Raw genomic sequence first — 144,179 nt, 5'->3', positions numbered from 1 at the left:
CTAAGGGCCAGCCTCAGAGGATAAATGCTTCCTCCATGATGGTTAATTTTATGTGTCAACTTGACTGGGCCATGGGGTGTGCAGATATTTGGTTAAATATTATTTCTTGGTGTAGCTATGAGGGCCTTTCTGAATGAGATTAACATTTGAATCAGTAGGCTGAGAATAGTAGACTGTTCTCCCAGTGTGGATGGGATGAAACACTGTGCTTCTTCCAATCCACCAAAGGCTTAACTAGAATACAAAGCTGGAAGAGAAGAGAATTCTCTTTCTGTACCTGCGTTAGTGGGGACATTGGGCTTCCATTGCCTTCAGACTTGGATTCAGACTGGAACTTGCACCATTGGCTCTCCTGGGACTTGTCAACTGCAGATCCTGGGATTTCTCAGCCTCCATGTTCATGTGAACAGTTCCTTTTAATAACTCTCTTTGTGTATGCATGTGTACGTGTGCATGTATAGATGTATATATTCCATTCCTCTGGAGAATCCAGAATAATACTCTCCTCGTGCTACACGGAGGCTTTGTTCTCATTCTTCCCAATTCAGTTCAAACACAACTTCCTCAGCCAGCCTTTCCCTGAGTCCCTGACCTCACCTCTGTGTTCTCTCCTGTCTCAGCTCCCCTTTTGCTTCCTTCCCAGCCACTGTGTCCACTCGTAAAGAATGCAGAGATCTTGACTCATTCATTCATTGTTCTGTCTCCAGGAGTTTGAATCCCAGCCTCACCACTTACCTGTGTGAACCAGTCAAGCTACCCATTTTGTCAAGTCTAGGATACCATCGATTTAAAACACACCACTATTTACTGTGAAACTCACAAAGAAACAACAACGTTGAGTAAACACTATGCAGAGATCATGGCTTGTAAGATGCATCCTGATTTCAGATATATTGAAATGTAAGAAAACATGCATATTCAAATCATGAAACATTGTGCTTAATCTCTCTGAGCCTCAGTTTCCTCCACAGAGTAGGGATGGTAATCTTCAGGCCACAGGGTTCTTACAGGTAACCCCACTATACAGCGTGGGGAGAGCAGGCCCAGCTTCTCTTTGTACCTCCAGCTCCATCTTGCACTGCCTGGGGCTCCTGTACCTACAAAGGGCCACCCCAATCCAAGCCCAGTCCACATATGTCTCACAGCTACAAACAACTGCCCCGCAGTCACACTTTGGACCAGTAGGCAGCACAGTCTCACCTCAGGAGGAAAGACCTAAAGGAGATGCCTATTCAGGACCTGACAGTAGATCTGGGAAGGCTTGAGCAAGGAATTCTAGGGTCCTGATGACACAGGATGGGAACAGGCTCAGGATGGGTAGGAATGCTTAGCCCAAGGACCCTTCAACCCAGACAGAGGAGTGCCTCCAAGAGAAAGCAAGATCCGGGTCCCCTCACCAGGTTGAAAGGGTAGACAGGTTACAATGATCAAAGACAGTAATAGATGTAACATGCCTTGTTCCTCAACTAGTATCTAGTGGAGGCTCTACAAATGAGTGTTCACCCACCCCAGCAGAGAAAAAGTCCTAGACAGAGTCCACAGTATAGCTGCAGCTATCTATTACTTGGTACCTACTACATGCAACACAGTGGGTTATATGCTTTCTATTCTTTTTTTATTATTATTATTTAATTAGGAGAATTGGAGATAAAACTGAAATGTAAATTGTGATCAGACTAGGGGAGGCCCTGGATGCCAGGCCAAGAAGCTTTGTTTACATGAACTCAAGATTCATATTATGAATCTCTGTTCCCATCACAGACTAGAGGAAGGAGATTCAGGAAACTCAGGGGACAGATGATTATGAAAGGAGGTCAATGAGAAAGACCCCTATGATTCTCATGGTGGGAAAGAAAAGCAAGCAATGGCAGGAAGAGACTGGAGAATAAACAATTTGGGGTATTGGTAAGGACAGGGGAAAGGAATCACTCAGGAACTACATTTTCCCGAAGACTGGAGGCAAGATGGCACCTCCGGCAGGAATAGGGAAGTTTCAAGGGAATCTGGCTTCCAAGGTCGAAGAAAGAGTCAGTTCGCTTAAAATTTAACTCTCTAGGTTGTTTAGAGCACCTACTGTGTACTTGAGCTTGTTTACACTTCTCTGCCTCTCCTCTAGCATATGTCAGAAATTGTCACCATTGGTACCACTACAGAGTTCTCACAACCGGGTGAAGCTATTTTTTTTTTTTTTTTGGTCTCCTAATACCCATCAAGACATTATTTTTCAGTCTGTCAATGGACCCAGCTATTAACGTATTACCACAAAAACTACAATTTTGTTATAGTCCTAAAATCTAAACAGGTATTTAGGATCCATACTAATGAAACATATACAAACTATTTGCTTGTCTCCACCCTGCCCTTCTACCCACGTCTAGAAACTCTGAATAGTCCAACAACTCTAGTATCAAAGAGACTCAAAGTTAACATGGGACAAGAAAATAAATAAAGTTAATACAACAGTGCCATCTAGTGAGTGACAAGAATTTCAGAAGGATATGTATCTGCCTTAAATTTAAGATTAATATATTTTACCTCAACAGATCCAGTGCAGAAGAGGAATGGTATTAAATGAAGGTGTTTTGTGTCATCATAAGCCCTTAGAAAAATCCCTCCATGTGATTTGAATTTCCCAAATTTATGGAGAATCTTCATGGAGGCCATATAAAGAGAATGAAGAAGTTAGTAGAAATCCATGGTTTCCTCCAAAGTCCAACATTAAGTAACAAGAATCTAATACTAATCATGACAAGAGCTTTAGTAGAGTCCCATCTCCTGACAGTGAGCTCAGCACCCTCTCTGTGACCCTAAGCTAATAGAAGCCATGCAGCCTCAGATCCACTAGGATCACCTCCTGCTCTATGCTTCATGACCAAGTGACCTAGGGCAAGTGAGACCTCTCTGGCCTTCTGTTTCTTCATCTGCAAAATGGCAATGATTATATAGCAATGGCCATTCATAGAGTATTATGAGCTCTACATGAGTTATTTTAGGAAAAACCTATATAACACAATGGTTTAGCCCTATCAAAGTGAGTTTTCTTCAAGCCTGCCCTTTCTCCTGTGTCTGCTCATTTACCAAATGAGAATCAGACATCTATGCGTTGGGGCACCTGGGTGGCTCAGTTGGTTAAGTGTGTGCCTTCGGATCATGATCCAAGAGTCCTGGCATCAAGCCCAGCATCGGCATCAGGCTCCCTGCACAGTAAGGACCCTGCTTCTCCCTCTCCTACTGCCTGCCATTCCTCCTGCTTGTGCTCTCTCCCTCTGTCAAATCAATAAAGTCTAAAAAAAAAGAGATATGTATGTGTCTTTTTTTTCAAAAAAGACAATTTTCATATTTTTAATAAATGCTGAGGCCCTACATGTGCCATTCTAGGCTCCAAGGACAGGCAAGTTTTCTCCTTGGTGAAATTCATCTAAAATGTGAGAGAATCTTAGAAGAAAATACAGAATCACAGCAAGAGAGACTATCATCTCCCAGAACAGATAATGAATGAGTTGAAAACTGGAAGAGGAGGAGACAAACAAAGCCAAAATGAAGAAACATAGCCTATAGTCTACTAGAAGTCCAGGGCAAACAACTGATGTTACCCAATCAAGTGTCCCCTAAAAGGTGGGGGACTGAGAGTATTATCTGAAAGAAGAGGAAATATTCATCCCCCAAGACGAGTTGGCTCTGCCCTTCATCAAGCCCTCTACCTTATTTTCTCCTAGCAACTTCTCCATCACCATTCCAGGGACATGATTCCATCTAGGGACTGCCCCGGAGTTAACCACATTGCCAGATGGATGAAATTACAATCAGGGTGCCCCTCTGGCTTTCCACCTCCTCTCCCTTTTCCCCCTGGGACAGCTCACCATTTTAGATAAGACAGCAGCCAGCAATGTTTTTGGTGTTACAGTTTATCTGGTTTAGGGCTTATTGCCATCCAAGAGGGCTGGTCTCCCTTAATCTTCAGCTTTGCACATCACAAGGCCAGATCTGCCTGCCAGTGGGTCAAAATTAGCACTTTCCAAAGTTATACGTTACACTACCAAACATTTTGATTTTTCTCTAAAAACATTTTTTAAGCCCTATAATCCCATGCGTTGGCTGGAAGATACAAAGTTAAACAGGTTTCTTTTGGAAAGGCTTCTAAATCCTCAATATCCTAATAAGAATTTGAATTTCTGATACAGTGCACGCTATAGTTCACAAAATTACTTGGCGGTGGAACCCTTTCTGCAGAGTCTCTCTTGGAAATAAACTTTGCAAAAGGCTAATTTCAGGTCTGTCGGGCTCTTGCTCTTCCTGCAGACTTTGCTAGAACCTGTGTCTCATGAAGCATTTTCTAGAACATCATAGCTCCCTACCCACAGTCCCAAATCCAAGTGATCAATGCTACTCCTCTTCTCCCACGACTCTGTAAATATTTATACCACAGCCTCTGTAACACTTTGGTGTCTTTCACTGACTTTTCGTGTGTCCCTTTTTACTTTATTGTAGGTCGCTTTGGATCAGGAAACTTGCTTTATATGCGAGGCTCGAGGGAAGCTCATGAAAATCCCTGGTGCCTGCATATGTGATACAGGCAGGGAGGGAAGGAAGAAGGGGGAAGAGGGCAGACCTGACTCTGATTAAAAAGATCGGAGACCCAGTGCCACCATTTGACTTCTGATCAATCACAACTTTTCTGGGCCTCATTTCCTCCTCAGCCAAACAAGACTGAAAACATGTGCCCTCACTTCCTCCTAGAATGGATGGAGGGCTCTAACGAGATCATCAATGCAAGCTCAGCCCATAACTGGAAAGTACGAGGCCGATGTAAAATCACATCATAATTAGCACAGGGCCAGAACATTCCATTCATGTCTTCCCCAAAGAGGCAAGGGTGTCATGCCCACAGTGTAATAGGCTAATCCGGCCCGCACAGATGTTGAACTAGGAAGCACCCCCCCCCCCCCAGATCCCCAAATAATGCCTCTTTCTAAATCCTAATGCTTGGAATTTCTATGACACAAGATAGATGGTTCCATTCACATTAAATGCAGTTGAAGATACTTAAAATGTGCAGATTATGAGCATGAATTCCTTTCCTGGAAGAAATTTCTGAAGGGGAGAACTCTGAGCCATGAAAATGAGGTTGAAAGAAATATATGCACAGCTTTTTAAAACAATTGAGTTGGGAGCCACAAAGGGAAATAATACCTTCTCCAGAATTTTATTTAGGGAAATATTCAGATTAACTTTTGCTGAACTTGAAGGAAGTATGCCAAACATTCTCAAACAAATGACAGTGTATTGTTGCAACCCAGTTAACTGCAGTTGTTGGGAGGAATCCACCCAATCAGGTTAGAATATCAGATACCAGATCTAAGCCTGAATTCAACAACAACAACAAAAAAAAAATTAAATAAAATTGCTAATAAATGAGAATTTTTTTTCTGGGAACAGGACAAGTGTATCCACGATGTAAAGCCTCTGCAGAATCCAGGCTGTGGCTTGTTATCTGATGATCTAAATGGAAGCCATTTTTGTAATTACTTTTATTGTTAATAAATTCTCCCCAGTTTGGATGAGACCATCAACATGTTAATGTGAATTTCGAATTTGAAAGAGAAAACCAGAGAGCAGTCACAATCAAGGTGACCGGATTTCTCCCAATTACTGCCCCCAATTATTTCCATACCTATCGCTGACATGTTTAATCTCCTTCTCCTGGCCTAACCGACAGCTCGCGGGGAAGAGGCATGCTAGCTAAGACATTGCTCAGCAGAGAGTGTAGGTCCAATTTAAATAATTAGAAGCCTATTTCATTTCTTCTCTCCTTGTAAGTGCACTTGAAGGGAATGCACATGCCAAGCTTCATGCCTTTAACTCGTTCGGGGATGACTTATTGACTTTTCTTTTAGCCCATGTCTCTACCAGCCCTTGTCTGTGTGTCTTCTAGGACACTGAGGATAATTTAAAGCTATTGAATGATAGTCAATAAGCAAGGGGCATCTCTATAGCCTGGCTTAAAGGTCTTTGATCTAGTAAATCATCAATTACTGCTGCCTGGGTTAGCCTTCCCGTTAACCGTGTGACCTGGACTGTCCCTCTTATTCTTCAAGCAGGATGAGCACAGGAGCAGCACAGAGTTTTCTGCTGATGAAGTGGGTCTGCAGTTCACTTGGGCTTGGGACCTGTCTCCACTGTCTGCAAAGTGCCTGCCCTCCTCTCCTCAAGTGGTTAGAAATCTCTTTCCATATGGCAAAGGCCCGACTCATAATTTTGTTGCTTGACTTAGAGACATTCATATCTGTCCCCTTCATTGATTACAGGCCTCTGAGTGGCAGAATTTATGAGGTTCTGGAGACTCAACATGCTCATCACTGTCCCTGTATTGCTCTAAGTGCAATTCAAAGATACTCACTGCAAATGAAGATCCTCTGGTCAGAGATCCTCATTCCATACACTTGAAAGGGATTCTAGGCATTTTCATTGTTAACCCCTGAATTCCACTTGGATAAAGCTGGATAAAGCTACCAGCAATTTGCTGCAGGAACATAGGAAAGGTTAGGAGGGGATCAGAGATTCCCTGAGATGTCTCACCCATGAAGGTGCCAAAAAGGTGATGGTTGGAAATGGGAGGGATGATGTTCTGGACAGAAAGAACAGCAGGTGCAAAAGTTCATGGAAATAAGACTGCAGAGTTCGTTAAGGAATTTGGAAATCATCTAACAAATAGGAACCTGAAATACACACTAAGATTGAAGGTGTGATAGGAATTTAAATTGACAAGGAAGTAGGGGTCAACCACAGAGGCACTTGAATGTAGTTCTTTAGACAGTAAAGACAGAGATCTGGTCCAATATTTAAAAATGGATTTAAGTAATCAGAAATTATAGAGGCATGGAAAGGTGACCAAAATTATTATTCAATAGTAAAATACCTTTGTCTCCTACCTACTTCATATTTATCCAATCTCATATTTACTGACTATCTACCATGTGCCAGACACAAGAGTAAGCTCAGGAGAAACAATGCTAAACAACAGAAAGATGATCTCCCTTCCATCACAGGGTTTACAGTTTAGCATTGACTATGTGGCAGCCACTGGACTAGCCACTGGATTAGCAGATAAGAACCTAAAACAGCACCTTGCACACACAAACTTGTATACATATTTATACATGTCATAATAAACCACAAGAAAAATAGGAATAGGGCAGCCCGGGTGGCTCAGTGGTTTAGGCCCAGGGTGTGATTCTGGAGACCCGGGATTAAGTCCCACATCAGGCTCCCTACATGGAGCCTGCTTCTCCCTCTGCCTGTGTTTCTGCCTCTCTCTCCCTCTCTCTATGTCTCTCATGAATAAATAATAAAATCTTTAAAAAAAAAAAAGATAGGAATAAAATGTTAGAGGACTAAGTGAAGAAAGAGTACTTGAGAAGAGCCGTAAAGCATGAACAACATTTCTGACCAAGGGAAGATGGAGAAATAATGAATTTTAGTTAGAAAAAAGCAATTAATGAGAAATGGAGCAGAGACAATGAGAGAGTAAGAATTAGGGACAGACATGACACCAGACCCTGCGTATATCCCTTGTCCCTCCATTTCAGAATAACCCCTCAAAGCAGGAGTATTACCCCCATTTTATATGCATGAAGACAATTCTTCAACGAGTTGAAAAAATTCCAAAGATAACAAAGCAAGTAAGTGAGAGTCAAGACTCATTCATATTCATTCATTCAGTTTACTCAACAAATATTGATTGAGCAGCTACTATGTGATAGGCAGATTTGTCCTGCACCAAAGTTCCTATCATTTTTCTCTACAATACTTTAAAAATTAATAACATAAATAAAATTAACACTGACAGGTAATAGCATGAACAAGAAGAAAATGAAGGCGATTTAAGAGAGGATAATAACGTTTACAGCAGGTTTTACGCTTTGCAAAGCATTTTTACATACAAACTCCTAAGTACAAGGAAGAAAAAGGGTGGGTCGCCTGGGTGACTCAGCAGTTTAGTGCCTGCTTTTGGCCCAGGGTGTGATCCTGGAGTCCTGGGACTGAGTCCCACATTGGGCTCCCTGCATAGAGCCTGCTTCTCCCTCTGCCTATGTCTCTGCCTCTGTGTGTGTGTGTGTGTGTCTCTCTCGTGAATAAATAAATAAAATCTTTTAAAAAAAAATTTTTAAAGGAAGAAAAAGAGTCTAATGTCTGGTAAATAGTAGGTATGAAATGTCTGACCTTTCAACTTTATCCTGAATTCTTAAAATCTTCAGTTCTTAAGGGTTTTGTTTTTTGGTTTGGTTTGGTTTGGTTTGGTTTTACTGTTTTTAAGAGGAAAGGATAAAAAAAAAAAAATGGCCCATAATCTCACTGCCCAAATTTCTCATTAATTTTTTAACTTTTTATTTTAAAATAATTTTAGACAGAGTAAATAGAACAGAGGTCCCATAATGCCTTCATTAAGCTTTCCCTAATTTTAGCAAATGACATAAACATACTACAATCATTAAACCAGGAAATTATCACTGGTTCAATGCTAATAGCTGAACTATAGATCTTATTTACCAGTTTTTCTCCTACTGTCCTTTTTCTATTCCCATACCTCACACTGAATTCAGTTGTTGTGTCTCTTTAGCTTTCAATCAAAGACAGTTCCTCAATCTGCCCTCGTCTTTTAAGATACTGATACTTCTGATGAATACTAGCTAGTTATTTGGTAGAATGTCTATCAATTTGGGTTTGTCTATTATGTTCTGACAATTCATTTAAGGTTATATATTTCAGGCATGTTACAGAATGCCACAAAAGCAAAAACAATGCTGTGTCCTTCTCAGGACATCCTATCAGGAGGAACATAATATCAACATATCTTATTACTCGTGATACTAATTTTGATCACATGGTTAAGGCAACCTCCATTGGGTTTCTCCACTGTTACTCTTTCTCCCTTTAATTGATAAGTATGGGTCAGGTACTAATACACTATTTCTCCTCAAACGTTTGCCCACTGTTTTTAGCATCGATCCATAGATCTTCCCTACAACAATTACTGCTGTGATGTTGCCTGGTGGTGATTTACTATTTCCCACATTCCTTCTCCATATGTAGGTTGGAATGCCTCTAAAAAGAACTGTCTCTTCTCCAATTTATTAATTTCTTTGATTATTTACATCAGGATAGACTAGGCTCCATATATGCTCATTGCTACTGGAATGCCATAGTTCCTTGACCCTCTAAGCAGACGACATTGGGAAATACAAATGGTTTGTATACAAACCCATGCTTATACTTTAATTTATATATATACTTCTTTATCAATTTATCTGTATACATATTTTTAAAACATTGGTTTATACGGATACGTCCAATTCCAACCCAACAACACCACTGACTCTAGTCTTCCCCCTTTTTTTTGCTTATAACATCTTTCTCAAACATTGAGAAGCCTGCCTCTCATTATTAATAATATACGCACTTATTTGTTCAACTGAAGTGTAACCATAGAATGTTTAGTTGTAGAACTGCTAAACTATACTCCTGTGACAAAAAGACTGACTGAGTAGAGTACAGCATTTGTGCCCAATTCTTTTCACTTTTAACCTTACAGCATCCAGCCGAAATACGGTTTTCCAAAATTATCTAGGTTACTTATTTCCCCAAGTCTTTCAGTATTTCCAATTGTTATACAATTGGGTTTATTTACTACTACTTGTTTCCTATTTGGGGCCCTTGCCCCAATATCTTGGTTGATTGTAAGCATATATTTATTTTAAGAGGTATTTTAAACATTATCCAAGATGAGTTGTTTTTTTTTTAATCAATTCAGAGATACAGACCTCTTTGTTGAGCTCCTGCCATGTTCCAGGGACAATCTGGGTATTTTATTATATATGACTATAAAGACATAGTATGTTACTTTAATGATCAACACCTAGGTTATGAAACTTTATGCCAAGAAAAAAAACTGATTTACTTTATCCACCAAAAGGTGGTGCCCCTTTTCTCTTACCCTCTTTTTAACTGTTTGTCAACCTTATGGATCTGTAGATTCTCTTGGACTAATTACTTCCATAGCCTAAAAATGTATTTGAAATAATGAGCCAAATATTACAATTTCTCTACAAAACATTAATGCAAGGCTCTTGTTTGTTTTTTAATTAGCTGTCACTATTGATGATTTACCCTATAAGATGAGAATATTGGTACTACATGTGTCAATACAAAGACCACCCTTGAGGACTCTGAATGATCTAGATTTGGGCCTTTAGAAAACAAGATTGTCCCCAGTGTTTACAAGAACTTTCTGAAAGATGTCCATGGGCAAGACATTGGTCCCACCTGACACAGGCCTCTGTCCTCACATAGTTCACAAATGAGTTGGGAGAACTGGATAGTGAATAATAATACAGTTTTTGCATTATTTTGCTGTGTGCCTTCAGGTGAATTTCTGAGCAGCAATTTCCTCATTTGTAAGGAGGGATAAACAATACATATAATTTATATATGTGTATGTGCATAATTTATATATATAAATATATATATTTTGTATATTATATAATATATATTTATCCCTCTTTACAAATGAGGAAACAGAATTGTGAAATTGTGTGTACAGAACTCTTTGAAGTTTTCAACATGTATAAAGTACTTAGAAAATGTCAGCTATTAGAAAAACAGGAGAGAAGCCATAAGCTACTCTTAATGGCAGAGAACAAACTGAGGGTTAATGGAGGGATGGGTGATAGATATTAAGAAGTACACTTTTGATGAGCACTGGGTGAAGTAAGTAAGTAATGAATTACTGAATTCTACTCCAGAAACCAATATTGCACTATATGGCAACTAACAAAACTTAAGTAAATAAATAATAAAATATTTGTAAAAGACAAGTCAGCTATTAGAACTATCATCATTTCATTGTTATTCAAAAGATAAACAACAGTAGTACATGTTGCCCAATAACTGATAGTGTTTAAAAAAAAGAGTCATCATTTGAAATGAACAAGAGACAAAGAACTAACATTTTTTTAGACCTTGTAATAATCTAATCCTAAAAATAATTTGGTAAGGTCAATATTAATAAATTTATCTGTAAAACAAAGAGAAGTAACCTTGGATACGTAATGAAGGTCATGTAACTACTGAGTGACAAGGCTGGGCACAGATCCAGATTTCACCACCACAAAAGAATACTGGGGAGTGAGTTAAATCTTTTAGAGACAAACACTTGAACATCAGAAAAGTATCCTGAATCATTGTCAAGTGGATCCATAACAGAACCCTAGAAGTAGCAGAACCACTCCAAAGTCTAGGACATGTAAAATAGAGTACAAGAGGCTTGGGAACAGGACCTGGTTCCTGGGCAGGAACATTCCTCTTAGGAAAACAACTCTGGATTTTTAAGGTCAGGATTTATCCCAAATATTCTGTGTCACTATTACCATTCACATTTTGGGGCTAAGTTACCATTTCCATAGATCTAAGCTACAGTAGAAGAATTTAAAAGAATTTGTACCTGCCATCTGAAATTGGCAGCCTTTCAAGGCCTGCAAACCCATTTTGTTTGGGAGACACTGCCAAATCGAATCTGAATGTTTTACAATTCTGCCTGGAAGCCCCCTATCCTTCAGATTCCCCAGTCTTTTACTTTAGACCAATCCTCTTCATCTATATACTTTATGTGCCCAGCCCCTAAGTGAGATAGATATAGATGATAGATAGATAGATAGATAGATAGATAGATAGATAGATAGATACCCAGGCAGAGTGGCAGCCGGGGAGACCCTCCGAGGAACAACAGAGCAAACCCTGGCCACACTCTCAGAGAACAACCTGGAAGCCAAGTTCCTGGGAAATACCCCCTGTGGCCACAACAAGTTCAAGTTCCCTCAGGCAGTGCGGACAGAGAGCAGCCTTGGTGCCAAAGTATTCTTCTTCAAAGCCCTGCTATTAACTGGAGACTTCTCTCGGGCCAGCAAGAAGGACCATCATGTCTGGGTCTGTAAGGAGGAGCTGGGCGACTATTTGAAACCCAAGTATCTGGCCCAGGTTAGGAGATTTCTCTTGGACCTCTGATGGGCAGTACCACCTGTGGACAATACTCGACCAGGCCTGGGATGGTGCCTCAAGGACATCATGTACTTATCCCATCTTTGCAGGGAACAGCATGCAGCCAACTAAATTCAGAGAAATAAACAAGTTTATCATATATATATATATATATATATATATATATATATATATATATATATCAGGCTCCACTCTAGATTGAGTTACTCAGAATATGCAGGATGAGGCCAGGATGGAGATCATGTAAAGGCTCCCATTCTCACCCAGGTTGCTAATGAACAACCCATGTTAAGTAAGAATTACTGGTCTAAGCCCTGTTCTCAATCTGTCCATCAATTTTTTTTCTGTCTTGTGTTTCTCTCACTCTTTTATAGTGGCTGAATAGTGTTCCCCCAAAATTTGTGTTCATTTGGAACCTCTGAACATGATCTCGTCTTTGCAGACTAAATCAGTCAAGAATCTCAAGATGAAATCATTCTGAATTTAGGCTGGACCTTAAGTCGAAGGACCGGTGTCCTTATAGGAAGAAGAGAAGACATGAGGAAACACACAAGGAAGAAAGATGTGATGAAGGAGTCAGACACTGAAGTGATCATCTATATGCCAAGGAATGGCAAGATTCCCAGGAACCACCAGTAACTAGGCAGGGGCAAGGAAAGATTTTTTCCTAGAGTCTTCAGGGGGAGTATGGCTCTATTGGCACCTTAATTTCAGACTACTAGCCTCCAGAACTGTGAGAGAATAAATTTCTGTGTTTAACCCACCCAGGTTATGGCAGCCTTGGGAAACTAATGCACCCTCCCGTTAACTCACCTAATGCCTGTTGAGAACTACTCAAATATCCTAAATATCTATGGATGTTCTTGTGCCTCCAGAAATAAACTGAAACTATCCTAAAAAGTAAAGGCACCGGAAGGACTATAGGAAGAAAGTGACTGCTCACAAGAGACATAGTCAAATAGCTTTGAGAATCTAGAACCTTCCAGGGACCTATAGAACCAGTTAGCGGAAAGAAATCCAGGCTTCCTTAATACATTTTCGCATCACTTCATTTACTCTCTGTTAGTGGCAGTGGAGGACATGACTTCTATCTTTAGTGCCCTAACCACTAAAGAAAATAAATTCGCTGTTAAGTCAGTAAAGTCTTATTGCCTTCTCTCTGATTGTCTCCCCTCTTCCCCATGGTCTCTGTATTTCTCATGTTTCATAGTTGTTCTGCATTTCTTTTACTCCTGTACCCTCTTCTTTTCTGCCAAATGGGGTAGCAGCTCAGCATCTGAAAATTTTCACTTCCCTCTCAGGCAACAGCCACTTCCACAAAACAACCCTCCAAATGGCAACATTAGGTTGGTTCATCTTTAAGCGAAATGAGTTCCACACCAGAAGTTATGGCTGAGTCACGGGCAGTGATGCAGGGACCCAGGATATATTGGCTACCCAGTATATACTTGGCTTTTCCAACCTTCAGTACAACCTGAGCATCTTTGTGACAGTGAAGGAATGGCAAGTAAGATTTAGGATAAATACTTCCCAGCCTCACCACCACAGGTCCCTGCTATACTCATTCATGATTTCTGGAAGCCTTTCCCCACTCTGATTAAAAGTCCCTCAGTACTCTCCCTCCTTAAAAATCCAGTTCATTGATGGGAAAACAATATCCCCCAAAGTTTCTACAAAGTCAAAGACATATATAGAGTTCCCAAGGGATAAATTTGTTGTTTATACATATACATATGTATATGTTTATACATAAACATATACAGTTATATGTTGATTTGTCTTCTCTCTGAATACTCCACCAAAATATAATTCCTGCAGGAATGATCTGAGCTAACCTAATATTGGTTGGAGACAGGGTAGGGTCATCCCAAGAATTCTTGCATTGGGCTATATTTCAAACAGCTCTCCTCCTTATTAGCAGGGTTTTTCAGTAGTGAAAAACACCAATAAGGAAGGAAAAGTCAGTGGGGAAGAATTATTCTAACAGTTCCACTATTTGAAATGCTTTCTACTGTTAACACTTCACAGAACAAACACCTATCCATGGGGTCCCCAAGGTTCTCTGCACATTCCAATAACCCGAGAGGCTTTTTAAAATCCTCGTGTCCAGGAAACTTAAAAATCCTGATGCCCAGCTCATCTCCCAGAATAATTGAATGGGAATGTCTGGGCATGTGAGTCAGTTATCCACAGTTGTTAAAAATCTCCAAGAGATGGGGTAACTAGGGGTTCAATTGGTTAAACATCCAGCTCTTGTCTCAGCTCAGGTCTTGATCTCAGAGTTGTGAGTTGAAGTCTTGCATTGGGCTCCACGCTGAGCACGGAACCTACTAAAAAAAAAAAAAAAGATCTCCAGGTGATTTTCATGTGCAGCAATGTTTGGCATACCAAATGGTTGCCCAAATGACCAGATATTTAGGTCCTTACCACGGCTCTAAGACTGTGCAAAATGGAAATAAGATTATCTCTCCCTCTCTACCAAAAAAAAATAGATTTTCAAAGACAAGGGACTTTGAGATTCTTAGAGAAAAACATTATGTAAATACAGGCTATTATTATTGCAAGTTGGCAGGTGTCTGGGATATATATTTCATTCTCTTTAATCATCCAGATGAGGCCAAATGTCCCAGGGATGTGGAGTCAGCCCATCATTATGCCTAATGGGTACTGAGGATACAAACACAGGTGTTGTGAGCAGCGGCAGGAGCAATCACTGAGTTCCCATCTACCACTGGGACAACCTTCAGCTGTGTGCTTTCTTGGAGGCAAACCCCCACTAAGGTCTAGGATCTGTCTCTATTCACTCTTAGCTCAGCATTGTGTACTGCAGAATAAGTGGTCTTTTCCTTGCTGCTTGCTGGGTATAAAGAGGAATAGACTTTTACTCTTTTATCACAAACACATCTACCCTCATCATGCAAAATGAGAGTTTAATATTAATTCAGCCATCTGAGTCTAATTGAACATTAAAACACCCCAATCTAATAGCAAAGTCTAGAACTGCTGACATGCCACGCAGGAACCTCCCGAGTCTTGTTTTTCCTGTAGCAGTAACTATAGCAATAAAAGGTTGGAGGAGAGTATAAATATTTAAGGCCCAAAATAAATCTTTAAATGTTGAACAACCGGGTTATGTGATGGGTAAAGTGGAGACTGGTCCCGAGATGGCAGCTCGTCGAACAATGATAGAAACAGCAAAACCTTGGCCATTCCTTCCCTATCAGGACAGCATTAGTGTATGTCAGCTTGGTAATAGCCTAACTGGGTAGAGCCAGCAGATGGTATTTTTATGGCCCTATATAAACAGTATTAAGTCATTTTAACTCTTTCTCCAAACTCAGTTTTCCAAACTAGGCTGCAGTTATCCACCTCTCTCAGCCTCTACGATGCCTATGAGGAACAGAGCCAGCATTGATTAGCACCCATTATGCACTTGACGCTCCTCATAGGGACTTATTAACCCCTATTTACAGGGAATACCTAAGAAGGGCAGAGCCAAGGTATGAACTATGTGTGTGATTTCATGGCTGTGGTTCCTCCCACTATCGCTTCACTGTCTTCAACTTTTATTTGCATTGATTAAATGTACAGGAAGGGGAAAATCAGCTGAAAACTGCATGCTGAACGGCTGTCCTCCATGACTGAGAGTGTGCAGATCAGTATGGCCTGTTCCTATTTGAAATTATTGCTACTTAGAGTTTCTCATGTGTTATTTGATATATAGATTATTCCATTTTACACTTGCAAAAAGTATTGTCTCCTCAGATATGAAATTTTATGACTTGCCACTTCAATCGAATTAATTTCATCATGCATTGATTAAACTCCCATGTAAGCATTTCAGCATTTTAAAGCAGTTTTCAAAAAGGTAAAATCATGACTCTCATTCAAAATCATATATGTCAAAGATTTTATTCAACTCATTAATTAATGAGGGAACAAGTGAGATATATATAGCCAATTTCATAAATGAATGTTAAGGTTGCTGGGTCACATGCAAAATTGACGGATGTCTTACGGGGGCAATAACCTACGACCTCAGAGGTTATCACTTCCAATAAATGGGCATTATTTGCATCTCTGCTGGACAAAAATTGACAGGTTACCTATGCCCTTTCTAGAGTTGTAAAATAGATCAATCGATAGAAAAATCAGGCCCAGGGCTGAGCTTAAGCATACAGTGATACCTTGTGCTTATTTCCAAGTTTTGGATAATTTTTGTGACAGTGTTCAAGACACTGAAGTGGAAGAGGTATATGTAGACAGTGCCTAGGAAGATTAAATCACTACCTGCAAAGCCCTACAGTAAAGTTTCAGGTACACTTGGATACATTCATAACTTGAAAGCGGTCTGTAAATAATCAGGCGATACTGTAGTGTAAATTGGACACTTCTGTGCTATAGTAAACCAAAGGAAGATTATTGTAAGCTGAGTTGCTTAGGGAAGGAAGGTATCTTGGAAAAGGAAGTCATCTTGTGAGCAGAGCTTGCAGAAATTGTAGGGTGTGGTTTAATGAGGATGATACAGAAGAGTGATCCAGATCTGTGGGAAAGTAAAGGTAGACCAAAGCGATAAAGCTGGTCAATAGTAGTTTGCCACCTTGGCAGCACACTGCTTTCACGTGAGGAGCTTTTCTAAAATCCTGATGGCCAAGCTGCAGAACCAATGGCAGTGGGACTTTGTTAAATCTCTAGGCTCTCAGTGCCCCCATGCCCATCTCCTCAGTCAGAATCTGCAAATAAACAATATCATCCAAGTGATTCATTGCACATCGACACTTGAGATGCTGCAAGATATTCTTTTTTTTTTAAGATTTATTTATTTATGAGAGAGAGAGAGAGGCAGAGACACAGGCAGAGGGAGAAGCAGGCTCCATGCCGGGAGCCCAATGTGGGACTCGATACCAGGACCCCAGGATCGTGCCCTGGGCCAAAGGCAGGCGCTAAACCACCGAGCCACCCAGGGATTCCCTGCTGCAAGATATTCTGCTGCAGATTCCCACCATCCCTGACATCAGAACAGTTTCGAGTACTCAATTTACATTCAACACCTCAGGTCCCTCCCTTAGAGTGTTGACGATTCAGAGACAAAATCAATAGAACATAGGAATTAACAAGTATCCTTGTTGTTATCAAGGAGTTTGAGAAGCAAGGAAAGTAGATTCACATTTAAAGGACCTTTGTGTAGACGGAGGTAGTTTGGTTTGATCTATTGATCTGACAGTGGTTCTTAATCTGAGCTACACATAAAATCACCTGGAGATGCTTTTCAAAAATACAGCTATGGGGGGCATCTGGGTGGCTCAGTTAGTTAAGCATCTGCCTTTAGCTCAGGTCATGATCCTGGGGTCTTGGGATCCAGCCCCACATCAGGCTCCCTGCTTGGCAGAGAGTCTGCTTCTCCCTCTCCCTGCTGCTCCCCCTTGCTTTTGCACTCATGCTCACTCATTCTCTCTCTCTCTCTCTCTCTGTCTCTCTCTGTCTCTCTCTATCAAATAAATAAACTGGAGATCTGTTGGCTCTCCTGGGTCTCCAGTTTGCTGCATTCAGATCTTAGGACTTGTCAGACTCCATAGTCACATGAGTTGATTCCTGACAATAAATCATATATGTGTGTGTGTATAGATATGTTTATATATAATAGGTATGTATACATATCAAATATATACACATGCTCTAACAAGGGAGTCAGCCACCATCAGTTGGATTTAATGGAGATTCAAAGACAAGAGAGAAGAGGAAAAGAAGGCTTAAGATATGCCCTTTCTGGAGGCTGTCAGCATTGGGAAGCTGAGGATCCACTAACTAGAGCTGGGGCACTCTACATGATTGATTTGGGGATCATATTTGTCTTTCTCTCATTGCTCTGAATTGGGGCAGGGGTAAAAATTAGGAAAGCTAGCAGTCATTGACCAAGTTCTGACTCTTCTGAGCCAATTGCTGCAGAGGTTGTGGATCAGAGTTCTATTGTCACATATGGTCTGGCCCTTGTCTGTTTGTATATTCACTCTCATATGCTAAATGAATCCCCAACATTATCGGGTTCCCACTTCCCCAATTTTTTAATGACTTTTTTATTCTGTTCAATACTATTTGGCCACAACCACATTTACATTTATACATTTAGATCTTTCCAGACCTTAACCTTATCTGGATTCAACTTTAGAACAGGGGAAGTATTTGACAATTAGGTTTTAGTATTATCTGTTGACAAGCCCATCATATCAGGAGACTACTGACAATAAAAGATAATTTGTTATACTCACTGATCCCTGAGAAAAGGGACCATGCTACTCCATGAAGGGTCTACACAAGAAAGCAAGGGAATTGATCAAGACGTAGGGATTGAGGGAGACATGGACAAGAGCCTTTATCCTGGTTTCCACAGGGAGAAACAGACAAATGAGGGTAAATGAGTTTAAGATTGGTAAGTTTGAGCCAGGGCATGGAGAGCTACTCTCAGGAGTGGTTCTTGAGAGGCTGGGGAAGTTTCAGGAAGGGTATGTATGGAAGACTCCAGAATGTAATGCTGTCAGGATTCTTAGCTGCAAGTATCAGAAACCAACTCTGGCTAGTGGAAGCAAAAAGGACATTTATTAGAAGGATATCAGCATCTCTCAGGCTCAAGAGGAGACTCAAGAAGTGGACTTGGAAAGTAGGAGGAAAATACTGAACTCTGGGTCTGGCAGGGAGAACAATTTGTCTGCTTTTTTTGCCATAAAGAGTGACTTCTACTGTTCTGACATCTTTACAACACTCCCTCCAAGAGTCTACATTATGGGAGATAGCCCCCCATTGGTGTAGCCCAAGTCATTTGTCCATATTAGCTTGTGCAGGTATAGGAAGGAGGAGAACCTGGGGTGGGGGTAGTAGTATCTATGACACACCATAGCCTTATGTGAACTTCCTTCAGGTATACTAGGCAGTGAAAGGCTTAGAATATGGACCACCAGAAAAATTACAAATGTCCATAAGAGTCCCCTCTCTCCACTCAGCTGTTCTTGCTTAGGACTGAAACCCAGACACTTAAAGTCTATGGTGTGTAAGATGTGTGATGTGTGTAGACCACTCTGGCAGAGAGGCAACTAGATCACTTCCATCCTGGTACCAGCAGAGGATCCATCATGGAACATGTCTATGCTTGTGCCATGCTCATTTCCCCATATTCTCCATCCTCCTCTACCGGATATTACTGAATATCCACCATGGCAGGCCACTCCACCTGGGCAAAGTGCATGTAGATGCCACCACCTCTGGCCTTTCCACTTTCCTTTCGCTAGTGAAGACAATAATACCTTTGTGCAGGGAACAGAACTGGACATATGTGACTTTATTATTTGCACTGATATAAACATTGTTAATCTGAAAATTGGACTCCAATTTACAAACACCCTACTGTCCTGTCACTCCTGAGCCTAGAACATCCACCTGTCACCTCTTCCCCTAAATACTTATAGCCCATATATTCCCTATCAGACACCTGAGGATGTTGCCTTATACCACCAATTTGTGAATGTTAGTCTTATTCATTTCTTCTTTCCAGCATTTGAAGAGATCCTGAAACAATCTTCTTTGAAAAACTGATTTTCAAAGTGAGACACTAGAATAAAATCCAGGCAAGTCAGTTATCCAGGTATTTTGATGCCACTGTTCTGAATATATGGCAATACTCGGTCATCAGTTGTGGGTTTCAGTGTCTGTTCATTCCTCACGTTTGGTGCTTTGTATACCTCTAGTCTGAAAGTGGAAATTCAGGATTCTGTCCTCGTTCTCCACCACTCAATTCCTTTGATCTTAAATTTGTATTCCTGCAATTGCTTATGCTAGTGCAAGTTTTTCTGCCTGATATATTTTTAAATCTATTGGTGTCAGCATAGCAAAGCTAAGACAATACTATCCCACAAAATTGGGACCCAGACTCTGTTCAGTGACCAGCACGGAGTTCAGATGACTTCTGGGTGTGAGATAGTCTTAAAGATGGTGATGATGATTCACCAATAAACAGAGAAAGTCCATAGCCCTAGCTGGATCCGAATTAGACAGCTTCTATTGCCTCTCCGAGAATACACACCACTTATGTCTCTTGTCAAAAGCCAGTCTCCTGATATGCGTCATCCAGTTCCCACATACTATGTTTCACACCTGCTAAATCTCTAGGTATGGGGAATACAATTTACTGCTTCATGCTGGGCTCTGTCTAAAGGCTTCTATTTGCTTCTGTTGACTGAGTTTTTGGAATAGGTTAAAGGATTTCTGTATGTGAAGTTTATTGAGCACTTTGGCTGTGTGGGGAAAACAGGAGCAAATTTTCAGTTATTAACCTAGTTACTTCTTGGGCCGCTGAAATATTCTATTGAGGATGCCAGCTGGGGTTAGCCACAGCACCAGAAGAGGCAGCAAGGGCATCCAGGACACAAGAAATATCAGTCTCATTAAATGTGCCATTCCATGCACCCATTAACCTCCTGATGGGCTAGGATGTGTAAAGGTGCTGAGTATTTACAGACCCTCATCCTATGACACTGACCAAGAGTTACAGGTAGATACTGGGGCAGAAAGGCTACATGAGGGTCGCATCAGTGTGTAAACTGACAAATATGAGCCCCTTTCTTCAGATTTACATTGTACTGATTTTTAAGAACTTCAGTTGGCAGGTCTAATATGCAATACTAAATCCACGTTTCCATATTCAGGAACATGTTATAAGACTCCAAAGGCCTTGTTTCCACCTCAGGCACTTATGCTTAGTGTATGACCTTGGCAGAATCATGTGGATTGCCATGGGCCCCTCTGTTTTCCATCTCATTGAGTGGAAAGGACACTACACTTAATTTTATGATGCTGCCGTGGGGCTGAACAAGGCATTGTTTGCAAAAGACTTTCCTGCCCAGAGCAAAGCACTAGAGAAGCAGAACCCTCTACCTAAGACCAGCACTGCAGTCTTAAATAAGATTATTTTTCTCTCTGCCTTGTTATTGTCCGGTTTAGGAATGGAAAGAGCATTGGTGTAGATAATAATAAGAGCAATTCTGGTTGCTATCCTAACTGCTGTGATGTTACCAGTTTATAGACAGCGAGGACCTTGAATTTCTAGTTCTAATTCTGCTTCCTGTAGCAACTATATTTCTGTTTTTTACATTGTGATGTTTTGATATTGGGAAGGATGTGACCCCGGGGAAGCTGCCCCTTCCAGAGCCAGCCAATTCCTAGCACAGTAAACTTTTCTCCCTTAAGTGTGCATTTCAAATGCAAACCAACCAACCCAGAGCTACACCCCTACCTCCTCCATCAGGCTTTCACAGACAGGGCTACTAATCCCTTGCCCTCATTACCTCAGGGCCAGGTACCACTTAACTATGGACAGCCCCTGTGGCCTAGAGCCCAGTGAAATTAACCATTTGTCCATCAAATTAATTCCTTCTTCTAAGTTTCCAATTTGGGGCTGATTCCAGCCTAAATCCTTCCCCTCCCCACAAATTTGAATCTGAGAGATGCTCATACCCATCCAATAAACATCCCTTTTGGGGCTTCTGGGTGACTCAGTGGTTGAGCTCTGCCTTTGGCTCAGGGTGTGACCCTGGAGTCCTGAGATCAAATCCCTACATCAGGCTCCTGCAGGGAGCCTGCTTCTCCCTCTGCCTGTGTCTCTGTCTCTCTCTCTGTGTCTCTCATGAATAAATAAACAAAATCTTTAAAAAATAAATGTCCCTTTTGCTTCCACTAACTGGAGTTGGTTTCTGCAACGAAGAATCTTGACATCATTACAGATTCTGGAGTCTCCCACACACAACACCCGTCCTGAACCTTCCCCAGCCTCCAGAGAACCATTCCTGATAGGAACTCTCCATGGTCCCCTCCTGGTTACCTGCTGGGAGCTGCCTCACTCAAACAGCATGCTCCTGAAGTTCTTCCTTTGTGTTTCTTTGCTCTCCAATTCCCTTTATGATATACTTACTGCCTGAGAAATTTCTCTGAAACTCTACCAACTTGCTCCAAATGTTCCAGCAACACAGAAGTCTCAGCAGAATGATCTGGACACTGTAGGAGACACTATGGAGTTTGCAGGTGGACAAAATGCAAACTTTTCAATACTTTGATTGCAGTGCATTCTCATCATGTACACAGAGCTGTTTTATTTAGTTAGGTTTTCAGGGGATCTAACTTCTGTTCGTCAGGTTTATGGTGTGGATGCTTCCCTCTCTCGCTGAGGTATTCAGAGTCTTAATTAGATAGTGAGTGTGAAGGGCTTTGACAGCATCTGATGAAAAGTGCTAGAGAAATCCCTAGGGAGTTTCTTCATATTTTTTTTTTGGCTCAAAAGACACAAGAAAATTAGAAAGTTTCAACAACTGAGCTAAAGTTTACAGGTAAACTTTTGGGGGGTTTTTTGTGTGTCTATGTGTGGCATGGCACAAAGATGAATTTTATTTTTTTTTTAATTGTCCTAACTGTAAATGAAAGAGCCATGTTGAAACCTCCTGCAGGACATGTAAAATTTAGGTTCACCATGATGGGTCTGTGGGATACAAATAATTAAATTATTGTCTATCGACCTTGAATCTTTTCAGCAAAGGGGAAACCTGCCTAGACTCATGTATTTAGTTAATACTTGCAAGGGGAAATCTGGGGTCCAAAGTTTAGCAGAATTTGAAAGGAAACATCTCCTGCCCTTTCCACCAAAACACACATTTCCTGAGGTGGAGGGATCCCTTCCCCGAGATCAAGACACAATATCCATTTATTTCTTAGGGTTTGGATTTTGGGTTAATTTAATTATGTCTCAGGAAGCCAAGTCCTGGGCTTTGAGACAGACAAATGATGGCAAACAGCAATATGCATGGATCAAAAGCTTTTTCATTCAGAATGAAAGGGTATGGGAGGAGGGAGTACTCTCCACTGAGCCAAACTCCACTAACAGGGACTCAGGCACCACCCTAGGGAGGGAGGCAGATAGGGAGTTGTGTGCAAGTAGCAGACTGGTGTGTTTGACCTACTGTGGGTGAGACCAGATGAGAGTGAGAGGAAACCCAGCAGTCTGCAGCCCTGCCCCAGAAACTGAAGTATCCAGATTTCAGGTTGTACTACAAAGCTGTGGTCATCAAGACAGTGTGGTACTGGCACAAAAACAGACACATAGATCAATGGAACAGAATAGAGAACCCAGAAGTGGACCCTGAACTTTATGGTCAACTAATATTCGATAAAGGAGGAAAGACTATCCATTGGAAGAAAGACAGTCTCTTCAATAAATGGTGCTGGGAAAATTGGACATCCACATGCAGAAGAAAAAACTAGACCACTCTCTTTCACCATACACAAAGATAAACTCAAAATGGATGAAAGATCTAAATGTGAGACAAGATTCCATTAAAATCCTAGAGGAGAACACAGGCAACACCCTTTTTGAACTTGGCCACAGTAACTTCTTGCAAGATACATCCACGAAGGCAAAAGAAACAAAAGCAAAAATGAACTCTTGGGACTTCATCAAGATAAGAAGCTTTTGCACAGCAAAGGATACAGTCAACAAAACTAGAAGACAACCTACAGAATGGGAGAAGATATTTGCAAATGACGTATCAGATAAAGGGCTAGTTTCCAAGATCTATAAAGAACTTCTTAACACCAAAGAAACAAACAATCCAATCATGAAATGGGCAAAAGACATGAAGAGAAATCTCACAGAGGAAGACATGGACATGGCCAACATGCACATGAGAAAGTGCTCTGCATCACTTGCCATCAGGGAAATACAAATCAAAACCACAATGAGATACCACCTCACACCAGTGAGAATGGGGGAAATTAACAAGGCAGGAAACAACAAATGTTGGAGAGGATGCGGAGAAAAGGGAACCCTCTTACACTGTTGGTGGGAAGGTGAACTGGTGCAGCCACTCTGGAAAACTGTGTGGAGGTTCCTCAAACAGTTAAAAATAGACCTGCCCTATGACCAGCAATTGCATTGTTGGGGATTTACCCCAAAGATTCAGATGCAATGAAACGCCGGGAGACCTGCACCCCGATGTTTCTATCAGCAATGGCCACAATAGCCAAACTGTGGAAGGAGCCTCGGTGTCCATCGAAAGATGAATGGATAAAGGAGATGTGGTTTATGTATACAATGGAATATTACTCAGCCATTAGAAACGACAAATACCCACCATTTGCTTCAACGTGGATGGAACTGGAGGGTATTATGCTGAGTGAAGTAAGTCAATCGGAGAAGGACAAACGGTGTATGTTCTCATTCATTTGGGGAATATAAATAATAGTGAAAGGGAATATAAAGGAAGGGAGAAGAAATGTGTGGGAAATATCAGAAAGGGAGACAGAACATAAAGACTCCTAACTCTGGGAAACGAACTGGTGGAAGGGGAGGAGGGCGGGAGGTGGGGATTAATGGGTGACGGGCACTGAGGGGGGCACTTGATGGGATGAGCACTGGGTGTTATTCTGTATGTTGGTAAATTGAACACCAATAAAAAATTAATTTATTAAAAAAAAGAAAAAGAAACTGAGGCATAGCCATCCTTCCAGGAAAGCTTTTTTAAATGTAAAATGCACCAAATCTCTCTTCACTGCCCAAAGGGCTCACAATGTACCCTTTTTCCATTTTACATCCCATAGAAAGGTTGGTTTTAAACAAAAACAACAAAAATCTTTGTTTCTACATTTGAGAACAATTCCAAAGAACTCACCTAGGGAACCTGGAAAAACCTACATGTAGTATAGTTCTGGAAAAGGACATGGTTGCCTTTAAATATCGCCATGTATTTTCACAAGAAAAACAAATATTTATTGGTTAATACATGACAAAGTATCATTTCAAATGAGTAAGAGAAAGACAAAACTGGGACAACTGGCTATCCCTTTGGATAAAATAAATCTGGGTCTCTATAGGACTCTGTACCAAAATAAATTCCATATGGATCAAATAGTTATATATATAATTAATAATATATATTTGTAAAAAAAAATCAATGAATTTTGTTTATAATCTTGAATGGAAAAATCCTGTCTAGAATGACATAAAATTCAGAAGTATAAAGAAAATGACTGGAAAATTTATCTACATAAAATGTTAAAATTCTTTATGACAAACATGTCATAATCAAAGTCAAAAGATAAATAACGGGATCCCTGGGTGGCGCAGCGGTTTGGCGCCTGCCTTTGGCCCAGGGCGCGATCCTGGAGACCCGGGATCAAATCCCACGTCGGGCTCCCGGTGCATGGAGCCTGCTTCTCCCTCTGCCTGTGTCTCTGCCTCTCTCTCTATCTCTCTGTGACTATCATAAAAAATAAAAAATAAAAAATAAAAAATAAAAAAAACAAACTTTGATAATTTTTTAACAAATGTGACAAAGAGTTAATGTCATGAATAAATCAAGATTGTTTTATAAATCTATTTTAAAGAGAGGATAAATCCAATAAGAAAATCAGTAAAAGACCAAACAAGCAGTTCATACAAAATAAAATAAAATAGCCCATAAATGCATGAAAGATCAAAACCTACTCATAAAGAAATACAAATTTGATAAAAATTGAGTTAGTTTCTCCTATTATCCTAAGATAGAAGCTTTTGCTAATTTTTGGCAAAGAATGTGAAGAAATGGGCACTCTCCTGGCGAGTGTGAATTGGTGCAATTTTTTAAAGGCAGCTAGCAATATCTAATAAACTTACACCTCTAGAAATTTATCCCACAGATATGCAAATATAAACATAAATAAATATTTGCTAAGCATTATTTGTAATCAGTAAGATTTTGGCAATATCTTATATATCCATCAATAGGGAATTGGTCAAATAAATTATGGAAAATCTATACAATAGACTGCAGACATTATAAACACTGGAGTAAATCTGTATGCACTACTATAAAAAATGTTCAAGATAGATAGTTAACTACACAAAGGCTAGTTGAAGAAAAGTGGGCGTAGTATGGTTTCATTTGCGAAAAAAAAAAAAAGGTGTACTTGAGATGCAGACTCAATGGACATTTCTGGAAAGAGATACAGAAAACTTCTAATAGTGATTTTTCCCAGCCGAGTGAGAATTTCATTTTTATTTTTACCCTTTTGCACTTTTAAAATCTGTACCATGGATCTGCTTTACCTTTACAGTGAAGATCTGGTTTAAAAATAGAGGCTTATCTACCACTTATAATTAATGAAATCAAAAGTTTTACTAAGCAAATATATACGAAGGGTTGACTATTTACCAGAGTCTGAAGAGAGAAAGTTGTCTACAATGCAAGCCTTGCCCTCCAGGAACTTACCTTCTGTCTTGAGGGGTGGGGAGAGCCAGGCATATAAATAAGCAATTGCCCCCTTAGTTGAGTGCAGCAGGAAAGACCCCATATTTCCAGATACCCAACGCTTTTCCAGGCAGGACTCCAAAGAAGCCCACACTGGACTCACTCGCACAAACCAGCCTTTCTTGTGATCTCAGACACCAGAATAAAAACCCCACCAGGAGACGGGGTCTTCACAGCTGCCCCTGGAATTGGAATACAGCCATCTTCTGAAAGGCCTTTGTCAGTCCCTCAATGAAATATTAACCTTTGGAACTCATCTCTCAGACAGCCTGGGTCAAGGGATCGGGCTCTCAAACATGAGCCCACTCTCCACAGGAACTGCAGGTCTATTAAGCCTCACATACGGAGCAATTATGAGGAAGAGGGAGAGTGAACGCTTGAGGCTTTCATGATAGGCAGAGGGGTCCCGGCTATGCCGTGTAACAAGTATTATGGGCAAAGCTTCATTGCCCCTGCCTCCAATCCCCCGCTTTATTGCTAACATCTGGCTTGTCAAAAGAGCCTGTTTGATGGCTGTAAGGAGAACTCGGAGGTAGAGTGATTCCCCAGCTCTCCATACTTCCCAATGGCCGGACTCCAAAGTCTGCATTCTTCCCACACAGCCCTGCTGTCAGAAGCAAAAATCGAGGTCAAGAAACAATCCAGCATCTAAAGATGAACCGAGGCCCTTCAGAGCGCTGGGCCCCACGTGGTCTTTCCACCTGCAGCTCCTGGTGAGCCCACACTTTGCTGTGAAGAGCAGCAAATGGGACTAATGAGGTGGTAGAGTGTGATCCCGCTGGGAATATGGCCTTGTGCAGAGATCCTAATCAAAAGATTTCACAAACGGAGGGCAGAAATTAAAGATGAGGAAAGTTCTGCTAGGTTGGGGAGGAGAGAATGTCAGCACCCCTCATCAGCAGCCCCAAGTGAACACACAACTTTCATGAACAACTTTGGCCTCTTTTCCTTCACGCTATGTGTTATCTCAATAGGCCTCCGGAGGGGCCCCCTGAACGTGAACAGCATGAAACGGCCCCTCCATCTTCACAACCACTACCCAGAGAACCACACAGAAATATTGTGAATGTCACAAATCAAGTGGGAAGGGATGACAGAGAAGTTCTTGCCACTTTCCACTGGCAGCAAAGGCCCTTTGACAAGTCAGGGTAGGGAACAGGTGAGACCCCATCTTCTGGACCAGTGTGGCCAGACCTTAGACAAATCACAATCTCTCTCGGATGTAGTCGCCTTGTCTGGAAAATATTGCCTGCCTCACAAGTATCATGGTAAATGTAGACAACATGAGTCTATGAGCTTCGTAAGTGTGATGTTGCATTAGCATGCACCCCTTGCTTCCAGTAGGTGACACATACCTTCCCTACTCTGGGAAATAGGAGCAAACGTCTCTGGGCTTTCATCCCTTCATAATCAAGAAGAGGAGAAATGCAGAAGATCTGTGCAATGGGTGCTAAATTAATTACATTTTCAACTTTGGCGGAGGCTCAGCAGAAAAAAAAGACTTATTTCACATTTATGCTCCAAAAGAGATAAATTTCACAATTATTATTTTATTCTTTCAGAGAAAACAGCAAGGAAAGGGGGAAGAGGAGTGTTAGTGCAATGAAACACTGTAATGGTGTGTCAGTAAGAGCACTAGAAAGCTATTCTACTGTTTGGTGCCTCAGTTTCCTCATTAGTGATAGTTCCTACTTCATAGGCCACTGGAAGCATGTCCTTCATACTGAGTACCTAGGAGGCCCTAGATGACTGTTCTGTTGTCAACAGTCCCATTCTGTGCTGAAGAAAATAACATGGAGATGATGACTTCTTTTTTCAAGCCCCAGAAAGTGGAGAGCATTCCAGAGAAAGACTGATCCCCAGTCTGTGGCTTTCACACTCCTACCCCTTTCTTTTATTTTCTACAACACAAGGACAAAACCTCCTTACTGGTCTCCCTGCCATCATATCTCTCCTTCTCAAGGGTCAGGTCAAACTTTATATTTTCCAAAATGCACTTCACTTCCACTCAGCAGTTATAAACTCAATTCTCGACCCTCCCACAGGCCTCTTCTACACACAGGTCCCTCCCATTCTTGGAAGTCCACTCATAGGTTCTTCCCACTATTGGGCCCTCTGTGCAAAGCTACTCTTTTACCATTCTGAATCAAGATGACTACATATTTTACCTTAATTTTCCACAACATGTTGGAGACTAGCCTATAATATTTAACACAATTATATGCTAGGCTCAGCATAACAGGAAAAAATATTAAACTCGGGGAAGAATGTAACTTCTAGATTTGGCTGTTTTAAGGACTCGAAGACTAGCCCATGCTCAGAAATGCCCCCTTAGAGAGCACTGTCTCCCCAGGCAGGCCATCTTCCTCTATCCTCTAGAGTGTTCACACCAAGTCTAGGCTAGTCCATGACCAAGCCCAGAAAACAGATCCAAAGGGGCCCCAATCTAAGGCCCACCATCTAAGTATTCATTTCTCAGGACAAATAATAGGAATGTTGGAATTGTTTACTCTCTCCAAGGGAAACCCATCACTACCCAACTGAACGGACTCAACCCCTAGTCACAAACAGGAAGGTCACTCCATATCCAAGTCTGAGTTCTATCAAAAGTACAGTCCAGGGTGAACTCCCACCATCTTGGTCTGGCTCTTTTCTTACAGCCTTGCTATCCTTCCCACCCTCCTTCAGTCTTCATATCAACACCAAAACAAGGAACACTCTTTAGCCATGGCCCACTCTAAATCAATACACCGGGGCGGGGGGGGGGGGGGGGAGCATTTCTCTAAAAGAAATAGAATCTTCAGAGATACAAGAAGCCAACAACATAAACATTCACTGTCTAGTTTCTTAGAGTCACAGACTTTCAAGCACATCTTCTGATTATGGTGTGCATTACATTTACTTAACAAAATTGTATAATTAGATTCTTTCCAGAACAAAGAAACAGGATGCTTCAAAAATATACTCCAGTCTTTATTTCATGCAAGAGAGAAAATTACTTAGAGCTTTGAAATGCAGGTTTATCAGCTTTTGTCACTCCCCTCCAGGTTTTGAGAATCTTAGGACTAGGCTTTGGCCAAGATCCAGACTCACTGAATTTGGTGCTTTTGGTCTTGCCAGACTTCTCTGCTGAAAGGAAGTACAGAGCTCAGGACTGGCAACTTAGACCTGACATTCCTGCAGCAGAATATCTCATTTCTTTCCCCACACCTTTTCCTTTTCATTGTCCTTTCCCTCTGCAGTGATAACTGAACTTTGTCACAAACCCAAACTCATCCTCTTCAGCTAGAACTTCCTATCTTACCCTCCTTTGGAGCCCAAGAAGTACATGATAATACACAGCCTCTGAAGTTGCCAGACCGTGGGAAGGGCAAAGTCTCCCTGGGCTTAAAGCAAAATACCTTACAGAAATGTCCAATCTCTCTCTAAAGAAGTCCTTATTTTGACACAAATTATCTAGAAGGAGGAGGGGAAGGCCCTGAAAAACAAATGAGCAACTTTTTAAAAAGCTTTCAGATTCAAATGTAAAATTCATTAAGAAAAGTAATGGAAATTTTATGGCTGGTGCACAGATAAATTCATTGTTGCCTCTTAATTCATCAAGCCCACATACAAGAGTGTATACCAAATTAATTGGAACTAACAGCCTCTCAGAAACTCTAACCAGCTGCACACTCAGGGTAAACTAGTCGGAACAAAATAAAGAACACCTCCTCCTCCCTCTCCCAGGCCTTGATTGAATTAAAGACTAAGTTTTCTCAACTCTCAAAATGTTCAACAACTTTGTTCTTCCATGACTGCCAAGCCATCATCTGCTGTTCAGGCCCAAGCTGGATCAGAACTAGATACCAAATGGGTTTTCCTTGGATATTAAGAATCCCAATTCTATTTCACCATAGCTATAAGGACACGATCAAAAAAATTTTTGAAAAGACGTTCTAATGCTGACATTACATGTTGTTCTCATCCAGGTGCACAGATGGCAGGGAGGAGGAGGGGAGGAGAGTTGAATTTGAACTATTTACTTACCTTTACTTTCTAGAATAACTTGTGAAGAGAAGGCTCTTAATCCTCTTTTCAAGTTAATGCCAGATCCAACAAGAGAACCAAAGAGACTCTATAAGTCATTACAATTATTTGCTTAAAGAAGAACATGGAGGCCATGTCCTCTTGAAGACAAATCAGCACTATTCACCTTAATCTAAAATAAAGTCTGGTCAGACAGCTGTAAATATTACTTTATTAGTAAGTATTAATTATTCATCTTGACAATTTAATAATGTTAATTTCATGAATAGCAAGCAACATTTATTGAGGGCTTCATCTATGCAAGAAACTGTGCTAAGCATTGTACATGTGTTATCTCTTGGAACCTCACGACATCCCAATGAGATCCATACTATTATAACTCTGGACTTTTTTTTAAGATTTTATTTTTTTAAGTAATCTCAATACCCAACATGGGTCTTGCACTTATAATCCTGAGATCCAGAGTCTCATGCTCTACTAACTGATATTCAGAGAAGTTAAGTAACTTATCCAAGGTCAGATAACCCTGCAGTACCTTATCCAAGGTTAGATAACCCTTCCAGTTATCTGAAATATCTGGTCCAACTTTAAGTTGTGAAAGCTCAACCATCAGTTGATAGTCTGATAGGTGAAAAGTGAAGACAGAAGCCTGCAGCGTTTTGTCCTCAGAAAGACCAGAGAATTTGGGTGAGCCAATGGAAAAGCTTTATTTTAACAACCACATAGAAGATGGTTTTAATCAGAAAACGTTAAGGCTGGAATTTGAACCCTCTGTTTGGGATGTCAAATCTGAACTCAGAGGTTTCATCCTTCTACAGCAGAGCCCTGAGGTTCACCCACATGGAGAAGGGAGAAAACTTCCATATGATTCCACAAAGTACTCATTTGGAGTTATATGTCTAAGAAAAAAGAGATAATATGGAAATTAACCACTCCTCACTTATGGTTATTAGAAGTGCTGACCAGTTACTGTAGGAGGGCAAGTCTTCTGAGAAAAACAGCTCCCTAATTTGAGTTGCCTATTCCTTTTGTCCCTCTCACTATGGGAAGGTCCCAGGCAACTTCCAGATGGCATCTTTAGGGTAGCAACAGCCTGTCAGTATTGTCCTTGGACTGGGGCAGCATGATAAAAGTCTGAGGAGCCTTTCTCATAAAGGGACAAAGATGAACAAACTCTAAATGGGAAGTTATTTTTACTGGCATGATGTTATCACGGTTTATCAACATGATAAACCTTTCCTGGTTGCCTTCAAATGCCAAGCTCAAGGTAGGAACTGGAGACCCAAAGATGAGTAATCATAAATGATTTCCCCCCCCTTTAAATGAAGAGAGTGGTGATTCAAGTAAAAAATTATAGTCATTTTAAATAAGGGGCTTTGGGACTGGAACACAAAGGTAAATGCTTTGATCAGTCTACACCTTTTCAAAGATATAACATATCTAATTAGGCCTCTGGAGAATTAATAACTTCAGATTTGTAGCATTTTGTATATTTGGTTGTTTTAATTGTGTTTTGGGATGACTGCTTAATTAGCCACTTGTAGAGGGCAGCAAGAAAGCAAATGCATATTGAATTTGTTTCAGTGATGGTTTTGGCAGAATCTCTATATCAGACAGAAATTTATTTCTCTCAAGTTTAAGAAAATCTAATTAATAGCAGCTTAAACATATAAGGTATTTGTCTCACATAACAAGTCTGTAAGTACTTCCAGAGCTGTCAAAGAAGCCTGAAATTGCTACCAGATACCAAATCTTCTTTTTCTCTGCCATCCTCAGCATGTTGGCCTTCACTGTCATGCCAAATGCCTCCTGGTTGCCAACGGCTGCCACATTGCCAGCCATCATGTTTGAGTTCCAGAAAGGAATACAGAAGAAGAAGAGGCAGCAGATTTTGTCTTATAACTCATTGGCCAACTCTATCACTGCTGACTTCAAGGAAGACTAGAAAATCAATTTTCGTTTGTTTGTTGTTGTTTTAGTTGTTGTTTGAAAGAAGTTGGAAATGAAAGATTAGTCAATGAAGAGTATCTGTTACTTCTCTCAACTATACAGAGAGGTCTAGACCAGTTCTTAGGGTTCCCAGATGTTTTTTAAAGGAAGAAATGCAAAAAAAGAAAAGAAAAGAAAAAGAAAGAAAGAGAGAAAGAGACAGTTTCAAGAAATGTAGTTTCAATGTATATATTGTGCATATTTAACAAATGGGCTTTTTTTTTTTTAATGCAGTCAGTATAGGTAGAGCCTTATTTGCCAGTACTTACCTTGAAGAGGCCAGGCCAAATGGTGTTCCTGCCTTCCCATTGCTCCCCAACACTTCCATGGTAACCTTGGTTATGGACCCCATTAGCAATGAGCGTTCTCAAGAGAAATTTATGTGGCAAAGATTTCACACATAAATCAGAAGAAGGCACTCTGGAATCAAAAGGACGGGAAAAGTTCCTGGAAAAAAAATCTATAAATCATAAAGCAATCATAAAGCAGTATCATTTAATAATATTCATAAAATAAGAAAAGATAACCCTAAAATACTTGGGAAGATTACGACCTAAGTGTTATTTTGAAGGAAATTCCAGATTATTGCTTTATACTATTTACAAAAGAGTGTCCTTCTTATATTCATCCCAAACTATATACCCACGTATAGTAGCCATGAGCCACATGTGGCTATTGAGCACTTGAAATGAGGCTGGTCCAAACTGACATGTGCTGCTAAGGATTAAATGTATATTAGATTTCAAAGACTTAATAAGAAAATAAGAACAGAAGACATCTCATTAGTAATTTTTTATACTGAATACATGTTAAAATGATAATATTTTGAACATAGAGAATTAAATAAAACATATTATTAAAGTTAAATTCACCTGTTTCTTTTTTCATTTTTTTAATGTAGCCACTAGAAAATGTAAAATTACACATGTGGCTTGTACCTGAGGCTTACATCATATTTCTGTGGTGCTGAGCTGGTCTAGAAGTAGGATACCTTACAGGAGCCTCTCTGTAACAGTTGCTGTGGTACCCTGCGCCATGCCTATTGGGCCATTTCTGGATTCACCAGCAGCCTCCAAGTACACACATGCATGCCAATGGTTTCCCCACTCCCTCCTCAGGGAAATCTTTCTCTGCTTTTCTGCCTTGAACTCCTCTTCTACAGCCCTGGGAGCTTGCTCAGGGTAGCCTAGGTCTTAATGCTCCCAGGAGCAACCCCCAATCAATAGGAGATGGCGAATAAATGCCCCATCTTCAGCAGACCCTCAGCAGGACAATTTTTTTTTTAATTTGTTATTGAGGTAGAATTGACATACAATGTTATATTAGTTTCAGGTGTACACCATAGTGGCTTGACAATTTTAGACATTACTCAAGGCTTACCATCATGAGTCACTATCTGTCACCACACAACATTACTGCAATATTATTGATCATATTCCCTATGCTGTACTTTTTTATCTCCATGACTTATTTCTTTTGTAACTGGAAGTTTGTACCTCTTAATCTCCTTCACCTGCCCTTAGGCAATCACCGGTTTATTTTCTGTATTTAAGGATCTGTTTGGTTTTTTGTTTGTTTTGTTTTGTTTTTTAGATTCCACACAAAAGTGAAATCATAGAGTATTTGTCTTTCTCTGTTGGACTAATTTCACTCAGCATAATACCTTCTAGGTTCACCCATGTTGTCACAAATAGCAAGATTTCATATTTTTAGAGCTGAATGATATTCCATTTTGTATATACATGTGGTATATATATATATATATATATATATATATATATATATATATATATTCTTTATCTTTCATCTACCAGTGGACACTTAGGCTGCTTCCATATCTTGGCACCTGTAAATAGTGCTGCAATAAACATAGGGATATATATCTTTTTTAATCCCTGGGTGGCGCAGCGGTTTGGCGCCTGCCTTTGGCCCAGGGCGCGATCCTGGAGACCCGGGATCGAATCCCACGTCGGGCTCCCGGTGCATGGAGCCTGCTTCTCCCTCAGCCTGTGTCTCTGCCTGTCTCTCTCTCTCTGTGTGTGACTATCATAAATAAAAAAATAAAAAATAAAAACATTTTAATTGGTGTTTTCATTTTCAGTTTTGAAGTGTGTCCTAAGCAGTCTCTCAGAGGGTCCCCAGTTGCCCACAACAATAGCTTTTTCATTAACAGAGACAGAGATTTTATGGGGGTGCCTGGGTGGCTCAGTGGTTGAGTGCCTTTGGCTCAGGTCATGATCCCAGAGTCTGGGATCGAGTCCCACATCGGGCTCCCTGCATGGAGCCTGCTTCTCTCTCTCTGCCTATGTCTCTGGCTCTCTCTCTCTCTCTCTCTCTCTCTGTGTGTGTCTCTCATGAAATAAATAAATAAAATCTTTTAAAAACAGACACACACACACAGATTTTATTGACTCTTGACCTTTCCTATCTTACCTTACTTGTGCTTCCTGGAATCACTTGGCCAATAAACTCCTGGCACGTGTCTTCCTCACCTCTGCTTCAGGGGGCCTAAACTAAGAGAACAACTCAAACGTTCTCTCAGTCCCTCTTTATAGAACCCCTGCCAAATATCCTTTGACTTTACAATTCACTGAGGTTGTTTTCTTGGGCTATTATCAGAGATGTCTTTAATTACTATTGTTTTCCATCAATTCAGTTAGGATTCCATTCAGTGGCCTTAAAGAAACAACAACAACAACAAAAAAAAGATTCTGCTCTAATGAAACAAATAGTGTATCTGAAAGAGTTTGCATATTTTTTCCTTTCCAAGTAATTTGCTTACATTTAGACTTTGCTTATGGAATGTTGTCTTAATTATCAAGTCATTAAGGACATTGATGTGACCCTTTAAACCATTTTGTTTTGCTTCGGGGCAGTGGCAGTTTCTTTTAGACAGAATCAAACTCCACAAGATTATTAAACACATTTCTCATCTTATCTGCAAAAAGGGGCACAACCAGCAGGATAGCAGTATTGGTGGGGGACAGCTGCCATTCCCTGCGCTCTGTAAACAAGGATCAAACAGTAGGTACAGCTATAGGGTTTTCAGGATGCCCTGCCCTGCCCTGCCCTGCCCTGCAACACAGCCCTTGCTGTCTGATCCCTATGCCTGACTTAACAGTAATGGTTCAGTTAAAAGAAAAAAAAAAAAGAAAGAAAGAAAAGAAAAAGAAAAAGGAGAAAAAAAGCTTTAGTATGCCATAGATCCAGATTTCAGTTCTGCCTCCACCACCTGCTAGTGGGACCTTCAAGTCACTCATCCTTTGTGAGCCTCAGTTTCTCTATCTATAGTATGAGAGTGAGCTCGAGGAACGTTTGACCTACATTTATAGCAGTCTCATGTTTAGATTTTTACATTAGCTTCAGGTAAAGTCTGTGTGTGTGTTTATACACAGTGTGTGCCTAACCTGGACAATGCTTCTGCTTCTGTTTACACACACACATGAATAAAAATATACATATGTATATTAAGGTTCTTAAAAATCTACATTTTTCTACACTTTTCTGGCATTTCTTCAGTCTTTGATACACTAGCAGTCTTAGGCATATCCTGGGCCTCTCTTGACTCAGACCATGAAGAGAATAAGAACCATGTATGTAAAAAAAAAAAAAAGAACCATGTATGTCCAATAGCAACTTTCATCAATTCACAATGAGCAGTAGAAAACAGGAGCATTGTTCCAAACCACCTGCCCTTTCTTTCTTCTCTTTATTTTTTCTTGGCAAGCTCCACATGCAACTCTCCCACTATAGCCCTTCTGGAGTCCCTGGAGTCCCCCATACTCTATCTTTTATCTTGTGTCTGGCTGTCAAAATGGGCATTCACGTGGACTGTCCTTCCGGGAACGAATACTTGGTGTGGCCTCAGATTGCTCTTCCTAGTGCGTAATCATGGAAGGCTCTGACAGTCTCTTTGCCAAGCCCTAAAACTAGCCCCTGGGTTCTCTATCCCTGTTGGGTAATGTATCCAGCAAAGTCACTGGCATACAGTACTCAGCCATTGCTAGATTTTCCTTTCCTCTACCTAATATGTTTCTTCTAGCCTCAGATCTTCTCAGGAAGCTGGGACTTTATCCAGCATTTCGTTTAATTAGAAATAATTATTCAGTGCCTACAAAGCACGGAGAGCACTTTGCTAGATTCTAAAACAAGGAAGAAAAGATGAGAGCTACAAAGAAATTTAAAATATAGCCACTTGACCTCTGGGAATTTACAATCCAGCCGAATGGAGTATAGAAAAACTTATTAGATGCACAAGAGCTTGTTAAATGAATAAAAAACATATATACAATGAAAAGCTAAAAACTTTACTGTGTGGGTGTTTTTTAAACATTTTACTTATTTATTCATGAGAGAGAGAGAGAGAGAGAGAGAGGCAGAGACACAGGCAGAGGGAGAAGCAGGCTCCATGCCAGGAGCCCGACGCGGGACTTGATCCCGGGACTCCAAGATCTCACCCTGGGTCAAAGGCAGGCGCCAAACCGCTGAGCCACCCAGGGATCCCCCTACTGTGGGTTTTGATGAGGTATGAGATGTTATGGAAAGAGAGACACCCGGAATGCCACAATCCTGCCTTAGCCAGCCCCCTTCCACACTGCGAGGTCCTTTATACCAGGGACAATGACAAGTAGGAAATGAAGAACTCTGCTATTTTTAATTATCTGGAATTATGCTCTAAACTCCTATGAAGAGTTGGTTGATGACCTGGTAGGTGCATGCATTCTACTACAAGGCTAAACAGGCCTTTGCCATCTTCATAAGCCTAAACCCAGATCTTGGGACTACCTACCTTCTGGCCAGAAGCATTGTCCAGGTTAGGCACACACTGAGCACCCACAGGAGAAGTAGAAAAGAGAAAATGAAACTGGCCAGACCTGCCGAGGGCTGCCTATCCAATTGCTGGTTAAGTTTCGAAGGCCACTAAAGGGAGGCGGTACCTATATGTGAAACTTTTAACACACAGCTGTCCTGACTAACTAGCCAACATGGCCCCCAAGCGTTTGCCTCTCTTCCTCCTATGCTGATATGAAGCTGTGTCTCATTAATTGACAAGAAAATGGCAGGCAGCAAATGCTACAAAACCCAAGAAGGAGCAAAGTCACTTGGGTCCAGAATAATAAAAGATGGAACAGGATATTATTTGACAGAGTTGCTTTTGCCTTAAACATAGCAGAGGGTCTCTCCTATCTAGGAAGCCCAAAGATAAATCTGCTTCTCTCCATCCTTACCCTGAACCTCCTAGGTATTCTTACAAGGGAGCTTGCTGTGTATGTATTCTTACCTCCTACAATCTCAATAAATTTTTGCTCCAGGAACAACCCAATTCTGTAGTCAATTACCAGCAAGCTGATCCCTCTTCCAAGCATACATATGAGAGGAAAGCTACCTGGTTGTCTAATGATATTCTTTTCACAACTTCTTTCTGGGTATTTTCCATAATTGAATTGTCTGCAAACAAAATAAAGATTGCTGCTTCTAATAGCATGTGGCACTCCATAGACACCTTTGAATGAAACGTAACAAAGCACTTGAAACAAATGTTCCTTAAATGCCTAGTTCTGTTTGAGGACAGGACACTCTACATTTCCTAAATGAAAGAGCAATCTAAACATGTCTAAAGAATAATGAGTCTTGTTCACGAGGTATTGTGGAAAATGGCATCTTTTGACAAAAAATTAATTTTAAAATGGTCTCTATTTCACTTAGTTAATATATATAGAGAGAGAAATGTTATATCTTACATTAGCTAGAGGAAATGTCTTAAATATTCTGGGACCCCAAATCCCTTTATCTATTCTATCCCATTCTATTACCCTAATATCTTTCTAAGTTAATCTATGTGCTTTGCTCCTTCATCTCGGTCTTTATGGACCTAGAAATAGTGGTAAATGTAATGCAAGTTGTAAACTTATTTTTTCCATAATCATTCAGCTCTTTCTTATATATTGGGTCATACAATCAAGCATCTTTCATCTTAAAAATTAGACCATAATGGCAAAAACAAATCCATGATGTTAAAGATTCTGCATTTGGCATGCACTCATACCCATAAATATTTTTGCTATCCCATTAGCGTATAGGAAATGGAGAGAAGGATCATTGGGCCACTGGAGAAAGATGCTCCAGACTGCTCCAGATTCCCATTCCTACCTTTGGAATTTGGAAAAATGCCCAGAGCATATTTATATATGTTTGATATTCAAAAGGACCTTGAAGAGTTTTGGAATTTGGTAATCTAAAGCATCACACCCTGATGTTCCCCGAAGCTGATAGGAATAGTATACAAACTTTTGCCAGGGATATACTGAAGATGATTCTAGTCTAGGGATGTCAGTTAGACTAGCAATTGACAAATATGGGGTCTGGGGACTTCTATATGTTTGCTCCAATATTTGATTCATTGGCTGGCATAGCGTACCCCACAGTAGGCACTTAAACAGCTGTCCACATGATCTAAGGAAAATAACACTGTGCCACAGATTATATGGGGCAAGGGGAGGGGGAGGAAACAAAGTGTTCAGTTGGAATAATCCAGACCATCCATAGAGAGCAAATCCACTAGATCATTACTCGATTCACTGATTTGGTGGTTGCCATGATATGCCAAACAACTGGATACAAGAACAGCAGGCAAGCTGCTATATTCTAAGATTCAAAGACAAATGAACTAAGCCGCTTGTTTTCCACAAGGCCAGAATCCAATAAGATATCCATAAAAGAAAGAAAGGAAAGGGGGAAGGGGAAAGAAGGAGTAAAAGAGGAAGAAATAAAAAGAGAGACAGAAATAAGAGATAAGGGGGGAGGAAGGCATATAGAGTCTACCTGAGGAGTTAAGAGGAGATGGTTCTTTTAAACAGGCTTTAGAAAGATGTGTCAGCCTTCACTCATTCAGAGGACAGGATGATAAAGGCATCCAGGCTATGGGACACTTGGGCAAGATAGCTGCATTTTCTATTCTATGAAATGGAGCTAGCAGCCTGAATCTACTCTTTTGAGGAATACGAAGGAGGAAGATTGCCAAATTAGTGTAACATTCCTTGAAAACAGAAAACACATTCTGATAACCTAGAACATTGGTTATCAAAGTACGAGCTCCAGACCAGCAGTATGAACATCACCTGATGACTTGGTAGAAATACAGATTCTTGCCCCTCACCCACTTATTCAGAAACTCTGCAGTTGGGGCACCTGAGTGGCTCACTCAGTTAAGCATCTGATTCTTGATTCTGGCTCAGGTCATGGTCTCAGGGTTGTGAGTTCAAGCCCCGTGTCAAGCTACTTGCTCAGTGGAGAGTCTGCTTGGGATTCTCTCTCTCCCTCTCATTTTGCCCCTCCCCTCCTCTCTCTTTCTCTCTCTCTCTCTCTCTCTCTCTCTCTTTCTCAAATAGATAAATCTTTTTTTAAAAAAAAGGCCTTTATTGTGAGATTATAATCTTCCTACCTTTTGACTTTTGACTCTTTTTTATGAAATAATGATATTAAAAACAGTGACTTCTTTTCAAATAAACTTAATTCACAAAATATATTGCAGCCCATGTTGGTCCTCAAAATGTTGGGCTTTTTTTATTGTATCAATCCAAAAATCCAAACACCTAGAAACCACTGAAAATTGAAAGGCTATGCATAGCTTTATCAGAAAAAAAAAATGCCACACAAATGTATTTTTCTACCTGAAGTCAATGTTTTACTTTCTATCTAGTTGTATCCCAAAAATGTCTAAATTAAGTTTCACACTCATAAAACCAAGTTTCAGTAGCACATAAATTCAATAAATGTCCACCATCTCTAATGATTTTTATTCTAGGATTACCATTTTCTTTATGAACTATCATTTGGAGGATTTCTTGCTTGTCAAATATATATGTAATGATACCTCCTCTGGATATATGTGTGTGCAGGGGTGTTTGGTAGCTTTTTGAGATCCCCAAGCACCTTGCTGACAGAATAGAAAGGGTGAGTAGAGACGGTATCATAAATAAACTATTATTATTTATAATGTACATTCTTCATTCCCATGCACTAATGCACAATGTTATTTATTAGTGTAATCACTGTTGCAAGAATTGTTATTATTATTTCATGACATAAAACTGAAAATGGAAATTGGAAAATAGGAAAGAGAAAAATACATTCTATCTTGAGGACATGTGAGATTTACTATACCTAATCTGTTCATAGACAAAACATATTTATTTCTATTACAGTACCTTATTCATCAATGTATTAAATTGCCTCCTACTCTGGTAGCCATTGGAGCATTAGATTCCTGGAACACAAACCTCATTCCTTCCCCATCATCTCCCATGCTCTTCCCCTCATTTCTAGTCTTCTTATAAACTTCCTAGTCCCAGATTTCAACCCCTGAAGCCTCAGATTATTACAGGGTAGAGTCAGCCACTTCTGTAGACCTGGATAGTTTGGTGGTGTCTGAGGATTTTAAAAGTTCTGGGTGCATCAGCTCAGATGTCCCCACCCCAAATTTTAGAATCCTCTTTCCTCCCAATCAGGGTCTTGACCTGGTGAGGTAAACCTGCTGGGCTATGAATTCAACCTTTTCTGGAGACCCATAATTCTTATAATTAAATACTGAGCCTTCTCTTTAGTTTCTTCTGCTCTCCAGCTTCAAGAGTAAATAGTGTTTATATCTACCTGGGAGGATCTCTAGCTGTCACTAGTCAGTGACTTCAACTGGTCTCCCTCACTCCTGTCCCATCCCTGCTCACCATTGGCAGAGTTCAAATGATTACACAATTACGGCAGGCCAAGGGCTAGCATGACTCCACCTTCCACTGGCGTCTTTTCATTGTGCTCAGTTTTCTTAGAGGCTGCTTCCTAGAAAAACTAGTGTCTCAACTGACTTAGGTTGCCTAGGAAATAGATGCTGAGACAGTAGATTTCCATGCCAAAAGCATATGGGGAGTACTCTCTTGAACCATACCTGCAAGGGAGTGAGGAGCAGAACCGGGCAGAGAGAGACACTGAATGGGGCCAGAGACCTCAGTCCATCACACAGGAGCTCTGAAGCTGAGATGGCTCTTAAGAATAGGCCCACATTGGGGACACCTGGGTGGCTTGGTCGATTAAGCATCTGGCTCTTCATTTCAGCTCAGGTCATGATCTCAGGGTTGTAAGATCAAGCATTGGGTCAGGCTCCACACTCAGTGGGGAATCTGCTTGAGATTCTCTCTCTCTCCCTCTGCCCTCCCCTTGCTCATTCTCTCTCTCTTTCTCAAATAAATAAATAAATCTTGCCCACCTTGGAGCAAGGGGACTGGGTCTTTGTACCCCCATGTCAACTAATCATGAAAAGAGAGAGCACAATCTTGAATGAGGCAGTTCCTCTTTGGGGAGATACTCAGCAATGAGCATGCAGCTGGCAACATTCCTGGCAGCAGGGGGAATGCATGCTTAGTCCTGAAGGGGGCATATGAGCACAACTCCATCCTGGGAATCAAGAACCAGGAAGATGCAAATGACAAAGATGGCCAGTGGTTCCTTGCCCAGCATCTGCTGAATTCTCCAGCCTCATCTGCCACAGCACCTCCACTCAGGCTTCTTTGGTCAAATTGGTATTTCAGGTGTTCCCTAAATAACCTACAAACCTGACTGCCTCTAAGCCTTGGCTCAAAGCTCACCTCCTACCTGAGACGTGATGCTCCTTTCCAGTCCACGTTATCACTGTTTCTTTTTCAACCCAAGCCCCATATTTTCCAAGAAGTCTTACTGATGGCTTCAGAAGACATCGCCCACTTCCTGTAACATGAGTTGACAACTAGTGCCCTGTACTAATTGGGTGACCCTGACAAAACCCTGCATCCACTAGTTCCTATTTCTACATGCATTTTCCCTGACTTCACCAGACTTTAAGTTCTGCTACTTGCAGGGTGCCCAAGCAGCTCAGTTGGTTAAGTATCTGCCTTTGGCTCAGGTCATGATCCCAGAGTCCCAGGATAGGGCCGAGCATCAGGCTTCCTGCTCAGTGGGAAGTCTGCTTCTCCCTCTGCCTTTCACCCCTCCCACTGTTCTCTTTCTCTTAATTAAATTAAATTAAATTAAATGTTCTGCTACTTGCTAGGATGCAACTTTGGACAGTAAATGAGGTCTCTGAGCCTCAGTTGCTCTGTGTTAAACCTAGAACTCATTTACTTATTATTTTATGAATATCTGAGCACCTATTATGCATTGAGCCTAACAGCCTGTTTCTTTAAGATCAAGGAGGTGACCTTGTTTATGGAATCTTTAGTTCAGCATGTAAAAGACAGAGAAGGCCAGTGGACATACCATAGCCACAGGAGGAGAACAAAACAGGAATAAGGTGAAAGAAAGGTAGATTCTGGGGAAAGTGGTCCTGAAGAGGAGCAAGGTCCCCAACTCCATACTCACCTTCTTCTGCTGTGACTCTGAGATTCACTACTAACATTTGATGTCCATTGCTACAACTTTAACCCAATTTTCTCAACTCCCCAAGAATATTCTCCTCCCTCTCTCCAAATATAAAAAGTTCAGAAAAAAAAAAAACAGCAAAAATTTAAAAAATTAAAGTCAGTGGGGAGGAAAAAGTAACTTTGCGAGTTTGTCTGTAAATCTGTGCTAGTTCCTTCAAATTTTAGGGCCCTGAGGCAATGACCAATCTTTAGTCCTCATTTATTTTAAAAGCTTCCCCACAGGTGTTCATCTCATCGGCATTAAAATGGTGCCCTTAGAATGAACTTCTCCAGGGCTGGGGTAAATAAACATCCCTCTTCTATGAGATCACGTCTCTTTTTCATAAAGTATCTTTGTTCTGTTCTCCTGGAGTTACTACATGTGTGCTTTCTCGATTTTGCAAATGTGAAGACCCTGGAGAAAGGAAGAGTGAGCAGAGAAGGGGTGGGTAGGGGGTTGAACATCAAAATGCAGCAAAGCACAAATCTCAGCCTAGCTCTGTCCAAGTGTCTGCCAGGGGCTCGTCTTGAAAGAAGTACATCCTTCCAAGATACAGACTCTCAATCCCCACATGAGGAATAAGTTCAGCCAAATCTGCTGACTTCAAGCTAAAGACCTATGTCTATCTAAGAAGAAGAAGGAGGATGAGAAGGAGGAGGAGGAGGAGGAGGAGAAGAAGAAGAAGAAGAAGAAGAAGAAGAAGAAGAAGAAGAAGAAGAAGAAGCAATAACTGCAAGCCCCACTTGTTCCTAAGTCTCCGTGGACCTGTCTTCCCAGCACTGCTTCATCACTGAGCTGCTCCTTCCCAGCGCCCAGAAGCAAACCTCTCCTGGTTAGACCACAACAACTATGAGCAATGACCTGTCTTCATGGCTGACTGCGCTGTCCCTAACTCCTCCTCTACCCAGCAGCGCCTGGCCTGTGGACCCTTGCTTCTGTATCCAGGAACACTCCTGGGTGCAGCTCTGACTTCAGCCCTCAACACGATCTTCTTTGCAGTCCAAGCATGTACAAGACTCTTCCTTGAACACGTCACAGTTAACAGCTATTGTCCAATGAGACTTCTAGAATTAAACAATGTGCCTCATCAGCAGATGAACCAAGGAGAAGAGAAAAGATGGCAAGGCTTCCTGGAAACAAGGAGTGAACATTTCACCCCAAGGACACATGCGCTGCTGGAATGATAATATCTCAATGAATGGTCCATAGGCTCTGACACAGGTGTGTCAGGGTCAACCCTTTCTCCCCAGGCTGGTTTCTGAACTTCTGCACTTCTCCATAAGCTAATCCTTCCACTCAAACTCCCCTGTAAGCCAAAGTAAAGGTATGAGCCTAAGCAGGCCTTCACCCTTCTGGGCCTCAGTGTCTTTACCTGGAAAGTGAGGATGCTGGACCAGCTCCTCTGTGCTCCCTCCAGCTCTCTGCACACGAGATGAACACACAGGCCTCACACACATGCTATTCTCTCACAGTTTCAGGACTATCAGCTAGAACATCCCACCTCTCCCTCTGAATAAAGTTTAATTCATGTTTACTTTTGCAGTGGACCCCCTGTACAGGTTGGCAACTGGTCAAGTTGGAAAGACAACACCTTTTGAGTAACAGCTAGTCGATGGTCCCTCCAGAGAAGAGGAAGAGGTTGCCCTGTTCATCAACATGCTCCAGTAGTAATTTACTCCAGTGAACCATTCATTGTGCTTTCCATACACGTGATCTGAATCAATCCAACATCGGCTTTAGTCTCTCCACTTCCTGGAGAAGGAAGTTGTAGGTGGAGGAATGGAAATTTGACATTATGCTTCATGCTCTTTCGCCTTTGCCCTGCCTGCCTGTCTAGAGCACCAAGTAAAGAAAGGATCAGACCAGCCTGGTTAGGAAATTAGGAATGTGTAGTTACTCTTAGCCGTACTCCTTTTATGTTTTATCTACTGTTTAGATATATCATTTTCCTATTAATATCACAAAATCTGCTCTTATTTTTGGTATAAGACTTTGACTGTTTCACTCGCTTTCACTGATGTATTGCTCTCTGCGTCAAATGCTTAATAAGTAAAATAAAATTCCATTACAAAGTCAATGAAAAAATTAACACCTATAAGTGTTCCCAGACTTTACTAGGTGTTATGCTTCAAGGGGAAATTTGAGTCATGGCATATTTAACTATATGCAATGATGAATGGGTCTGACTGTTCTCTTGAAATTTCTGCAATTCTCCTAGTCCCTCAAAAGAGACTCCCAGTACCCAGACACTGTCACTTTTCTCCTAGACCACCCAAGAGTGGCCATGTGCCACACCAGCTTGTTATGCAGCTTATTATGATAGATCCTACATCCCATCCTGGCCTGTCAGTCCTTCTATCAACCCATCCCTAAATTTCTTAGGCAGCCCATAAATGAGGCCAGCATGATTGCTATTCAGTTGACATGAAACAGATATTCTCAACTTATCCTGCTTTTTATTTTCCTCTCTACAAATTTTTTGAAAAATTAAAAAAAAATCCAGAAAAGTACAAAGCCAAAATGTAACAATCACCCAATTTCTAGCTACTAGATTTGACCACTATTAATGTATCATGTTGACCTCCACTCTTTGGTTTTTAAATTTAAAAAATCATTCATTTTGGTCAAAATTCTACATTTATTACAAAAATGTAAATAATGTAGAAAACACAAAACTAAAGGTTAAAAAAACATCAAAAGCCCATATCCAGGAATAACTGTTCATATTAAGTTAAAATGATCATAAATGTCTTTCAATGCAAACATACAAAAAGAAAAGACAGATAAATAGAGAAAGAGAGGGAAACTGCATTTATTAAAATGGGGTTATTCTTATATGTGCATTTTTTATTAAAAAGTATTCATTTGAAATTTGCTTTGGGTTTACAAAAGTAAAAGAAACTACAGTGAAACAGCAGGAACTGTTGAACATCAAATAAATGTTTCCTCGCTTTTTAAAAAAATGTTTTTAAAAAGATATCTCTAGGGGTGCCTGAGTGGCTCAGTTGGTTAAGAGTCCAACTCTTGGTTTCAGCTCAGGTCATGATCTCAGGGTCATGGGATCAAGCCCCCACCAGCCTCTATATCCATCAGGGAGTCTGCTTGAAAGTCTCTCCCTCTGCCCCTCCTCTCTCTCTCTCTCTAAAAAAAAAAAAAAAAAAAAAAAAAATCTCTGAGGTTAAGAAATCAGCTTATTAAAAAACATCTGAGGATTACAAGTCTTTTTTAAAGCTGCTTATTTTGGTACAAGTTTCTCTGTACTTCCTGCTATTTGCCATGAAAGATAAAGACTTTCATCTTATACATCTTCCCATCCTCTCTACCCTTCCTGATTATTTGCTAGTGATATTATTTTTACATTGCCCATGTTTATGACATCTACATTTTATTCTTTACCCACAATTCCCATGGTCATTTAGCATTAATTCTAAATTTATAAATTAAATATATAAATTATATATATAAATTTATAAATTTGTGTTCCACACAATATTTGCCAGGGATTATACATTCCTGTATACTGTATTTTGATTTACCCATGAAGCGGCCGGCTTTAACTGCATGTAGCATTTTTTCCCTCAAGAAGTTCATACAGGTCCTGCATCCTTTATATTCTTCTGTGTTTCAAAATCCTTTTATACTCGAACCTCATCTTAGACAGGTAAATGGGTCCAAGGTCAAATGTTTCCCTAACAAGACTTTAGAGGTCTGGTTTCATTGTCTTCTGCCATTAAAAACTGTAGGAAAAGGGGATCCCTGGGTGCTTAGCAGTTTAGCGCCTGCCTTTGGCCCAGGGCATGATCCTGGAGTCCCAGGATCAAGTCCCGCATCGGGTTCCCTGCATGGAGCCTGTTCTCCCTCTGCCTCTCTCTCTCTCTCTCTCTCTCATTGATAAATAAATAAAATCTTTAATAAATAAATAAATACATACATACATACATACATACATACTGTGGGAAAATCTGAGACCAGTCTGGTTTTGGGGGGGCGGTTGTTTTGTTTTGTTTTTTGCTCCTTGTAGATGACTTGCTCTTTCTCTCTAGATTCCCGAAAAATTGTTTATGATTGAATTTCAGCTTCTTAACTAAGAGCCTTATGCTTCTGATTTTTCTAAAACATAGCATGCCCTTTGGATTTGCAGACACAGTTTTGTTTTCAGAGAACTGTTCCTTCATTATTTCCTCGCCTATTCTTCAGAGACACCCAATACTTTTTCCTAAAAGATTTCACTTATTTATTTGAGAGACAGATCGAGAGAACACGAGCACAAGCAGGGGGATGGGCATAAGTGGAGGGAGAGGAACAAGCAAACTCCCCACTCAGCTGGTCTTGGGGCTCGATCCTAGGACCCTGGGATAATGACCTGAGCCAAAGGCAGACATTTAACCAACTGAGCCACCCAGGCACCCTGAGACACCCAATATTTTATGTTGATTTGTTTTTCTGCATTTTACATCTTTAGCTTCCATCTGATTATTTTAAGTTTTGTCTTTTTCATTATACTTACCAAGATTGTGTCTCAAGCCTTTCTATACAATAATTCAACTTTCAGCAAATGTTGTTCCTTGCTATTCCCAATTATTAATTCCATAGTGACCTCATTTAGTTCTTGAATTGAATTCCACAGGCTTCCATAACTCCTTGAGTGTACTCTATTTTTCTAGTATCTGAGTTATTGATTTATTATATTTGTTCTCTTATAAGATCAAACTGTTCTGTAAGATAAAGCAATTGCAAAGAATTTTCTTCTGTTCCTTATGTTATTTTCTAAAACAGATTCTATGTCAAATACTTCTCACTCACTTTGGTTTGTGGTTTGTTGTGTCTTTTGCTGTAGCAGGTTTGCATTGCTGCCGTGCCATTTTTATTTTGTTTATGCTCAACAGTTCCAAGGAGACTTTCTAGCCAGTCTGATATAGCAGGTGACTTCTTGACGATCTTCCCACTGTATGCAAGACCAGCTTGATTTCCCGTCCAAGACACAGATGAGAGAGCTCACTAAAGATGGTGAGCAGAGCAGCTCTGGTTAGAAACCTGAATCATGCTCTCTCTTCCACTCCCTTGATATCTGTACTGCCCAGAGAGTCACCCTTTGGCAATGTGTGTATCTTGTCCTCATCACTAGATGACCTTGCACTTCAGTGGGTTTCTCCAGTTTCACGCCAAATGATAGAGCTCCCCACCTCCACTCCACTCTTTCTTTCAGGATCCATTCCCACTATTTCTCAGTCAGATTAAGAAAAGTATGTCAGTTTACTCAGTTTCCTTCTCTTCATATTCTGGTTATTCATAAGACTTCTCAGAATTTTAGTCTCTGGCTCATCTTACCTTCTAGATAGTCTGGCTGCTAGAGAGTCCAGGCCAACCTGGGATTCTGCTCTGTCCCAGCATCTTCTGAGTGTCTCTATAGTGAGGAAAAGATGTAGTGTGAGTCTACCCCACAAGAACCCCAAATTTCTCTAGATGTTGTTAAATTGTACAACATACTTCCATATGCACCCAGGATTGTGAGAAGTTCCTGGCACACTAGCTGTATCTATTTCCTTTCTCTCCTACTCAAGAATGCATATAAGGGAAAGCATGTGAGAGCCACCCACTCATTCACTAAGTCCTGGGTGAGCAAATGCTCTATGGTATACACTGTGCCAGACATTAAAATATAGTGATGAGGAGAACAGAGCACAATCTGAACTATCATGAAACTTAGATCCTCATGAACAGGCAAACATTAATCAAAGAATAATACAAATAAAGTTAAGACAATTTTGGGTTTGTAAGATGAAAAGAATTCTGTGGATGGATTGGTGGTCACAGCGGCACAACGATGTGAATGTATTTAAGGCCACTGAACAGTATGCTTAAATATGGTGAGGATGGCAAATTTCATGATTTGTACTTTACCACAATTTTTTTAATGAGAGTAAGTGTCACAAGAGGCAGAAAAACAGTGCTATGAAAGCATAGAAGAGGGTAGGTCGGGAGACCCTTTCCTGAGGAAGCAATGATCAAACTGAAGTCCGAAGGAATAATAGGATGAAAGTTATTACAGGATAACCTTGAAACCATTCCAATTTATAAACAAGATAAATCATTCACAAATGTTGGTACTTTATTATTGCTATGGCAGGATAATGTATTTGAAATGTTAACCAATATTTTTCCCTATATCCTTTTTCACCTTTCTGACCTTCTCTTCCTGCCCACCTCGAAGCAGCTGGGTCAGCCTGGACTTGTTTTGTGGGGAGAGGGGAGGCAGAGAGACATGGCAAGGAGAAAATCAAACAGCCTTCAAGATTCATCCTAGATTTGGTACTTCCAAAAGACTAGGCATTAGGTGAAACAAAGAAAATTTGGGATGTAGGTGTTTAGAGAGAAATCATGAATAAAAGAGCAAGGATCCCTCCCATTCTTAAATTTAAAAGAATTTCCCAAGCTTGAGAGAGAAAGCCTCAGGGGAGGCAGTAAGATCATGGAAGCTGGGGATACAGAGGAAGGGCCCCTTTGGGCTAATTCCAGAGAGGCACTGAAACCCGCAGGAAGGCTTGAGATGAGGCATCAGAGAGCAGAAAAGAGCCCCCCCACCCCTTAGGGAAGAACCCTGGGAGGCAGCAAGATTCAGAGAAGGAAGAGCTACCTGGTGTTTCTGGAACAACTAGACAGGGCCACAGCAGCCTCACATTGTGGAATAAAGCAATCTCTGTATCCCTAAAGGCACAGGAGATAGGAGAATGGGCTAATGAATCTAAAACTTATGGGAGAGAGGATGAATGTCTCCTTGACAACCTGAGTGAACTGATAACCAGGGACCAGATGAGTAATAGACTTCTCAACAGAGGCCCACAGCCCAGCTCACATCCAGGGCTTAAAGGATTGCCTCTGCGTGCACACCAGTGTCTTCACACCACCCTCAGCCCCCTGCTGCACCGCCCACCCAGAATCAGAGCCACAAAATGACTAAAGGAAGTTTCTGCTATCCTAACAGAAGGAGGGAACAAAATAAAATGAGAATGACTCATCGGAGGATAAAGCAGGCTACAGCTTGGGCGGCCTGATTTCCCTGCCGAGATCCACAGTAACAGCAAACATCCCCTTATTTACTCCTTACAGTTCCCAGGAATACACCAGTGTGTCATGGCATGAAGATTCAGAATCACTAATGCACATGTTTATTGCTGGGATATCACATCAATCCAGGGCATCAGCCATGAGCAAGGGCCAGTGGTGGGTCACTCCAACAAAGGCATCTGCCGAAGTCGGTTATAGGCCCTGATGCAAGCACCAGCTGCCGCACTCTATTGTTTCAGGGCATTGGCTGCTGCTTTCTTGTTACTTTCTATTTAGGAATTTGATAAACCTGATATATTGCTTAATGACAGTGATGATGCCTTAACTTGTCTCTTTTCAATCTCCTGCTGAATGGTCAGCACCTAGAACAGTACCTGGTACGCAGTTCGCCTACCATAAGCATTTGGTAAATGAAAGACAGCATCTTTGCATCTTCTATCTAGTAGAATGTCTCCCACAGGGTGAAGAATTTACCCAAATCTCAAATGGCAGCCAGGAGGCCAAAGTGTAACACTTGGCTAATTCCATGAAATTCTGGATATAGCCAAAGATGGCCTGACGCTTTTAGATAACTTGGCCTAATTTTTAAGACTCAAAAATTCAGATCCAACTGAGTCCTAATTGCAAAAATATTCTCAACATCTGGAATGTAGAATACTTTTTTTTTTTTTTTTTTGGAATGTAGAATACTTAATTGATCATTCCTATCAATATCCAGTTGAACAGAAGCCTGGAGGTTAGAACCTGCCACTTTTAAAATATTATACTAAGCTATCGAGGCCTTTCAGTGTTGCGTTAGACTCACAACGTGAGAGTAACATGGGCGTTGAGCGCTGAGAGCCATCTGTATAGGGAGAAAGGCAGGTTCCAAATCGTGTGGTTATGCCGCCCTCTCATGGGGAAATTCCATAGCATCTGAAACAGTCCTGCGAAAGATTTTCCTACACTGCTAGTACTGCTAGAAATGAATGTGTACTGACCACCTTTTGTGACTTTATAGATGTCACAGATATTATTTATTTTATTTAATCTACCATAACCACCCAGCTTTCAAAAAGACTACTAATATCCCCACATGACAGGTGAGAAAAGTGAGGCTCAGAGAAGTTAGTATGCCCACGTAGGTAAGAGCACATCCAGACCCAGGTATGTCGGATTCCAAAGCCCATATGCTCTCCTCTTTGATTCTTATCAATCCTAATTTGTTCAAAGTTCTATCTCTAGTGTCTTACAGGTAATGGATACTCACTAAATGTTTGTTCAAATGGATGAATGACAAAAGTAGCGGTCGTAGCTTTGCAACAATATGTATCATGGGTTGAGTGCATACCATGCACACATGTCATTTGATTGTGCTCAACCAGGGCAAAGTTAAGACTTGTTCCAATACAGTTTTTAGCTCATTATTTAAAAGCATCCTCTCTTTACAGATTTATGCATTCAGCACTTAACATTTATTAAGAACCTACTATGTGCCAGATGGTTCAGGCTGCAGCAAGGTTTCCACAGTCTGAATGATGTGCCTAAAGCTTTGTGGCCACTTCGCTCCCTTTCCCTTCACTTCTCTAAGAGCTGAAACTACACTGCCATCCTGCATCTGTTCACTGTGTGGTGTTTTGGAGCACGAGTCTTGACTATTGACATTCTAGATTATCTAAATTACCTAAGAGTTAGTAGTAGGTAATAGTTCTAGAAAAAGAAGATGACAAAGGAGGGTAGTTGGAGCTGTATATTTTAATTGCACTCATCCAAACAGCCCCGGCAACAACATTGTCAGTATTTATAAATCAGAACTTCCAGCAGTTTTTGTAACTGTCGAGAGGCCCACTTAGAATGGCAAGATTTAGGATGAAAGCATTAAGACCTCAAAGCTACCACCTGTTTCCCAACTTAATGAACCACTCCACAACCAAACATTCAGGAAACATGAGCAGAGAATGGGAACTTTGAGGGAAAACTAGTTTGGGTATCTATCCAATATATATTACATTCAATCCAAAAATGAAAATACTTGAGTATATGTTATTGAACCATGGTTCAGACAGCGAGAAATGCAAGTCATTAAATTCCTATTTGTAAAACAACAAAAGAAACCAAATAATCACTAAGATCCCTTTCATCTCCAGAATATTCTGATTGAAATTAGATGAAAATTGCCTTTCTGTTTTCTTTTCTCCGAGATCAGGGAATCAATGTTAAACATACCCCACCGTGTTCTGAAATCCCAATCTTCTCTTTGTTACTGCAAATGTATTCATTCAATCAACAAAGATCTGTTGAATAATGCTGTGTGCGCTAGCTTAATATAGCTTTGGGGTTGGGTTTGAAATGGAGGGGAAGCTGACATCATTGCTTTATATTCTCCCTTCAGCTATCAGTTCGTTGACATCTGTGGAGGTTAGTCTTGCACACTTAGTTGATGCAGGATACACTGACCTTCCCCTTCTCACATCTGGTGTCTGGGTCTCCAAGCTGGATCCTCAGATCCCCACGTGTCACTAGCCTGTGTATAAGCTCTGAGAAATTGCTAAGGAAAGAAAATAGCACAAAAGCCTCTGCTGTCCTCCTCGCTCACAGGCCACTGCAGCAGCCAGAGACCAAGCCATGGTGGTGGGAAGCACATTCATGCAGGAAGCCATTCACGCGGGACTCCCTGTTGGTCCTCGGGGCTCTTCCAAGTCATCCCCGTGGCTGTCCGGGGAACCAGAGATTCCCACAGTCCTCTGCATGAGGACAAGTGTGTTGAGGGATTTGAAGGCAGCCTCAAGAGACCCTGCTGACCAGCTTGTCACATATACCCACAAACATAGATTCCCCATTTTCTGGTCTTATCAGAGCACACCTTCCAGTTACTGGAATCCTGATCAACAGCTAGCTACATGTTGCAATCTTTAACAGACTCCGACCTCTATGGATCTGTTATCTTTTCTAAAATGAAAGGACAGGATTAGATGTTATCAAAGGGCCAATCTGGCCCTAAATTTCCTATTTTAAAAAAAGGCAAAGTAAATGGCCATCCTAGGTAACCCCTTAGTCTTTGAAATCAACGGCTTTGAAAGCTGCGGATTTGCAAATGCAGTTCCACCTTCCCAACTACCTGCCCGCAAAATGGCACAAGACAGCTAATTTGCTTGATCTACATTGTTAAAGGCCACTCTGTCCCAAAGGTTGGATTTATTACACTCCTACTATAGTCCTAGTAAAAGCTGGGATCTAAAGTAAAACAAAGTCAGTAAATTCGGAATGGCTGGGATGCCCAGCGTAGACAGAATGTCCTCTTGCGCGGCCGTGAGCTTCTTACTACTTGCCTTATTTGGGTCATTTTGGTGGTGTGTAAAGATGCCCTTCTGAAGTCAACCCTACAGAGCGTTCACTTAAAACTGAATATAACCTTGAACTTGAACCATTGTTTCTTTAGCTTCAAACACAGGAAATGCTCTTCTCAGATCTAACTGGCAGGTTTTGTTTACCTTCCTTCAAGCAATGACTTTTTACTCAACCTCTATTTGAGTATAACAAACTGTTGCTTTGTTCTTCCAACAGCAGCCCTTCCGGGTGCTGCAGGATCCTGAGCCTCACCGTTAGAGGTAACAGCAGTTTTCTTTCTCTGCCTTTTCTCTATATGCCAGGCAAGCCCTCTCACATCTTCCCACAACTCCTCCTTCTAAATTACCTTCCACTAATACAGCTGGCAGGCTCACCTTCACCTGGCCACCTGCTGGACCCAGCAAAGACTAACATTTCCCAGTCTGCAATCTCAGTATAAGCATTCACGTGGCTTGCTTTATCTACTTTCAATGAATACATAAAGTTTCTACTGGGTCTGAATATCCTGAGTTATCTCGATTTCTTTCTTCCCACTCCCTTTTTATCTCTCCAAATTCCTGGCCCCTGAGCAACCTTACACAATCTCACTGTCTCAAAGTATCCTCTGAAAAGGAGTGAAAAGTTGGGTCTCCCTTTTAAGCCAGAGATTCTAGGGTGCCTACAGGCTCAGGACTCTGGAATGCTGGGTGATTTTCTCCCTAAATATCCATCTCCATCACCCCTAGCCCAACATTCTGAGAAAGAGCAAGCGCAAGAGCATGCTGGGCAGCCCCCCTACTGACAATACCTATGTATGTGTAGGCAAGTCAAACTTGCAAAAACTAAGGCATCTCCCTTTGAGTGAGTCATAAACATCAGCAACAAGCAAAGTTGTCGGAGTAGTTTTCTTGCCAGTAATAATGCCAATGTTTTCTCTGTGTGTCTGACTCCTGTGTCTTATTTCTTAATTGACCCTGAACCTGGGGGAGGAAGAAGGTGAGATTTATTATCTCCCTCAAACCTTAACAACGAAAACAAATGTTAGACAGATAATATATAAATGAAAAGTTAAGTACAAACTGGGGTAAGTGCCATGGAGTATAACCAAGTAAGTTACACTACTCTCCACTACTCTCACTACCATACTCACTGCACTTCTGACTTGGTTGGCTGAGGGGTGGGGGGGGGGTGTCCACAGAAGAAATACTTTGACCCCAGCTGAGTGTTCTATAGTTTAACTCAATTCTGACACTCTCTCCCTTGAGATCATATCAGATCCCTCAGGCAAAGGGCTCATTCCCACAAGATGGCCCCCACCCCGCTCTGCTTCAGATGCCTGTTGCAGGTCCAGGTTGTCCCCTCTACTTCTACCCCATCAGCTATAACTCACGACACCCTCTTCCAATTCTCAAGGTGTATTAAAAAAAAATACAGAATCAAAAAAGATACCAAAGTAGCAAAGGAGGAAGCTTTCCACTGGCGATGCTGGGTGTCATGCTTGTGTCCCTCCACTGAGACACCAACGGACGCACCTGCCAGGCCTGCCCCTAGCATTTCAGGGCTCAGGGCATGAGTATAAATGGAGGTCTGTAAATCATGTCTCTAGCAAACTAAAAGTATTATTAATTAAGCAAAATATGTTCTATCCTCCCATCAAATACATCTTCACAAAAAAATATGCAAAGCTACAATCATAACTGCAAGTGGGCAAACATCAGAGAGCTGAATTTAATCATTATTGCACATGCCTGGGTGTTGTGTTGCGGTCAAGTCTGGATGAGACATAAAGACATATGTAATTTACAAATTACACAGTAGTTTCAAATATTTATTTTTTCTTGCCTTAATTTCAGCAATATCTCTAATTATGTTGTTTAATCAGATTTCCCACAAACTTTCTGTTCTACTGACAGTAGTGCCAAATTATGTGATTTTTCTTGAGTCATTGAGATTCTTGGATGGTTTTTTAATTCCAGTTTGGGGAAGCTACTCTGCTGAGGCTATAACAATTTGAATTGCCATGAAGTCCATAAAGCATTTTCGATTAATATTTTCTACTTTTCAACGTGCCTCATACCACAAATAATCAATTGCTATGGAATAGCTCTGAAAAACACGGCAACTGCTGGAGACATGGGCTCCATCTGAGATTCAAAGGTGATGGAACAGAGATCCCTGGGTGGCGCAGCGGTTTGGCGCCTGCCTTTGGCCCAGGGCACGATCCTGGAGACCCGGGATCGAATCCCACGTCGGGCTCCCGGTGCATGGAGCCTGCTTCTCCCTCTGCCTGTGTCTCTGGCTCTGTCTCTCCTTCTATCTCTCAAGAATAAATAAATAAAATCTTTAAAAAAAAAAAAAAAACAAAGGTGATGGAACAGGGCTGTGTATGGTAATTTCCTTCCTAAGAGCACATCATGGAAAGGGGGGAAAAGATAACTTTACTGCAGAAACCTGATGAACACTGCCTCAGCCAAGTGATCAATACCAACAGTGATGAGTCATATGGGTCACAGGTACCCTTAGTATGACATGATGGAGAGGGCTCTTCCTCTCTGTGGTCTTCCTCACAAAACCCATCACTTCAGTCTAGTCAAGTCCCAACTGAGGGACATTCAACAAAATACCCTACCAGTATCCCTCAAAATTGTCAATATCATCAAAAACAAGGAAGGAAGACTTGAAAAGCTGGCACAGGCCACAGGTACCTAAGGAGATATGCTTAAATGTGATGTGGTACCCTGAGTGGGATCCTGGAACATCAAAGGACATTAGGTAAAAACTAAGGAAAGCTGAATAAAGCATGGACTTTAGTTGATAAAAGTATATCAATACTGGCCCATCTGTTGTGACAAATGTCTCCTCAAAATGTAAGATGTTGGGGCACCTGGGTGGCTCAGTCAGCTGAGTGTCTGCCTTCAAGCTCAGGTCATGATCCCAGGGTCCTGGGATCGAGCCCATGTCAGGCTCCCTGCTCAACAGAGAGTGTATTTCTCCCTCTCCCTCTGCCCTCCATCCTCCCCTACCTGTGCGCTCTCTCTCTCTCTCTCTCTCCTTCTCTCTCAAATAAATAAAAAAAAATCTTTTGGGGATCCCTGGGTGGCTCAGCGGTTTAGCGCCTGCCTTTGGCTCAGGGTGCAATCCTGGAGATCGAGTCCCACATCAGGCTGCCTGCATGGAGCCTGCTTCTCCCTCTGCCTGTGTCTCTGCCTCTCTTTCTCTCTGTGTCTCTCATGAATAAATAAATAAAACCTTTAAAAAATAAAATAAAATCTTTTTAAAAAAAAAGAATGTAAGATGGTATTAATAGGGGAAACTGGGTATGGAATATAGGGGAACACTGCTATCTTTGCAAATTTTCTGTAAATCTAAAACTATTCTAAGAAGAAAGGTTTATGTATTTTTTTTATTGTAATAGAATCTGTCAGGGAAAAAAATGGCCTCAGATGAGGCCTCCCAGCATGAGAGGAGAGGCTAAGAAGACACTCACCATAGAGAAGGAGAAGGTGGTCCCGTGATACAATCATCCCAGAGCTCAGACTGCCCTAGGAGACACCTGTCGGGGTACAACAGGCACTGATTCATTGTGCCTCAGCCATCCTGATGTCATGGACAGACTTTTCAGGAGACAGTCAGGTGTATGTCACCAAGAGCCCATCCAAAAGCTTGGGAACCTCAGGCCATGTTCCCCATGAGCCATCATGACTGAATAGACTGAGAGAAGGAGCTTAAGGAGCTTCCTCCCTCCCACCCAGAGCTGGGGGCCGTGTCAAGCAATGACCAGAAGGGGGCGCAGGAGGCCCTCGGGAGTCCCAGACCCAGCGCTCCGCAGTTTGGGCCGCAGACCTGGAAGGATGCGTCTGAGATCCGGCTCCCCTGGAAAGCAGCAGGCAACAGAAGAACCAGGCTTCTGTCTTCCAGGTCATGCTAAGGCTCATCAGGCCAACTGAGGACATACCAGGTGTGCACGTCCATCGTCACAGCCCCGAGTCAACTCCAATACAACTCACTTTAATCTCTGAATTCTGAGCCAGCCCTTCCACTAATAGCAGGCAATTTAATTTCATCTATTAGGGGTTAAGTTGCCTTCAGTCTAATAAAGCAAATATAAGTTAATCGGAGAAGGACAAACATTATATGGTCTCATTCATTTGGGGAATATAAAAAATAGTGGAAGGGAATAAAGGGGTAAGGAGAAAAAATGAGTGGGAAATATCAGAAAGGGAGACAGAACATGAGAGACCCCTAACTCTGGGAAAGGAACAAGGGGTGGTGGAAAGGGAGATGGGCGCAGGGCGGTGGGGGTGACTGTGTGATGGGCACTAAGGGGGGCACTTGATGGGATGAGCACTGGGTGTTATGCTATATGTTGGCAAATTGAACTCCAATAAAAATAAATAAATAAAACAAAATAAAATAAAATAAATAATAAAGCAAATGTTTCTGGTTGTTTTGGTTTTGATTTTGTCACCTCCACCTTGAAACTGAACCAATCCCAGACCTATTCACCTCTGTCCATCCCCCTCACCACCAATACCCCCAGGGGACATCTTACATTCAGAGGAATTAGACATCACAAAGTGGCATCCAGGGGAGGTGGGGAGGCATTCCTGGTCCCTGATCTCCTGCATTGTTCTCTCAGTCCAAGCACTGGCTCTGAATTCCCCCTGCCAACCTGGCTCACTGGTTGGCCCAGTGACACAGAAGACTCTGTGAGACTTCAGCTGCATGTTTTATGGCTGTCTACCGTCTCTGTTCCCGGCAACCAGCCTGCTGGTTCTCAGGTTCCACTTTCTCTCTTCTTAGGAACATAAGAACATTCAGATCCTCTCCACACCCCAAGCCACACTCTGGATCCTTCTGTGAGGACACATGCCGTGTCCTCATTTTCACAGTTTCTCCATGCCTAGGGATAGAAGGAGAATCTATGTGGTTTGTGACCTCCCAGAATTCATATGTAAAATACTCCCCCACCTATGTGATAGCATTAGGAGGTGGGGCCTTTAGAAGGTGATTAGGTTTGGACAAGCTCAGGAAAATGGAGCCCTCGTAAAGGGGACTGGCACCCCCTGAGAGTCCCCAGAGAGCTTTCTCCCTCTCCGAGCTCTGCCGAGTGTGGATACAATGAGAAGTCTGTAGGCTGCAACCCAGAAGAGGGCCTTCACCAGAACCCAACTGTGTAGGTATGCTAATCTCAGTGCCAGCCTCCAGAACTGTGAGAAATCATAAATTCCTGTTGTTGATGAGTCTTCCCAGTTATGGTATTTTGTTAGAGCACCTCAGACAGACTAACACAATATCTCAAAAGGCCCAGGCAGAAAATAAGCACGAAATATCTTTATTTCAAACCTTCCAGTTCAAGGAAGGAATTTTTTTATCCTGTCCTGGACATTCCTTATGACTGCAGCAGCCCATCCCCAGACAGGCGCACATAAACGCCACAACTCCTGGGCGTAGGGAGAGGGAGGAGGGGGTAATGGAGAACACTCGTCCTCCTCTTCTCATGGCCATGCACCAGCTCTGCTGCTGCAGATAGGTGATCCTTTTACCTCTCTCTTCCTCCTTGTTCCTGGAATAGGAAAATAAATTCTTTTCTCTGTGCCACATCAAAATCCATCCTGCCTAACATTAGAGTTATAGAAATCATGAACTTGGCATCCTTGTCTCACCCTATAAATTGTTCCCATAGCTATGGATGCTTTTTCCTTTAGCTACGAAATGAAGAATAACAGCTATTCTTGGCAGGTGAAAAAATAGTGCATCAATTAATACTTAAAAAAAAAAAAGACTATCTCCCTCCTAAAAAGAGGGGGGTGCCTGGGTGGCTTAGTCAGTTAAGTGTTCAACTCTTGATTTCTGCTCAGGTCATGACCTCGAAGTTGTGAAATCCAGCCCCACATTGGGCTCTGTGCTGAGCGTGGAGCCTGCTTAAGATTATCTCCCTCTCCCTCTGCCCCTTCCCCTGCTCTTGTACTCCATCTCTCTTTCCCTCTTAAAAAAAAAAAAAAATCTTTGACCCCTCTAATTCCCTACCCTGGTGCACTGTGAAGTTTCCATCCATGCTCTAGAAAGAACATGGGAGGTGGCAGGGAAGGGTGGATCTACATTGGGAAGTCCCTTGATCCTTCCCACCACTCAGACTCTTCTCCCTGTGGTTCCGCCTCTGCCCTGCTCTTTCAGTCAGGGCCCAATCAGAGAAGCAAATTTCAAATGTGGGCATTGATATATATTATCCATATTTGTTACAGAGATCTGACCTTACATAATTGTGGGAGTTGATTAGATACTCTGTCTTTGCATCTGATATTAGAACTTGACATCTGCAGGGCAGACAGGCAGAAAGACAAGAGATAAGATGGGGAAAAAAGGATGTGCTGGAGGCCACACAAATGAGCTGTGGTCCACAACATATGCCGAGTTCACTTCTTTTCTCATGGTCTCTGACTTTGATAATTGCTACGGGCTGAATTGAGTTACCCCCAAATTTGTATGTTGAAGTCCTCACTCCCGCGTGATGGCTCATTTTATGTATCAACTTGACAGAGCCACAGGATGCCCATCCATTATTCATGGATGTTTCTGTTTGGTTGTTTCAGGACAAGACTGGCATTTGAATGACTCAGCAAAGTATATGGCCCACCCAGTGTGGATGGGCATCCGATCCAATCCGCTGAGAGCCTGAACAGAACAAACGGTGGAAGAAGGAAGAAATTCTCCTCCTGACTGCCTGCTTGAGGTGCAACATCAGTGTCCTCCTACCTTGGTAGATTTACCCCTTGAATTCCCCTAGTTCTCAGACCTTTGGTCTCAGATTATAATTATACTCCTGCCTTTCCCGGATATCCAGCTTCCAGGGGGCAGATCCTAGGATTTCTCAGCCTCCATAATTGCATGAGCCGATTCCTTATAATAAATCTCCTTCTGTATATATAAATTATCATATATATATATAAATAACATACTTTATTATGTAATTGTATTATAATTAATATATATATAGGACATTATATAAGTATGTATCCAGGTATGTATACACATGTATCTATACATACACTTATATCCTTACATTATATATTATATATTTTATGTGTGTGTGTGTCTTATTGGTTCTGTTTTTCCAGAGAACGCTAATACATGCCAGCACCCCAGCATGTGACTATATTTGGAGATAGTGTCTTTAACAAGATAAGTAAATTAAAATTACTCATAAGGGTGGGCCGTAATCTCATATGGTTAATATCCCTATAAGAAAAGGAAATTAGAATCTGAACACACACACCACAGGAAGACGATGTGAAGACACAAAGAGAAGATACCATCAACTGGCCAAGGAGAGAGGCTCAGAAAAGAGTAACCCAGCCAACACCTTGATCTCAGACTTCTAACCTTCAGAACTGTGAGAAAATACATTTCTGTTGCTTAATTAAACCACCAGGCTGTGGTATTTTGTCATGGCAGCCCTGGCAAACTAATACAGTGACAGTGGCATTCTACAGAAACCGGAGCCCTTCTCCACAGAGCTCAATGCACCCAGAGTTGGAGAGGCTGAAAGAAGATTCAAGGAGAGTAGAGCAATTGCAGGTCCAGCTGCTACTTTGCACAAATAGGGTGACAAGAAACCCTTGTAACCAGAAACATACCTGAACCAGAAACATCCAGGGAATGAGACTCTAGAAAGTGCAGTTCAGCCTAGACATGTTGGCATATTACAAAGCCAACATAATCACCTCACAGAAATCGTAGCCCCTTCTACCTATTTCCATTACGGCAGTGATTCTCAACTTGGGCTGATTTTGCCCCCATGAGATATTTGGCAATGTCTAAAGATACTTGTAGTTGTCGCAACTGGAGAGTGGGCTGCCATTGACTTCCAGCCAGTAGAGGTCAGAGATGCTACTAAATACTCCTCAGTGACAGAGATTGCACAACAAAAAATTATCTAGCCCCAAATGTAAATAGTTCCAAGATTGAGAAACCCTGCATTGCATCAACAAGTCCTTCACACCAAGAATTCAAAATTTTAGCAGATATAATGAAAACCAAGCCAGCAAAGGGACATGGGCAGTCACATCACACAGTGTCCAGCAGCATGCCACCATCTCTCTGCCTCCTCCCTCCCTCCCTTGGCTCTTCACTCCCACCATCACATCTCCTGGGAGCTTCAGATTCTGCTCCTCTACTTCGCAAAGTAGCTTCCTCCTTCTCTGAAATCTTGACATCATCCAATATCTTGAAACTCAGGATCCTATCTTATGCCCCAAGGAATTAGCAGAATATTTTTCTTAAATAATGTGACATCTCCCCCCAAAGGGAAATTTGAATGCTGAGAGGTAAGTAAAAAACGTTCTCCTTCTTGAAATATATATATGAGTAGACTCATAATACTCAGACCAAGACAAAAAACCAGGAAGTATGTAACACAAAATGTTACTAAGGCTTAATTCTGAATATTGCAATTTGAGTTGATTTTCTTTCCCTTTTTGCTTATCTACATTTTCCACTCTTCCCCCACAGAAAAGACATGGTTGTAAGGGGAAAAAAGTATGTCTATGGGGGAATATATAACAACATGTAAAAATTCTTACAAAATTATACCAAATGAATAAAGTATCAAATTCAGTTATAAATACCATGTGACTCTATTTTTAAAATATGGGGAGAAAAAACAAGGGGAGTATCAGAACAGCAACAAGAAAAATGACTAGAAAGAAACACACCACGGTACTTTATTCAGAAAGCCAAACTAGAAATGACTTTGCTTTTCTCTGTTGCTGTTTTTCTTAATTTTTAAAAATTAACACAATGTACGTACCCAGTATAACCCTCTGACCTACAGTGTGGGTGAGACCTTCAACTATGATGGATGTCCCTTCCGTGATTAGGTTACATTCTATGACAAAAGTGAAGAGACTCTTACAAATATAAGGTCTCTAATCAGTTGACTCTGAGTCAATCAAGAGGGAGATTATCCTGGGAGGTCCTGACCTAGTCAGGTAAGCCTCTTAAAAGAGGTTTGCAGTCCAGAGATCAGAAGCAACAGACTCTCTCTCCCGCTGGCCTTGAATAAGCAATGTGTTACCACCCTGTGTTTGTTACCATGAGTTTTACAGATTCAACGGAATAAATTCTGCCAATTTTCACATGAGCTTGGAGGAGGACCCCCAGCTCTCCCAACACTTTTAGCCACAGCCTTGTGAAACCCTGAGCAGAGGGTTTCACAACCCTCCACCATGCTGCGACTCCTAACACATGGAAACTATGGGATAATAAATGTGCATTTTAAGCTGCTAAATTCGTCATAATTTGTTAAGCACTATCAGAAAACTAAAGACCCAACTAGGTCTCCAATGCAAAATTACATTTTAATAAACAAACCGTAGAATGGAAACCAAGAGATCTGGGTCTATATCATCACCATAACCCTAGATGATCTTAAACAAGTCACTTCCTAAGGCACGAGGTTTTAAAATCTGCAATAGGAGAGATAAAGGCTTGAACATCCTAAGATTCTAAATCTTGCCACAATCAACTCTCAGCTCCTGCCCCCCTCACCACCACCACCACCGTCTTGCTTATAATGGAGTCTTGTAGTGCTAAAGATAGGTAGCCCATTAGTTAGGCTGTCAAAATCTTTTCATAATAAAGAAATGCTCTCTATAGCAGTACTTATTCTTCAAAACATAGCACTTGCCTCACTACAACACAATTGTAATTTTAGAATAAAAATATATAGCAAAATGCTGCAGATCAAATATATACAAACTAAAATGGCACAAAGGAATATTTTGTGAAAAGGAAGAAAGTCCAACAAAGGAAGGATTAAACTGGAACTGCACTTCTTAGAATTTGGAATTGGGTTTCATAAAGGGAGATTATCAGAAAATAAAAGCAAGCAGTCCAACCAGAGGAAAGGAAAAAACAGGATTAAACGAGCAGGTGTAACTGCATCTGAAACAGAATATATGTTTCTACATACTGAATTGTGTCCTCCGCCTCCCAGATTCACATGTGGAAGCCCTCACCACCTACCACCACCACCACCACCCACCACCCACCCCTGTGATGGTATTTGGAGATTCAAATGGGGTCATGAGGGTGGAGCCCTCCCGTGGGGTTACTGTCCTTGTAAGAAGAAACACCAGAACCTGAGAGCATGCTCACTCTCTCACTGCCATGTGAGGACACAGCAAAAGGCAGCTGTCTGCAAGAAAGCTCTCACTCGGGAGCCACACTGGCACCCTGATCTCAGACTTCCAGCCTTCAGAACGGCGAGAAATAAATTTCTGTTCTCAAAGCCACCCGGTCTGTGGTATTTTGTTATGGCAGCCTGAGCCGACTAATACATATGTATTAGGGGAAAAGGAAAAAAATAGGATTGGAGATATAGGGGACAGGAGGAAAAAAGATGCTTGGTGGCCACGCAGGGCAGTCTGAATTCACTGCCCAAGGTTATAGGAAATCCTTGTGACTTCTTGAGCCAGGAAGATTGAAGAAAATGAGTCTGATGATAATCTCATCAACAAGTTTATGTGACATGAAGTTATGAAGGCTATGACCAGGGTGGTGACCAGACCATAGAAATAGAATGGAAGCAGAACTTCCAGGAAACATTAAATGACGAGAATCGCTAGGACTTCAAAATAAATTCAATCATTATTAAATAATGAACTCAGTCCTTAAGCCCGACAAATGAGGAATTCTGAAAAGAGGAAAATGGTGAGGATCCGGCTGATGACGAGAAGGAATCAACAAAGGCACCTGGCCCTCCTTAATGGAGGCACCTGTCTCCCATGCTGGCCAGATAACCTCCCAAAGTTTTCTGGAGAATCAGTAAAAAAATTGAAAAAATTGTTTGACCTTTAGAAGGACTACTCAAGAGCAAAATACCCAGGTTGACCTCCTTCTTAGTTACCAGCTAATCAGTGCTAAAAAAAATTGCTAAAACACTCCAGTCTCCAGCTTTTGTCTCCCTTCTCTTTTTCATAAATCTTGTTTTGCCTTTATTCCCTGACTTAGCGTAAGAATGCCTCCCTCACATGTATACATGCCCTCCCCTTGCATGCATATTTGTGTGATATACAGAAATGTCTCTGAGTTATTCTGTGATGCATACAAGGATGGACTTCCTCCTCCCTTTTCGTGCTTATCTCTGAAGGCAAGAGCCAGGCTGAAATACTGGATCCACATTCTGAACTACCAACTGGGAGAAGTTTCTAAACATTTTCTATGCCTTGGTTTCTTCCCCCACAAAAATAGGGATAACTAGAGTATCTCCTTTGTGTTATCACTGATAGAAGCTTAAATGATGATGGCATATGTAAAGCACTGCCACAGTGCTAGGCACACTGTGGGTGCCCACAAACCTGAGTTCCTATTATTAGAACTTGGTGAACCTAGGAGCTTTCCAGAATGCCAGCAGCAGTGGAACAGAGAGAAATAGGCTGCCAACTCTTTGAAAATGAATAGGAACATATTTTTGCAATTTCTTGTGAGTCTTAAATTATTTCAAAATAAAAAGTTACTTTTGAAATAATGAACAAGGACAGCCTGATAAGCTCTACCTATGAGCTTCACCCCTCTCCTTTCACACGAGAGGCAGTATTCAAGTTGCCCTACTAACTTGGTCATGTATGTATTTATGTTGGGTAAAATTCCAGCATAAAGGGATCCCTGGGTGGCGCAGCGGTTTGGTGCCTGCCTTTGGCCCAGGGCGCGATCCTGGAGACCCGGGATCGAATCCCACATCAGGCTCCCGGTGCATGGGGCCTGCTTCTCCCTCTGCCTATGTCTCTGCCTCTGTCTCTCTCTCTCTGTGACTATCATAAATAAAAATAAAAATTAAAAAAAAAATTCCAGCATAAAAATAAGGCTCTACTTTTCAGTCTTTCGTTGTTAGACTGCCTTCTTACTTTATTGCTTTTAATCTTCATGACAATTCTGGAAGGTAAGGCAGGTTTAATAATTCTGATTTTGTAGATTAAGAAACTGAGCCTCGGGGATGTTACATAACTTGCCAAAGTTTCTGTGGCTGAATTGCTGAACTAGCAGATGGCATAATCCAAAGTCGGGCCCAGGTCTGTTCCACAACATGGCTTTTTTTTTTTCTTGTAACACATGGGACTGCTCACTTAAGTGCATTTTTTAATTTTTTTTTTTCAAAATGAAGTACAGGCTTATTTCAGTTTCAGTTCCAGAACACTGCAATAAAGGGAATATCACAATAAAGCAAATATTGCAATAAAGTGAAGTCAAACGAATTTTTTAGTTTCCCAGTGCCTATAAATTATGTTTACACTACACTGCAGTCTATAAGTGTGCAACAGCATATGTTGTAAAAAATGTACATATTACCTTAATTTAAAAATCCTTTATTGCTAAAAGATGCTAGCCATCCCTGAGCTTTCAGTGAGATGTAGTCACTGATCACGATCACCGCATCAAATGTAACAGGCACATTGTGAGTGCACAATGAAAAAGTTTGAAATGTGAGAATTACCAAAATGTGGCACAGAGACACAAAGTGAGCAAATGCTGTTGGAAAAATGGTGCTGATAAATTTGAACCATGCTGGGTTGCCACAAGCATTCACCTTGTAAAAAAAAATGCAATATGTGTGAAATGCAATGAAATGGGATATGCTTATATAGCTTAGTTTCCTATTGTTGTTTATTACAAACTTAGCGACTTAAAGCTACACAAATTTATCATCTTACAGTTTGAATGTCAGAAGTCCAAAAATGGACTTTACAGGGCTAAAATCAAGAAGTTGGCAGGGCTGTGTTCCTTCTGGAGGCTCCAGGGGATAATCTATTCTTTGCTGTTCCTAGCTTCTAGAGGCTGTCTCCATTCTTTGGCTTATGAGCCAGGCACTCTAACCCTGGCCTCTGTCATCATATCTTCTTTTTCTGATTTTGACCTTCCTGCCTCCCTCTTGTAAGAATGCTTATGATCACATTTAGGTAGGATAATCCAGGAGAATCTTCCCAACTCAAGATCTGTAACTTACTTACATCAGCAAAGTCCTATGCCTTCAAAGGTACCACCCACACAAGTTTGGGGATTAGGAGCATCTTGGGTGGGGGGAAGGGAGGTGCATTATTCTGCCTGCCAAGAGGTATAAGTTACATACATTAAAATGCATGGATCTTGAGGGCATGGTTCTTTGAATTTTGACAGATATGTACGTGTCACTCATGTGACCCACATGTTAATTGGACTACAAAAGATTTCCCCTTACCCAAAAGTTCCCTCCTGCCACATCCAAAATAGCAACTGCTATTCTGCTATTCTGAATGCTATCACTACAGGTTGGTTGCAACTGTTTTTGAGCTCCATAGAAATGGAATCATAAAGGATTCTGGTTTCTTTCACTCAGCATAATGTTTTTGAGATTCATCCATGATATGTGCGTATCAGTAATTTTTTCCTTTTTGTGGCCAAGTGGTACTCCATTGTTTGTTTATCCATTCCCCACAACACACACACACACACACACACACACATATTTCCCAGCTCTGTCTGCTAAGAGAGTTCAGATACATTAACACCCCAGTAGTAATGAGTACTCCTGGAACATGAACACCATTATCCACTGAAAGAAAGCAAGCCTGCTCAGAGAAATGGTTAATTCAGGGCTGGATCAGGGAAAGTAGAAAAAAATATAAATAGTGCACAAGTGTAAGGATGTGCTCAAAAAGATACAGGAGTCAGTTTGAAGGGGTACCTCCTGGCTAAATCTGAGATAATCTGAGCATCAAAATAATAATGATAGTAAGGATTTTTATAACTTATCAAGTAAAGAACGAATGAGTCTATAACAATGTAATCAGTTAAATGAACAATAAATAAATAAGAAAAAAGCTAATCATAAATGTAGAAGGAATGATAGAATTAGAAAATCACCATTTGGCAGCTGTCATAGTAATTATTGATTCAGGCAAAAATCATGAATATACATGATAAAACTACTGGGTAAATGTTTAAGGAATAATGAGGTATTTACATAATCTCACAATATCCTCTTCAAGATACACATTAATTACTAAAGTCAATGCAGTGGAAACACCTTTTTAACCAACTGACCAATATTATCATTGCCAAGATTTGGAATAACCAATAGCATTAGGCTCCTGACATGATCCACTAAGAAGAATTCAACATCATTTCAGTGATAGTCTCACCAAATGTGCATAACCTGAATCTAATCATGACACAAACTGATATTAGGGTACATTCTATGAAATAACTTGCTTATATACTTAAAAGCTGTTATTATCAAGAGGTTCAGGAACACACACACACACACACACACACACTCCTTCAGGAACTGTCCCAGATTAAAGGACACTAATGAGATATGACAAACTAGATGTACTCAATGATCTTGGATTTTCTACTGTTAGAGGGGACATCATTGTGGCAAATTGGCAAAATATGAATAAAGTCTTTGGATTAGATGAGAGTATGGAATCAGTGTTAACTTTGTAACTCTGACAACAGCTCTGTGGATACGTTAGAGAATTCCTTGTTTTCAGGAAATACTAACATTTAGGGATAAAGAAGCATCGCACCAGCAACTTATTCTCAATTGTTTAATTATACACACATTTTTCGTGCATATATGAAATATGTACCTACTAATATGTATATATTAAAATACATATTAATTATTATTTATATTATTATATTATTATATATTATTATTGATATTATTATTAATACATATTAATTATATATTAAAATACACAACACATACATTTCTTTTTTGTCAATGCAGCCCTTTGAGTTAGATTTACGTGACGTCAACGTGGCATAGCTGGGAGTCTATTCCAGAATAGGTAATGATCAAAACCCCTATTTTGCATCATAAATGTTTTCTAAACTTACATCCAAGTGACTTGTATTTATGATAATATTGTTCGAATATTTTAAGGATCCGTATTTGAAGACCCTTCTCTTAGGATCTTACCAACTCAATTTTGCACTTACCACCTCAATTTCTTTTTTTTTTTTTTAATTATTTATTTATTTATTTATTTTACCACCTCAATTTCTAACCAGTGTGTGAACTTCCACTGAATAAAACTTTTGAGTACAATTGTTTTAATTGGTTACCTTAGCATTATATCTAAACCATTAATAAAGAGGTTTATGCAATTATTTGTTCATTCTCATGCAAGGGAGGGGAAGGCCTTTATCTAAGCCACACTTCAACAGAGCCAGTCTCAGAGTCATAAAAAGCAGCATTCTGACTACCACTTAATGTTGACCTAAAATCTCTAAACCATCTGGCCCCAGACACTTCTCTGACTTGTCCTGCTCCCTTTCTCCTGCCATCTCCTTCCTCATCTGCTTCAGCATCCAAAGGGCTCCTTGCTGTTCCTGAAGCATAACAGACATGCTCTTGCCTTAGAACTTTTATTGGGGCTGCTCCTTATGCTTGGAAGGCTCTTCACACCCACATTTTTTTATTTTTTATTTTTTAATTGAAGTATAATTAACATATAGTGTTATATTTCTTTCAGATGTTATGCAAATCAAAACCATAAAAAGATATCCCCTTACACCTGTCAAAAAGACCAGATCCACTCCCACACCTTCATGGCTCATTTCTAAGTCTCTGCTTGAATGTGAGCTTTACAAGGAAGCCTTCCCTTACCTTCCTGCTTTCAATTTAAATGGTAGTCCTCACCTTACCCCTCAATACTCTATCCCCCTTCCTTGATTGTTTTTTCTCTACAGTACTTATCACCTAATAAGTGATAATTTACTTATTTATTTTATTCTTTTTCTCCTCTGGCTGGAATGAACACTCTATGATTTTTGTCTGTTTTATTGATTGCTGAATGTCCAGCACCAAGAACCCCATGTGCCTCCCAGTAGCTGCTGAGAAAAAAAAACAAGGAGTAGCCCCTGACAATAGGAGCTGGCTTGGCACTGGCAACCAGGCCATGTTACTCTCCTCTTGGACATAAATGATCTCAGAATACCAACCACCGACTGGTTACTCTGAAACGAACCAAATCATTTTACAATTTTGTTTAAGGACAAACAAGTTCCCTATGCCACCCACAAAGTAACAAACACTTCTTCTCTTGGCTAAAATAACTACTGCTTCTTCACCAGTGATATTTTTTTTTTCCATTCTTGTCTCCTATCCTTTAAGGTGAGGTTTACTGGTTGATTTCTACCAAATCATAGAAATCAGGGGTACCTCCTCAACAGAATCCCATCTAGAGAAAACCCAGCTTTCCTGGATCCTCCTGCCAACTGCCCAATCAAAGCCCAAATCCTATAATAGGTTCTTTCTAAAGCCTCCTTCCTGAGACATGCCATGCTGTGTTCTTCCTTATTGCAGAAAGTACTAAACCTAATGTGTTCAACTATGGGTGTGTCCCTGGTGGCCTTTGGCTAAATGGTGTTGACAGTGCCCAGAAAATATTTGTTGAAGGAAGGAAGGAAGAAGTTTGGGCTATCCTATGACTATAATGTTTTTAACCCAACATTCACTGATTGAATCCATTGCCATCTACTCAAGACTTAAGTATTCCTAATTTAATGGGAGCTCTAAGCTATTTATCTCTACCTTATAAGGTTCACTTAATCAAGTTCTTATTGAAATTTAGTTTTAATCCAGTCTCTCTCCAGAACTGGTAGTTACAAATCTATGAAAAAAAATAGACCAAAAGTTGCCTGTCCACTTATTCAGGGTATAAAGGTATCCTGGCCTTTCCTTTATCTGACATGAGTTCACACTGCTTGGAAAAGATAGCACCAAAATAAATGTCCCCCAAAGTAAATGGTAGAGATTGAGCACACACACACACACACACACACACATACACACACACACACTCACACACTGCACCTATTCATTCTATCAGCTTCAAAGTTTAGGTATTCTGAATCCTGTGCTCTGCAGTTGGGATCTACACTCTGACCGTTATGACAATTATAATTATAGGAAGTTACATATATATTCAAAGCTTATTTGATTACTAATTATGTACCTGCTATTTACAATACAGGAATTATTGTTAACACAATGAAGTATAAAGCCATTGTCCATTTACTCAAGGAGCTCAGAACGTGCATGAGGAGATGCCAGGTCCTATCCTATGATACGGTGAAAGGATTTCAATTTTCATTTATCCATGACATATGAACACAAAAATAAGGGCTTTAATTCACCTCATCCGCATCAAAGAAAGTACATTCTTCTCTAAGCTCTAAGGGGGAAAATATCCTGCTCCTTGTCTCTCCTTAATCCTGCCCTGGCAGATATGTTGGTACAAGTGTTGACAGCCTGTGCACATGGTCAACCAAACATATGCCTAAGAATAGCACAGGAAAGGATATTCTTGACTAGAGTTAGTGACAATCACTGCATTCTCAAGAAAAGGCTCTGGGGGTTGTCTCACCATACTTATGCAAAGAGCAAACTGGATTTATGTCCTCAAAATTTTCAAGAGGTTCTCAATATGTGCTGATTGCTTGATTCATGTCAATGGGATAAGGTCATCTCAGGGTCATCTGGATGAAAAAGCACTTATTATCTATCTCCATTAAGTCCTATGCTGTATTATAATGCAGAGCAAACAGGTTTTCTGCAACTTGGAAATCTATGACAGTAACCCAGAACACTGATATGGACAAGTTAAACAGAATACAGACAGCTGAGCAAATATTAAAGAAGTCTGTGAATTAATAAATAATATTAACATTTTGTACAAGTAGAGTGAGTACATAAGTTTAACTGGGAATGTTGGCAGGAAACCATAAGGAATGTACACTTGGCCTAGATAAGGCCATGGAGAATTCACAACTTTTTCACTAATTAATCATCATGCAATCTAGCAGGCTGAAAAATAAATCTGATTTTCCCACACCATGTTCTAGACCTGGTTTGGAGACTTGGAATTTCCCCAAACAGTCAAGGTCCTGGGAGCATTCTCAGAAGATGTCAATTATTCGTTCATTGGCTAAGGACAATAACTCTAGCAGCTCTAAACTCTTTCTATATTAATTTTATTCATCTATATACCAACTAATATTTCAATTTTCTTCTTTGCTTCAATCAAGCAATCAATAAGAAATAATATTTGCAGAGCACGCTATAATTAAAGAAGTACTTTTTCCCTGCATATCCCTTTTGAGATATGAACTTCACAACACATATGGTGAAGAGAATATTATTAATGTACTCATTTTACAGAGGTACAGAGGACTGAAGTAAATTTCCTATATACTAGAGGTACAAATGCTTCATAATATTTCCTTGTAAGATATTTTAAGATTAAACTTGTAACTTGGGGTGTCTGGATGACTCAAGTCAGTGAAGCATCTGACTCTTGATTTCATCTCAGGTAATGATATCATGGTCTTAGGGTCTGCTTGAGTATCTCTCTCCCTCTTCCTCTGCTCTTTCCTCTGTTCTTTCTCTCTTCATAAATAAATAAAATCTTAAAAAAAAAAAAAAAGACTAGGGATGCCTGGGTGGCTCAGTGGTTGAGCATCTCTGCCTTTGGCTCAGGGTTTGATCCCACTGTTCCAGGACTGAGTCTCACATTGGGCTTCCTGCATGGAGCCTCCCTCTGCCTATGTCTCTGCCTCTCTCTCTGTGTATGTCCCTCATGAATAAATAAATAAATAAAAATCTTAAAAATAAATAAAATTTTAAAAAGATTAAACTTATAACAGATAGCAAGTACTTTCAAAATCTTATTAAAATATAAGTAAGATATATCTATCAATCAACATAAATTATCTAGTGTTAGTAGATGGTAAGTCCAATGCTAAATACCTATAATCTGAATTATGTAATTGTCTCTGGCTGCAAAGAGTTTACATCCCACTTAAAAGGCAAGTTTGTGAGTGTCCTGTAAACACGTAGAGAAATAAAGAATAATGAGAACTGGCCTAGTCAGGGAAGAGGCTCAGCCAAGATGAAACACAAGTGAAAATGGGAAGGATGCCATGGTTGTGGCTCAGAAGAAGCAAGGGCAGTGGGGAGAGGGTAAAGGAGCCTGTGACAAAGCAAGAGTGTATTCATGTGGAAATCAGGAAAGTAGTCAGAGATGTGGGAAATTTGTTTATCTACCATCCAGCAGAGGGTCTTAAATATAAGAAGCGCTTAGGAAAGAAAAAGATGGAAAGAGAAGCTGAGTCTCAAGCAGTGAACATTCTCTAGTCTATCAATCAAATAATCACTGCTTTTCTTGTAGAAGGCAGAAATTTCTTCCCAGTACTTCCCCAAGAAAGTAGAACTGTCAGCACAAGTTCCTATTTTGTCAGTTCAAACATTTTCTGATTCTATGACAAAGGCAGTCATTGAAAATTTTGAATAGGAATTTTAATCTAATTTGAATTGAATTGAAATTTAATTTTAAAAGCAAAATCATTCTGGCTGTTATGTGGCTTTAGCAAGAATGAAGAGAGAGTGATGTTGGTGAATATAGCTAGAACTCAGGTGCATGGGGCAGGTAAAGGAAAGTGAGACCCAGTAGGGAAGTTTCCAATGAGAAGAGCAAAATGTTCACAATTACAGGGGTACCTAGCTGGCTCAGTCAGTAGAGCATGCAAATCGTGATCTTGGGGTTGTGAATTCGAGTCCCACATTGGGTCTAGAGATTGCTTAAAAAATAAAACCCTAAAAAAATAATAAAAGAGTAATTACATAGCTCAAATTGTGAGCATGTGATGATTGATAAGATGATAAAGGGAGGAAGATGAAAAAGGGAGAAAATTATGTCATATTTTACTCCATGATTTAAAATCAGAGGGACTCTGAGGACATATTATTAGTGACAGAAATAAAGATGAGGGGCACCTGGGTGGCTCAGGGGTCGAGTGCCTGCCTTTGGCTCAGGTCTGATCCTGGGGTCCTGGGATCGAGTCCCACTTCAGGCTCCCCGTAGTGAGCCTGCTTCTCCCTCTGCCTATGTCTCTGCCTCTCTGTCTCTCATGAATAAATAAATAAAATCCTAAAACAAAAAATAAATAGAAATGGGTGTCAACAAGGTAATAGAATAATAGGAGAATATTTTTCCTTCATCCCCTCTGATGTGAATGTGGAACAGCAGTTGATGTTTGGGCTTTTTTTTTTTTTTTTTTAAGATTTTATTTATTTATTCATGAGAGACACAGAGAGAGAGAGAGAGAGAGAGAGAGAGAGGGAGAGAGAGTCACAAAAACAGGCAGAGGGAGAAGCAGGTTCCATGGAGGGAAACAGATGTGGGACTCGATCTGTGGGACTCCAGGATCAAGCCCTGGGCAGAAGGCAGGGTCTAAACCGCTGAGCCACTCAGGCGTCCCGGGTCTTTTTTAATTGTTTTTTCTAAGCAGTTTTTTATCCTTGTCCTTTTTTGGAAAAGAGGACTTTCTAGCAAAGAAGATGGAAGAAAATGCCTGGAGGTTAAATTATGTGGGCAGTGTGGACTTTTCCAGAACCCTGACCTCAAACTGAGCTGAGGATTGAATTCAACTCAGTTCCAGAAATGAGCTGAGGGTGGGTGGACGCTAGGGGAAACAGAATGGCACAATTTGATGCAGGGGCAGGAACATGAAGCCACTTCCCTGCTACCCAGTGGGAGCATGCCTGGGGTTGGTACTTAATACACAGGACCTTTTCCTTTTCTGCAATGCAATCACCAATCACCTCTACCTCCAAATACATCAATCCAGCCTCCTAAAGTCAGTCATAGAGAAAGAGAACAGTGTAACTTAGGAAAAGAAGGGATGTTTCAAAGTGTTTTTGCAAAGGCACGTTTCCCAGCAGATTATTACCTGGTGGGCCTCCTAAAAACGAATACTAGCATTGAGATGATCTGCCCTGGATGGGGTTTCTTTCCTTTTGCTTTGTCAGGGCAAGAAAAAGGGAGAGCGAGTTCCACTCCGGTTTCCACGAATATGGCCCTGTTCCATCTAAGTTCCAAAAAAATACTTCGAACGCAGTCCAGCTGTTGTATGTTGGTATCACTGTGTTCAATTCAAATTTTCTAAATAAAACAAAGAGCGAGAAAGAGCTTTAACACATTACAAACTCTTAAATGTGTGTTCTTTGGTACATATTTTGGCTCCCAAAAAGGGGGAGGAGGGACGCGGGTTCGTAGCCTTGACTTAACGTCCAGCCCAGGTGTTACCTAAGTTCTCTTAACTTCAACAGCCACCTGCACGTTTAAATCTTGCTCCACAGCGAACTACGTTTCCCGAGAGCACACGTCGAAAGAGGACCTTGAAGTGCATGCTGGGAACTGTAGTCCGGAGGTGACTTTCTTGTCTTCCCGGCCCTGGACTCACGCCCCGATTCCGGGACGGTCGAACGCAGGATCTACCAATTAGCTGGGGCCATGTCGGTGAGGCCGTGGTCCAATCGGGAAAGCCGGTGTGGGAACCTCGCAAAGTGATTGGTCAATGCTTGACCCCGGGGGCGTGGCAACGAAGTGGGCGGGAAGACTGCGGCGATTGGGCACAGCGCCCGGGGCGGCGGGCGGGGATTGGCTCCGCACTAGGGCAGGGAGGCCTGGGAAGGGGCGGAGGAAGGCGACCAGAGCAGGAAGAGCAGCGGCGAGGCGGCGGCGGTGCCTGAGTCGGTGGTGGCAGAGGCGAAGGCGACAGCTCCAAGGGGTGGCAGCGGCCGCGCGAGCAGGATGCGGGTCCGAGTTGGGCTGACGCTGCTGCTCTGTGCGGTGCTGCTGGGCTCGGCCTCGGCGTCCTCGGGTCAGTATCCGCCCCCTCGGGCTGGAGAGGCCGGGAGCCACCGCCCCCCCCCCCCCCCCCCGGCCTCCATCCCGGGGCAGGGCCGCGGGGGCTCGGGCTGGAGACTCTCACTTTCTCTGGTCACACCTCGCACTGGCCTGTCAGTCGCTGTCGTTCCTCGGGCTTTGGCTGGCCTGGGCGAGAGGGGGTGTTGAGGGAGCTAGAGAGGGGCGGCAGGGAAGGGGCGGCCACCCCGCCCACACCTCTGCTCACTTAACAAACTTTACGCGACGCCCCGCGAATGGGGACCGGACTCTGGGACCGAATCCCGACAGCTGGCCGAGATCCACAGTGACACCCCAGCCGTGCTGGAACTTCCTCAACTCTCGCACCGCTTCTGTGCTTGGGATTTGTAAGTGAACTGATGGACACACCTGGGGTTACCCCTGAGCGGAGCCAGGTCCATCCAAACCGGGATGTTGACAGTGGTTTGATGGATTTGCTTAGCACCCGAGGTGGCCCCTTGCCTCTTTGTTTAAAAAAATGAAGACGTCTGATGTGATTGTGTCCACTCTCTACCCCCTTTTAAGCAAATATCCCCGAGGAAGTGGTGTTTATCGCTGTCACGGGGTTTCTGAGTTGCCCCGTGCTTGTTGACAGAAACTTTGTGATTTTTTTTTTTTTTTTTGAGAAAACCTGGGTCCGTATACATTCTTAAAATGGATAGCAGCTGATTTTCTTTCTTTCTTTCTTTCTTTCTTTCTTTTTTTTTTTTGTATATGCGTGTGCTTTTGAGTTGATTTTCCCAGGTAGATTAATACTATGGTTCTGAAATGTATTTTTTTCTTTTTTAAGACTTCAGTCTGCCGACATCTGAAAACTTCTATTTTGAAAGTGTTGATAAAAAAAAATTTTTTAAAAAGCACTTAGTGTTTTTAAATGTTGGTAAAGAAACAATTAGTACAATAAAGCTTTTGAATTTTAATCAGTTTGGTTAACAAGACAGCTGTTCTGTGGCTTTAAATTTTTTTGGAACAAGGCAGGGTATAAATGTCAACTCCTTTTTTTTTTTTTTCCCTTCCACAGAAAATTTCCCAGATGGTTATTTGAATCCCCAAATTATCTGTCCTAGTTGTAAGTCAATGCTATAACGTCATTCTGTTTCTAAAATAAGAGGTCTAAACCTAAAATTCTATCCATATTGTGGTTTGAGATACCATTTCAAAAGCAACAAGCATATGCTAGTTACTTTACTGCCAACATCATGCTTTGGTCTGCCTTCCCCCTTTTTAGTGATGGTTTGTATTCATGACCACATCTTCAAAACTCTCCATAACTCTTGAAGCACTGCTACCAATTATTTGACCAAAGGAAGTATGAAAGGAAACTGTTGAGTGTAATGGATAGAGTACCTGATGGACCATAGACCACTTGCATCAGAATTCCTTAGGAATTTGTTAAACATGCAGCTTTAGGTCGGGAACAGGTCAGGGTATCTCTAGTTCAACAAGCTTCACAAGTAATTCTTCACACTATAGTGTGAAACTAAAATATGATTCAATTTGCATAATTTAAAGAAAATTAAAGCCCTCAACACTTTCCTGCATCTTCTGGTAACTAGATTTCATATACCAAAGAACTTCATGTCGGTGTAGATGGTACTTGAAGAAGTCATTTAATCAACAGTTGGACTCTCTCAGCATGTTGTAATAGAAGATTATTCATACCAAAGTGTTAAATCTTTGGATTGTGTTGATATTAGCAGAGGACTGGGTTTGAGAAATGTCTCTTCTGATTTCCACCGTAGTTCACCTGTGCTGAAGCCTTTCTCTGGCAGAGGCAGGACCCATACTTAGCCTGAACGAAAACAGTAGAGATGTGCCTGCTGACAGGTGATAAAGGCACTACTGTGCTCACACGAAGTGCAGTTACGGTAAAGCACTTATGTGAGGTAAAGCTTTAGAAACAGTACATGGATTTTCAGTTGACTTTTTTTACTCATTAAATTGCATATTTATACAGAAAGTCAGCCTGATTATTAGTTTAGATTTAAAGATTTGCTTCTATTTAAAAATCAAGTCCTGGGCCATAATTTTGCTTTGACTTAAAGTTTAAATATTAATGGTTACCCAAGGGAAGTTGTATTTATTACCAGGTGTGCATTTATTACCAGGTATAATTCCCAGCCAATGAAGGGAATCTTGACTCCATCACTGTTAGTAGCTATTATTTCATATCTTGCTTTAGAGGCATATAAAAATATGACACTTTTATTGGAAAAGTTTTCTTTTTCCTGTGCATAAAGGAGAAGACTAAAAGTATATTTCTCCATTTTCTCAGTGATGAAAGATGTTATAATTTTTCTTTTTTATTCTTTATATATTTTTTAAATTTTTTATTTAAATACAATTTGCCAACATATAGTATAACACCCAGTGCTCATCCCATCAGGTGCCCTCCTTAGTGCCCGTCACTTAGTCACCCCAACCCTCCCACCCTCTTCCCCTTCCACAACCCTTTGTTTGTTTCCCAGAGTTTGGAGTCTTTCATGGTTTTTGTCTCTCTCTAATTTTTCCCCACTCAGTTTCCCTCCTTTCCCTTATAGCCCCCTTCACTATTTCTTATATTCCACATATGTATAATTTTTCTCACTTAGAAATACATGTTGTCTTATTTTCAGCAGGAGGAGACAAATGGTTTGCTTTTTTTTCTTTATGCCGGTGTTACAGAATCTTTTAAATTAGGTCCTCTGCTAAGTATTTCAGGTAATAGTTCTATTATCAGATATTCAAAGAGTAAATTTCAGATTGCAGACAGTATTTAATTTCATTGTCCTTTTGTTCCTTAAAACATTATTGTGAGTCAATAGGGAAGATGGTGGTATTCTCTTTTGGCAGGTTGAGAAACAGGAGGCTGACCAACCTTGCTATATTGAACCACGTGTATACAATTAATATGTAATGAAGCCAAGGTTTGAATTTAGCTCTCCAGGCTTCAATTTTGGAGTAATTAAAAATCAGTATTTTAGGATCTGCATAGATTCATAGATTCAGTGGTAAAGCACAGAATGGGATGTCTGCTCTCTTCAAACTCTTAGGACTTCTGTGTTTGAAGGTCTGTCAATTTGGTTTACGTGACAAATTGGAAAATGAATTTGTGTTGATTACTTTTCCCTGAAATAATATCCTTGGTACTTTTTTGCAGTTGAGCTGATATAATAAAAATGAAAGTTGATCTTTTTCAAAGGAAGTTTTACAGTTACTAAAGTAATATAAACCGTTATATTTTGGATGTGATGCTGTTGAATGAGAATTATTTTGCATTTTTTCTTTGTGTCTATTCTGCTAAAAGCATTATTTTTATTTACACATAACTATTTATACATGACTATATTTATACATATACATACATGAATTTTTCTTCACGTCTGTATTCTGCTAAAAGCATTATTATTTTCTTTTTATATATATATATAGGACTTTGTTACCTACTTCCTATCGGAAGTTTCTTGATTATAAGCAACTTCTATAAAAGTGTTCTTGTGAATGAATATATCAGTTTGAAAGAGAAAATAGCTTATGCTTTAAGACTACCATCTGGAGTAGACTTTCCCGGTTTAGTAAATGAGAAAGAATTCTCTTATTTACCAGTAACATTAGTATATATTCCTAGTTTGAAGAGAGAAGAGACAGAAGCATGATGCAATTCATGTGAAATAACCCTGTTGCAGGTTTCCAGGTCTCTTGGAGTTCAAAAACACATTTTGCTACTTGAATGTCTAATAGCTTGTAACATCTCAAATGTACATGTTTTAAAATTTATTTATAGGTACTGCTTTATATACCTATTAGCTACATGTGTAATCTGTTGTGAGAGACAAGGTACTAAATTTCATGATTTAGTGATTAGTAATTTAAGAGTTCTGGCTCATCTAAAGTTTGGGGATATACTGTATACATTTATACATTTAATGTCTGCTCTTGATAGACTAGTTAATGTTTGTGATTATTTAAACACATCCACACGTAAAACTTTGATATATAATAGAGATGAATTTTTTTCCTGTATCCAAAGGTTTACTGAGAATGGAATTTGAACTGTCTGTAAGAATTTGGGCTTTGGGTAAAACTTGTGAAGAAATCAGCACTATGAATGATTGTTAATTAACTGCCATCACTACTTAAATGTTATGGGTACCATGGGACTAATACCTGCTGTACCCTTGATTTCCCATGCATCAGAAATAAACATATTTGGAAGGTAGCTTAAAAGTAGTAAATGTGAAAGCAGCTTAAATGTTCTTTGAATTGACAGCACTTTTCTTATATGGCAAAACCTCACTGGTAGACTAGTTTTCTCAAATATTCAAAAGAAACAAATGCTATGAAATAGTGTTGTGTATTTACACATAATGAGTTGGTTATACTTCTTAAAGTTAGCTCACTACTTTGATAATACAAATTCCAAAGGGTGTTTTTCTTATGCTTGAAAGAGTTACAAGTTATGAATAATATTTAGGATGTAGCCATATGAAGTAAAGTTAAATGGCAACTCAACACCAAATTTTCTGGCAAAAAGCACATGGTTTTATAGCATTTTGTCTACTGGTTAATTTCTCATATAGCTGATGAACTTATAACTGAAGCCCACTCCTGTATAAATCAGATAATTTTAAGAATAAGAAGGAAACCTAGAGATCATTTGGCAGTTGTTGTTTTTAAACTGGCCAGGAATACAATGACCAAGCATTTACACATGGACATTATGTTCAATGTGTTTGTATAAGATCAGGGAAAAGAATAACAAGTCCAGAATAGAAGTAATAGCAGAAAAACAGAATAGTAGAAGGACTATTAACATAATTGGACAAAGCCAAAGCAGCAGATATGAATTTGGAAGAAAGGTGTAACCAGGGGCTGAAGTTATTATTCATTGAATATGAGATATTGATTACTTAATAGGTCTCATATGAGTGAGTACATGATGGTATGGTGCTACTTTTTACTTTTATCTGGTTAACTCTTCAGTAGAGTAGAACACAAATCCTAAATATCTTAGTCTAGCAACTCTCTCACATGATAGTAATTGTTAGTGTCTATCTTTTGTAGTCTTTGTGAACAATAAAATGCTAATCACTAAAATAAGCTAAGTGACTCCAGATTCTAAGCAAAGGAAAAGAATAGGTGGAACCCTGAACCACAAAATCAAATATTTATTTTTATAAGTTTAGTAACTCAGTAGTAGACTAAATGTGAACAGTTTTGGATGGTATCTGAAGAAGTGTCTGGTGGTAGTGGTAGTGGTGGGTCTTCCTATACATAAGACAGGTGAAGTTAGTGTTTTCCCTGGGAAAAGAGGAAGAACCACCCCATCTGGCCCCTTGTTTTCCTTTTACCTAATCTTTTCTGAACAGTTGTTGAATGCAACCAATTTTTAGATAATTCTAGATATATTTATCAAGTGTTTAATTATTATTTGTTGTATTTATCAAGTGTTTTAACAATATCTGTGATTTCCTAACAAGAAGGATGACAAAATTGTTTTAAAATCTCTTTACAGATGAAGAAGGCAGTCAGGATGAAACCTTAGATTCCAAGGTGTGTACTAAAATTTGCCTTGACCAGTATTTGATGCCCAATTTAAAAGCATGAATTATTTGTCTTAGAATAGGAAATCCTATTCCCCTGTTCCCCTTTTGGGCAACAGAATTGGATTAAGAGAAAAAAAAAGAAAAGAAAAATGTAGCTGGTATCAATACACTAGTTCTTCTGGGGTTGGGGGGAAATAACTGACCTGTAGGAAAATAATAACTATTTTTATTCAGAATGTTAGTTGTTAGGTTTAGTTTTAACTTGAATGTGCTGTGTATGTAGGAGCCTAAAGGCAATAACATTTTTACTGCCTAGTGAGAGATCAATTTTATTCCTATGTTTTTAGTTTAATTTTGAAGACTTAACCTCTGCTATTTGTTTTCACTTATATCAATTTTTATAAATCTGTTGAGCTAATGCATTTAAATTGGTTGATTCAGTGAATAACACTTTTTTATCCAAGGAGACCATTCAGTTATGATTTCTGATCTCTAGATTTGAGGGAATATAGATAAGAAACAAAGTTGTAGCACAGGGCTTTCATAGTGGAAGTATAAGCTATGTTGGGAGTTTATAGGGGACCCTAATCCAGGCCTCGGGAGTTAAGGAATGCTTCCTGGGGGAAATAACATCTACGTTGAAATTGGAAGAAAGAATCAGGTTAGGCAAGTGATGAAAGCATGTGATAAACACATACCAGAGTTTAGAGAGATGAGCAAGTATGGCACATTCACAGCTGAAGGAGATATATCTGGATTAGTAAAAGTAATCAGATTAGGTTGGAGACAGTCCTGATACTATTTGAAAACTAAAAATACTTTATATTCTCAGACTCCTTTGCCATCAGATGAGTCGGTAAAGGACCACAGCACAGCGGGCAGAGTAGTTGCTGGGCAAATATTTCTTGATTCAGAAGAATCAGAATTAGAATCACCTATTCAAGAAGAGGAAGATAGCCTCAGGAGCCAAGAAGGGGAAAGTGTCACAGAAGAAATCAGCTTTCTAGAATCTGCGAATTCAGAAAACAAGGACTACGAAGAGCCAACAAAAGTACGGAAACAAGGTAGTCTGGACATTTTCCTTGCTTTTGCCTAACTTAGGAAGGAGACAACTGAAATCTTAAACTAGTGTACAAAGATGCAGAAGTCTGGTCTTATTGATTATGAAGCACATGTAATGTGTAGAATATAGTATGACTTCCTAGAAAATTTTTTTAAGATTTTATTTATTTATTCATAAGAGACAGAGAGAGAGAGAGAGAGAGAGAGAGAGAGGCAGAGACACAGACAGAGAGAGGGAGAAGCAGGCTCCATGCGGGGAGCCTGAACGTGGGACTCGATCCCAGGTCTCCAGGATCACGCCCAGGGCTAAAGGCAGCGCTAAACCACTGAGCCACCCGGGCTGCCCCCTAGATTTTTATATGCCAGTTATTCACTTAACAGATTTGACCCAAGTTATGTAAGCTGAATTTAATCATCAAAATTGCATTTGTACTATAGTAATATCCTAACATCCTCTTTTCATACTCTAGTATGTAATTATCTGCCCAAGTGGTACACAAAATGTAAACTCAAGGATGATAGTCTAATATGCTACCCTGGTTATTTTCAGACTTATGTTAGGATTTTTACTGCATTAACCTTCTCAATCTCCCTAGGAAATTGATATAGTTGTTTATCTAACATAAGCTTTGATCCCCTTTCTAACTTTTTACCTTCTTGACACTCTATTTTTAAATTTAAAACTTCTCTTTCTCACAATAGAGTGTGCTAAATACCTATCCTTCTAAAAATTAATTATTAATCCACTCCGCCCTGTTTCACCAACCTTCTGTCCTTTGTTTATTATTTCAAAGATCACCCACTTAGTATTCTGTTACTGCCACTTTTGGAAATTGATTAAGATTTTACCTTTCAAAAATACAATTTTTTTCAAAAGTAGAGTTTTTTTTATTACAAATATCCATGCCAATGAATAGATAAATCATGTCTAAAAAAATTAAAAGTACCTTAATCCCATCAGCTAGACATCATAGCTATTAACATCATGAAGAAAACTCTTTCAGGCTCTTTTCTAAATGTATAGTTTTAAGAAGACTAAATTGGATATATTTATATATATCTTTTTACAGCCCGTATTTTGTGCTTAACAGTTTATCTTGAACATTTTCCCAATCATTAGTATTATTTTACAATTTGATAGTTATTGGCTATCAAAAATTTTACAGGTGGGGCAGCTGGCTGCTTCATTTGGAGAAGCATGCGACTCTTGATCTTAGGGTCATGAGTCCAAGCCCCATGGTGGGCATAAAGATTACTTAAATAAATAAAACTTTTTTAAAATTTACATATAAATATACCATAAGTTAGAAATAGATTGCTTACTATGTTTTTTTTTCTGTGATATCATTTTAGATGTACCTTTGTGCATACCTATGAAAATTTTCTCAGTTTTTTAAAGTAAATTTGCTGACTGAATGTAAAATTTTAAAAGACATTTGATCCCATACTGTTAAATTATTCTTCAGAAAAGTAATTCTGTTTACTTCATTTGAAACAACTCCTTTTCCTGTGCCTCAGCCAATTATGTATTACCATTTTTAAATTTTTGCGAAATACTATAGTTTAATTCATTCTTTTTAATTTTTTTATGAAGGAGACTTCAAAACATGCACAGAGTGGAGGGTATAATGACCCTCTGTGCCCATCATCCAGGGTCAGTAGCCATTCACATTCTCTCTTGCTGCATCTCTGCCACCCCATACACATCTTCTTTTTGCTTTCCTAGAGTATTTATAGCAGATTCCACATTATTTCACCTGTGCACATATCTCTAAAAGTGTCTTTTTTTTTCCCCCAACGAAATGACAATGGTATTTTAACACCCAGCAAAATTAGCTATGATTCCTTAATCATCCAGTCTCTCTGCAGTGTTCCCTGTGTTTCAAATATCTTTTTAGAATCGATTTGTTTAAACCAGTATCCACACTAAGATCTTTGGTTTCTCTTTATCTGTAAAAGTTCTCTTTTGTTTTTTATTTCATTTTATTTGTTAAAATAATGTCCCTTGTGCTATACAATCTCCCACATTCTGGATCAAGCTGGTCATATCCTTGTCATTGGACTTCTTCCACCATCTGCTATTTAGTCCGTATGCTGGAAGTTAACTCTAGAGGCTGAGGTATAGATGTAGCTGTTTTTTTGTTTTTGTTTTTAAGATTTTATTTATTTATGCATGAGAGGCATAGGGAGAGAGAGAGGCAGAGACACAGGCAGAGGGAGAAGCAGGCTTCTTGCAGGGATCCTGGCATGGGACTCGATCCTGGGTCTCCAGGATTCCACCCTGAGCTGAAGGCGGCGCCAAACCACTGAGCCACCGGGGCTGCCCTGTAGCTCTGTTTTTTTATTGAGACTATCTCATAGAGTGTTGTGTACTTCCTATGACATTACATCCAGAGGCATAAAGGATCTGGTTTGTCCCACTTCTGGTAATTGATCAGTGAAGCTGGGGCCTGTCAGCCTGATCCAGCCATTCAGAGTACCCTCACTGATCTTTCACCTAGAAGTTTTGACAACCATTTGTTGGCTGGGTCCATTATTTCTCTAGGAATTGCAAAGTGATGGCTTTCTAGTGTATAATTCCTCCGGCATGTGTTACCTAGGATTCTTTTATAAAGACAAACTTTGCCTTTATCGATTACTTGTTTGTTCTGAAACACAGTCCTTACAGGCAGGATAAATGGTTCTTTCCCTTGAAATATTTTCAAATAATTTGATGCCCTAGCAACCTCCAAAGGAGTCCAGTAAGTACATGTTTGTTTGTTTGTTTCTGTTTGCTTCTGAGCATAATTCCAGATCCATGGGTTTCACGTATATTTGCTTCACACAGTTGCAGTCCTTCTTTTTCATTGCTCAGTTATCCCATTATTGCATACTGAGAGTCCCTTCAAGTCCATTCTTTTGTTCTTTTGACTAATCATAGGTGACTTTTAAACTTTTTTTTCTTTAGGCAAGATGGGACATCTTAAATTCATCTTTTACATTTCCTAATCCAGAAATGAATCAGCCATTTCTAAAAAAAAACAAAAACAAAAAACAAAACAAAAAAAACACCTAGATTCCTTTAAGTGTGAAATTGTATTTAGACACTACAATCTAGGCATCAGTCTAGACATCAGGGACATGCATTGCAACTGAGTTGTCAGTACTGGTAGCTCTTAAAGTATCATTCATCCTAGTTCTTCCAGTTCAAATTAAATACTGTGAGAAAACCCAATGGGTCAGATTGACAAACTGTGGACTCTAAAGAATCAGAGATCTGGGCAGCTCGGGTGGCTCAGCGGTTTAGCGCTGCCTTCAGCCCAGGGCCTGATCCTGGAGACCCGGGAGCGAGTCCCATGTCAGGCTCCCTGCATGGAGCCTGCTTCTCCCTCTGCCTGTGTCTCTGCCCCTCTCTCTCTCTCTCTCTCTCTCTCTCTCTCTCTCTCTCTGTGTCTCTCATGAGTAATTAAATAAAATCTAAAAAAAAAAAAAAATCAGAGATCTTAGTACCAAACTTGACTAATATTTTTAGGGATATAGGTGAAGTGTTGAGAAATCTGTGACTGCCAGCACTACTCCCAGGTCCTGCTTGCCTCAATGAGGATGTACCCTGGCCCAGATTTTAACATATGAGGCCTCTAAACGATGCATATGGAATGTCACTTCGTGAAAGGGAGCTGTTTCCATTATGAAACCTCTCCACTTTATTCTCTGATAATTGCATAGTTTGTGTGATATTTTCTAGGAAGTCATTTGTCATAAATATATACCTCCCGGGTTTATGTATCGTGAGCATTCTAGACACACAACATACATCCTGCTAAAGCATTCCATAGGTAAGGAGGACCCTCCTGGTAGTAAATACCTTTAGTGTGTCTGCCAGAAAGTCTTTGGTCAGCATATTTCTAACATGATTCTAACACATCACCTCTCTGTTTATGTATAACATAAATTACATAAGCATGGCTTTGTGTGCAGTCCCAACTACATTAGAACTGGGCAGTATGAAATTTAACTTCTAGACTTTTTCCTTTTTTGGCCTCTCATCCTTATCTCTGCCAAATTGATCTTCCTAAAACCCAAAATCCATAGCTTCCCTATATGCAACCCTTTATTATCTCCTCATTTGCCTGTGAAATGAAGCACAAACTCCTTAGCATGATTCCCAAAAGCTTCCACGTGCAGCATGCCTGCTGTCCTCTGTACCTTCATCTCCTGCATCTCTGCCCAGGACCCTCTTGCAGCTATATCAGACCCTTCACCAATCTTCAAATACACCATGCAGTTTATGCCTCTAGGTCTTTGTACAAGTTCTTCCTGCTGCTTGAATTACCTTCCTCACCCCCTTGCCCGAGTTAATTGTATTTCTACTTATCTTTAAAGATGAACGTAAGTTTCTCCTTTTTGAAGCAGATCTGACCACCCAAGGGCAGTTGAAGAGTCTCATGTCTGTAAGAACTTCCTGCTTGGTGTCCCTGGTCTCCTCCTTTCCCCCTTATGTCAGTTCTCTTAGCAGCCAGACAACTTTTCCTTTCTGTTTACAGCTTCCAGTGGCTTCCTATCACATTCAGAATAAAGTCCAAAAAGGCCTTACATGATCAAGCCCCTCTGACTTCATCATCTGCCACTCACATGACTTCAGCCACACTTGCCTTCTTGCTGTTTGTTGACTATTTCATACTTACTTCCATCTGTGTCTGGGATTCCCAGGACCACACCTCCAGCTTGATGATTCTCTGTGAGACTAACAGGACTGAGCATGTAGTCATACGTACAGCTATGAGTTATTACAGCAAAAGAACACAAAGCAAAATCAGTAAAGAGAAAGGTGCATGGGTGAAGTCTTGGGAAAACCAGATATAAGCTTCCAAAGGTCCACCTCCTGGGGAGTCACACAGAAGGTATTTAATTTACCCAGCAATAGGTTGTGACAACATGTGTGACATCCTGCCTACCAGGAGCACTGATTAGAGACCTAATATCTGGAGTCGTTTTAGGGGCCTAGTCATGCTTATTAGCACATACCAAAATTTCAGACTTACAGAAGGAAAGCAGGTGTTCACCATAAACCATATTGTTTGTACAGTTGGGATGAGTCCCTCATAACAGGGTAGTGGGAACTCTTCCAAAATCTTAAGTTCCCAGTCTCTAGCCAAGGGCTAACCTAATACACCTTTTCAAGGACAGAAGTTTAAGCCTGCTATGTGAACTCTTCTCTGCACAGTCTACTCCCTGGTCATTGGCCATCTTGTCTTTACAGCACAGTTACTCTCAGTAAGACCCAGACAATAGGGATCCCTGGGTGGCGCAGCGGTTTGGCGCCTGCCTTTGGCCCAGGGCGCGATCCTGGAGACTCGGGATCGAATCACACATCAGGCTCCCGGTGCATGGAGCCTGCTTCTCCCTCTGCCTATGTCTCTGCCTCTCTCTCTCTCACACTGTGTGCCTATCATAAATAAATAAAAATTTTAAAAAATTTTTAAAAATTAAAAAAAAAAAAAGACCCAGACAATAAAGAGTGGCCAATCTGCAATACTGATTTCAATTATGAGTCCTGGACTTAGCCAATTAACAAATCCCGTTAATCATAAAGGCCTGCCTTAGCCAGATGGCTTCTTCCTTAAATATCTATATTAATTTTTTTACCTAGGCATAAGCCATCAATTCTATCCCAGCACAACTGGCCAGTAAGTTGAAATTGAGGTGGTGTTGTGATAGTCAGGGAGCACGTTAAAAATACAGTCCCAGAGGGCACATGTGGTAGCCCTAGAAACAAAGAGTTTACCATCATTGGGGCACCCCAAGCAAGACATATGTTAGGCAGGATAATGTGGCCTTCTACCATGGCCATCTTGTCCTTGAGTTTCCAGTCCAAGTAATTTAGTTCAGTTTTTAGTTTCAGAGAGACTGCCACATAGTTCCAAGCAGTTTTGTTGTCCATGACACCAGTTCATCCACCTCATGAGTGTGGACAACAAACATCTGGAGGTTTTCTGCATGGTAAGTGCAGAGGCTGAGCCACCTCCTGCTGCCTCATAGCCCTGTCTGGTATGAGCACAGGCTCCTCAATCTGAATCACTCTCAATAGCTTCGAAAGGTACATGGAGAGTTTTCCTTTGGGAACGGGAAGAAGCTTCCAGAAATAGTTTCAAAAACCAAACATCGTAATTCCTTTTTCCTTCACTGGTGCCTCTCCAGGTGCAGGGGGCTTCAGTTTCTTTCCCTTGGTTGTTACAAAATCAGTGTTTCTATTCAGTAATCATAATTTTATATTTTCTCAGTCATCCCCTACCCTCATCCAATCCTTTTGCTTGAAGGGATTCTGTATGAGGAGCAAAATATCTTCACAGAAAAGCATTTTTATACAGCTGAGCCAGAAAAACATCATGTTCAAAAATTGGTCAGGACACAAATCCTGAATTTTCAAAAAAATTTCAAAGTGGGGTTATGTAACCTCGCACCCCTTTCACCCTGATCACTTATCCAGTAAGCAATCTGGAAAAGATCATTCCCTCTCTAAGGACAACTGCATTGAATAATCAGATGGCACTAAGATGTATGCAGGAGAGAGAGAGATGAGGGAAGCAGTCAGGTAATCAGTCCCTTGTTGGAGATGGCAGCTCATGAGGAGAGCCAGACACAAGTTAAGACCTGTTCCACAGGGGCCAGGAGTCCCTCTGTCGTTCGAACTGTCAGGAGCAAATAAAGGGTCACAGTCCCTGTGATGTATCTTCTCCCAAATTACAGCTTCAGACGATTGTTAAAAATATGGTTAGCCTCTGTAGCAGAAATACAGAACCAGTCAGCAGCTTGACTTCCGACGGTCCCATCAAAGAACAGCCCTGTCCTGTGACCATTTGTGTGTGACTCAGACAGTCCAGCCAGGCATTCACAATTTTTCTCACAGTATGGGGCCTCCAGGGAGGTGGCTTAATGTACAGAGGTCAGAGTCTGATATCTGTTTGTTGAGCCTGTGCCTGCTCTCGGTTTGGTCCAGCTCACATGGAGGCAGGAAGCCTATGCCAGACAGCATCACGTTTTAGCTTAAAATCAAGTCCAAGCAAATATGATCTATGAATTCAGGATTTTTAGAAAGCCAGGGGCTTTTTTTTTTTTCCAGCAGCAAAGGCAAGATGCTGGAGGGCCATAACATCCAAGTGGTATGTGAGGCTGTCCTACGCCTTTGTCTTGTCAGCCTTTGGGCTCCCACTTGCATATGCAAGCTTGCCCTGTCTCTCGCTCTGTTTCTCTCTCCCTGTCTCCACACACATATATGCCCATCAGGCTCTAAGGTCAGTACTCTACCTTCAGAAGCCAACTAAAACCTCTGTAGGACTCCAAAAGTGTGTTTCCATCTGTAGATTACATCTGTCCTCTTGTCTCCTTTTTTACAGGCTGCACTAAGCAAACATCCATATCTTCCATAGCAAAACCCAGCAATTACAGAGGCTTGTTCTGTACTCAAGAGTTTCAATTCTAACCCGCCCACTGGCGGCAAAAAGCAAGGAAGTTTGTCCCACTAACACATTTCTTTTTTGCAGCTTCCCCTGATCAGGATGATTCCTCAGGCATGTAAGCATTTAACATTATCAATTTTTATCATGCATGCATTTGCAATAACCAGGAAATACAAAGCCACTAAAAGAATTACTTTTTTTTTCTTATTGCAAATTTACTGGAACTGCCAGGAAGTAAATTCAGTATTTACATGTTAACTTTACAGCTGCCAGGGAAGATCCTGGCTGGAATGCAGGGGAGGAAGGGGGAGTGGGGGAGGCCATTGCAGCAGCAGCTAGACTGAAAAAAAAAAAAAAAAAAAAAAAAAAAAAACCTCCTGGAGAGCAGGCTTCTTCTCTTTTCTTTCTGCTTTATCTAAAATTTTACTCCAGCCCTAGTGATGTGGGAAACAAAGGCAAAAGAAAAATTAAATTTCCTTACTACTTACAGCCCATTGACAAGTCCTTGAAACAGGCAGAGTGACATTCTTCTAGGAACTCAGCTGCCTCAATGTTCATACTTTGCTAAGGGCAAAAGGCAATCTTAGCCTGACCCCCAGAATCCTATAAGTCTACTTAACATACAAAAATTCCTTTGGAAACTTCCTTTATCTCTACTTCTCAAGATATATGTTGGCAATCATCCCCCAACTAGATAACCCACTGATATACATCTGAAAGATCTCATGACTCAGATTTTATTAGACAGTAATAAATGACCTTCTCCCCCCACCCCCACAACAGCTAGCCCCCTCCAGGTCTTGGAAACCTTGCTTCCAAAATTCCTGAGAGACTTATGCTCTCCCTAACCCCCGCCCAACTTGAAAGTCTATAATGGGCCACTCCTTGTGACCCTGGTGCAGTTCTTTCTGCTCATGGTCCTGTCCTCTTGCTTTAAAAAACCACCTTTTTGCACCAAAGACATCTCAAGAATTCTTTCTTGGCCATCGGCTCCAAATCCCAACATCATTCCTACATCATTAGGACCTGGTTTTACTCCCTCTTAACCCCGTCTTCCCCTCTGCCCCACTTGGAGGAGAGAGCACTGTAAACTTTTAACATTTTTGGCCCACTCACCTTTGGGAATTTGGGAGCCCTTTCTCCTATCTGGCAGATAAAATAAAACCCAAAGGCATCACTTTAGCCACCATGGCCAAAAGCAACTAGCCTCCTCTCGAGCAGAGAGTAGGATCTATCATTTTCAGGTTCCACCACTAACTTTTACCTCTCACAACACACAGCTCAGCTGCTGCTGCTGCTGCTGCTGCTGCTGCTGCTGCTGCTGCGTACCATGGATAGCCCCGTAACCACCTGACCACCAGAGATTCATCATACCCTGTCCCCTACCCTTCCTTTCCCAAAGACTGCTTTCATCGTGTTTCAGTGAGTGAGTGTCAGCCTAGCAAATCCTACTTCTGATGCTAGCTGACTTCAGAGGTCCCCAAGACCTCCCCAAAATCCATGATTCTCTGGGAGGACTCTGCGTACTGCTGTACTCACAGCTGTAGGTTGTTGTAGCAAAAGGATACATACAAAGCAAAATCAGCATGGGACAAAGTCCAAAGGACACAAGGTTTCCAGCAGTACTCTTCCAGGGGAGTCATAAAGGAAGTACTTGATTCCCTTGATTCCCGTAGCACATGTGACATCATAGGTGAAATGTAACCTTCTAGGGAAGCTCATTAGAGACCCAGTGCTTGGAGTTTTTAATGGAGACCAGTCATGTACCCAGTCTCTGCCTGGCATGTATCAAAATTACAGGCTCCCAGGAGGAAAACACATGTTGAGCATAAACCACATTGTACAGACAGTTTAGGTACAATGAGTCGCTTCTCTCAGGGCAGTGGGAACCCTTCCAAAATCTAACCCAGATTCTAGCCAAGGCCCCTCTTTTCAAAGGATAACAGCTATGCCTAGGGTAACAGTTTTCTGCACATCATCCCAATAAACATTTTTTGAAAATGAATAAATGACTATCAAGAGGGGAAATGATTATGTGGTAGTGTTTACTACTGTAGAATACTCATAGTTGTTGTTTTTTGTTTTTTTTAAGATTTTATTTATTCATGAAAGAGACACAGAGAGGCAGAGACCTAGGTAGAGAGAGAAGCAGGCTCCATGCAGGGAGCCCGATGTGGGACTCGATCCCAAGACTCCAGGATCATGCCCTGGGCTGAAAGCAGACGCTCAACCACTGAGCCACCCAGACATCCCCTCATAGTTATTTTTAAAGGAACATTTTTATTGCAGATAACAAAATCCATCAAATGGTGGCAAAAGCAAAGGTTTCTTTTGGTTTCATAGTTCAGGGCTTGTGCCATCAAGGACTCGAGCTCCTTTCTCTCCTATTCAGTCTCCTTGGTAAATTAGCTTCATCTTCACGTTTGTTCCATGTGGTCACACCTGGTGATGGCTATCCCTCCAGGTCCTGGGTCCTCAGGAAGAAGTGATACCTGTATCAGAAGGGCAGGAAACTCCCCTAGGAGCCATCAGTAAAACTTCCAAGACAGTCACTTGACCATCCCTACAAAATCCATGATTCTCTGGGAGGACTCAGCATACAGCTGTACTCACAGCTTTAGGTTGTTGTAGCAAAAAGATACATATAAAGCAAAATCAGCATGGGACAAAGTCCAAAGGACACAAGGTTTCCAGCAGTACTCTTCCAGGGGAGTCATAAAGGAAGTACTTGATTCCCTTGATTTCCGTAGCACATGTCTACACAAGATGAGGAAAAGGCTAAGAATTGACAGACAATCTGCAGTCTGCCACCTGGAACAATGGTAGTGTTAAGTGAAAGTCACATTGCACATAATTCACTTAGAATGACCCTTGTATTGGTCAGGGTTCTCCAGAGAAATAGAACCAAAGGCTATCTGCTGGCATGATTACTTCTTGGTCTTTGTTCTGTTAGACCTTCAGCTACTTGAATGAGGCCCACCCACATTATGGAGGGTAGTCTGTTTTACTCAAAGTCCATTGATTTAAATGCTAATCTCCTCCACAAACACCTCATCCAGAAACATCCCAAAATAATGTTTAACCTACTCTCAGGGCACTGAGGCCTAGCCATGGTAATGCACACAATCAACCATCACAGTTCCCTTTTGTGAAAGAAAGGCCTTTTTCCCCCCATGAATTAGCAAGTGAGAAGAAAAATTAACTACTTTTCTACTAACAGCTGTTACCTCGGGAGAAAAGAGGGAAATAAGCAGTGGTGTCTAATGATGACTGTGATTTTTCTTTAATTTTGTATACTTTGCTAGCTTGGATTATCTTTGTTACAATAAACACATTATCCAGATAGTCTTAAAAATAAAAAAAAAAATAAGTCAAATAATGAGCCTCTTGGCGCTGTTTCGAATGACTAAATCCTGCTTAAATTGGGTTCTGAAATAAGCAAGTTGGTCGAGTAATAAGATGGCATTGCTGCATCAGTGTCACTTGCATGGGGGTGGCTGGGAATAAACCAACCTTACTTTAGTGATCAGATTTAACAGAAGATAGATGGTTAAGGACACAGACCATTCCCTACAACGGGTGCCAACTTTAATGAATAAAGGTTTTGTTATTGTTGTTTCCTTTATTTTGTTTTGTACAGTTGTGTAAGAAATTATTTTTGCATTTAAGAGACCATCTTTGTGGAAAAGTGCATGAACAGGGGCCTTTGAAACTCTAAGGACTATCTTTGAAGCCATTATTTAGAGAAGCTCACTGTTCTAAATTGCAGTTTTCCTGAGCAAGTTTCTATCTGTATGGTTTCTGATAGTGCCTGTCATTTAAGTGTCATGAAGCTTGTCACTTTTTTCTGGGCACACGGGCCAGTGCTTGCTTCTATTTCTACTTTAAAATGATTAGTTAATTTCTCACAGAGAGAAGTGAGCTCGTAAACTCTGATCTTAACTTTTTGTTCATTCTCCATGTTTACATTTCATTCTTCTGAAAATTCTGTTTTAATCGTTAAGCAGGGCCTCCCTGCATATAGTCCACTTGTCTTTCCTTTGTTCCTTAACATATGTAATTTCTCAACTGTAGTTAATAATTCTCAGCATTGAGTAAAAGCAAGCTCTTGTAGCAAATTATATAACATTGGTATTTTCCCTAAGAGATTGTTATCCCATATTTCCATAATAAACACCTCTTTATTTGCTTTGTCTCAAATATGGTTTTTACTTTTTTTTTTTTTAAGATTTATATATTCATGAAAGACACACAGAGGCAGAGACAAAGGCATTTTTCCTGATGGTTGAGTTTTTATCTTGGTGTTTACTAAAATTGATGAACACTATATGACAGTTGAGGTTGATCGCTTTTTAACATTAAATGATTGTATTATAACTATTTTCTACTACAAGTGTGTTTTACTAAAATGCTACTTACTGGGCAGCCCTGGTGGCTCGGCAGTTTAGTGCTGCCTTCGGCGCAGGATGTGACCTTGGAGACCCGGGATGAAGTCCCACATCAGGCTCCCTGCATGGAGCCTGCTTCTCCCTCTGCCTGTGTCTGTCTGTCTGTCTGCCTGCCTCTCTCTCTCTCTCTCTCTCTCTCTGTGTGTGTGTGTGTGTGTGTGTGTGTGTCTCCTGAATGAATGAATTAATGAACAAACGAATACATAAATAAGTAAATTAAATAAATAAATAAATCTTTTTTAAAAATTAAAATTTAAATAATGCTACTTATCTTTTATGTTTGGAAGTACAAAATTGCTTCAAACAAGCATCATGATTAAGTAGTTTTCTTATTAACAGACCATTCATATGAACTTACAGATACAATATCAGTCTTTATTGGCAGTGTAAATCCCCCCCAAGATGAGAGAAAATTGCAAAGCTAAATCCCTTACCTTTGTTTTTATGGATCAAGAAGTTGATATTTTTGGGTTTTGTTTTGATCTTACCATTAGAAATGAGGAAAAGATAGTGTCTATTCCCAGGACATTTAACTCAGTTCATATAGCAACATTCTAACCACTGTTGCATTGCTTCCTCTCTCGTGGGATTCCTTCCATCAGTGTTCAGATATGCTGTAATAGTTTATATTTTAAAAACCAGAACCCCTTCCAGTAACCACCTTACTCCCCTTTGTAGCATCATTCTTTGAAAGATTTGTCTGTATTCACTGATTTCACTTCCTCTCTTCTCACTCTGTTATCTGACTCCCATGATGCTCAGGTCCCCTCAAGACCTGTAAATCTACTTGATGCCAGTCATAATTTTTATTGCTGGATACTTGGCCAGTTCTTGGTCCTCATCTTACCCCTCACATTTTTTTTTTCCTACTCTGAAGATGCTCTCATCACTTACCTGTTGGTTTTCTGGAATCTATCTGATCTTGAAATACAAGGTTACCCTGACACCCAGCCTTTGATCCTCTGCTCCTGTCTATGCCAGGTTTTTAGGTAATGGCTGCACTAAAGGTGATTTAATCAATCTCCTATTGTTAGACTTTTGAGTTCTTCTTGGTTTTGTATCTTTATACACAAATACATTCTTACACACATCTCTTTGTACCCTTATGGGAGCATTTCTACAAGTAAGCATCCTAGAAGTAGAAAAATGTGATCCAAAGTATGGACTGTATAAATTCTAATAGGTATTCCTAAAAGTCCCTTTTTAAGAGGTTGTACTGATTGACACACTCCTACCAGCAGTATGAAAGTCCCCATTAACCTGTACCCTGGCAACACTGAATGACTTCAGGTTTAGGATTATTGTTTGGGTTTTCGTCTTTTTTTTTTTTTTTTTTTAACTTTTCCTAGTTTTCTTGAATGATTTTTTTTTTTTTAAGATTTTATTTATTTATTCATGAGAGACAAAGACTGAGAGAGAGAGGGAGAGACACAAGCAGAGGGAGAAGCAGGTTTCATGCAGGGAGCCCGATGAAGGACTCGATCCCGGGACTCCAGGATCATGCCCTGGGCTGAAGGCGGATGCTAAACCACTGAGCCACTCAGGGATCCCCTGATTTTTTTTTTTTTAACTGGCTTTGCAAGAGCAATTTTTAAAATATAAACAAAAATAAATATAAAATTTTTAAAAATAAAAAGGGGGGGATGTCTGGATGGCTCAGCGGGTAAGCATCTGCCTTTGGCTCAGGGTGTGATCCTGGAGTCCTGGGATAGAATCCCACATGAGGCTCCCCGCATGGAGCCTGCTTCTCTCTCTGCCTATGTTTCTGCCCCTCTCTCTCTCTCTCTCTCTCTGTCTCTGTCTCTGTCTCTCATGAATAAATAAAATCTTTTTAAAAAAAAAAGTTATAAAAATCTTACTGTCAAGGTTTAAATGGATTGTGGTACTGTGTCATTATTATAGAGTCAAAACATGATTCCTTATCTAGAACTATGATCTTTTTTACAGGAAGGTGCAAAATTGGCTTAATGACAGATTTTTCCCCCTTTCATTTTTAGAGTTAGGTTTGACTACTGGCTGTCATTAACTTAAATTGCATAATCAGTCAGCTTCATTGTGCCATAGCAGTAATTACCATTGTTTTTAAAACTAGTACTATTTTTGTGGCAGTTTTTAAAATGATAGCTTTGAAATTCTTGCAGAATCTCTCCATGGAAAGAAAATTAACTGAAATTAACACTATTGTGAGGACTTGAGATAATTGACTTGGAACTTGCAAGTCCCAGTTAGTAACTTTGAAAAGAATTTAAAACAAGTTTAAAAGGTAGTAGCAACTTCCGGGTTGTGGTTTTGCTTAGAGAAGGTAACTGAGAGATACAAGTTTTCTTTCTGATTACATACTAATAAACACATTATTTAGACCAAGTTTCACTCTAAATTGGTGAAGCACATGCACCCTGGGGATTCTTTCTACTTAAGTTAGTGCTGAATCAGCAGTAGGTTAAAACCTTTTGTTGCCAAAAACCTTTGGGTTCTTTCCAGTTTCTTCTGGTGTATACTTCTATCACATGAAAGAATTCTTGCATATACTTGCATCACTTAGGACACTTGGCAAATTAGGATCTTATGGCAAGCTATTTGTTTTTAAAACAAAATGTCTATTATAGAAAAAAATAAAATATTTTTTAAACTATTATATTATTTTAATTTGAAATTCAGATTTACAAACTGCTATTTTACAGGTACTATTTTTTTTTCAAGCAAATTTGAATCTAATAGCAGTCCATAGGAGTGCCTTTTTTCAAACTCTGTACTTAAAATGACCCCTCTGAGGTCATTGCTAAAGGGTACTTTGCTTATAAATTGTACTAAAGATCATTTCTTATAAACACAGATCAAAGTATTTGCCTCTAGTTAGTGATTACCAGGATGGTGAATGACACTTACCTGGTGGTAAACCGTTTCATAACTTACTGAAAATAGCTTTCATAACGTATCTTAGTATGAATTCTTCTTTGCAGTGGCAAGAAAGAACATCCATTTCCCAGCCTTTCAGAGCTGGAGAACCTGTGATAGTAACAGTACCATCTCTTAAACACTTATTACCTTAAGTGGTAGGCACCATGATGGGTCCTTTATATATATTATTTACGTGCATCTTTATGAGTAACTATGCAGCAAGGATTGTTACCCCTATTTGTAGATAAGTTATCTGCAAATGATTTTATAGATAAGAGGAGAGGTTAAGTTATGCCTTGGTAGTTAAGTGGTTGAGCATCTGCCCTTGGCTCAGGGTGTGGTCCCAGAGTCCTGGGATCGAGTCCCGCGTCAGGCTCTCTACGGAGAGCCTGCTTCTCCCTCTGCCTAGGTCTCTGCCTTTCTCTCAGTGTCTCTCATGAATACATAAATAAAATCCTTAAAAAAAAAAAAAAAAGGAGCAATTAACTACTTTGCTCAAAGTATACAGCTAATAAGTGGTAGGGTTTGAATCAGGCATTCTGAATCCAGAGCTTGCTCTTAATCACTAAGTGATGATGCCTAATTAAATTAGGCATGTAAAAGCAACCCTTGGAAGTTGATGTATACTCACACCTGTTTATGGTTCTGGGCTCAACCCTGGCCCTCTGGTCTTCTCATGAACTACTCACTTGGCACTCTCAAGCTTACTCTTGGCTTCCAGTCTATGAACCAGAGACCTTTCTCTTTGACTACAGCTGAAAAGATGTCTAAGAGTCTTTGTTTTTTGGCGCCACTTTGAATGTAGCAGGATCAAAGCTTCACTTGTCTCTGCCCTGATCCATTTCATCCGTACCCAGTAACCTACTCTTTCTTTAGTGTTCTCCTAGTGAGGACAGTCATCCCCTCACTTCCTGAAGCCTAATACCTGGGAGGCTTCTATACTCCTCCCCTCTCACCTGCACATCTAGTCAGTAAGTGGGGCTGTATCTACTTCCTTAGCATCACTTGAGTACATCCACTTCTTTCATTCCATCGTCCTCTTCAGGCTACCATGACCTCTCGATTAGACTAGTCTCACAACTTTTAAACTGGTCGCCTTTTCACCTAGCCTTGCTTTTCTCCAGTCCATTGTCCCCTCTCTTAATAAAAGTGGAAGTATGAGCATGTCACTCCTGTTTAAAACTCTTAAGTGAGTTTCCAGTGTTCCCAAGATAAAGCCCAAACTCCCTAATTAGATTTATCAGAATCTTTTAGTCTAGCTTCTTTGTGCTGCTCTAAGTGTAACCTCTTGTGCACTTGGGCCTGCACACTGCATGTTCTAACACACTGAACTTTTTGTATATTTTCTAAAGTGCCATGCTGTCATTCATTTGCTTCTTAGCGCACATAATTCCCTCTGTTTACAGTACCTCCGCCACGCCACCCTGAAGCAGTTAATTCACCCTCTGCTCCTACATATCTGTGAAGTTCAGTGATAAACCTCAGTTCCTGACAGGGGAGGCTTTCCTTTCCGTAACACGAGTCACATTTTTGTTTAATGTCTCTCTTCCTTGCTAGGCACTAAGTTGTGTAGAGCAGAGACCTGTGCTCCACCTCATTTCCAGCACCTGACACAATTCCCAGTGCCCAAAAGATACTCAGAGCTTAAGAACAGATTAGAGATATGATCTCTACTTTTAAGAAGCTCAGGGTGTTGTGAGAGCAAGAGTATGGTAACAAAAAAAAGAACCTCAGATATGGTAAGTGCTCTGAAAAAAATGCTGTGGGATCACAGAGGCGTACGTGAATGATGAACTTTATGTGGGGGAGCATTTTCCCTGAATGACTTTTTACTATTAAAGAAACTGACTTATTACATTCAGATAGAAAAAGGGGGATTTGTGCTGAGCAGTGGAGGTGATTCAGTGGCATTTGCCTTATATTTTGCTTGCTAGTTAGTCAAGAGTTTTATAGTAGACTTCAAACATAAGGTTATCAGATCTCAAGACCTTCAGAAATTCTAAAGCTGGATACAAAACTGTCATGTACATGAAGCCAGTCATGTTCACTAAGTTGACCCGCCCTTAAGTCATCCTAAAGAAAATTGATGCTGACCCTTTCATGTTCCCCATTTCAAATCATGTAGTTTTGTCTTCGAAATCTAATGATTGAAATTCACAGTATTAAATCCATAGATACCAGAGGTGCTATTCATGTTTAGAGTTTTTTCTTATCTTTTCAGCTCTGACCGCCATTGAAGGCACAGCACATGGGGAGCCCTGCCACTTCCCTTTTCTGTTTCTGGATAAGGAATATGACGAATGTACCTCAGATGGGAGGGAAGATGGCAGATTGTGGTGTGCTACAACCTATGACTACAAGGCAGATGAAAAGTGGGGCTTTTGTGAAAGTAAGTATTGCTCAGTAGGAGGCGTGTCCACATTGCTTTATGTCTCATACAATTTTAAGCCTTTTCCTAGCCATCCTTTTCCCACCTTCATCAAAAATGGTCAGCATCGACATAGTTACAGTCTTACAGAATGTACTTAAGAACAGGAAGCATGCAGTATACTCCCTCCCAGGCTGTCACTTGGGCAGCTTATCACATTCATGTTTTATTTAGAGATGATTTTCTTTTGGTGTGCATACGTTGTTCTGGAAACCCTCAGGCAGGCTGCTAAATTAATCAATGTAAAACATTTTTTGGCAATAAGGAAAAACAGAACATTATGCTAAAGGTTAATTAATAGTGCATAGATGAAAAATAGGTAATACCTTTTTTTAAATACTTTGAGTGAATGTGCTGTGCTAAGGTAATTTGACAGATATAGTATATTTATAAGATAATTTGATGGGTATAGTATATTTCACTGCCCTAAATGTTAGTATTGCCTCTAGAGGCAAGCTGAGTTTTTGGGAAAAACTTAATTTTTTTTTTAAGATTTTATTTACTCATTCATGAGAGACACACACACACACACACAGAGGGAAAGGCAGAGACACAGGCAGGGGGAGAAGAAGGCTCCATACAGGGAGCCTGACGTAGGACTCGATCCCAGGACTCCAGGATCAGGCCCTGGGCACTAAACCACTGAGCCATCTGGGCTGCCCAACTTTCTAACTATTAAAAAACAACAGAAAACTTTGAACATACCTCTTTTGATACCAGATAATATTTTCAAAATAATAGCTCTGATAGAATATTTAGGCATTCCTTAGAATAGCATCAAATATAGTCCATCTTTGGATGTGGGCCAGTACGATTAGGTACTCTTGTTTAATATACCAAATTTTGCTTTTCTATTACAAGAAGAAGTCACTTCTATTTCTATAAAACTCCTAACAAAATATTCAGATGTCTCTTGTTTTGTTTTTGGTTTTGTTTTTAAGATTTTATTTATTTATTCACGAGAGACACAGAGAGAGAGAGAGAGGCAGAGACACAGGCAGAGGGAGAAGCAGGCTCCATGCAGGGAGCCCGATGTGGGACTCGATCTGGGTCTCCAGGATCACACCCTGGGCTGAAGGTGGTGCTAAACCGCTGAGCCACCAGGGCTGCCCTCAAATGTCTCTTGAAGAGTTTTAGATATCTGTTAAAATGCTTTACTACAGTAGCAAAATATAGGGGAAATCTATACCAATGCTATGATTTTCTATGTCGTATCAGTACTTAGGAAAAAAAGAGAACTTGAATATTAAATCAAGTTCTATATTTAATAAAAACCCTTTTTTTTTTTCAACTAATTTTCTGTTATGTAATAAATCAAGTATTTCCTTCTTGTAAAGATGGCGCCTTTCAGGTGAGGCTAAAGTGTCCTTTGACTACAATGGTCCTTCAATTTTAGCTCACCTTGCTATATAATCAGAAGGCTCTGCTGGAATTTTGGTTGACTTAGATGAAAAGTTTAGAGTTACTAGCAGAAAAGCAACTTCCGAAAAATAGGTTGATACCCCCTTTCTTAAAAGAAAGTTGTTTTAATGAGTTTTATTTAGTTTTTTTTTAAGTCTTAACTTTAGTCAGATAAAGGCCACACATAAAAGCAAATGTCCTTAAAATCACTGGGGGGATCCCTGGATGGCTCAGCGGTTTAGCAGCACCTTCAGCCCAGGGCGTGATCCTGGAGACCTGGGACCGAGTCCCAAGTCGGGCTCCCTGCATGGAGCCTGCTTCTCCCCCCTGCCTGTGTGTCTCTGCCTCTCTCTGGGTGTCTCTTATGAAGAAATAAAATCTTTTAAAAACATAAAAATCAAAATCAAACTGGGAAATAGTGAAAAATCATTGTGTTGGTATCAGTATCTGGTATCTTTCACCAGAAGAAAGAATATATACTGAGTTTTGACAGATAATTGGTATAAGATGAAACTCCATTTAAAAGCATCTGACTTTTTGTTTTTAGCTGAAGAAGAGGCTGCTAAACGGCGGCAAATGCAGGAAGCGGAAATGATGTACCAGACAGGAATGAAAATCCTCAACGGAAGCAACAAGAAAAGCCAAAAAAGAGAGTAGGTAGCACTGGTCCATCCATTCTGCTTCTGACGTAGGCCACTACTCAGATTAAAAAAAGTGCGAAGTACTTGTTTTAATGCACTGCCAAAGACAGAGGATTTCTCTTAGTTCGTAATTTCAGAAGACCTAATATGACCTATGGACATTAGGGCATTACTTTTATCAGATTTCAGCTCATTGGGCTAAAAAGATTATAAATATTCATCACAAGAATGAACAATAAGCAAAATGGAAATAATTAAAGCTGTAATAGTTTCTAAGAGACAAGAATATGTATACTCTTCAGAATTCAAAATGACATAGAACAAAAGGAATTGTTGTCAGGTGTTTTTTCTGTTTTTTGTTTTGTTTTGTTTTGTTGCTTTGTAATTGTCTTGCAGACAAACACTAGAATTTAGGAATTTGGAAAGAATATAAAATAAGTTGTCTTTTAACATTTTATGTCCTTAATTTCAGCTGACTCTTGTTATAGTCTAAACAACGATATTAAAAGGAAATTGCAGTGTTTATCATTGGATTATGTACTGGATACCACAGTATTATAATTCTTTCGACTATTCTAAAATATTGAAATAACAGAGCTGGTACCCTATATAAAAACAAAAGTAGCCCAGAATGTTTTCTACATATTATAAGTAACACAAGTTAATGGAAATCAAATATCACAGGGATTCTATAGAATGAGGAATTGTTTATTCTGTGTTTTAATAGATTTTGTTAAAAATTTTTTAATTTAAAAAAGTCTTTTTCAATTTAAGTTAAATTTTTTAAAAGAGTGTTTTTTTGTTTTTGTTTTTGTTTTTGTTTTTGTTTTAATTTAAGTAATCTCTACACCCGCGTGCCATTCCAACTCATGACCTCGAGATCTAGAATCCCATACTCTTCCAACTGAGCCGGCCAGGTGCCCCAGATTCTGTAAAAATGTTAATAGCAGTCCCAAAATATTTCTAATTTGTTTTTTTTAATTGCTTATGTTTAAAGAGCATATCGGTATCTTCAAAAGGCAGCGGGCATGAATCATACCAAGGCCCTGGAGAGAGTGTCATATGCTCTTTTGTTTGGTGATTACCTGACACAGAATATCCAGGCAGCCAAGGAGATGTTTGAGAAACTGACTGAGGAAGGCTCTCCTAAGGGACAAACTGTAAGTGTACTTTCACTGCAGAATCTCTTGGCATACAGCACTTGTTTATTTTCATAGCAGCTTACTCTTTTTGCTCTGCCTTCCCTTAATAAGTAAGGCTAGAAGGTAAAATACCTTTAAATACTAATTCTGTGGCAGACCATTTTATCGATCTTGGACAGTCTTCTTCCTCGGTGTGAGAACACTGGTCACCTAAGGCACTTTTGCAGCTTTATCTTACCACAATTATATTTGTAGTTTTCCAAATTCAGTCTGTAAAGAATGAAACATAAAGGTAATTATAATTTTATCTAAACTCACTCTTTTTCCAAAGTTCAGATGCTCCAGCTTTTGGTAATCTTGGTATTAAAAAAAAATATATATATATATATATATATATTACAAGTAGTACATGTTCATTACAGGAAACTAAAAAAAAAAAAAAAAAAAACTAAGAAAGAAAATATCATATCTATACCACCCAGACCTGAACATTGGTTGCATGGTAATGCATGCACATCTTTCTTGACCTTTCTCTTTGTGTTTTTATACATGTAAATTTTTTATTAAAATAAGATGTCCCTGTCTGCTATTCCATTACTTGCTTTTTCGATGAATAGCCCTCACCATTCCATCCCAGTAAATGGAATACCCATATAATGCCTTCATAGGGCATTGAACCAAAACATTTCCTTTATACCTATTTCATCCAAAGCAGTATTCAATCCAGGACTAGACATTCTGTTTGGTTATTATTGCTAGCATAGTCCCTGCCTTTCTTTCTTTCTTGTCTGTGTTAGAGAGAGGGCCAGTTTTTCTGCAGAATGTCTGACTTCAGTTTGCCTGTTTCCTTCTTCCTTTTGTCCTTTTGTTTGGTACTTCATCATCTATACTTCCTATAGAGGATATCACAGCTAAAAGCTAATGAACTCAAGTCAAGTATTTTTGGTCTAGACTGCCTTATGCATTCCATATCACATCACACTGGTTGATAAATAATATCCTCTTGATTCCACATTGGTAATAGTAAGATTGACACCTGGGTTTAGAGGGCCACCACATTTATTTTAAATGCTCTCAGTAATTAAGGTTTATTGAAGGTGTGGATTTTGCTTAAATATAAAATTTCTAGTCATAGTTAGAGGAAGGCTGTTTTCAGACTATTTAAACAGTACTATAGGAATTGTAACCATTGTTTTCTGTAGGTCTGAATACCTAACCAGTCTAACTCTTAACACAGTCTTGGTTTAATTTATAAACAGGTTATATCTTAATTGCCCCCTTTTTTTTTTCCCTTTTCAGTATAAGTCAATTTATACAAATTCACACACACATTCTTTATTCTGTAGACACATTTGGCTCTAAAGAATGGTGGTACTTCTTAAGCATCTTTTCCCTCTAGTAATAGCACCCTACAATGCTGGTGCTTTATATTGCATATTGCAAGCACTCTCTCCATGGTAATTACTTCTAGCTGATGTAACAGACACAGCCCCAAAGTCACAGTGGCTCAACACTACAAAGAAGTTATTACTTGTTCATACCAGGGTTGATGCAGTTCCCCTGCCTGTGGCACTCTTCCCAATGGTGACTCAGCCCAAGGCTGCTCCTGTCATATAACTGCACTATTTCAAACCTGGAACTTTCAAGCCTTTGGGAAGAGAGAAGTGAGGGCTGGAGCATTTCTGGAAAGTTTTTAATGGCCAGGCCTAAAAATAGCTTGCATTTCTCTTTGCCACATCCTCGACACATGGCCCTACCCAAGGACAAGATACTGGGAAATGTAGGGGAGCTTATAGATTTTGATGAATGCTGGCACGTGCCACACCTGCCTTTCTTTTTTTTTTTAATAAATTAATTTTTATTGGTGTTCAATTTACCAACATACAGAAAAACACCCAGTGCTCATCCCGTCAAGTGTCCCCCTCAGTGCCCGTCACCCATTCCCCCCCACCCCCTGCCCTCCTCCCCTTCCACCACCCCTAGTTCGTTTCCCAGAGTTAGGAGTCTTTATGTTCTGTCTCCCTTCCTGATATTTCCCACACATTTCTTCTCCCTTCCTTTATATTCCCTTTCACTATTATTTATATTCCCCAAATGAATGAGAACATACACTGTTTGTCCTTCTCCGATTGACTTACTGTACTCAGCATAATACCCTCCAGTTCCATCCACGTTGAAGCAAATGGTGGGTATTTGTCGTTTCTAATGGCTGAGTAATATTCCATTGTATACATAAACCACATCTTCTTTATCCATTCATCTTGCGATGGACACCGAGGCTCCTTCCACAGTTTGGCTATTGTGGCCATTGCTGCTAGAAACATCGGGGTGCAGGTGTCCCGGAGTTTCATTGTATCTGAATCTTTGGGGTAAATCCCCAACAGTGCAATTGCTGGGTCGTAGGGCAGGTCTATTTTTAATTCTTTGAGGAACCTCCACACAGTTTTCCAGAGTGGTTGCACCAGTTCACATTCCCACCACCAGTGTAAGAGGGTTCCCTTTTCTCCACATCCTCCAACATTTGTTATTTCCTGCCTTGTTAATTTTCCCACCTGCCTTTCTGACTTCAGCTTATGCTTTCCTGTCATCAAGGGCCATCCTCAATAGGCAAAGGGTTGAACCTTATCGATTCAGTTTGGTTGGTTGGAGTTCTTTTATTTGGGCGGTCCGGGATTGTAATGCAAAATTGGGTGTGCTTCCGTATTATCAAGTGACTTTTCTCTGTTGACCCTTTTGAGGTCACCTTTGCCGCCACTTGTTATTCTAGGATGTTTATCTTAGCATTGTGTCTTCTCCTTTGACAGGTCATGTGTTGATATAATGATAAAGGGATTGTTTGGTTCTCATAATAGCTGTTGATCAAGATAAAGTAAAAGCCAAAAAAAAAAAAGTTAAAGCCATATTTCAGTGTGTTCAGCTTTGTTGTTCTAGTTAATATTTTATTAAACTATCTTTAATCTTCAAGCTAAACTTTTTGATTTATTTAAAGTTGTATTTTATTGTGTCATTTGTAAAACCTTGAATGCATTTCTTTTTTTTTTTTTTCTTGAATGCTTTTCTAAGGTTCTTTAATTCCACATTTGTGCATACTTAGTTCAAGTCTTTCAGTAGCTAAAGATTCTTGAATCTTTTCATCATTCATAAAACTATGTCTGTGCTGGATAAACCTCCACTAGGGAAGAATTCTTACTTTTATCATTTTATTTCAGGCTCTTGGCTTTCTGTATGCCTCTGGACTTGGTGTTAATTCAAGTCAGGCAAAGGTAATATTATTAAAACTTTATTGTATCCTACCATTTGAACTGGGTCAGTGTGTTCCTGTGTTCAGTTAAGCATATTTTGTTCTTTCACAGGCCCTAGTATATTATACTTTTGGAGCTCTTGGGGGCAACCTCATAGCACACATGGTTTTGGTAAGTAAGACTTTGGTAACGTTGAGTGGCAGAATTTTTGGTTCATGAAGGGCCACAACTTTTCTAGCCTTCATGAAGGAGGTGTACTTATATTCCTTAAGATCTAGTATTCAGTTGAACATTCTTCAGATTCTTGTTAATGGGTATAACACTTGGATCTACACGCGGATGAAAATTTGTACACTCCACAATTTTTCTTTAAAATGATGTATTTGAGGGACGCCTGGGTGGCTCAGCGGTTGAGCGTCTGCCTTCAGCTCAGGGCATGATCCTAGAGTCCTGGGATTGAGTCCCACATCAGGGTCCCTGCACGGAGCCCACTTCTCTCTCTGCCTATGTCTCTGCCTCTCTCTGTGTATCTCTCATGAATAAATAAATAAATAAATAAAAATCTTTAAAAAATAAATAAAATGATGTATTTGACTGATTACCCTTAAAATAGAGATGTGATAAATGGCTCATTTATTTTCTGTAAGTTGGAATTGTTTGTCAAAATCATTTCTCCATCTGAGTTATCAACAGATTTTACATTTAAATTGATTTTACATTGAAAATTGATTAACGTTTAAATTTACACAAGTCAGGAGATCATTACAGTATAGGAATTACTTAGAAAGGCACTTAACCCATATTGGTGTTAGAAGGAGAGTTTAAAGGAGATACTTCTGAGGGAACTAAAGCAGTTCTTGGAGGATAAAGAGCAGGGAGTGAATACGAGTGGATGGGCATTCAGACAGCAGGAGCAATACATACAGAGGAACAATGATGAAGGAATATAGGACCTGCAAGAAAATACAAGCTTTTTAGTGTGGTGAGAGAGTAGAATGCCAGGAAATTCATCAGGAATCACGTAAATGGGCTGTACATCATGCCAAGGAGCTTGGACCCCATCTATGTCAGACATAAACTGCTAAAGTAGTTTAAGCCAGTGAAAAACAAAGATGTTGCTCTAACTTTCTGAAACATTCCTCATTAATTTTGAATGGTTTTTTAAATTTTTTTTTCATCTGTGGTAGCATTTATTCCTCAATTAATAAATGAAAAGTTCTTTTTAGATGAATTTTCCAGAAGTTTAAAGCATATTTTTATATGGCAAAAGTATGTTCTATATTTTTTACAGGGATTTTTTTTAATTTACCAATTCTCTTAAATAGTGGCTACAGAATATGAACATTAAATATTATACACATTATTACACAGTAGTGCCCTAAGGATTGTTAAAATTTATAAAGCTAAATGACTCAAGAGGTCCACTTTTTGTTTTCTGTTCTTTATAGTTAGCTATCTTCCCCCTCATTCTGAAATCATTTTTTGCTCATGTTACTACTGTGTCTGCTCCTAGTAGTTTCTCACCTTGTTTTGCTAAGTTTTTGCTGCTTTGCTGGTTTGATGGGTTACCCATATTTGTTAAAATCATGTCTAAAATAAGATTAGAATGTAGTCTAAGCAAGAACCTAAGTAATTTTCTCTTACTTCACCCATAAAGTTCCTAGCATGTGTTTTGATTTCTGTGGGAACATCATTATTTCCTAGTTCTTAGCTATAGTCTGATTTTTGGAGTTAAATAAGTTACCTCAGAACCTAAAACTCAGGATAAAAGAAGTGGTAATGTACTGGGATCAAGGGACTGTGGAATTACGTTCTGAGTGCGGGTGGCATTATTCCTTCCAACAAGAATGCCAGTGGAATGTGTGAACCTGCAGTCTTCTCACTAGAGCTTGTCTCACAGGGTTACCGGTACTGGGCTGGCATCGGAGTCCTCCAGAGTTGTGAATCGGCCCTGACTCATTATCGTCTTGTTGCCAATCATGGTATCTATTTATTTTGCCTTTCACCTTATCAAAAAAAACAAAAAACAAAATGGAATTAGCTTTAAATACGTCTGTTTTCGTTGTACTACTTGAAATAATCATGACGAACTCTCTTAAGTGGAATGATCTTTACACTAATTGACTAAGAACTCCTTTGTGTGTGTGTGTGTGTGTACACGCACACCCGTGCATGTGCACTTTGGATTTCACTTCTTAAATATTTTGTAGAAAAGACTGGGCTTGTATAGATTACTACTTTGTAATCTATAATTTCTATTAGCATAGTGTCTATCAACATTTGGCAGCTGAAATTCTACTTCCTTCTTACCTTCCTCTGTGTTATTACTTCATCCCCCTGTTTCAGTTGCTAGTGATATCTCGCTGACAGGAGGCTCAGTAGTACAGAGAATACGGCTGCCTGATGAGGTGGAAAATCCAGGAATGAATAGTGGAATGCTGGAAGAAGATTTGATTCAATACTATCAGTTTCTAGCGGAAAAAGGTGATGTACAAGCACAGGTATGTGTTTTAAACATCTCATGGCATGTCTCACTGCATTATATATTACAGTCTTGGGGCAAGCACTTGCACTTATGTCCATAAGAAACATTTCCATTGCTCTGAGCCATTATTAATTGCGTATTAGAATCACCTGAGTAGCATTTTCCTAAAAGTACCAAGAGTCCCATAATATCAGGACATTTCTATTTGGATTCATCTAAGATGTAGCCTAGGCCTTGAGTTCATAGAAGCTGGCCAGGTGATGCACCACAGTTGAAAACTGCTGCTTGAACAGAGCAGTGTCCTACTGATGATGAAGGCTCTTACTGGAGTCACCAATGATGAAAACTGTCACTTTCAACAAAAAGTCTCTGGAATATTTGGAATTTCAGATGCCCATCAGTGGCCATTTACTGTTCATGTTCCTTTGCTCATCTTAGACCATAATTTCCTCAAGGTGTCAAGGACAGAAGTAGCCTTGATTAATGTAAATTGTATAGTATATCCATGAAAGTACCGTGTATAATTTGTTATTTCATGGGTTATTTGCTGATCTTGAAATAAAAAGGAGGACTTCAACATTTACTTTTTTTTCTATACAGTTTACGGATCTTTTCTGATATAGAAATATAGAATGATAAGCATTAGATACTTTTTTGAGAACAATTGATTTTAAGACTTAACAGAAGGGAATCTTAGATTTAAAAAAAAAAAAATTATAGCAAAAGATCCAAATCCTAGTTCGTGGAAATTATAATAAAGTTATCTAATTAAACATCTTCCTTTTATATCAAAGGCCAGTTAAAATTGAAAACCATCTAAATGTCCCAGAATAGGGATTTACCTCAACTGTAGCACTTCCATGTAATGGAATTTTATGCAACCATCAAAAATTATGTAGAACACTACTTACTGTGGAAAGCTGACTTCAGTGTATTTGGTGGAAAACTCAAACTAAAAACTCCATCTGTGGTATAGTATATCATTTTGTTCTTTTCACTACTCGAATTACAACCTTAATACAAAAAAGTACATAAATCTGAAGCATACAGCCCCCTGAATTATCACCAGATGAACCTTCTGTGAAGCATAACTAGCATCCAAGAAGCCCCCCTCCTCCCCATGGGTTGCCCACTAAGCTGACTTCTAATACTATGGATTGGTTTGGCCTGGTTTTGAATTTTATGTTAAAAAAAAAAAATCAGGGATGCCTAGGTGATGCTCAGCGGTTGAGCATCTGCCTTTGGCTCAGGTCATGATCCATGTCTGGGGATCACGTTCCACATCAGGCTCTCTGTAAGGAGCCTGCTTCTCCCTCTATGTCTCTGCCTTTCTCTCTGTGTCTCTCATGAATAAATGAATAAAATAAATAAAAATAAATTTATTCTCATGAATAAATAAAATCTTTTTAAAAAAATTATACAGCGTTTTTTGATATCAGCTTCTTTTGCTCAGCATTATGTTTATGAAATCAGCCCAAGTGTTTTCATGTAGCTGAAATTCATTCACATACATTACCCTATAGTATTTCATTGTGTAAAAATCCCACAACTTATTTACCTATTTTACTCTTCCCAGATTTAGGCTATTCCAAATAATGTTCTGTGCATATTCTCTTGCCTGTCTTGTGCGTCAGTACTATCTGGAACTTCTATAACTTTATAGTTCTTGATACGTTATAGAATATGTTCTGCTGTCATAGTTTCATTATATTTAGCTCTAATTTTCAGTGTGATTTCTTCTGACCCATGTGTAATCTTAGAAGTGAATTGATTAGTATTCAAATAAATGGAATTTACTACTTACCCTTTATGTTGATATCTAGCTTAATCCACTGTGTTCAGAATATGCTCTGTATGGGTGCCTGGGTGGCATAATCGGTTAAGCATCCAATCCTTGGTTTCGGCTCAGGTTGTGAGATCTAGCTCTATGTCAGGCTTCACACTCAGTACACGGTTTGCTTAAGGTTCTCTCTCCCCCTGCCCCCCCCCCCTCAACGGGCTCACTCACACAATCTTTCTCTTTCTCCTCTTTCAAATAAATAAATCTAAATTTGAAAAAAAAAGAATATAAGAATATGCATTATATGATTTCATTTGTTTGGGATTTCCTGAGACTAGCTTTATGATCCATCACTTGGTCAGTTTGGCCAAATATTGTGTGCTAAAGAGAATACAAATTTTTCAGTTGTTGGGTATAGTATTCTTAATGTGTCAATTGAGTTATGTTTTTTAATCCTGTTGCTTAAATCTTGTGGATCCTTACTGAGTTTGTCTGCTTTTTCTTTCCAGTGCTGAGACAGTATTGTTTAAATTGCCCGCTGTGGTGTGGCTTTGTCTCTATCTTCTTGTATTTCTCTCAATTTTGATTTATGTATTTTTAGGCCATGTGGAATGTATATAGACTTAATATTGTTATCTTTTTGTTAAACTAACTTGCATATCATGAAACTTTTTTTTTTAAGAGTTTATTTATTGGGCAGCCCCGGTGGCTCAGTGGGCTGAGCCGCATTCAGCCCAGGGCGTGGTCCTAGAGACCTGGGATCGAGTCCCACGTCAGGGTCCCTGCATGGAGCCTGCTTCTCCCTCTACCTGTGTCTCTGCCCCCGCTTTCTCTCTCTCTCATGAATAAATAAAATCTTTTAAAAGAAAGATTTTATTTATTCATAGAGACACAGAGAGGCAGAGAGAGAAGGAGTCTCCCTGCAGGGAACCCCATGCAAGACTTAATCCAAGGAACCTGGGATCACACCCTGAGCAAAAGACAGACGCTCAGCCACTGAGCTACCAGGTGACCCACAAAACATCCTCTTTTATCTCCAGAAATGTTTTTTGCTTTAAATTGTATTTTGCCCGATACTAGCTAACTACTCCACTCTCCACTTTCTTTTGGTTAGTGTTTACATAGAGTGTCTTTTCCATCTTTTGTATTCAACCTCTTATGTTTAAGGTATGTCTCTTGGGAGCATTATTGGCCTACTTTTATTTTTTTATCCTTTCTGACAGGCTTTTAATTAAAAGTAATGAATGATATATTTATATTTTCTATGTTGCTTGCTTTCTTTCATTTTGATTTTTCATGCTCTTTTATATCTCCTTTCTTACCTTCTTTTGGTTTTAGTATTTCTGCTATTGTACCTCCTCCCTTCTACTAAGGTAATAGCTGGACTTTGTTTACTACTCTTATCAAAGTCTAGTATGAATGATCACTTTTACCATTTCTTAGACAATGTAAACTTTAGAGTACTCCGTATGTGTTTTAATTCTATATATTTTTGAATCCCACAAGATGTTCTTCTTTTATTTTAATATAATTTAGATTTACTCAGATTTATCTTTCCATTGTTCTTTAGTTCTTACTGCATCTTCAGACTTGCCAAGATAACTTTCCTTCCTCCTAAAGAACATCCTTTAGTAATTTCTTCAGTGGGTTCATTGGTGACAAATTCAATTTTAGCTTGCCTGAAATTGCCTTTATTTCATCTTTATTTCAGAACTATACCTTGTAAATAAAAGCAAGCATTTTCAGTTTTTAAAAAATGTAGGTTAAAGTAATATCTTTAGGAGTTTAAACTAAGTCTTCACTTTTTTGGATTATCAAGAGAAACCTTTTTATGACCAAATAATTTCTTGTTGTTCTAACTTAATGACACTGGATGGTACCATTTACTTTTGCTCATTTTTGTTAATTTTCAGGTTGGTCTGGGACAACTGCACCTGCATGGAGGTCGTGGAGTAGAACAAAACCATCAGGTAACTTTTTTGTTCCCAGGACTTTGCACTCCATGTTGTAGAAAGAAATGAAACTCTAGATGTAGTTCTTGTTAGTCAGTGGTAGCATCAAGTTTGTGTTATTTAGACAATCATCACAAATGATCTTTCAAGATCCGACCCCTGAGAAAGCTGAAGACTAAAAATGTGATTATACCTCATGGTGGAAGGAAGGGTTTTTTAAATTCTGAAAGCTATTTCTCAGTATTGCCAAAAATATATACACAGTGTCTTGGTTTCCTGTAGGTATATGGTTTGAAATAGGTCTTAAAACTCCCATTGGAAAATATTCCATAGAACTGAGGAAAAGTCATTGTTGCATTTGTGATAAGTTAGAAGTATTACAACCATAGCAGTTACATCTCTATCTTGTCACTGACCTTTGTGTGCTTTATGCCCTAAATCTCCCTCATCCCTTCCCTTGATTCCATCAGTATGCCTACCACTTGTGTGAGTCCTCTCCTGCTTGCATTTCCTAAGCAGGAACCTATGTAAACCACACACCTGATCCAATGGTTCCCATGCTTCAAGCTCTTGGTCCACAATTTCCAATTGCTTAAAGACCAAAACCTTTAACATGATTTCTAAGATCTTGTACCAGTCTCTGTTTACTTCACCAGACCCTTTCACAGGCACATGGACCTTTTTTCAGGTCTTTGTAAATATGAAGAACCTATCTCAGGACTTCTGGAATGCGAGTCCTTCTGTTTAGAGTAAATATTATCCCATCTCCTTTCTTAACATAGCTAATTCCTACTCTTCCTCCAGAATTCAACTCCAGTATATCTTCCCCTAAAATGTTCCTCTGGACTCCTAACTCCACTCCAGGACCAATAGGTCACGTACTACAGTTACAGTTTCTGAAAATCTGTACTGCCCTTACCCATTGTAAATTCACTAATTATGTAATTAATATTATTTTTTCTCTGCTAGAACTTAAGTTGCAAAAAAGCATGGACTTTACCACTTTATTCCCAGCACCTGACAGTGCCTGACACATAATGAGTTCTTGATAAATGTTTGTAGACTAATAAAACTGTTACTGTGCTGTAAGTTAAATATTCTAATTAAGGTTATTTCATTTCCATATCCCATCCACTTTAAGAATTAGATCATAACAAAATACACTTATCACTTAAAACTATACCAAATATCGGGACACCTGGGTGGCTCAGCGGTTGAGCATCTGCCTTAGGCTCAGGGCATGATCCCATGGTCCCAGGATCAAGCCCCACATCGGGCTCCCGGAGGGGAGCCTGCTTCTCCCTCTGCCTATGTCTCTGCCTCCCTTAGTGTGTCTCTCATAAATAAATAAATAAAATCTTAAAAAAAAATTATACATGGGCATCCTGGGTGGCTCAGCGGTTTAGTGCCGCTTTCAGCCCAGGGTGTGATCCTGAAGACCCGGGACCGAGTCCCACGTCGGGCTCCCTGCATGGAGCCTGCTTCTCCCTCTGCCTGTGTCTCTGCCTCTCTCTGTGTGTATCTTTCATGAATAAATAAATAAAATCTTTAAAAAAAAAAAACTATACTAAATATCTATATGCATATTTTTTATTTCAGATGGCATTTTGACTGCTTTAATTGTCTTTAGGTCATTAAGATATATCTCATTAGGCCAGATGAACTGGTTAATAAAAATGTCAGATGAGAGAACAATTCTGGATGACGAGTTTGCTACATTATCTTTTATACAAGTTTTGGGATATTCTTGGTGTATGCTGCCTACTTGTGAAACACCTACACAAGGATAAATTTTTTCACCAGCTTCTCAGAAGGAATAAAAGGAGTTCCTAGTACATAACTGCATTGATTCAACAATAATTTGAGTGCCTGCTATGTGCCTCTTTACTGCTAGGCATTCAGGATATAATGCTAGACAAAATAGCTTTGGTCTCTTTGTCCTTACAGAGCTTCAAGTTTAATAGAACTAGAATATTATATATTTTTTAAGTGATCACACACCAGCAAATATGTAATAAGTTGTGATTGTTGTTACTAAAGAGAATGAAAGGGTCCAGTAACAGGTTAATCAGTGGAAGGTAGCAGTTGTCTCTGAGGAGAAATGGGTGACATTTAAGTCAACGGTGGAGGTAAGATCATTCCAGGCCAAAAAGAGTGGTATGTGTGTAGGTCCTGAGGTGAGAAGAACCAGAGTGCAGAGAGCAAGCTGAGCGGTACTGAAATAAGCCATGTCTGATCCTGTCACTATATCCCCTGCAGAACTTCAAGGATCTGTAAGGACCAGCATGTTAAGTTTTTTGAACTGTTGCTTTGGGTCACTAAAGACTAAAGGCAGGAAGACCAAGGAGGGGAGTGTCCCAGAAGTTCGGTTGTGAGATAATGTAGCTTAGCCTAGAATTGTGGCAGTAGAAGATCATAGGTAGATTCAAGAGGAATTTGGTGATGAAAGTTACAGGACCCCAGTGATGGATTGGTATGGGCCTGAAGAGAGGTGGATACCTAAAGCATCCAAGAGATATAGCATGTTGCTATTTAAATGAGATACTGCAAAATTACAAGATTTTGTAAATGTTCCTGAAATGACTGTTTTGGTGAAAAGCCAAAGGCAGATTCTATAAAAATTAATTATTTTAATTCTTTTCTCACAGAGAGCATTCGACTACTTCAATTTAGCAGCTAATGCTGGCAATTCACATGCTATGGCCTTCTTGGGAAAGGTACTGTACATCCTGTGAATGTATTATGCAATAGCAAGAGGTGTTTGCATAATAAGCACATGTTGTAGTTAGGATCTACAGTTTACTAAAAATAAACTGGAAGTAAAACTTCGAATACAAGGATAATTGTCTCTTGTGGTAAGTTAAGTGTTATTTTGAGGTATTTTCTCAGGTAACATTTTCTCAGCATTTCCTCATCAGTATGGTTGAAATTAGCTTTCACTGAGCTCCTACTTTGTGTGTATTTTATGCAGTAATGAATTTATTCTTCATGCTGTACAGGTTTTTTGCTAAGTCAGTCATAATTGCTTGTTTTCTTCCATGCTGAATAGAGGCAACTAGAGTTTATTGGAGTTTGTCTGCAGACTTTAATTATCTTAGTGTAATGGCTGTCACCTACTTGTCAATGCAGTTCTTTTCTAAACAAGGAAACGCTGAAGTCTAGAGACTTAGCAAATAGATTCCATATGACATGGTACAGTCTCAGAACTTCCTTTTTCATTATTTTGAAGACAAATACAGTATAAATCAGTGGATATTTTCATCCATAACCAAATCCTAAGGTTAGGATGCTCAGATAGAATAAATCTGTCACAAAGATTCTTGGAAATAGAAAAATCTCATTAGTATTTGCCACATAATCACAACCAGTTATTTCGGGCCTGAGAACTGTATATGTACACAGCTGAACCATTATAGCATTGAAATTGGTATATTCCCCATTTATTTTTGTTAATCCTTTAAGAACTTTCCATTCTAGCCCTTTTGGTTCTTTCTCTGAATTCCTAATTAACCCTATCTCAAAAAAAGATGTCCATTGTTGTTTTCTTAATGTAGATTTGGATGAAAGCAGTCTTGGTCATTCTGTTCTTCTTTCTCTTGGCCCTTTTATCATGTTCCGTACCTGGTACTCTGATCATCAGCGCTTGAAACCTTTTAAAATAACCTTTTAGTTATTTTCCTGAACTTAAGATCTACCCTGTATCTTACCCTGAGGGAAATAGTGATAGAAGAGAAAGGGACATGGGCATTGCCAAAAGCACTCCTTTCTCTTGTATAATCAGTGACCCCAGGCAGATCATCAACCATTTGACTACCCTGGCATAGAGAGAAAAGATTCACCTTGAGTTAAAGGTTTCCTCCTCCTGAGATTGATCTGTGACATGATTTTATGATATTCACGTTTATAGAGAAGTCCTAAATTTGTTATGACAAAGAGAATATAATAATAATGTTTACTTTTAAGGTTTTGCTTTTAAATCAAAAATATCCTACGGGGAATTTTAAATTTTGTTGAAAGATTTCATGATACCTAACAAAAACCAGAATGAGATGAGCTAGAAATACATTATAGGCAAAAGGAGTATAGTTCTTAATAAAATTAGGCTCTGTTTTCCAGATGTATTCAGAGGGAAGTGATATTGTACCGCAGAGCAACGAGACAGCTCTTCACTACTTTAAGAAAGCTGCTGACATGGTAAGACCTCATGACTCAGTGTATTGAAATGTGTGTCACATTATTATTTTAATAAATAGGTTTATTATACAGAAGGATTAGTCATAACCAACTCATGGCCTCAGATTATTTAAAGCACTTATGTAAATGTGATTTTTGTGGGAATGGAGTGGTTAGGAATAAAACCTTCCTAATAAAAAGCAATTTATTTGGCACGGGGGAACCACATTATTGAATATTAAGCCTCTGTTTCAATTTCATTGAGAAGTTTCTTCATTGGGGAAATACTGATTTTAGCAATGCAATTGAGATTTACCATAATTTGCCCCATTTGTATTGCAACTTGAGGTTTAAAACTTATGTAACTGGGTACTTTCAGTAATCATAAATATAAAATTCAGGCTTTCTTTGGCCCAGAGAAGACGATGTATGAATATTTAAGACCTGTATGCCTCCAATGTGTACGCTTATCTCCTTGCCAACTACTTTAGTTCCAAATGTCAGTTGAGTATTTCCCAAAGGAGTGCTGTGAGACTTTTGAAAAAATGCCTCTGTCCCCTCTGAGTTTAGGTTGAATTTTAGATTTTTCTCTTTCAGGTCTCAAAACAATGATTGTCTTTGTTCTGTGCCACTCCAGTAATCTTAAGTGTATCTTTTCCACCTGATTCCAATATTGCTGTCTTACATGGTTGTTGACTTTACACCATGGCATCTTCCATCTTTATCGGGGAGGGAGGTTACCAATGAAAAACTACCCCAGGAGTGACCTACTTTTAATTTTAAGAAGAAGAAATACATTAGTCATGTTTTCTATCATAAGCTCATGGAACAGATGGTCATAAGGTAAAGTCACTAAAATTTAATTCTAGGTAAATTTTGTTTTTCAGCAAATTATTGAAGACCTCCAAAGCTCTGAAAGTCAGTATTACATTTAGCCTGATGGGAAAGAAAAGTTTGAATTGAAAACTACAAAGACATTTTTTGAATATGCCTGTAAATTATTTCTTTGGTAGTCATTTAGTCTTTCCTTTTATTTTTATTATTATTATTATTTTTTAATGAATCCTTTCACTCTTTTGTCTCTGGTTTGCAGGGCAACCCAGTCGGACAGAGTGGACTTGGAATGGCTTACCTGTATGGGAGAGGAGTTCAAGTTGTAAGTTTTGAGGCTAGCATTCTGACTTAAACAAGCAATCAGCTAGTGAGGTAGGGAAGTGTAACTTGCTTCCAGCCTGGATGAAATCCTTCCTTTATAACCAGAGCTAAACCTTTTCCTGTTCTCTGGGCTTGACTCCCTACTACCCTTCACCTGGTACCCACCATAGAAACTGCTTTCTTTGAATGGCTCTGTCTCTGGCACTTTCTCTAAAGAGATGAAGCTGTTTCTCATTCTTGTATGTTCTCTACCCTACCTATGCTTCCACTTCTCCAGGACTTATCCCTCCCTACTTCTCTTTTTTTTAAAAAAAAAAGATTTTTTATTTATTCATTTGAGAGAAAGCAAGTGAGAGCCCGAGTAGTGGGGGGGGGGGGGGGGGCGGGGGGGCAGAGGGAGAGGAGAAGCAGACTGCCTGCTGAGCAGACTCAGGACCCTGGGATCATGACCTGAGCTGAAGGCAGATGCTTGACCTACTGAGCCACCCAGACACCCCTCTCCCTACTTCTTCACTCAAGCCTAAGAAAGTGCTTGTCCCTCCCATTTAGGAGAAGAAAAGCTTTCTGTTCTATTCTTTGCCCTTCTAGCTATTACCTCTCTTCTCTCCAGTCCTCTACAAAGCCAGATTTCTCCAAAGAATGAACTATATGAGTGGCTACTACGCATTCTTTATCTCTCAACAGTCAGGCTTTTGCCTTGTGTAACTGCTCTATGCCGGTCACCAGTAACCTTCTAAAGGTCAACTCCTGTTGACATTTTTGGTTCTACGTCACTTGAACTTTTTCTTTCCTGGAATTCTACAAGTTCTCTTGGTTTTCCTAAGCCATTGCTTCTCATTCTGTACTACTTCCTCATGTTGGATGCTCCTAGATTCTCATTGCTGCCCTCTTCTCTTCTCTGTATGATCTCTCCAGGTAAAATGTTTTCGATTCAGGCTTGAAACGAAGAGTTAGGTTTAGGTTCCTAATCTGTAGGTGTTCACCAGCTCAGAAGAAAGTAGTATGTTCTTATTTTGATTCCTTCTAGTCATTTTAGGACACTAAAATTCAGTAGTGATCTTTGTTTTAATTTTTTTCTATGGATACATATGATATTTGAAGTCTTTGTAATCATATAGTGCTTGATAAGCTACATAGGGAAAGAATGAATAAGAAGAGAATAATTTTCCTTATTTAATGTTAGAAAAATTGAGGTTCAAAAAAGATTTGTTGATTATAGGAAAGATACAACTTTCTTAAGTCCTGGTCTTGTGTTCCACTAGTGTGGTGTAGCCTTTCTGACAGTGAACATATTATTTCACAAAAACTCTATTTGCTTTTCTTCACAGTTAAGACCATATAACTATATAGTTAACTATATAAATAACTACTTAACTATAGTTATAGTCTTAACTATATTAATCCCTCTGTGACTTAGACTACCATCTATATATTATTTAAAAATTATGATAGTCTTTTTAGTGATTCTTTGAGAATGCCTTCTATGTGTTTTGTTAACTCTTTTAAATGAATGACTCTCCTGAGTATATCAACCTTTTGAGCTCTCTCATCATGTGATCATGTAACCTCTTTTCCTGCAGAATTATGATCTGGCACTAAAGTATTTCCAGAAAGCTGCTGAACAAGGCTGGGTGGATGGGCAACTGCAGCTTGGCTCTATGTACTATAGTAAGTAACGTTGGAATTAAACACTGTATATACCAAGATCTAAATTATTTATTTTCAACTAGATGCCACTATGACATGAAATGAGAACTATTACATTCTGGCTGATTAATATTCTTCTAATTCTATGCTTTGTGCATCTTGTTTTTCATTATAAATTATGTTAATCTGTATTAATATGCTAATCTACATTAGAAAGATTCACATCTTTCCTGATTAGGAATTCTCAATTTCATTTCATTTTACTCATTATGTAAGGCTTCTCTGATGCTTCAGCTAAATCTTATTTAAGGCTATTTCTGACCTTTCGTGTGATTTTCCTTACAGATGGCATTGGAGTCAAGAGGGATTATAAACAAGCCTTGAAGTATTTTAATTTAGCTTCTCAGGGAGGCCATATCTTGGCTTTCTATAACCTAGCACAGATGCATGCCAGCGGCACAGGTGTGATGCGATCATGTCACACTGCAGTGGAGGTAAGGGCTTTCCTACCAGCTTGTACACAGGAAATTAATTTTCCCAGATTAATTTTAATTCTGGTTTTCTTTGCATGATTTCTTCTTGAGTAGAAACACACTCAACCTATTAGTTTTGATACACTGAGGGAAGACTCTGAAGGCCTGTATGTCATATGTCACTATCATGCTTATTCATTTCATTTGTCTCTTCCCACTAGAATCTGCATTTATAAGGACAGGTGGTGTTGTTTGCTGTCTCTTTAGCACCTAGACAGTATCTGAAACAGCACCAAAAAATCTGTGTTGAATGAATGTTACAAAGGGGAATGCTGATGTCTCCCAAAGGGAACTTTTCCTCTTTAGCTCTCTCATAAATGGCACTTCAGAGTGGCATTTGATGAATGCCTGGCACAGTTTCTAAACCTCTCTGTACTTCATTTTCTTTGGTTGTAAAATGGGGCAGTTAATAGAACTTACCTCATGGAGTGTCCTCCATGAACTCTTGGGAGCCTTAAGAGAAGCTCTGTACATACTGGACATAAAGCACTAGAACAGTGCCTGGCAAGGGTAATGGCATGTAACTGTTCACGATTATTTTTATAAACCTCTTCTAAAGACTAACTGAAAGCTTCAAATAAATATCGCAGACTTCGTATATGTTTAATAAAGCTGCCAGAGATTCAGAAAGGTAGCTTAAAGTCACTTGTAGCCAAAGTGCAGAACTTATTTTCTGGCAGATGTTCCTTATTTTCTTACCGGGTTTTTTTTTTTCTTTCCTATTCTCGCAGTTGTTTAAGAATGTGTGTGAACGAGGCCGTTGGTCCGAGAGGCTTATGACGGCCTATAATAGCTATAAAGATGGCGACTACAACGCCGCAGTGATCCAGTACCTCCTGCTGGCCGAACAAGGCTATGAAGTGGCACAGAGCAACGCAGCCTTCATTCTTGATCAGAGTAAGGTTCAGTGTGGGCCTTCCTTGGCTGTAGAATATCTCGGGTAACCTGTTTGTGCTTAAAGAGAAAAGCCACAAAGAAACTTCTTTATTGTTGTAAATAGACCATAACAACACAGGTGCTCAAGTAATTTCCCTCAGCTCCCTAAGCCAACCAAGTTAGTTTAATATGTTAGAGTTGACAGTAGAAATGGATTTGCCATTTGTCACAAAATTAACTGCTTTCAGTAAGTCCATTTTTCAAAATACAGAAGTAGAAGTACATTTTTCAAAATACATTGTTTCTCCAGTGGTACGTAGATCCCTAGAAGTGGCTCAGTAGTTAGTCTCCTAATTAGTTCTGTGGATACAGCATTTAGCAGCAAGTAGTGTTGTCCTGGATGGAGGCAGTGATTTCTTTAAACTCAGTATTTTATCCTCATACTAGTTTAACGTCAATACAGTGCTTTAAAAAAAAAAAAAAAAAATACAGTGCTTTTTTCATTTAACTTTTGTCATATCACAATTCTTGTTTAAATTATGTTCTACATAGCCACCCTGACTTATAAATGAAGCCTAAAAGTCTAGTGCCTGTCCTTAATTGCCTGATATGTATTTACTTCATCTCCCCCGTAGGGGAAGCAACCATCGTGGGAGAGAACGAGACTTACCCTAGAGCTTTGCTGCATTGGAACAGGGCTGCCTCGCAGGGTGAGTGGCCACTGCATTGTAGAGAAGAGTTCCACCCATGGACCTTTCTTTACTGTTTCCATTTTGTTTTCTTATCTCCAAAAAATTTAAATAATGTCATTCATCAACTTAAAATTAAGCAGACAGACCAACTATTGCTTGTTTGCATCAGGACTGATTTATTCTTTTTTATTCAGAGGCAGAGAGAGAGAGAGGCAGGCAGAGAGGCAGAGACACAGGCAGAGGGAGAAGCAGGCTCCATGCGGGGAGCCCGATGTGGGACTTGATCCTGGGTCTCCAGGATCACACCCCAGGCTGCAGGCGGCACTAAACCACTGCGCCACCAGGGCTGCCCAGGACTGATTTATTCTTAAAACAGAAGTTCCAGTCCCTGGGTTTCTGAATTGAATTGCCAGGTCTTTGTACTGGACATTGATATCATGTTATGACTTATTCTTTGGTTTTTAGCTTGAAACCAGTATTCTGTATAAGATGAGAATTGAATAGAACGTATAACAAAATACTAGCCTAAAACCCCAAAAGATTTTAACCTTTCTCACATACTCCTTTCAACATTGCTTGGCTCTCCCTTCTTCAAACCCAAACAGTGGTCCAGTTGAACCACTTCACAATGTAAATGGCATGACAGACTAGAATATGTTCACTTGAAGAGTATTATCATGAAATAGGGATTACCACCTACTTTGTTTTACCCTTCCCTGACTATTACAAAGCCTTCTTCGGAAGAGCAACACCTCTAGTTTAAATCTTTATTAAATTTATAGCTTGGCTGAAGGATTTGTTGTAAAGTTTATGTACTACAAATTAGAATTCTGTTTTGTGTATGCATGTTAACAGGAGGAGAAATAATAGTAGTTTGGTCTGTTTTAAACACCCTTTATTTATTGGCAGTTTTGCATTTAATTTTTGTTTAAGGCTATACCGTGGCTAGAATTAAGCTTGGAGACTACCATTTCTATGGCTTTGGCACTGACGTAGACTACGAGACTGCATTTATTCATTATCGCCTAGCATCTGAGCAGCAACACAGTGCACAAGCTATGTTTAATCTGGGATATATGCATGAGAAAGGACTAGGCATTAAACAGGTGAGCGGGGCTTCAAAATAAATGTCTGAATGATATAATTGTGATTTGGGGGAATCGTCTACATTTTTATTAGAATATAGGCTTTCTTTGGAATGTGCTCAGATGTTAAGTACTAAGTAATGAGACAGTTTTGTAATTTTTCAGAAGCTGATCCTTACATCTCTCTTGTCTTTGGACACATGCCTGTTGCTGTCAAACGCACACAGCTAGCTATATTTAGGATAGTAAGCCAAAAACAGATTCATTTAAATGGAACTCCTTGTTTGAAAAACTGTCCATCTCCAGCCAAATTCTGTTGTTTCTAAATTATTGAGAAATAAATTAAGATGTTTGCATTGATAAACGTATTTCTAAGTCTATGCCTTCTTAAGGAATTCTAACTTTCTTTAGACCCCATGGCCTTAAGTTTTTGCCTATATACCCTTAAGGGAATTTTGAAAAACTGTGTTTAAAAGCTGCACTTTTTAATTTGACATTAAAAACTTTTCATTGTAAGCTCCACAGGATATAAATTCTAGCTATTCTAAGCACCAGTAGTTTGTTTTTTTGTTTTTTTTTTTTAAGAATTTATTTATTTATTCATGAGAAACACAGAAAGGAGAGAGAGGCAGAGACACAGGCAGAGGGAGAAGCAGGCTCCATGCAGGGAGCCCGACGTGGGATTCGATCCCGGGTCTCAAGGATCACGCCCTGGGCTGAAGGCGGCGCTAAACCACTGAGCCACCCGGGCTGCCCACACCAGTACTTTTTAAAATAAAATGACTAAATTACTCTAAATAACAAAATGTCGATACCTTCATTTTTTTTTAAATACACAGCAAGCTCAGCAAGCTCATTAAAATGGTATCTTTTTTCCTTCCTGAGTTTATATTTTCAGTCCATTATTCCCCTAGCATTGCATACTACTAATGCAATGTTTTTAATGCTTAGCTCCTTTACTGATCACTGGATCATACTTATGTGAAACAAAGTATGTTAAAAAAAAAATATGTTAAACTTTAAATTTTATTTCCTATATGCTCTAAGTGGTAAGAAAAATTCATGAGATATTATTAGTCATAAGTTGGTTAATTATCAATACAGTATTGAATGAATCAACAGAATACTATAAATTTCACTAAAATTTTACTTTCTGTGGTAGTTATTGAAAACGCATCTTTTAATGAGATGAATGGAGCATCTTCTAAAAATCAGTTTAAGAATCACTGAGTAGATTAGGCATTAATTTCATGTATCATTTTTATAAATGTATGACTGGAATCTTGTTCACATAAACAAATTTATGGAATGGGAGGAATCTTCCTATAGCAAGTTCGCTTAATTCCTTAAACTGCTTTACGATTATGTGCTGTCTTCTTTTGGGCTGCAATAACAGAATACCGTAGATTAGGTGGCTTAAACAACACAATTTCTCACAGTTCTAGAGGCTGAGAAGTTGAAGTGCAGGGTGGCTGTGGATTTGGTCTCTGGTGAGGCCCTGCTTCCTGGGCCAGAGACAGCTGTCTTCTAGCTTTTGTCCTTACCTAAGGAAAGAGCAAGAAGGAAGCAGCAAGCACTTAAAGACTCTTAAGGATGCTGATTCCATTCATGAGAGCTCTGCCCTAATAACCTCATCTAATGGTGGTAACTCTCAGAGACCTCACCTTCTAATCCCAGCCATCACCTGAGGGAGTAGAATTTCCACCTAAAATTTTAGGGAGACACAAACATTTAGTCTATAACATATGCCCCAAATCAGAGTGATTCACATTATTTTCAATGATCTATCATTGACAGTTTGGTTAAGTCCCCCTTCAATCTTATTGAAAGCAAAGAATTGTAAACTAGAGGGTTGCAAAAGATGTATTCATCCCCTAGTTACCAGTCGTTCACTTTCTCAGTTTCTGGGTGGAGTGCCGAAAGACTTGACCAAGGTTGATCAAATAACTGATTCTGTTATAACTCTGTCACTTAGAGACACTCTATTGACCTAATGTACTTAAGGGCAAGTTGTTCATTTTCATTTTGCTAATGCACTAGTTTTTGTCCAAGTGCCTTTTGTTTTACCACATTTGCATATTAATGTTTTTAATTCCAGTATGTATAGTTTTATATTTTACACTTATATTAATATTAGATACTTGAATGTAGTTTTATCAGGACTCTGGAACTGCAGGCAAAGTGCATTCAGCTTGTAGGTGATCTCTACCATATTATTGAGTTACCGAACGAAGCCTCTCTTAATTGTCAGACCAGTCAGTCAGATCAGATTTCGCTTCTGTCAGCAAGTCTGACTTCATTTTTTTTAATTCCAATAAAATTAATGTGTTTGATGACTAATATAAAGATTGCACATACGTTATGGTTTTTATGGAATACACTTCATAATAATTTACGGAAAGCAATCAAAATTAAAGTAATAGAACTCTTAACAGTGTGGTTTTATAATAGATCAGAAGCCAAGAAAATTAGTGTGCATTCTCATAATTTAATTTGTAATATGTATAGCTTATATAAATTCTTGACTAGATGACAATGATAAAAAGCACAGTATTTCTTTTATAAGAATGCGAGTAGGGAACTATGGAATGCAACTTTAAAGAATAATTAATCATGTATAAAAATCAGAATGATTCCATTAGTTTTTACAACATTATGATCTCCTTTTCCTATTTTTTCCCATTTTTTAAATAAGCATTCATACTACTGAAAACTACTCAGTCCATCATCTAGTACAGCTAAAAGAATATTAAGGATTAAATGATTATTGTTTATATAGAATAAATAATTTGGGATGTAATTGATAAGATTTAGTTACCCTATTAAATCACTTACACAAAAGTTGATGTTATCACATAAAGTTTGATCCATGATCTTAAAAAATGTGATAGTTCAAAAAAAGAAAAGCTTGTTATATTTTTTGAAAAACCAGACTATACTGTTATTGTTAGTAACAGAAGAAATCCTTTCTTTTTAAGTAATGACACACTCGAGTGACAGTTTAGGGAATCGTTGGAAGTAACTGCTTATATTGAACTATGTTGGGAAAGTTCTTAATGTTTAGCCTTTCTTTCCCATGTTTCATGGAATTCTTTCCTTGGAGTTTGGTCTTCTTTGACAATAGTCAGGGCATGGAAAAAGTGAGGTTGTAAAATGAAAATTTCACAATGTCCTGTGCCATTCTGCATTTATGTGTATGCAGAACACTCTAGTCTGGGCCAGAATCCATATGACTTGTTTCACCTTTTACAGAAATATGTCTAAGGCAGGGAAATGCAGAATGCAAGTTCCTTAACACTCTCCATGCAAGTACCCTTTGAAAAATTGTGAGCGTGTTACCAAGTTTGAAAGATCACTGCTCCACACTGAAACCAGAAATCGCTTATAGTGACTGAAATTTTAAGTAGGAAAAAATAACTTGAGACTTATAGGTCATCCCGGGAATCTTCAGATAAACCTGTTATACATAAGGTAGGTAGCTGTATGCAGCACATCTACACAGCAAAGAGGGTGTCAGACAGGAGGAACATGAGTTAAACTTTAATACTTTTCAGCTAAATTTTTCAAAATTAAGCAGTTATATAATTAAAGAAATATTACCCAATTATAGGTTGAGTTTTTCCATTAGGTAACGGAAATTTTAAAATGAAAACTTGAAAGGTGAAATAAATGTTCTAAATACATAAATTGATAACTGAATATATAAACTAAATAATATTATTTTTACTTTAACAAAAGATGAATTTTGGTTTATTACCTATATTATAGGATATTCACCTTGCAAAACGTTTTTATGACATGGCAGCTGAAGCCAGCCCAGACGCCCAAGTACCAGTCTTCCTAGCACTATGCAAACTGGGTGTGGTATATTTCTTGCAGTACATACGGGAAACAAATGTAAGTGTTCCATGCCCTTTTTTTTTTTTTTTTTAAAGATTTATCTATTTATTTTAGAGGGCCATAGAGCATACATGAATGGCGTGAGGGGGAGAGGGAGTGGGAGAGAGATAATCCTCAAGCAGAGCTCCCACTGAGCGAGGAGCCTGATGTGGGGCTCAATCCCAAGACCCTGAGATCATGACCCGAGCTGAAGCTGAGTTGGCTACTTAACTGACTGAGCCATCTAGGCACTCCTCCATGCCTCTTAATTAAAATATAAATGATATAAGCTGCTCAGTCTAGAGGTTTGTATTTTAAAAGTTCAGGGAGAGGGGAGGAATGAATGTCCTGCAAGTGTCTGGTCCTTTCCCTTCTTCCCCCAAGTGAAGTACCAGGGGACTACATCAAGTGTGGGGTGAATGTAGCCATAGAGCAGTATGTTTTGAGGTAGGTTCCAGGTGCTAAGCAGTTTTCATTGATGCAAGTGTCTTCTGGACTAGAGAAAATGGGACTAACCCTTGGCAATTTGAAACAGTAGCTAACTAAATTCAGTAAACAGTAAATCAGATGACTGCCTCCAGTGACTTAGACCAGTCCTTAAAAAGAGAATTTTTAAAAAGGGAAAGAAGTAGAACCTGAAAACCTGCCCAGGCTGTTGGACTTCAAATTCTTCTGATAGTGTGAAACTTGTTTAAAACAGCACCAGAACTTTCTTCTGTACAAATACCTTGAACTACTTAAATAGCTAATGTTAGAACCCGGGTAAGAGGTGGGTTCCCCATCCCTTTCAAAACTACTGAGCTTAGTTATCCGTATTTCCAGGTAAGTGCCCGTGGGGTCTCCAGTTTTACATTTGGTTTACCTATACTGCCTTATAATGGATTGACTGGTATGGGATTTAACTCTGAAAGTCCTAAAATGTCTGCAGAAACAAGAGCTATTTAACTTTAATTCACTCCAGACCAGAACAAGATGATATTTCAACTACTTGTTATCATTGTTCAGGATAGGTTGATACACCATTTCAGCATTAGGTTCCAGAACAGGCTTTTCATCCTGTGCGATACAGATATAATTGGGATCCATAGTGCTCCTTTTTGCAACTCTGTCCTGCACTACCTGAGGTCCTCCATGCATGGCGCCCCAGAGGACTGGAGGTGTGGGGCTCCGCCCTCCCAAGTGCTTATACATTTGTAATGGTAAATTTAAATTTATAATCACTTGATAGCATGAGCTGAATGCTGTACCCTCCACTAATGGAAACAATCATTGTTCCTTTAACTGAAAAGCTAACAACAGTGTGGCAGCCTGTGCTCGCCCTCTCTCTCTCTCCCCCTCTCGCTCACTTTCTCTCATGGTTGTTTCAGTCCCTTATCTCTGACAGTTTGTAGGACTAAGAAACTGCTGATGATCTAGGATTGGGTCATGCGATATGCCATACTAAGTGCATTGTCTTGTTTTTTTTTTTTTTTTAATACAGAAGTATAAAAAAGAGAATAAAATGCTCCAAAATCTTACCACATAGCTAGTCCAACTAAAAAAAAAAAAGAGAGAGAGAGAGAGAGAGAGTAAATAAGTATTGATGGTGAGAAAGTCAGACGGTACAGAAAACACCGAATCTCCTATCACAGGTCCCACCCCAGGAAACACAGTTAATAATTTCTTATAATCTTTTCCCCCAAAAATTTAGCACCTGCACCTGCAAATATATATTATGGGGACCTTTTATTTATTTTTTTAAGGTTTTTTTTTTTTTGAGAGAGAGAGAGAGCATGAGCAGGGAAGGGCAAAGGAAGAAACACACTCCCCACTTAGCAGGAAGCCAGACATGGGATTTGATCCCAGGACTCCAGGATCATGACCTGAGCCGAAAGCAGATGTTTTACCGCCTGAGCCATCCAGGTGCCCTTATGGGGACCTTTTAAATATAACTTTACTTAAATATAAAGGATTATATCCTATGTTTATTTCCTTTGGAGGTAGGTAGCAGTCCACAGATACCAGAAATGGCTTAAGTGACACTAAAATGAAGTCTCCTAGACTAAGAACATAACTATCTTTTGAGTTTAAATTCAGATGTTAAATATTTAGTGAAATCCTATTTAAAAAGCATTAGTCATGCAGCTCTTAAACGTTGGAATTCCTGCCATCTCCAGTTACATGAGAGAAGTGAAGTGCTTTGCTGTCATCAGAACAGGACTCTTCAGCTGGTGTGCTGTCAGAACAGACAGGTAACAGGCGGCCAAGGTACTGATTGTTGTCCCCCCTCGGCTCTCCACTGTCTAGTATCCCGTGCAAGTATTTTCTGTGAGAAATGGTAGAAAATGAGTAGATTGGACTACTGATGGAAAGGAACCCTGTCAGACACTTTGTAGCACCTACTATGACAAAATAATAACTCAGTTCCTGAGGCATATTATTATAAAAGTTCCTGAAGGCTTTTTAAAGCTTTTTGTTTAATCACATTGCAAAATGTTCCTAAAACCAATTACTTTAATAAGTTCTGTATTCATGTATAATTTGTGATGTTACTTTTTTCCTAGTTCCTTCCCTGACATTTTAGTGATCACCGTGTTTTTTATTCTTATTCTCATTAAGATTCGAGATCTGTTCACCCAGCTTGACATGGACCAGCTTTTGGGACCTGAGTGGGACCTTTACCTCATGACCATCATCGCGTTGCTCTTGGGAACAGTTATAGCTTACAGGCAGAGGCAGCACCAGGACATCCCTCTCCCCAGGCCTCCAGGACCACGGCCAGGGCCGCCACAGCAGGAGGGGCCACCAGAGCAGCAGCCACCCCAGTAACAGCCACCATGTCCAGCCTTGATCAGTGACAACCAAGGATATTGTCTGCTGAGAACACTTGCATTTGATTTAGAACTTCGGATCAGCGGTCACCTCCTGGAAGAGGCACAAGAAGCATTGAATTCCTAAAGCTGCTTAGAATCTGATGCCTTTATTTTCAGGGATAAGTAACTCTTACCTACACTGAGTTGAATGTTTGTTTCAGTGCCGTGTGGAATAACAACTCTCAATGGCTTCCTCTCCCGTCCCCTTTTTTTTTTCTGGAAACATGTGAGACACTCAAATGTCTGCTGCACCCAGCTGTCTCTCTCGGGTCCTTTTCAGTCATTCTCTCAATGTGCATAAGTTCTTCTATCAACCACCTCTAAGGTCTTGTGCATCAACACTAAAAACTGATCACTGTAAAAAGGAAAAACCAGTTAGTTGCAAGTTTAACCTTAACATGTTTGAAAGTCTGAAAATAGAACTTGCCTTTTAAGTAAAAAAAAAAAAAAAAAAAAAAAATCAAAGTGTTTCAGAACTGCAATAACTGAGAAACTTTTACCAATCCACATGCAAGTATACATATTGAACATATTTGTTATTTTAAAAGGGAAGGCGGGGAGGTTTCTTCTTATTGGTGATTGTCACACTTTATCCCATACTTCTCTCCTTCACAGACCGAAAGGCGTGTTAAAGAGTTTTATGTGAACCTCACTTCTCTGGAATGGAATATATAAAACATTGTGAACTGACTCCTTGAGCTAACATGTGACATTGCCCCCACTTACTCAATGTAATTTGCTTGTTTGTTTTGAGTATACAGAGCCTTGATCCAGAAGCCAGAGGATGGACTAAGTGGGAGAAACTAGAAAATAGTGGTAAAGAACTCTAGGTAGGGTACCAAGATGATAGACACTTTTCCCCCAAAGATGAAGCATTTGTTCCCAGGATCTCACTTTGTATTTCTACCACAAAAGAACAGATCTCACCCCCCTGAATTCTTTAGATCTGAAATGATATTGCCGGGATGTGGCATCGAGTGACTCCCAGTATAAAACAAGCTCAGAGACTCTAAGATGCATTAAACTCAGTGGTTGAGGAAAGCCAAAGCCTGTTCATACTGTTCAGGGCGATTTTTACTTCAGCAGTTTTCTATTCCGGTAGAAAGTCAGCCACGTCCTTAGCTGTCACATTCACCAGCTTCCAACTGGTAACTTGAGGAAGATCAAGGCTGTGCCCCTTGAGAATTGCCTGGTTAAATAGTGTGGAGCACAGCAACAACAAAGAAAAGCGAGGACATCACATATCATACAAAGGAAGAAATTTAAACTTAAGCCGAATTTGTATTTCTTTTTGTCAGATGGTGGCATTCACCAGCCTACATCTAGTCTGAGACTACGTTCGTATCTGAGCAGGCTTTCTATGCCTCCTGACCTCAACCTGTTTATAACAACCTTTCTACTCTTGCTCTATAATCCCTCACCTGCCAGAAAACTTGAAGAGTGTATTACCTGTAGAGTCGCAAGACTTTGGTTTTTGAAGTCGACATTGTATTTAGAACTAGAGTTAATTAGTCTGTGATGAACATGAAGGCTTTGAATGTGAAGTCGTAGGCTTTCTGTGTGTGTTTTGGAGGATTACGAGAAACCTGGTAAGCAAACTTCCGCATAATTGCTTCCAAATTTGAAGAGGTGGCCACAGAACCATGTGTGTAAAAGCCTATCTGAGAGGTAGCAAGTCTGAGCCTCGAGAGCATCATGTTGTTTTGGGCAGCTCTTAGTTAGACAGCTTTGACCTCTTACCCTGAGATTCGAGTGCAGTTGACCTTTCCCCGCCACCCTTCACAGATGAGGATAGTTCACAGGAGTGGCCACATTTCATTTCCAAGGAACCGTTTTAATGTATTTAAATGTGTTAAGACCCTCCAAGATGACCGAACTTCCCTTTCTCCCCCTCTAGCCATCCACCTGATTTTTTTTTAATCTCTAGCTTTACTTCCCTCCACTCGTGCTTTGAAAAGACATTTCCTAAAGCAGTGTGCACTACCTGAAGCCAGATGGGAAAGCGCCGTCGTGCTCTTCATGCAATAACAAACTCCCTGTTCGTTTACCACTACTTGCCGTGTCCTTTTTATTACTGATATTCCAAGTAGCCTCTTTGTGGCTTGTTTCCACTTCCTGCTTGACCCCCCCACCCCCGGGTCACTTGCTCCTGGAAATTTGAACAGTATATTTACAAATACCTTACTTCCTCCTCGTTTTCTGTTCATGGGACATAATACCTAGGCAAGTAGGAACTGGGTTTGGTGTTTCTCCTAAAATAATGCTCAATACTTACCTAATCAAATGGCATCCATTTGAATCAAATGACAGTAACTAAAGCTAGTTAATGTCAGTGACATTAAATTAACTCCGGGATTCAGGAGTTTTAATGTTAGAATTTAGAGTTAGCAGATTGAGTACAGCTTCTCTTTCTCCGTGGTAGCCTGTCTCCTGACCCCTCTAGCCTGTCTTCCTGCCTTCGAAGGTGAGGACAGTAGTACTTAGCTTATATTCTCCTCTGCGTTCGGTTTGTGGTTAGTCAACTATTTCAGTCTTGAGACCATCCCTTTGCTTCTGTTTTATGTTACAAAGGTAGCATTGGTGTTTGGGATTTTGTTTTGTTTTGTTTTCTTTCTGTGTTTGAAGTTTTTGTTTTCTGAATAAGGCTTATCTTATTTTTGGTTAATATTCAATGGCACAGAAAAAGGAAAAGGCTTTTTTTCCGAACTTCCTTATTTTAACACTTAAATGAGATTTACTTTGAATCATTTACTATAGTATGCTTGAGGATTTACCTTGTGCATATAAGGTTAATTAATTTGTGGAAGTTTTACTGCTAAGCTGAGCTAGCTCTGTACCATTGAGAAGTTTTCGAAACTTCTGTGGTGATCTGGCCATGATCTGATGCTTTATTTAATTAAGGAGCTGCTGTTGCCTCCAGGAAACTTAAGTATTTTGTATAGGATTTTTTTTTTCTTTTGCTTCGTTTTTCCCTCCTTTCTTTGGTTCTCATATTTGTTCTTCAAACCAGTGTTTTGGAAGTATGCATGCAAGCCTGTGAGTGGAGACCACAACTCTTCATGTGTGTAGTATATGTATTACTGACTAGTTCCATCTGCAAAAAACTTCCTTTACAGAGGTTTGGACTAACGTTTCACATGCACATTTCAGAACAGTGTCAGATAAACAGCCCCTATACCTGCCAAGAAGAGCAGTGTGGGCTTCTTTTGCCCTGACGACAGCTAGTATTTGTTCTGGAAGTGAATTTAATATGCGTTGCACAATATTGTGACCAGAAGAATGCAAGCAATAAGGCAAAAGAAACTTCTGTCTTCATGAAAATCTTCAACCTCAGTCATTGCTCTCCAATATAAGTGAAAATACAAAATTTTTGAACACCACATTATCTAAGACACTACCTGATTTTTCAGGTATAGTACTTCTTGATGCTAAATTTCTCCTTTCACTTGGTATTTCAAGAAAGTCTAAAATATCCTGAGTAAAAATGATTTGTATTTTAAAGTGACTATTTGCAGAAGCAAAACTCTGATTTTTGTATGCATGAGGATGTCCTGATTATGTGCAGGAAGTCATCTCGCATGCACTGTTTTTCCTGTCTGGAATGACAGACAAGCTGACACTAGTCTCTTTGATTTAAGAAAAGAAATCATAATGTCAAATACGATCAAGGTATAACCACTATCAATATTTAGGAGAAGTTTAAAAGACCATAAGCTGGCATTGGAAGGAACACCATGGTAGACTTTTTTGTAAATTTATTTTGTATTTAATTAAATACGGTATAAAGGCTGGTGAAGTGTAATATAATTGTGTAAACAAATCCTGTTAATAGAGAGATGTACAGATTCGTTTTGTACTGTATCTTGAAACTTGTGAAATAAAGAATCCACCTCTGGTTATCCTGTATGCCATAATGTGCCATGACCAAGCATCTTTCCAGTCAGATTCTTTTTTTAAATCTGAATGACTCAGTTTTTGATGGACCTTTCTGAAATTTTAGAAGCTTCTGGGGACATTCATTTGGGGCAGCTTGAATTGATCTTTCATTTACTTTTAACTCTCCAAATTCAGATTTTTATAAGTTGAATTTTGCCCTAGGGACAAATGGATTTGATAAGAAATGTTACCTTTTTTTTTGACCTTATAAAATCCCCACAGTAAGTCTAGTTGCCATCTATCATTATACAAAGTTATTACAGTATTATTGGCTATATTTCCCACGCTGTACATTATATCCTTGTGACTTTTTTATAAGTGGAAGTTTGTACCTCTTAATCTCCTTAACCTGTTTCACCCTGTTACCACGTTTTAAGTAATCTCTGTACCCATCATGGGGCTCAGATTCATTAGACCTAGAGTCATACGTGCTCTACCAGCTAAGCTAACCAGGTATCTATCCCTCATACAACTTTTTAAATCTCAGGTCTTTGACCTGAATCAACCTATGATATATGAAACGTATCTAAAGTTTGTTTTATTCTCTGCCTTCTCAAAAAGTTTTGAAGAGAGGGCTTACAGAGCCACACACAATAAAATTTACATGGATTAAGTAAGCCAATCAAGGTAAGGTGGAAGTGAAAAACATCAAACCAGGAGTGAATTTAGCACACAAAGTGAATGTTAGAAATAGGCTACAAATCTGGCCCTAACTTCCTAGCAGCCAACTCAAAGTATATGAGCTAAAATGTTCCAGCATAGAAGCATCAGATTCTTGGATAAAATGTCTGGATGATGCAGATTGTGGCAAATGAGAAATTGGATCTCAAATTTTGCTTCTGGGAGCACAGCCACCCCACATGACCTTGACTGACCTTGAGTATAATTAATGTTGTGGGGAAATTGGACATCAGAGCTGTAACATCAGCAGTATTACCACTTTGGTTGGTTAGATGAGCCTTGACATTTACTAATACTGTGTAACAGCATGTACGTGAATATATGCAAGTAAATAATTAGAAGTGATTTCTGTAGTAGAAACCATAAAAAAACTTCTTAGGCAAGGAAAATGAGCTTTAGAATCTACCAGTTCAAAAGGAGGTACTGTTGTGTTATGGGTCCTGTATATTTCCATGCCATTTTTCTCACCACTTAGAACGTCATCAGTTTTAACCTTATGATTGGATCCTGAAAAATCTACCAACCTTGTAATTTATTGTATTACATTTATTGTTAGTATTACATCAAACTCTTAATTTTCATAGTGGCCAAGTGTTTTTGGTCTGGATTAATTTCTCTTATGCATTACCTAGTAATGCTGGATTATGCATTAAACTATTAAAACCCCACATTTTTTCTCATAGAAAAAAATTTTTTCTTCGTATAGAATATGGTCAGTTGGCTTCAGAACATTCATATAAATATCTTCTGTTGTTGCTCAATGAAGTTTCCCTTTGCCTTCTCCCTACCTCTCAATAGATCTCTGTTAACCTGTCAGGATCGAAAAGAATGTCTCAGGAGTCTTGTGAGTGCCGGATATGAGGTTCAACTATCCTAAATAAGGATTTGAACTTGGAACATAAAAACGTCATTGACGTTCTTGTGTGATTCAAGATTTAAATGTGAACAACAGAAACCTCCATTCTTGGAAACAGATTTATTTCAAGATCTGAAAGCACAGCTGTGAGTTTCAGAGGTGGCACATCTGGGTTTCCCCGCTCATCCCCCAAGCCCTTGTCTGTAGTTTTTTTACTTAGAAAAATGTCATTAATTGAATCTTGTTTGTTCTAAATGAAATCTTAAAACAAATAGAAACCAATCCTGATTGGGAAGAGGGACAAGAGGTAGGGGAATCATTCAGCTGGTCTTCTTACCCTTATGTCCTAGTAAAGAATTGACTTGAATTTTTCCAACCTACACAAGTATGTTATTTTCTTTTCCATACCATGTGGACAATGCTCTTTGGCGACATCTTACATGATGCACAGAAACTGCCAGAAAGAGGTGAAAACAGTGCACGATTTTACTATAGTCTCTATTTTTTACTCTAAATTTAAAAAGTGCCACACTGGATCTGTGAACAGCAGCTCTGAATTCAAAGGCAAGAAAAAAAAGGAACTGAAGAAGGCTTCAGTTTGCTTACTTGCTATCAATAGAAATTTAAAAGCAATTAAAACTACATAACAGACTTGACTGCTACTTTGTGTCATCAGGTTTGGTAAACCAAAGAAGATCCTACCAGGTCTCACCAGACGCAAGTAAGCTGGGAAAAGACATTAATGCCTTAAAGCAGTGAAATCGAAGAAAGGCCTAAGAACTAGGATGAAACCCCAACATTAATTACAGAAAACTTAAACTGCATCCCAGCAATGCAAAAAAGGGGCTTTTTCACGATGAGTCACTGTTCCAGTGCAAGAGTTATGATGACAGGTGGGACAGATGCATAAAGGAAGGGTCCTCGCATACAGCCTGCGTGGCCTACAGGTGCTTCCTGCATCCCCGGCGGGTTCTCCCATTGCCTCTCCAAGAGGTGCGCGATCCCTTCGTAGAAGAGATTAGTGATCAGTCCTGACCACACCGAATGGCCCGCAGTGTCCTCGCCTAACTAAGGACGCCATCACCTTCATAAGGGAAGAGTTCTGCTCTTGTCCCCACAGCCGGTGGGTGGCCTGGAGCAAGCCACTCGCTTTACACATGCACCATGAGACAGATTGCAAGGGATGCTCGTGACGGTGCCGTCCAGCCCTTTGGAGGCCTTAAGATGCCAAAAGCAATTGAACTGGCTTATTTTCCCACTGACATCTGATTCTTACAGGACTTCATGGTAGTAATGACATATTCCATTGACCTAAAGTGCTTAGCTCCAAATAATGTACAGGCAAAGTCATCCTTCATGTTAAAATGTCGATCTTAAAGTTTATAACATAGGGTTTCATTCTGTCATTCATGTAACAGCCTTTATTAATCACTGTGGCCCAGGCACTGAAATGTACATTGAATTTAAAGATAAGATCAGGCCCTTGGGACGCCTGGGTGGCTCAGTGGTTGAGCACCTGCCCCAGGCTCAGGGCGTGATCCGAGGTCTCAGGATCGAGTCCCACATCGGGCTCCCTGCCTGGAGCCTGCTTCTCTCTTTCCCTTTCTCTCTGTGTCTTTCATGAATAAATGAATAAAATCTTAAAAAAAAAAAAAAAAAAAGGCTCTTGTGCTCTGGGGATCACCACCAACCACCATTCTGACCACAAAATGTGAATATATGACAGGCACTGAATACTTCACATGCATCAATGAACTTAATCTGTATTATTCATGTCATTCCCTTTTAACAGATGAGGAAACTGAGGTCTAGGCTAAGCCATTCGTTTGAGGCCACTGGAATTCAAATAAGAAACTTTCTTAACTCTAAAACCCAAGTTCTTAAGTAGAGTGCTACACTGTCTCCTAAGCGCAGCTAGGGAGGTTTATAGTGGAGGTATGAATCATAGCACTATAGGCAACAGGAAAAAGAAACCACCAAATTTTGCAATATTCTCCAGTTCACGTGTCAGCCTAGTTCTGGTCCCTCTTAACAAGCTGCTCTATTTTCAGCACGTGTTGTTTAAAGCAGTGTTTGCAGGCATCTACTGCTGCTTACAAATGTAAAGGCATGAGGAAACATCTAGAGCACATTGAGGTTGGCTCAACTCTGTTCCACTGTGTCTGGGACTTCTGCTGGTGTGGCTTGAATAGCTTGTTTGACATCTTCCAGGCCCAGAATATCTAAGACAGCTCCTTCACACCTTGTGCCTGGGCTGGGCTGGCCAGAACAGCTGGGCACTGGCTAGTGTCACCCTCTCCAGGCACAGGGGTCTCAGGGCCCAGAACATCCCGAGAGCCAAGATGGAGCTGCAGGACTTCTTAGGACCTGGCCTCAGAAGTCCCCAACATCACGTCCACTGCATCTTATGGGTCAATGAGTCACCTAGGCCAGCTCAGATCCATGGGATGTGGGGCCGAGGAATAGATGCCACCTCCCACTGGAGAATCAGATGGGCGGACAGAGTGGGAAGGACCTGATGGTGACCATCTTGGAGACAGGCTGCCATAATCACACATTTGTTCTCCTTCCTGACATCAGCAACCTTTGAATTTAATAAATAATCTGCTGGTTGTGGAATATCAGTGTCTGACTTGCTTTGGATTAACTTCTCTGTATACAACTCCTGCTATTAATTGTGAGGAAACAGGGTGACACAATCAGACATCAGACTCATCCTCAAGGACTTCACTTAAAAATGGCCTCCAAGAGGCGTTTGGGTGGCTCCATCGATTAAGTGTCTGCCTTTGGCTTGGGTCATGATCCCAGGGTCTGGGGATCGAGCCCCATATTGAACTCCCTGCTCGGCAAAGAGCCTGCTTCTCTCTCCACCTGTGCTGTTCCCCCTGCTTGTGCGCACTCTCTCTGTGTCAAATAAACAAGTAAAATCTTTAAAAATAAAACTAAAAAAATAAAAATGGCCTTCAAGAGCTCACAACCAAAGCTGTTCTTCCTGATTTCAATTTTTAAGAGCTTCTATCACTGTGGATGGTCCTACCTGATTTGTCTACAAATTTAGGATAAAATGTCTGGATTTTATTTATTTAGGAAGTCTCCCACATCCGCTTTCCTGAAATAGCTGAATGGTGAAAAAGATCAACAGAGCCAGGAGAGGTGTGTGTGCTCATGCAGTGTCCATACCCAGCTTTGTTCAATTCCTTGCCCATCCCCGCATTAAGCCTGGCCCACCTCTTGTGCATCCCTCCATATTTTCCTTCCACAGCACTTCTTATCATTGATTTTTCGCAGTTGTTCGATCTAGGTCTCCCTGTTAGTAAATTCAAGGAAGACAGACATGCCTCCTGTCTTACCAGCCTGTGCCCTGAGCCTGGCCTGATGCCGAACACACAAATCAATTGGGCTAATGTTTGCATTTGTGGACGGACTTTAAAATAACATTATAAAAATCAGTTAAGATCCGGAGTCAGCTCTTGAGAAAACCTGCTTAAATGCAGATGTACTTGAAGGGTTTATCACTTGGGTGATTTCTCCACTTGGACTAAGAGTCCCCTGCACCCCCCCCCACCCATCCCCATCCCCCTGCTCTCTTCTCCCCCATTGCCACACAGGGAGGAGGAACCCCTGGTAGGAAATGGCTGTTAGGGGAGGGAGAGCAAGTGGGTGCTTTCACGGCCTGTGGAGGCCCCACCAGGGGCAGCTGCTCTCCAGACACAGGGTGGGAGGAGGCCACACGGAAGGTGGCCCCCCGAAGTGATGGAGCCCTTTGTGAGCTGAGAAGCAGGAAGCATTAATACAGAAGCCACACCGCTTCTCGGACGGTGGACAGTAAGTTGTGCTGGGTTAGACTGCAGCTGCTCCAAGCCCCTTCTGCGGTTGTTTAATTGCTATTCTGGGGACCCCTGGGTGGCTCGGCGGCTGAGCGCCTGCCTTGGGCTCAGGGTGTGATCCTGGGGTCCTGGGATCGAGTCCTGCATCAGGCTCCCTGCATGGAGGCTGCTTCTCCCCCTGCCTGCGTCTCTATCTTCCTAATATCTTTTCAATTCCTTGGACCAATCAGATTTACTGTAGCTCCCTAGAGCTAAGGCACTAATCCCTCACAGGTCTTTTTTTTTTTTTTCTTTTTCATATAATTTTCACAGGAGGTTTTATTGTTTCTATGTTGGTCCTAAGTGTTTTGCAAATGCACAGAGAAAATAAAACTAAACTCCTTGTTTAAATAAATAAATTGATAGATGATAGATAGATAGATAGATAGATAGAAGATAGATAGATAGATAGATAGATAGATAGATAGATAGATAGATAGATAGATAGATAGATCTTTTTTTTTAATTGCTCTTCTGTGGCTCTCATAGCTAACCATTTAAAATCTGAAGATTTTCCTCGCAAAATTATGACTTTGTAGTTACCACTAGAGGGCGCCAAAGGGCTACATCTGAGGAAAGGGAGAAGAAAAAAATGAAGTTTTTTCTGGGTTTAGGAGAAATTGGAGAGGCTTATCCTCCTCGGCTTCTCCCAACAGAATCCTTGTAACTGCTGGAAGCACCGCAGAACTTTAATCACCACACCTGACCAGCATTGTGAGTTATGACATGTTCAGAGTTTTCTTTCTTCTTTTTTTTTTTAAATATTTTATTTATTTATTCATGAGAGACAGAGAGAGAGAGAGGCAGAGACACAGGCAGAGGGAGAAGCAGGCCCCATGCAGGCAGCCCGACGTGGGACTCCATCCTGGGTCTCCAGGATCACGCCCCAAGCCAAAGGCAGGCGCTTGACCACTGAGCCACCCAGGTGTCCCTTCACAGAGCTTTCTTGCTTGTATCACTGACAAGGCCGCTGTGGCAGGTTCAGTGGTGGCTCCCAAAAAGACATTTTCATGTCTTAACCCTGGCACCTGTGAAAGTGGCCTTTTTTTTTTTTTTTTTTTTTGAAAAAGTTAAGGATCTCCAGATGAGATATTCTGGATTATCAGGGCAAGCCCGAAATTCCATGACAGGTGTCCTTTTGAGACTTGACACAGCCGGAAGAGGGGAAGACAGAGGAGAGAGCCCGGGTGAGGACGAAGCAGAGATTGGAGGGATGCAGACACAAGCCAGCAAGTGCCCAGAGCCATCAAAAGCTAGAAGAGGCCAAGGAACAATTCTCCCCTAGAGCCTTGCCGGGAGCCTGGCCCTGCTGACACCTTGATTTTGGACCTCTGGGCTCCAGAACTCTCAGACAGTAAATTTCTGCTGTTTTTTTTTTTAATATTTTATTTATTTATTTATTTATTTATTTATTTATTTATTTATTTAACTCATGAGAGACACAGAGAGAGAGAGGCAGAGACATAGGCAGAGGGACAAGGCAAGACATAGGCAAGCAGGCTCCTTGCGGGGAACCCAATGTCGGACTGGATCCCAGGACCTGGAGATCAGGACCTGAGCCGAGGGCAGATGCTCAACCCCTGAGCCACCCAGGTGCTCCACATTTCTACTGTTTTAAGTCACCATGTTTGTAGTCACTTGTAACAACAGTCCAGAGAAACAAATAGTCACCCCACACCACGTATTCCATGTAGGAGTGACCTGGTCCCCAAAGGGGGAAAATCTTGTGGTTGTTGGGGAAGGGAGTATGTAAAGAAAAGCGTCAGATATTAGGATGAATTGTCACCCTCCACAGGAGCACAGCACATGCACCGATACACAGGGTGTGTGTCACATTAAGATTGTTTTCATGGGGAGCTGGGAGGGAGACAATTAGGAAAAAAATACTCTTTAAAAAGTTCCATCAAGGAATGATAGTTTTTGAAAAGTTGAAAATCACTGCCCTACCCCGATGCTGCACATACGTCAGCACTACTTTTACGTGTGGGGATGACGCCTGGAAAAATTAAAATGTAACAAAAACAAAAAGAAAGTAAAAAAAACAAAAACAAAAAAACCCTAGAACCTATGAGGCATTTTAGACTCTTTTCTAGCCCCGTAAGTACACATAACATACGTGTAAGGCACACAATAAAACACTGAAAAATCAAGCTCACTGCCCTTAATAGAGACACAGCCCCAGAGGGACAGACCAGGCTACAAGGGCAACCCAGGGGCTCAGGGGCATGAGGGAGGGGCGGCCCCGCCCCTCCTGCCTGTGGGAAGGGGATGACGGAGGTGAGACCCCGCCCCTCCTGCCTGGGGGAGGGGATGATGGAGGTGAGACCCCGCCCCTCCTGCCTGGGGGAGGGGATGACGGAGGTGCGGCCCCGCCCCTCCTGGTGGGGGAGGGGATGAGGGAGGTGAGACCCCGCCCCTCCTGGCTGGGGGAGGCGATGATGGAGGTGTGGCCCCCGCCCCTCCTGGTGGGGGAGGGGATGAGGGAGGTGAGGCCCCGCCCCTCCTGGCTGGGGGGAGGCGATGAAGGAGGTGAGACCCCGCCCCTCCTGGCTGGGGGAGGGGATGAGGGAGGTGAGGCCCCGCCCCTCCTGGCTGGGGGGAGGGGATGAGGGAGGTGGGCCCCGCCCCTCCTGGCTGGGGGAGGGAGGTGGTAACCAGGTAACCCGCCCTGATAGAGGAGCTGGAGCCTAGAGGACACGTCAGTCGGCCAGGAAGGGGAGGCGAGAGCTGGAGGCAGAGGGACACCCCCCATCTGAAACCAGACGCTTCCTCTGTGCTCCGGCGCCTCCTCCACCCTCTTCACTCCTGCTTCTAAGCACGCGGGGAAGGTCTTCCCGTGGTACCATTTAGCATCCCCCTACCGTCTCGGGCCCCCCCCCCCCCCCACCGTGTACCAGGCTAATCCTCCCACGGTTTGCCGCCAACACGCCTCTCTCTGCTCCAGAACCCTCCAGAGCTCGCCAGCCCAGCCCCCCCCCCCCCCCCGCTGCCTGAGCCCACGGCCCGGCCCCTCTTACTCACCGTCCACCCGTCCTGTGTTCTCACACACGGTCACAGCGCAGGTAAAAATAGGATCACACGGACGCCCTTTCTGTGTCCCCGCCCCAGGGAGAACCCTAGACCCATCCCAAATTCCTTGGGCTCAGATTCTCCAAGGGGGTGAGGTCCTTGCCTTGGGGGAAGAGACATTTGAAGTTTCATTGTCCCAGGGTCTGCGAAGCTTTTCCAGTGGGGGGGGGGGGGGGGGGGGCGGCGAGCTCCATTCCCAGGGCGCTTGCAGCCAGATGGGCCGTGCTTGCTTCCACCTGCATGATGGCAGGGGTTAGAGGTTCAGAGAGAGGGAGGAGGCACCCCAGAAATTGAGACTGGCAGAGACACTTGGGAATCCCAGAATCGCAAATCCAGAGAGGGTGAGTGACTCAGCCAAGGTCCCACACCAGGGAGCCAGGCCGCCTTAGTTAGCAGGACCTTCTAAGGCCGCGTCTGAGTCGGCTCCTAAAGCTGGGGGCCCCTGCCCCAAAGTGCTCGGAGCCACTCCCCGTGGAAAATGGGGCCCTGGGCCCCCTAACACTCCCTGGCTCCCGAGCGGCTGGCCGTGCGCCCCCCACCCAAGGACATGTCCCCGAGTCAGCTCCTCCAGCCGGCGCACAGGGACACAGGCTAGGGGTCGGACCCCAGCCGTACTTCAATTGGTCCCCTCATCATCCCTATCTAGTCCCTTGTCCCTGGCACTTGTCCTCCTGCCTTGACAGCTCTCCATGAGTCCTCTCCTGAGAAGCCCCCGAGCCAAGGCTGGATCCTCTGCAAATACAGCTCAGGTTCTCCAACCGACGCCCCCGGGCCCTCGAGGGGCGCAGGAGGGTGTCCCTTCACCCTCACCCGCAGTCATCGTCCCACCGTCCAGATTCACCGCGATGACCATCAGGGCTGTCTCCTTGCCCCTCCTGTGCTGGTGCGTGTTTTTTTGTTTTGTTTTGTTTTGTTTTTAAACACTGAGACACAGAAGCAGGCACTTGGTGTGGGTTGTGAAACAATTTCAATCGAAAATGCAACTGGAAGAAACAAAATGGGAAATCTCACTCATGTGCCCTCGGGAAGACAAAGCTTAGGGAGGAAGAGACAGATTTCCCCCAAGTGCCTGATTTACAGGAAAGTGGTAGAATTGGAACTTTCTCAGATGAGAAGTTGATCAGAGGTTGTCCCATCTCAAGCCTGGGAAGCTTGGCCAGAGGCGTGAGCAGGAGGTGACTAAGGGGGCTGTCTTGAGCTGTGTGTGTGACTGGACTAGATTTGCCGGCTCAGGAAGCTTTCAAAGCTGGTCTCCAATTTTTTTTTTTTTTTTAAACAGACTTCAGCTGAGCTCTCCCCTCTATTTCCTGCCCACGGACACAGCTACCCACCCACCCCAAACCCCAATGCGCTCACCTACAGCTTGCCACAGTTCGCTTGTCCCGAATTGCGATTCTTCTGCTATTCCCAAATAAACTCATCTTTTTAAGCTTGCCTCAGTTTACCTCTTTGTGCACAGGAAGTATCTCTCACTACAGTCAATTCAGAATGGGAGAGAATGTCTGCCATATAAGATGATCCCATTTGCCCAGTAGGAATCTTCAGAGCTTCTGTGTTGTTAGCTTGCATTTCTTCTGAGTGCAGATGACTATCTCTGGGAGCCATATGCAGTTCTTTGCTCTTGTTCATCATGTCGTTTGCTCAATTTTCCAATTGGGATTGTTCATCCTTATTGATTTTTATGAGTTTTCCATCTATTTAGGAAATTAACCTCTTGCTGTGAAATGAATCGCAGTCTTTTTCCCACTTTGATATCTGTTGTTTGTGGCCATGGTGGTTCTGGTCATCAGACTTTTTGTTGTGGAGTCAAATGTACCAGTCTTTTCCTTTATGGCTTTGGGAACTTGAGTGATTATTAGAAAACCTTTTTCTTCTTTTTAAATGTATATTTCCAATGAATAAAGACAGAAACGTCTTAGAAAATATGAGCACTGATTAGGACTAGACCAAGACCCTTGGGCACCCTGGGTAGGCTAATCATTGACATAGATCAAACTAATCTTTAAATGTTTGTTCAAATTTATTTATAGAATAGGGTGGAAGGTGGAGAGGGCAAAGGTGGGAGCCAGGTCAGCCTTCCCCCCACCATCTTGAGCTGTCCAGCTCACACTGAATGTGCATAATTCATACGGGAAGTATGCTCTACGTCAACAAGACCCTCTTTCCTGGAAGGCAGCTGGTGGCCCCCAGGACTCCGGGACCAGGTACTATGGATGGGTGAGGGGTCCTGACCCTCCCTCCAGACACTCCTCAAGCAGCCCTTCCAGCCCCATGGTAAGCCCTCCCTGAGAGGAATTCTTAGAAACACAGTGTGCTTCATCTGGTTGCATTTCACGGATGATTTTTAGCCTTTTGGTGACATTTTCTTGCCCCTTGGGACTTGAGGGATATGCCCCCCTGGCCAACCCTCCAACCTGGCTCTGCTCCTGATGAATGGAAAGAATAGATGTAGGTCAGAAGCAGGAAGCGGATTCAGCCCAGGAGGGTCGGGCAAGGGTTGGCAATGGTCTGCGAGGAGGAAAATGAGTCTTATGGACTGAGAAAGGAAACAGCTGGGTGTGGTGAGGGAAATAGCTCCCTCGTCTGTGTGTGCCCCAGAAAGAAGATCCAAAAGAAACAAGGAGACTCACATATGTGTGAGTCCCGTATGTCTTCAGGGGATAAATGCTATCGTGTGTTATCCAGCCCTAGACTGGAGAAGGACCCACCCCCAATAACTTTTTTTAGTTGGTTTTTCTTTTTTTTCAATTTCAGCTTTGTTGATCCCTAATTGCCATATAAAATTCTAAGATTTTGCTCCAAACCTGGGTGGCTCAGTGGTTGAGCACCAGCCTCTGGCCCAGGTAGTGATCCCGGGGTCCTGGGCTTGAGCCCCACATTGAGCTTCCTACATGGAGCCTGCTTCTCCCTCTGCCTATGCCTCTGCCTCTCTCATCAATAAATAAATAAAATCTTTTAAAAATCTGAGATATTTAAAGTGTACATGGTGGTGATTTGATATTCGTATTCATTGGGAATAGATTCCACACACATCTCATTAATTAATATATCCATCACCTTGCAAATGGAGCTCTATTTTTGTGTGTGTGCAAGAACATTTAAGTTCTTCTCTTAGCAAATTCATGACCCCTTCATGCCTCTTTTCCTCAAAGAATGCCAAAGAGGTTAAGAGTTATCCTAAACTGTTATTGGTGCCAAATGAGTAAGTTAGCAGGGAGGAATAGGCTTTGACTGAGTGACAACATTTATGAGGACTTTTTATAAAATCTAGATACTCTAAAATCAAGAGAAAATTGTGCTAATATTTCCAATGTTTCTGCATCAGTAAAGAAAGAGGCAAGATTGTCACTGGAAAGCTATGTTCGTTCATGCACCCCATGTCCCAAGCCACACACCAACAGTAGAGCCTGAGGGAGGCTCCCGGGGTCCTCATGCTCCAAGGAGAGTAGGATGCTCCTAGTCCAGACACCAGCAGCCTCAAGACTAATCTCAGACAGT

General features: G+C 40.4%; 1 protein-coding gene across 2 annotated transcripts; it reads left to right on the top strand.

Annotated features, from left to right (window-relative positions):
• Nucleotides 1–74,642: 74,642 nt before the first annotated feature.
• SEL1L (SEL1L adaptor subunit of SYVN1 ubiquitin ligase) lies at nucleotides 74,643–132,179 on the top strand. 2 transcript variants are annotated; one of them, XM_072762177.1, is made up of 21 exons: nucleotides 74,643–74,897; nucleotides 80,436–80,473; nucleotides 81,299–81,530; nucleotides 98,532–98,699; nucleotides 100,687–100,792; nucleotides 101,778–101,940; nucleotides 105,132–105,185; nucleotides 105,276–105,335; nucleotides 107,065–107,146; nucleotides 107,511–107,665; nucleotides 111,343–111,399; nucleotides 114,030–114,098; nucleotides 115,498–115,575; nucleotides 116,648–116,710; nucleotides 118,290–118,377; nucleotides 118,702–118,850; nucleotides 119,621–119,786; nucleotides 120,401–120,475; nucleotides 121,391–121,563; nucleotides 125,311–125,439; nucleotides 128,020–132,179. In XM_072762177.1, the coding sequence occupies exons 1-21, from the start codon at nucleotides 74,828–74,830 to the stop codon at nucleotides 128,227–128,229; spliced, it is 2,385 nt and encodes a 794-aa protein (XP_072618278.1). In that variant the 5' UTR covers nucleotides 74,643–74,827; the 3' UTR covers nucleotides 128,230–132,179. The 2 variants fall into 2 exon arrangements, with proteins under 2 accessions (XP_072618278.1, XP_072618279.1); XM_072762178.1 differs by lacking the exons at nucleotides 80,436–80,473; nucleotides 81,299–81,530 and having other exon boundaries at nucleotides 74,700–74,897.
• The last annotated feature ends 12,000 nt before the right edge of the window (nucleotides 132,180–144,179 follow it).

The sequence above is a fragment of the Vulpes vulpes genome, chromosome 6 (assembly GCF_048418805.1).
Source record: "Vulpes vulpes isolate BD-2025 chromosome 6, VulVul3, whole genome shotgun sequence".
Classification (NCBI taxonomy): Eukaryota; Metazoa; Chordata; class Mammalia; order Carnivora; family Canidae; genus Vulpes; species Vulpes vulpes.
This window is presented reverse-complemented; position numbering and strand designations above follow the sequence as displayed.

Excerpts from the sequence above, each read along its gene's own strand:
- SEL1L (XM_072762177.1), top strand. The coding sequence starts at position 74,828 with ATGCGGGTCCGAGTTGGGCTGACGCTGCTGCTCTGTGCGGTGCTGCTG. Across the intron at positions 118,851-119,620 it reads CATGTCACACTGCAGTGGAG|TTGTTTAAGAATGTGTGTGA; the intron begins GTAAGGGCTTTC and ends CTATTCTCGCAG. Across the intron at positions 119,787-120,400 it reads AGCCTTCATTCTTGATCAGA|GGGAAGCAACCATCGTGGGA; the intron begins GTAAGGTTCAGT and ends TCTCCCCCGTAG.